We start from the raw sequence: 144,179 nt of genomic DNA on the forward strand, positions 1-144,179 counted from the left end.
AGATGATATGTAACCTTAGAATGACTTGTTATGAGGTTGTAGCTCATTCTAAATGAAGGGTTGATCGAGTTAGTGATCTATAACCTGAGAATGACTTGCTATGAAATTTTGGTCAGCTCTGATTGAGCAGTTGATCAGTTCAACAATCTATTAAAAAAATGGGTCTTAGTGTAGAGAATAACTTTTGATTCCAGGGTTGGACTTTTCTAAGTTTTGGATATGTTGTTGGGAGGAAAGTGTACCCAAAATTAACTTTCAGATTTAAGAACCAATTTCTAATTCAAAAAGTTATGAGTCTCTGTGTACACTCTATAAAAAAATGACAAAGTTTAAGATTGTGTTTTCTTTCTAACCTTAGAATAGCCTGTTATGAGATTCTAGTTTGTTATGAGTTTAGAGTTGATTGATCTGGTGATTTGTAACTCTATAATGACTTGTTATGAGATTTGAGTGAATTCTGAGTGAAGGGTTGAGTTTTTTGGTGATTAGTAACTTTGATGACATGTAACCTCTAAATGGCTTATAATAACATTTTAGTTAATTTCAAGTGAATAGTTGACCGATTTGATGATATGTAACCTCAAAATAGCTTTTTATGAGATTGTTGATTATTTTAAGTGAAGGGTTGACCAATTCAATATTCTATAACCTTAAAATGCCTTACTATGAAGTTTTGGCCTAACTAATAAAGTGATTGATCAAATCAGCAACCTATAATGGAGTCATAAAAAATGGGGCTTGGTGTAGAGACCATACCTTTTGATTCCACCATTCAGAGATTTGAATGAATTATGAGTGAAGGGTTGAGTTGTTCGGTAATATGTAACCTCAAAATGGCTTGTTATGAGATAGTACCTAAGTTTTGATTGAAAGCTTGAATGGTTCAGTGATCAATTCAGAGACTTATGATGAGATTGTAGTCAATCCATAGTCAAAGTTTGATCAATTCAGATACTTCTAACCTCAAAATGGCTTGTAATAACATATCAAATGATTCAGAATGAAGGGTTAACTAATTTGATGATATGTAGCCTAAAGATAGCTTTTTATGAAATTATAGCTCATTCTGAATGAAGGGTTGACCAATTTAATGATCTATAACCTTAGAAAGACTTACTATGAAAATTTGGCTAGCTTTGATTCAACAGTTGATCCTTTCAGCGATCTATAATGGAGTCATAGAATAATGGATCTCAGTGTAGAGACCATACATTTTGATTCCTCCATTGCATTTTTGTAAGTTTTGCATATGTTGTTGGGGAGAAAAACATACACAAAATTGACCATTAGATTATAGAACTAAGTTCTGATTCAAAAGTTATGACTGTCCATGTACAAGTCTATACAAAAATGGCAGAGTTGAAGATCGTGTTTTCTATCTAACCTTAGTATGGCCTATTATTCTAATTGAACACTTAATTGATTCAGTGATTAATAGCTTAAAAATAACTTGTGATGAGACTGTATCTAATTCATAGTCAAAGTTTGACCAATTTGGATATTTCTAACCTTAGAATGGCTTGTAATAACATTTTAGTTGATTCTAAGTGAAGGGTTGTCTAATTCAATGATATGTAACCTCAAAATGGCTTGCTATGAGATTATGGCTCATTCTAAGTGAAGGGTTGACCAATTTAGTGATCTGTAACCCTAGAATGATTTGCTATGAAATTTTGGCTAGCTTTGATTAAGTCATTGATCTATTTAGTGATCTTTAATGGAGTCACAAAAAAATGGGCCTTGGTGTAGAGACCATAAGTTTTGATTCCACCGTTGGATTTTTGTAAGTTTCAGATATGTTGTTGGGGGGAAAAATGTGCCCAAAATTATCATTATGATTTAAGAACCAAGTTTTGATTCAAAAGTTATGAGTCTTCTTGTATAAGTCTATAAAAAATGGTAGAGTTTAAAATCATGTTTTCTTTGTCACCTTAGAATGGCCTGTTATGAGATTCTAGTTGGTTATGAGTGTGGAGTTGACTGACTCAGTGATTTGTAACTTTAGAATGACATTTTATAAAATTTAAGGACCAAGTTCTAATTCAAATTTTTTTTGAGCTCTCAATTAGTGGTTGATTAGTTCAGTGATCTATAATGGAGTCATAGAAAAATGGGTCTCAGTGTAGAGACCATAACTTTTGATTTCACAATTAGAGTTTTTTAAGTTTTAGATATGTTGTTGGGGGGGGGGGTAAAATGTGCCCAAAATAATCATTTAGATTTAAGAACCAAGTTCTGATTCAAAAGTTATGAGTCTTGATGTACAAATCTATACAAAAAAGGTAGAGTTTGAAATTGTGTTTTCTTTCTAACCTTAGAATGACCTGTTATGAGAATCTAATTGGTTATAAGTGTAGAGTTGACTAATTTGGTGATTTGTAACTTAAGATTGAAATTTTTGAGATTTGAGCGAATTGTGACTGAAGGGTTGAGTTGTTCAGTGATCTATAACCTCAAAATGGTTTGTTATGTGATCATACCTTATTATGATTGAATGCTTGACTATTTTAGTGATCTGTAGCTTAGAAATGACTTGTGATGATATTATATAGATTCATAGTCAGAGTTTCACCTATTTGGAAACTCCTAACATTGGAATAGCTTCTAATAACATTTTACTTGATTCTAAACAAAGGGTTGACCGATTCGATTATATGTAACCTAAGAATGGCTTCTTATGAGATTGTAGCTCATTCTAAGTGAAGGGTTAACCGATTTGATGACCTGTAACATTAAAATGAATTGCTATGAAAATTTGGCATTCTTTGATCAGTGCAGAGACCATAATTTTGATTCCACTATTGCATTTTTTGAAGTTTTAGATATGTTGTTAGGGAGGCCAATGTGTTCCTAATTCAAAAGTTATGTGTCTATGTGTACAAGTCTATATCAAAAATGGCAGAGTCTAAGATCATGTTTTCTTTCTAACCTTAAAATAGCCTATTATGAGATTCTAGTTGGTTATGAGTGTAGAGTTGATTGATTCGGTGATTTGTAACTCTAAAATGTCTTTCTATGAGATTTGACTAAATTGTGAGTGAAGGGTTGAGTTGTTCGATAATTTATAACTTGAGAATGATTTGTTATGAGATCATACCTAATTTTGATTGAATGCTTGACTAGTTTAGTGATCTATAGCTTAAAAATGACTCGTGATATGATTATAGCTAATTCATAGTCAAAGTTTGATTGATTTGGATACTTCTAACCTCAAATTGACTTATAATTGGGTGTTAATGGCATCAATCAATAACTATACCCACCAATAGACCATGACCTATACATCACTACCATGGAATAGTATGAGCATGAACACCCAACCTAGTAGATACCAATGACCTATAGCCATAGAATAGTAGGGGCCCACCCCCACCCCTCCTTCCTGAGATTGAATGTCCCTCTCCTTTGAAATAGAAATCAAATCTGCCTCCAAGTTATAGAGTAGGGCACGGGGTGTTGCAACTATAGAAGCTTGGGCCTATTTGATTTTGGGTGAAGGATTGATCGATTTTATAATATGTAACTTCATAATGGTTGTTTATGAAATTGTAGCTCATATTGAGTGAAGGGTTGACCGATTCGGTAATCTATAACCTCAAAATATTTTTCTATGAAATTTTGGTTAGTTGTGATTAAGCAGTTGATTAGTTCAACAATCTATAATGAAGTCACAAAATAATTGGTCTCGGTGTAGAGACCATAACTTTTGATTCCACCATTGGATTTTCCTAATTTTTCAATATTTTGTTTAGGGGTGAAATTAGCCCAAAATTGATAATTAGATTTAAGAACTAATTTTTAATTTTAAAGTTATGATTCTCAATGTACAAGTCTATACAAAAATGACAAAGTATAAGATTGCATTTTTTTTCTAACCTTAGAATGGCCTGTTATGAGATTCTAGTTGGTTATGAGTGTAGAGCTGACTCATTTGGTGAGTTATAACTCTATTATGACTTGTTATGAAATTTGAATGAATTTTGAGTGAAGGGTTGGGTTGTTTGGTGATTTGTAACCCTAAAATGGTTTGTTATGAAATTGTACCTAATTTTGATTGAATGCTTGATTGGTTCAGTTATTTGTAGCTTAAAAATGACTTGTGATGTGATTATAGCCAATTCATAGTCAAAGTTTGATAAATTTGGATACTTTTAACCTTAGAATGACTTGCAATAACATTTTATTTTATTCTACGTGAAGGTTTGATTGATTCGATGATATGTAACCTTAAAATGTTTTTTTATGAGATTGTATCTCATTCTGAGTGAAGGGTTGACTGATTTGGTGATTTATAACTTCAGAATGACTTTCTATAAACTTATGGTCAATTGTGATTGAGTAGTTGTTTAGTTCAATGATCTATAATGAAGTCACTAAAAAATATGTCTTGGTGTAAGGACTATAACTTTTGATTCCACCGTTGCATTTTCCTAAGTTTTGGATATGTTGTTGGGGAAAAATATGCCTAAAATTGATTATCAGATTTAAGAACCAAGTTTTGATTCAAATCTATACAAAAAAAGTAGAGTTTAAGATTGTATTTTCTTTTTAACCTTAGAATGGCTTGTTATGAGATTCTAGTTTGTTATGAGTGTAGAGTTGATTGATTTGGTGACTTATAACTCTAAAATGACTTGTTATGAGATTGTAGTGAATTGTGAGTTAAGGGTTGAGTTGTTCGGTGATTTGTAACCTCATAATAGTTTGTTATGAGATCATACCTAATTCTAATTGAATCCTTGACCAGTTTGGTGATCTATAGCTTAGAAATGACTTGTGATGAGATTGTACCTAATTCATAGAAGTTTGACCAATTTGGATACTTTTAACCTCAGAATGGCTTGTAATAATATTTAGTTGATTCTAAGTGAAGGGTTAACTGATTCGATGATATGTAACTTTAGAATGGCTTGTTATGAGATTGTAGCTCATTCTATGGAAAGGGTTATCCCATTCATTGATCTGTAACCTCAGATTGACTTGTTATGAAAATTTGGCTGGCATTGATTGAGTCATTGATCTATAATAGAATCAAAGAAATAAGAATCTCAGTGTAGAAACCTTAACTTTTGATTACACAATTAAATTTTTCTAGGTTTTAGATATGTTATTGGGGAGGGCAAATGAGCATAAAATCGATGGTAAGATTTAAGAACCAATTTTTGATTCAAAAGCTACAAGTCTCTATGTACAAGTCTATATAACAATCATAATGTTTAAGATTTTTTTTCTTTCTAACCTTAGAATGGGCTATTATGAGATTTTAGTTGGTTATGAGTGTAGAATTGACCAATTGGGTGATTTCTAACTCTAGAATGAGTTGTTATGAGATTTGAGTGAATTGTAATTGAAGGGTTGAGTTATTCAGAGATCTATAACATCAGAAGGATTTGTTATTAGATCATTCCAAATTTTTATTGAACACTTGACCGATTCAGTAATCTCTACCTCAAAATGGCTTGTTATAAGATTGTAGATCATTCCAAGCAAAGGGTTAACCAATTTGGTGATTTGTAACCTCAAAATGACTTGCTATAAAATTTTGGCCATCTCTGATTGATCAGTTGATCAGTTTGGCAATGCATAATGCAGTCACAAAAAAACCAATGTAGGTGTAGAAACCATAACTTTTGATTCCACTGTTGGATTTTTGTATGTTTTAGATATGTTGTTAAGGGGTGAAATGGGGCAAATATTAATAGCCAAATTTAAAAACAAAGTTTTGATTCAAAGGTTATCAGTCTCTGTGTACAACTCTATACAAAAATGGTAGAGTTTAAAATTGTGTTTTCTTACTAACATTAGAATGGCCTATTATGAGATTCTAGTTGGTTATGAATGTAGAGTTGAATAATTTGGTAATTTTTAACTCTAAAGTGACTTGTTATGAGATTTGAGTGAATTGTGAGTGAAGGGATTGAGTTGTAATTCAAAATTTTGGGAACTCTGTTTATACTAAGTCTATACAAAAATTACAAAGTTTAAGATCGTGTTTTCTTTCTAACCTTAGAATGGTTTATGAGATTCTAATTGGTTATGAGTGTAGAGTTGATTGATCTGGTTATTTTTAACTCTAGAATAACTTGTGATGTGATTTGTGTGAATTGTGAGTGAATGGTTGAGTTGTTCTATGATTTGTAACCTTAGAATGGTCTGTTATGGGATCGTACCTAATTCCAATTAAATGCTTAATCGATTCGGTGATCTATAGCTTAAAAATGATTTGTGATGAAGTTATAGCCTATTCATAGTTAAAGTTTAACTAAATAACTTGTAACATTATGATGGTTTGTAATAACATTTTAGTTGAATCCGAGTAAAGGATTGACTAATTTGATGATATTTAAACTCAAAATGATTTGTTATAAGATTGTAGCTCATTATGAGTGAAGTGGTGATTGATTATGTTTTCTTTAACCTAAAAATTGCTTGCTATAAAATTTTAGTCACCTCTAATTGAGTGGTTGATCAGTTTAGTGATCTATAATGGAGTCGCAAAAAATAGGTATGGGTGTAGAAACCATAAGTTTTGATTCCACCATTGGATTTTTCTAAGTTTCAGATATGTTGTTACATGGCAAAATGTGCCCAAAACCAATGGTTAGATTTAAAAACCAAAAATAGATTCAAAAGTTATGAGTGTTTGTGTATAATTCTATACAAAAATGAAAGACTTTAAAATTGTGTTTTATTTCTATCCTTAGAATGGTTTGTTATGAGATTCTAGTTGGTTATGAGAGAAGCATTGACCAGTTCCGTAATTTGTAACTCTAGAATAACTTGTTATGAGATTTTAATGAATTTTGAGTGAAGGGTTGAGTTGTTTAGTACTTTGTAACTTCAACATGGTTTGTTATGAAATCATACCTAATTTTGATTGACCGTTTAACTATTTCGATGATCTATATCTAAAAAATGACTTGTGATAAGATTTTAGCTGATTCATAGTCAAAGTTTGACTGATTTGGATACATCTAACCTTAGAATGGCTTGTAATAATATTTTAATTAATTTTTGGTAAAGGGTTGACCAATTTAATGAAATGTAACGTTAGAATAGCTTTTTATGAGATTGTAGTTCATTCTAAGCAAAGGGTTGACCAATTTGGTGATGTGTAACCTCATAATGACTTGTTATAAAATTTTGATCAGCTCTGAATTAGCAGTTGATCAGTTCAACAATCTATAGTAGAATCACTAAAAAATGGGTCTCGATGTAGAGACCATAACTGTTGATTCTACCATTGGATTTTCCTATGTTTCAAATATGTTGTTGAGGAGAGAAATGCGCCTAAAATTGAAGGTCAAATTTAAGCACCAAGTGTTGATTCAAAAGTTATGAGTCTTTGTGTACAAGTCTATACAACAATCAAAGAGTTTAAGATTTTGTTTTCTTTCTAACCTTATAAAGGCTTGTTATGAGGTTCTAGTTAGTTTTGATAGTAGAGTTCATTGATTCAATGATTTCTAACTCTACAACGACTTGTTATGAGATTTGAGTGAATTATAAGTGAAGAGTTGAGTTGTTTAGAGATCTATAACCTCATAATGATTTTTGATGAGATGGTACCTAATTCTAATTGAATGCATGACTGGTTCGGTGATCTATAGCTAAAAAATGACTTGTGATGAGATTGTTGCCAATTCATAGTCAAATTTTGACCATTTTGCATACTTCTAACCTTAGAATGGTTTGTAATAACATTATAGTTAATTTTGAGTGAACCCTTGAATGATTCGATAATATGTAGCCTTAGAATGGCTTGTTATGAGATTATGACTTTCTATGAAATTTTGGCTAGCTCTAATTGAATGGTTAACCAATTCAAAGATCTATTGTGGAGTCATGGAAAAATGGGTCTTGTTGTAGAGACCATAAATTTTGATTCCATCATTAGATTTTCCTAAGATTCAAATATGTTGTTGGCTGGTGAAATATATCCAATATTGATGGTCAAATTTAAGAACTGAGTTCTGATTCAAAAGTTATTAGTGTCCATGTGTCTATATTAAAATGGTAGTGTTTAAAATTATGTTTTCTTTCTAACCTTAGAATGACCTATTATGAGATTCTAGTTAGTTATGAGTGTAGACTTGGCTGATTTGATGATTTGTAACTCTAGAATGATTTGTTATAAGATTCCAGCAAATTGTGAGTGAAGGGTTGAGTTTTTCAGTGACTTGTAACCTCGTAATGGTTTCTTATGAGTACCTAATTTTGATTGAATGCTTGACCAGTTTGGTGATCTATAGCTTAAAAATAATTAGTAATGAGATTTAGTTGATTCATAGTCAAATTTTGACCAATCTAAATATTTCTAACCTCAGAATGGTTTGTAATAACATTTTAGTTGATTATGAATGAAGGGTTAACTAATTCAATGATATGTAACCTTAGAATGGCTTGTTATGAGATTGTAGCTCATTTTGTATGAAGAGTTGAAAGATTTGATAATGTGTAACTTTGTAATGACTTGCTATAAAATTTTGGTTGTCTCTGATTGAGTGGTTGATCATTTTAGGAATGTATAATGGAGTCAGAAAAAAATGGGTGTCGATGAAGAGACCATAACTTTTGATTCCATTCTTGGATTTACCCTAAGTTTTGGATATGTTGTTGGTAGGAAAAATGTACCCAAAATTGGCTGTCAGATTTAAGAACCAAGCTTTGATTCAAAAGTTACAAATCTCAGTGTACAAGTCTATATAAAATAGTAGAGTTTAGGAATGTGTTTTCTTTCTAACCTTAGAATGGGCTATTATGATATTAGAGTTGGTTATGAGCATAGAGTTGACTTATTCGATGATTTGTAACTCTAGAATGACTTGTTATGATATTTGAGAGAATTGAGAGTAAATGGTTGAGTTGTTTGATTATCTATAACCTCATAATGGTTTGTTATGAGATTATTCCTAATTCTGATTGAACGCTTGACGAGTTTGGTGATCAATAACTTAAAAATGTCTTGTGATGAGATTGTAGCCAATTCATAGTGAAAGTTTGACCAACTTGAATACTTCTAACCTCAAATTGGCTTGTAATAATATTTTATTTGATTTCGAGAGTAGGTTCGATGGATTATATGATATGCAACCTCAAAATTGCTTTTTATGAGATTGTAGCTCATTCTAAGCAACATGTTGCCCAATTTAGTGATTTGTAACCTCAAAATAACTTGTGACAAAATTTTGGCCACTTTGATTAAGTTGTTGATCCGTTCACTGATCTATAATGGACTCACCAAAACATAGGTCTTAGTTTAGAGACCATAATATTTGACTCCACCATTGAATTCTCCTATGTTTTGGATATCTTGTTAGGGGAAAAATGTGCCTAAAATTGAAAGTTAGATTTAAGAACTTAGTTCTAATTCAAAATTTATGAGTCTCTGTGTACAAGTCTATACAAAAATGGTAGAGTTTTAAGATCATGTTTTATTTCTAGCCATAGAATGGCCTATTATGAGATTCTAGTTGGTTATGAGTGTAGAGTTGACTAATTTGTCGATTTGTAAGTTTAAAATGACTTGTTATGATATTTAAGCAAATTGTGAGTGAAGGATTGAGTTGTTTGGTGCTCTATAACCTTAGAATTGTTTGTTATAAGATCTTACCTAATTTCAATTGAATGTTTGACTAGTTCAATGATTTGTAGTTGAAAAAAATTATGATGTATAATTGATTGATAGTAAAAGTTTGACCAATTTGGATGCTCCTAACCTTAGAATTTCTTGTAATAATATTTACTTGATTCTGAGTGAAGGGTTGACCAATTTGATGATATGTAACCTTAGAATGGCTTGCTATGATAGTATAGATCATTCTAAATGAAGGGTTGATCGATTCAGTTATCTCGAACCTTAGAATAACATGCTATGAAATTTTGGAAGGATTTGATTGATTCGACTGTTGGATTTTCCTATGTTTTGAATATGTTGTTGAGGGCAAAAATGTGCCCAAAATTGATGGTCTGATTCAAGAAACAAGGTCTAATTGAAAAGTTATGAGTCTCCGTGTACAAGTTTATACAAAAATAGTAGAGTTTAAGATCATGTTTTCTTTCTAACCTAAGAATGGCCTATTATGAGATTTCTAGTTGGTGATGATTGTAGAGTTGATTGATTAAATGATTTGTAACTCTAGGATGAATTTTTATGCAATTCAAGAAAATTGTGAGTGAAGGGTTGTGTTGCTCAGTGATCTGTAACTTTAGAATGGTTTCTTATGAGATCATAACTAATTTTGATTGAACACTTGACTAGTTTAATGATTAGTAGCTCAAATATGACTTGGGGTGAAATTGTGACCAATTTATGATCAAAGTTTGACCGATATGGATACTACTAACCTTGCAATGGCTTGTAATAAAATTTTAGTTGATTCCAACAGAAGGGTTGATCAAGTCAATGATATGTAACTTTAGAATGGCTTTTTATGAGGATTGTAGCTTATTTTGAGTGATTTGTAACCTAGGAATGACTTACGATGAAATTTTGACTAGTTTTGATTGAGTAATTGATCAGTTCAATGATTTATAATCATGTCACAAAAAAAGGATCTCGGTGTAGAGACCATAGCTTTTGATTCCACTATTGGATTTTGCTAAGATTCAAATGTTGTTGGGGGCAAAGAGTGCTTAAAATCAACAGTCAAATTTAAGAACCAAGTTCTAATTCAAAAGTAATGAGTCTCCATGTACAAGTCAATACAACAATCATAGAGTTTAAGATCATGTTTTCTTTCTAACCTTAGAATGGTCTATTATGAGATTCTAGTTGGTTATGAGTGTAGAGTTGACTGATTCGGTGATTTGTAGCTTAGAAATGACTTGTGATGAGATTGTAGCTAATTTATAGTCAAAGTTTGACCTATTTGAATACTTCTAACCTTAGAATGGCTTCTAATAATATTTTAGTTGATTCTAAGTGAAGGATTAATCGATTCAATGATATGTAACCTCATAATGGCTTGTTACTAGATTGTAGCTCATTCTGAACATAGGGTTAATTGATTTGATGGTCTATAACTTCAGAATGACTTACTGTGAAATTTTGGATGGCTCTGATTGAGCAGTTGATTAGTTCAATGATCTATAATGGAGTGAGATAAAAATGGCTCTTGGTGTAGAGACCATAACTTTTGATTACATCATTAGACTTTCCTAAGTTTCAAGTATGTTGTTGGGGAGAATAATGTCTCTATAATCGATGGTTAGATTTAAGAAATAAATTTTGATTCAAAAGCTATGAATCTCCATGTAGAAGTCTATACAAAAATAGCAGAGTTTAAGATTGTGTTTTCTTTCTAACCTTAGAATGGGTTGTTGTGAGATTCTAGTTGGTTAAGAGTGTAGAACTGACCAATTTGATGATTTATATCTTAAAAATGACTTGTGATATGGTTGTAACAAATTCATAGTCAAAGTTTGATTGATTTGGATACTTCTAACCTTAGAATGAATTCAAATAACATTTTAGTTGATATCAAGCGAAGAGTTGACCAATTTGATGATATGTATAATCTTAGAATGAATTATTTTAAGATTGTAGCTCATTCTAAGTGAAGAGTTGACCAATTCAGTGATTTATAACCTCATAATGACTTGCTATGAAATTTTGACTGTCTTTTAATTGAGCGGTTGATTAGTTAAACAATCTATAATGGAGTCATAAAAAATTGGGTGTAGGTGTAGAAACGATAACTTCTCATTCTATTGTTTGATTTTTGTATGCTTCAGATATGTTGTTAGGGGGGGGAAATGTGCTCAAAATTGGTGATCAGATTTAAGAATCAAGTTTTGATTCAAAAGTTATGAGTCTCCTTGTACAAGTTTATACAAAAATGGAAAAGTTTAAAATCGTGTTTGCTTTCTAACCTTAGAAAGACCTGTTATGAGATTGTAGTTGTTTATGAGTGTAGAGTTGACCAATTTGGTGATTTGTAACTCAAGAATAACTTGTTATGTGATTTTAGCAAATTGTGAGTGAAGGGTTGAGTTGTTCAGTAATCTTTAACCTCATAATGGTTTGTTATGAGATCATACCTAATTCTGCTTGAACATTTGCCTAGTTTGATGATCTGTAGCTTAAAAATGACTTGTGATGAGATTTTAACCAATTCATAGTAAAAGTTTTCTAATTTGGATACTTCTAACCTCAAAATGGCTTGTAGTAACATTTTACTTTATTTTGAGTGAAGGGTTGACCAATTCAAAGATGTGTAACCTCAAAATGGTTTGTTATGAGATTGTAGCTCATTTTGAGCAAAGGGTTGCCCAATTTGGTGATCTGTAACCTCAAAATGACTTGCTATGAAATTTTGGACATCTTTGATTGATCGGTGGATTAGTTCAGTGAACTATAATGGAGTCACAAAAAATGAGTCTCGATGTAGAGACCATAACATTTGATTCCAACAATTTGATTTTCTTAAGTTTTGAGTATGTTACTAGGGGGCAAAATGCGCCCAAAATTGATGGTCTTATTTAAGAAACAAGTTATGATTCAAAAAGTTATGAATCTCCATGTACAAGTCCATACAAAAATCGTAGAGTTTAAGATCATGTTTTCTTTCTAATTTTAGAAGGGTCTATTATTACATTCTTGTTGGTTATGAGTGTAGAGTTGACTGGTTTGGTGATTTGTAACTCTAGAATGATGTGTTATAAGATTTAACTGATTTGATGATATGTAACATCAAAATGGCTTGTTATGAGATTATAACTCATTTTGAGTGAAGGGATGACCGATTTGATGATATGTAACCTCAAATGACTTGATATTAAATTTTTGCAAGCTCTAATTAAGTGGTTGATCAGTCTAATAATCTATAATAGAGTCATAGAAAAATGTGTCTTGGCGTAGAGACCATAACTTTTGATTCAACCATTGAATTTTTCTAAGTTTTAGATATGTTGCTAGGGGAAAAATGTGCCCAAAATCAACTGTCAAATTTAAGATCCAAGTTTTGATTCAAAAGTTATTTATCTTCAAATATAAGTCTATACAAAAATGACAGAGTTAAAGATAGTGTTTTCTTTGTAACCTTCAAATGGCTTGTTATGAAATTCTAGTTGGTTAAGAGTGTAGTGTTGATTGATTTAGTAATTTGTAAATTTAGATTGACTTATTATAAGATTTCAGTGAATTGTGAGTTAAGGGTTGATTTTTTTGGTGATCTATAATCTTAAAATGGTTTGATATGAGATCGTACCTAATTTTGATTGAATGCTTGACCAGTTCAATGATCTGTAGCTTAAAAATTAGTTTGTGATAAGATAGTAGCCATTTCATTGTCAAAATTTGAACGATTTGATTACTTCTAACATTAGGATGGATAGTAATAACATTTTAGTTGATTTCGGGTGAAGATTTGACCGACTTGATGATATGTAACCTTAGAATGGATTGTATAAGATTGTACCTAATTTTGAGGGAAGTGGTAATTGATTCTCTAATTTTTTACCTCAAAATGGGTTGCTACAAAATTCTGGTCAGCTCTAATTGAGCAGTTGATTAGTTCAGCACTTTATAGCGGAGTCACAAAAAAATTGGTATTACTGTAGATACCATAAATTTTGATTCCACTATTGGATATTTCTAAGTTTTAGATATCTTGTTGGTTGGCAAAATGTGCCCAAAATTGATGGTCAGATTTAAGAACCAAATTCTAATTAAAAATTTATGAGTATGTACAATTCTATACAAAAATGGTAGAGTTTAAGATCATATTTTCTTTCTAACCTTAGAATGGCATGTTCTGAGATTCTAGTTGGTTATAAGTGTAGAGTTGATCGATATGGTTATTTGTAACTCTAGAATGACTTGTTATGAGATTTTAGTTAATTGTGAGTGAAGGGTTCAATTGTTTGATGATTTGTAACCTCAGAATGGTATGTTATGCGATCGTACCTAATTCTATTTGAACATTTTCTTGGCTCAATGATTTGTAGCTTTAAAATGACATATGATGAGATTTTGGTCGATTCATAGACAATGTTTAACTAATTTGGATACTTCTAACCTCATAATGGCTTGTAATAACATTTCACTTGATTTTGAGTAAAGGGTTGATCAATTTGAAGATATGTAACCTTAGAATAGCTTAGTATGAGATTGTAGCTCATTTTAAGCAAATGGTTGACCAATTTAGTGTTCTATAACCTCAAAATGATGTGCTATAAAATTTTTCCCATCTCTAATTGACTAGTTGATCAGTTCAACAATCTATAATGGAGTGACAGAAAAATGGGTCTTGAGTAGAGACCATAACATTATTGACAATAGATTGTTAAAGAGGGAGATTACAATGTTTCAATCATTTTTTTGTCACTTATATCAAACCTGCTATTTTCTAGGAAGACAACTGCATATATGATTTAAGTACTATCACTTAATTGATTGATGAAGAGGATTTGATCAAAAGATACAACAATAGCACCTAAAAGAAAGGTTGAGTTATGTTTATGTAAAGAAGTACAATAATTAGTTAAGGCAACGATAACATGATATATTGATAAGCTACTTAAGGTTACAAAGCCTAGTTGCACTAAGAAAGTTTAGAAGAATAAGTTATACAAAGTTTGTCAGCTAAGCTTAACCTTGTGGATAGTGGGTGCCAAGCAAAGTTAGTGCAAGCTGAGTAGAAAATTAGTTGGAGTAGAGTAAAAGTTCATTTTAATGTATGCCAAGCAAAATAGTGGATGTTGAGTAAAGTTTAGTTGATGCCAAGCACAAGTAAACTTTAGTTTGTGCCAAGTAATTTCATAGAGGATGTTGAGCAACATAGTATGTGTCGAGCATCAGAAGCTAAGTAATGTTGAGTGGCTACATTATTTTAAAGATCATGAATTTGATGGATCTAAGCCGATAAATTTATTTTCTTGGATTGTGTGAATCAGGTGGAAGATAAGATTGATGAGCTAGTGGCATAGAATTTAAGGTAAACCATTTTTAGGAGAATTCAAAAAGGATTCAAGGCTCACTCCTAATAGGATGATTGAAATCCTTTAACGAGGTCACATTTAAAAGTGTGTATTTTAACTTTTAACAAGGTTGGCCTTTCATAGGGCATAACTTCATAAGAGTGGGAAAAAATAGCATGTTATTGGTGATTTTTTTCAAATTGGGTTTCCACGTAAGTCATTGTCTCAAATGTGTTGATGAATCTATTATGTTTCATGTCTACATTTCTACAAGTTGATTTGATAGTAACCTACAAGTTTTAAGTGATTGTATAATCTTATGGATACATACATAATGAATATTATTTTATGGGTTCACTAAGCTATGAAAAGTTTTATTTATACATTTGGACCTTGGATAATTGATTTACCCTCACCCCCTCTTAGTTATTCTTAAGTATTCCAATAATTGGTATCAGAGTCATTTGCTTAAGAGGACTAGTTTAAAGATACTAAAAGATAAATGTTGAAAAGAGAAGTACCTAAGCTAATAGAGATAACTTTCCTATATGAAAAAGTTTGATAAAGCTACATCTTGGAGGACTTAGAGATCATGCACAATCTACAATTACCACTAAGCATGTTAATCATGTTGGAGCCCCAACTATTGAGGATATGAAAAAGAAGAAAGAACACAACCAGGCAATGCTGGAGATTGCCTTTGCCCTAAGTTATGTCAAATTTGATGATATCAAAGGACTTGAAAGTGCAAAGAAAATTTGGGATACCTTAGTCACCATCTATGGAGGACACACCAATATTCTAAGGGCCAAAGTTGAAAGTCTGATGATATAAGAATGGAAGAAGTTGAAACTATGGCTCAATATGTTGCAAGGATAAAAGAGGTTATTAATACAATAAGAGGAGCTAATGGTAAATTATATGATGATATTGTACTAAGAAAAGTTTTAAGGACATTGTTGTCTATATAAGCTATTATAGTTTCTGCAATTCAAGAACTGAGATGTATACTAGGGAATGATCTATCATTTGAAGGTCTGGTAGGTAGACTCACTACTTTTGAGCTATCTAATTTTGATAATTATAAATCTAAGAATATTGAATCTACTTTTAGAGCTAAAGTGTCATTGAAGGAACCTAATGAGAAGAAAAAGAATAAAAAGATAAAGTATGTGTCTAGTGACATTGATACAGATGAGGAGGATGTTGAACTACTTGAATCACTACTAGCAAGAAGATTCCACAAAGGTAAATTACCTATCATTTGTTTCAATTGCAATGAGGTTGGTCATATTGCTACTAGATGTCCAAAAAAGAAGAACTATAGAGGTGGTGACAGATACAAAAGTAGAAGAGATGAACACAAGAAGGACTACAAAGACAAAGGCAAGAAGTTTTGCTATATTGTTGAAGAGGAAACAAAAGATGAATTTGATGAACATGATGATGAAGTGGTGTATGTTGCAATGAAGGATGAATCTAATGAAGATGAGACAACTACACTTGTGACTTGTGTGAACAAGAATGGTAGATGGATCATTGATAGTGGGTGTTCACATCATGTGACTAGAGACAAAAGTAAGTTCATTACATTGAATTTTTATGATAGAAATAGTGTAAGATTTGGTAATGATGCACCACATTTGATAAAATAAAAAGGCTCTATCAAACTCACAAATAAGATTTTGTGTGACAATGTTTACTATGTTGAAGGAAAAAACTATAATTTGTTGAGTGTGTCACAACTAAATAATTTGGGATGTAAGGTTGAGTTTGAAAAAAAGATTGCTAAGATATATGACACTAATGGGAAACTGATTGGAAAGGGTGATCAAACTAGGAATAATATATTCTATCTTGATATATAGGATGCTACTTGTCTAGTTGTAAATTTTGATGATGTATGGCTATGGCACAAGAGGTTATGTCATGTTAATTTTGATAACCTGATTATTATCATGAACATGAGAAAGGTTAGAGGTTTGCCTAAGTTGAAGAAGTTTGATAATAAACAATGTCAATTAGGCAAAATGACAAAGTCAAGTTTTAAGAGTAAAACTCATACCGTTAAAAGAATATTAGAGATTATTCATACTAACTTTTGTGGACCAATTGATGTGTAAAGCTACAAAGGAGATAAGTATATTATGCTACTTATTAATAACTATTCTAGAATGATTACAGTTATGTTTCTGAAATAGAATTTGATGCTTTCCAAATGTTTAAGTGTACTTAACAAGAGTTGAGAAGGAAATAGGTAAAAATCTAAAGTGTTTGAGATCTGATAGAGGAGGAGAATTCACATCAAATATGTTTGAGAATTTTTGTAATGATAGAGGAATCAAGAAATATACATCTGCCCCTAGAACCCCTCCACAAAATAGAATAGCTAAAAGGAGGAATAGGTCTATAATGGATTATGCTAGAACACTCATGATGGAGAAGAATGTTGTTTTGAAATACTAGAAAGAAGCTATAAGTACAACTGTCTATACCTTGAATTGTGTACAAGTCAAGAGAGGTACTCATTCAACATCTTTTGAACTATGGTACGGGTACTCACCTAATGTGAAATATATTAAGGTATTTGAAAGCAAGTGTTGCATTCTTCAAGACTTTAGGAATGGTAAAATTGATGCAAAAAGTGAAGAAGGTATATATTCCTAGGATATTCCACAAGAAGTGAAGTTTATAAGTGTTTGAATAGACAGAAGTATATGAGGCTAAACCTATGAAAGAACTAGAAGAATACAAATCATTTGTATGCTTTTATGAAGGTATGCCTATTGACAATGATTTTGCAAATCAAGCTACAAGTCAACAAGTTTCAGTGACATCGAGTCACATGCTATGAATGTTGAATTGCATTCAGGAACGCGCTACATTTAGATGATGAGTTACAAAATGAAGTTGATGCACATTTAAAATCTAAGATTATTATACATGAGAGAGATGCCAAGTTACTTGACAAAGATGTACACAGTGATTCTGAAGCTGAAAGACAAATTGAAGAAACTAGAGTTGAACCAAGATTGTCCAAATATGTCAAAAGACATCATCCTATTGCATAAATTATTAGAGATAAATATGCTATACCAATGACAAGAAATAGACCAAAAAATGACACATGTTTACTGCAAATAAAAGAACCCAAATCAATGAGAGATGCATTAGAAGATGTAGACTGGAGTAAAGCCATGGAAGAAGAGATTGAACAAATAGAGAAAAAAAAAACATGGACTCTAGTTCCTAGACCAGAAGACAAAACTATGATTGGCACCAAGTGGGTATTTATAAACAAGCTAGATGAAAATGGTTAAGTCACAAGGAATAAAAGGCAAGATTAGTTTGTAAAGGATATGCACAAATAGAAGGAATTGACTATGGAAAGACATCTACTTTTGTTGCTAGGTTAGAAGGAATAAGAACTTTACTTGCTTATTCTACATACAAAGGTTTCAAACTTTATAAAATAGATGTTAAATCTATATTTCTAAATGGCATATTAGAGGAAGAAGTTGACATAGGACAGAAAGAAGGTTTTGTTGATGGTAACAATAAGAACATGGTATGTAGACTACACAAGGCTCTATATGGTTTGAAACAAGCACCAAGAGCATGGTATGATAGACTTCATAATTATCTTGTGATGATTGGATTTGAAAAGACTGATGATAACAACAATCTATACATGAAAATAGAAAAAGGCAAAGGTATTTTGTTATCTAAACTTTTTGTTGATGATATCATGTTTGGAGGTCAAGATGCTTTATGTAAGGATTTTGCTAATCAAATGATGCAAGAATTTGAAATGTTTATGTTTGGAGATATTAAATTCTTTGTGAGTCTGGAAGTATATCAAATGAAATATGGTATATACATCAATTAATCAAATGAGTCTGTATGTCAAAAAAATATTGAAAACTTTTGGATTGGAGGATTCCAAGCTAGTAAGTACACCTATGGTGATAGGACACAAGGTATCAAAGAATGATGATTCAATTGAGGCGAATCAAACATTATACAATTCTATGATTGGAAAATTACAATATGTAGTACATAGAAGACTTGACATTTCATTATCTATAGGCATAGTTGCAAGATTCTCTGCTAATCTTAGAAAAAATCATTTGATGGCTATAAAGAGAAAAATGAGAAATCTAAAAAGAACAAAGGAGTTTGGTCTATACTAAAAGAAAAATTATAAATTTGAATTAAGAGTCTATACTAATGCTAATTGAGCTGGAAACATTGATGACAGAAAGAGCACCAGTGGAGGACCATTTTTCTTAGGCAAGAGGATAGTTACATGGACTAGCAAGAAATAAAACTACACCTCACAATCTACTGCTAAAGTTAGATATGTTGTTATTGTGATGTGAATATCAGGATTTAACTGTGTGATTTTTATGTTGTTGTTGCTATAAATTGTACAAACATTGTGTGGATCAAACATCTACTCAAAGGTATGATTACTTGAGAGATTTTGTTCAAGATAAAGAGACAAAGATGGAATATCTTAACAAAAAAGAGAAAATATCCAATATCTTCACAAAAGCATTACCTAAGGATGCTCATGATTATCTAAGAGGTAAACTAAGGGTGATAGCCCTATCAAAGGCTATCTAAGTAAAGTGCCCTCCATCAAATAAGTTGTTATTCATATGTTACACATTCATGCAGTGGATCTTACCTTAGGAGTTGCCTAAAGTAATCGAAGAACTGACATTTCAAATTAGTCACAAGTAAGGTGACAGAGGGAGAAATTGAGAAAGTTTATATCTACATGTTAAGATGACAAGTATTTATCATTGTTGTCAAAGAGGGAGAGATCTACTAATCAAAGGGAGAAATATAAAATGGATCTTAGAAAGAGAAAATTGTTGAAAGAGATAGTTATTGATCAGGAGAACAAAGAAAGGAAATTCCAAACATCTATCTACCTAGTAATAGGGAGAAATAAGAAGAAATTCAAAGGGAGTTATAAGAAAGAGTTTTGTAACCTATTCAGAAGATGGAAGTTACTGATAGAGGACGGGAGAGATTTCAATACAAAGAATTTTTTTTTTTTTTGGTATTTTGTTGGTCTTACTATTTTAACCTACTTAGTTTGGTTAAAATAGGTGTTTGACATCTAGTTGATTAGTTTGGTTTGCCATCAATGCCAAAGAGGGAGATTATATATTACAAAAATTATTTTTCCACTGATGTCAAACTTGCTATTTCTTAGTAAGACAACTACTTATATGATTTAAGTACTATCACTTAGTTGATTGATGAAGAGGATTTGATCAAAAAATGTAAAAATAACACCTAGAGAAAAGGTTAAGTTATACCTACTCAGTTTGGTTAAACAAGGTGTTTGCTATCTAGTTGATCGGTTTGGTTTGCCATCAATGTCAAAGAGGGAGATTATATGTTTCAATCATTATTTTGTCACTAATGTCATTTTCTAGTAAGACAACTACTTATATGATTTAAGTACAGTTGATTAATGAAGAGGATTTGATCAAAAAAATGTTACAATAGCACCTAGAGGAAATGTTGAGTTATGTTTATGTAAAGAAGTACAAGAATCAATTAATTTAGTGATAACATGATGTATTGATAATCTACTTAAGGTGGTTATAAAGGCTGGTTGTACTAAATTTTTTTAAAAGAACAAGTTACACAAAGTTTGTCTACTAAGCTTGACCAAGTGGATAGTCAAACAAAGTCAGTGTAAGCCAAACATAAAATCAGTTGGAGCTAAGTAAAAGTTCATTCTAGTGTATGTCAAGTAGAACAGTGGAAGCTGAGTAAAGTTTAGTTGATGCCAAGCACCAATAAACTTTTAGTTCATGCTGAGTAATTTCACAGAGGATGTCGAGCAATGTAGTATGTACCAAGCATCAAAAGTTAGATAATGTTGAGTGGCTGCATTATTTGAAAGATTATGAATTTGATGGATCTAAGCTAACAAATTTGTTTTCTTGGATTGTGTGAATTAGGTGGAAGATAACATTGGTGAGCTGGTGACACAAAATTCAAGGTAAACAATTTTTAGGCAAATTCAAAAAGGATTCAAGGAGAAGTTTCTAAAAGAGATATGAATATGGGGTAGATTCATTGTATCCAAGCTAATCTATCCTAATCCTAAATTGGACAATGGAGAATGAGCGACAAAAGATCTTAATTTTCTATTTATAGGAATGACTAGTCAAGGGTTTTGCTTCATTGAAGACAAGGTTGTTATGTGCAAGAACCTAAGGAAGACAAGGAGTCAAGGGTTTTGCTTCATTGAGTGACTTAAGAGAAGAGACTACATTGGCATGTTAAACAAGAAGGTTTAAGGGTATGAATGCTCGTAGGGTGAACAAGCTATTAGAGTTGCAATGAATAAAGGTCAAATAGAATAGAGGACTTAAATAGAGATTTGTAATTTTCAAATGAAGTTGTAAGTTGTTATCAGATCAAGCCATACTATTACTCTCTAACAATTGTATCAGTCTAGGGTAAATCCTTTGGATTAAGGTTGACATAATAGTCATTTATAAATCCTTTAATTGGGTGACATTCCAAGTGAACGGTCTTAAGTCATCTAACAAGGCTCACTCCTAAGAGGGTGATTGAAATCCTTTAATAGGGTCACATTTAATAGTGTGTATTGTAACCTTTAACAAGGTTAGAATTTCATAGAGCATCACTTCATAAGAGTGAAAAAGAGTAGCATGTACTCGATGGTTTTTCTCAAATTAGGTTTCCATGTAAATCATTGTGTCAAATGTGTTGATGGCTTTGTTATGTTTCATTTTTATATTTTTGTAAGTTGATTTGACAGTAACCTACAAGTTTTAAGTGATTGCATAATCTTATGGATGCATGCATGATGAATAATGCTTTATGGATTCACGAAGTTGTGAAAAGTTTTATTATACATCTGGACCTTGGATAATTGATTCACCCCCATCTTAGTTATTCTAATGTATCCCAACAAAAATTTGATTCCACCATTAGATTTTCCTAAGTTTTGGATATGTTACTTGGGGGTGAAATGTGCCCAAAATTGACAATCTTATTTAAGAACCAAGTTATAATTCAAAAGTTATGAGTTTTCATGTACAAGTCTATACAAAAATCACAGAGTTTAAGATCATATTTTCTTTCTAAAACTTCAAAAGGGAATGTTATGATATGTAACCTTAGAATGGCTTGTTATGAGATTGTAGCTCATTTTGAGTGAAGGGATGATCGATTCGGTGATCTGTAACCTGAAATGACTTGCTATGACAGTGTTAAAGATAGTGTTTTCTTTCTAATCTTAGAATGGCTTGTTATGAGATTGTAGTTGGTTATGAGTGTGAAGTTCATCAATTTAGTGATTTATAACTATAGATTAACTTGTCATGAGATTTGAGCGAACTGTGAGTGAAGGGTTGAGTTGTTCAATGATCTCTAATTTTAGAATAGTTTTAAAGGAGATTGTACCTAAATCTGATTGAATGCTTGACCAGTTTAATAATCTTGACCAATTTGGATACTTCTAAACTTTTAATGGCTCTTTCTAACATTTTATTTGATTCTGAATGAAGAGTTGACCAATTTGATGATATATAACCTCAGAATGGCTTGTTATGAGATTGTAATTCAATATGAGCAAATGGTTGATCAATTTGGTGATTTGTAACCTTAGAATGACTTGTAATAAAATTTTTGCCATGTCTAATTGACCGGTTGATCAGTTCAGTGATCTATAATGGAGTCACAGAAAAATAGGTCTCGTCGTAGAGAACATAACTTTTGATTCTACCATTGGATTTTCTAAATTTTAGAATAGCCTATTATTAAATTCTAGTTGGTTATGGGTTTAGAGTTGACTCATTTGATAATTTGTAACTCTAGAATGACTTGTTATGTCATGATTTGAGCAAAATTATAAGTGAGATTTGTTTGGAGATCTGCAACATCAAAATGATTTGTTATGAGATTGTACCTAATTTTTATTGAACGTTTGATTGGTTCAATGATTTGTAGCTAAGAAATGACTCGTGATATGATTGTATCTAATTGATTTTCAAAATTTGACTAATTTAGATTCTTTTAACCTTAGAATGGCTTGTAATAAAATTTTATTTTATTCTAAGTGAAGGGTTAACTAATTTGATGATATGTAACATTAGAATGGTGTTTTATGAGATTTCAGTTCATTTTGAGTGAAGACTTGTCTAATTTGGTGATTTGTAACCTCAAAATGACTTGCTATGAAATTTTGGCCATCTCTGATTGAGCGGTTGATCAGCTAAGAAATCTATAATTGAGTCACTAAAAAGTAGGTATCTATGTAGAGACCATAACATTTGATTCCACTGTTAGATTTTTCTAAGTTTTGGATATGTTGTTGGGGGGAAAAATTTGTTCAAAATGATGGTTAGATTTCAGAACTAATTTTTGATTCAAAATTTACGAGTCTCTATACAAGTCTATACAAAAATGGTAGAGTTTAAGATCTTGTTTTATTTCTAACCATAGAATGGCTTATTATGAGATTCTAGTTGGTTATGAGTGTAGAATTTACTAATTTAGTGATTTGTAATTGTAGAATGTCTTGCTATGAGATTTGAGTGAATTGTAAGTGAAATGTTGAGTTGTTCGATAATCTGTAAACTCATAATAGTTTGTTATGAGATTATACCTAATTTTGATTGAACGGTTGACCAGTTTGGTGATCCATAGTTAAAAAATCACTCATGATGTGATTGTAGCTGATTCATAGTCAAATTTTGATTGATTTGGATACTTCTAGCCTAAGGATGGTTTGTACTAAAATTTTATTTGATTTTGAGTGAAGGGTTGGCCAATTTAGGTATCTATAACCTCAGAATGACTTGCTATGAAATTCTAGCTAGCAGTGATTGAGTTGTTGATCAGTTCAACAATCTATAATAAAGTCACAAAAAAATGAGTCTCAGTGTAGAGAACATAAAATTTGATTCCATAGTTGGATTTTCCTAAGTTTGAGGGACAAAATGTGCCCAAAATTGATCATCATATTTAAGAACCAAGTTCTGATTCAAAACTTACAAGTCTCCATGTACAATTCTATATAAAGATAGTAGAGTTTAAGATATGCTTTCCTTCTAACCTTAGAATAGCTTGTTATGAGATTCTAGTTGGTTATGAGTGTAGAGCTAACTGATTTGGTGATTTGTAACTCTAGAATGACTTGTTATGAGATTTTAGTGAATTCTAAGAAGGGTTAAATTGTTCAGTCAACTATAACCTTAGAATGGTTTGTTATGAGATTGTACCTAATTCTAATTGAAATCTTGTTGGTTTGGTGATCTATAGCTTAAAAATAACTTGTGATGAAATTCTAGCCAATTCATAGTCAGAGTTTGATGGATTATATTAATTCTAATATCAGGATGGAGTGTAATAATATTTTAGTTGATTCTAAGAGAAGGGTTGTTCGACTTGATGATATGTAACCTCAGAATGGCTTGTTAGAAGATTATATCACATTCTCAATGAACTAATAATTGATTATGTGATCTTTAATCTAAGAATGACTTGCTATAAAAATTTGGTCAACTCTAATTGAGCAATTGATCACCTCAACGATTTACAATGGAGTCACAAAAAATGCATATCAGTGTAGAGACCATAAGTTTTGATTCCACCATTTGATTTTTCTAAGTTGTAGATGTGTTGTTGGGAGGTAAAATGCACCCAAAATGAATGTTCAGATTTAAGAACCAAATTTTGATTCAAAAGTTATGACTCTTTGCAAAGTACAAGTGTATACAAATTTGGTAGAGTTTAAGATTTTATTTTCTTTCTAACCTTAGAATGGCCTGTTATGAGTTTAGAGTTGATTGATTTGGTGATTTGTAACTCTAGAATGACTTGTTATGAGATTTTAGCAAATTGTGAGTGAAGGGTTGAGTTGTTTAGTGATCATAACCTCAAAATAGTTTGTTATGAGATCATACCTTATTCTAATTGAACATCTTACCAGTTCAATGATCTATAGCTTACAAATGACTTTTGATGAGATTTTAGCCAATTCATAGTCAAAGTTTGATTAATTTGGATACTTCTAACCTCAAAATGGCTTGTAATAACATTTTACTTGATCTTGAGTGAAGAGTTGATCAATTTGATGATATGTAACCTTAGAATCACTTATTATGAGATTGTAGCTCATTTTGAGTGAAGGGTTGACCGATTCAATGATTTGTAACCTTAGAATAACTTGCTATAAAATTTTGGCCAGCTTTGGATGAGTTTTTGATTAGTTCAATAATCTATAATGAGTCATAGAAAAATAGATCTCGTTGTAGAGACCATAAATTTTGATTCCACCATTAGATTTTCCTAAGTACAAGTCTATAATTTAGTTGTTTATGAGTGTAGAGATGATTGATTTGGTGATTTATAACTCTAAAATAACTTGTAATGAAATTTTAGAAAATTTTGAGTGAAGGGTTGAGTTGTTCATGATCTGTAACCTCGAAATGACTTGTTATGAGATTATACCTAGAAGAATTATGATTGAACATTTCACCGATTTGATGATCGGTCAACCCTTCACTCAGAATCAACTAAAATTTTATTAAAAACCATTATGAAGTTAGAAGTATTCAAATTGGTCCAACTTTGACTATGAATTGGCTACAATCTCATCAAAAGTCATTTTTAAGCTATTGATCACCAAGTTGCCCAAGCTTTCAGATCATTAAAGTAATCAACTACTCAATTAGAGTTGGCCTATATTTTATAGAAACTCATTCTATGGTTATAGATTATTGAAATTGGTCAACCCATCACTTTGAATGATCTACAATCTCACAAGAACCCATTCTGAGGTTACATATCATCCAATCAGCCAACCCTTCAAAGACTCAAGATGAACTATATATTATGACAAGTCATTTTAAGGTCAGAAGTATCCAAATTGGTCAAAATTTGACTATGAATTAGCTAAAATCTCATCATAAGTCATGTTTTTGCTAAAGATCATCAAAACAATTAAGTGTTTAATTAGAATTAGGTAGTATCTCATAACAAACCATTATGAGATTACAGATCATTAAACAACTCAAGCCTTCACTCCCAATTCATTCAAATCTCATAAAAAGTCATTCTAGAGTTACAAATCATGAAATTAGTTAACTCTACATACATAACCAACTAGAATCTTATAACAAGCCATTCTAAGGTTAGAAAGAAAACATGATCTTAAACTCAACTCTTTTTTTATAGACTTATACATAGAGGCTCATAACTTTTGAATCAGAACTTGGTTCATAAATATGACTATTAATTTTTGGCACATTTCATCCCCAACAACATATCCAAAAGTTAACAAAATTCAACTGTTGAATCAAAAGTTATGGTCTCTAAATTGAAACCCATTTTTCTATGACTCCATTATATGTCGTTGAATTGATCAATCGCTCAATCATTTCTGAGTAGAATTTCATAGCAAGTCATTATAAGGTTTTAGAAAATTGAATCAGTTAACCCTTCGCTCAAAATGATATACAATCTCATAACAAGCCTTTCTGAGGTTGCATATCATTGAATCCTCAACCCTTCACTCAATAATAAACTAAAATGTTATTACAAGGCATTCTAAGGTTAGAACTATCTAAATCAGTCAATCTTTGACTATGAATCAGCTACAATCTCATCACAAGTCATTTTTAAGTTACATGTCATCGAATTGGTGAAGTGTTCAATCAAAATTAAATACTTTTGAATTAGAACTTGGTACTTAAATTTGACCATTGATTTTGGACACAGTTTGCCCCGCACACTCTACATTGAGACCCATTTTCCTATGATTCCATTATAAATCATTAAACTAATCAACCACTCAATCAGAGCTGGCCAAAATTTTATAACAATTCATTTTGAGGTTATAGATCATTGAAATTGGTCAACCTATCACTCCAAATGAGCTATAATCTCACAACAAGCCATTCTGAGGTTATATATCATCAAATCAGTCAAACCTTCACTCAAGATTTAATAAAATATTATTATAAGCCATTATGAAGTTAGAAGTATCTAAATTGGTCAAACTTTGATTATGAATCAGCTACAATCTCATCACAAGTTTTTTTGCTAAAGATCACTAAACTGGTTAAGTGTTTAATTAGAATTAGGTAGAATCTCATAACACACCATTCTAAGGTTATATAGATCATCGAGCAACTCAACCTTTCACTCAAAATTTTCTCAAATCTCATAACAAGCCATTCTAAAATTACAAATCACTAAATTAGTTAACTATACATTCATAACCAATTAGAGTCTCTTAAAAGACTATTCTATGGATAGAAAGAAAAGACAATCTTAAAGTCTTCCATTTTTGTATAGATGTACATGGAGACTTGTAACTTTTGTATCAAAACTTGGTTCTTAAATCTGACCATCAGTTTTGGGCACATTTTTCCCCCTAAACAACACATCCAAAACTTAGAAAAATCCAATGGTGTAATAAAAACTTATGGTCTCTACAGTGATACTCATATTTATGTGACTCTATTATAGATCATTGAATTGATAAATCACTCAATCAGAGCCATCCAAAATTACATAATGAGTCATTCTAAGGTTACAGATTGTCAAATTGGCCAACCCTTCACTCAAAATGAGCTATGATTTTATAACAAGCCATTTTGAGGTTACATATCATTGAATCAGTCAACCCTTCACTCAAAATCAACTAAAATGATATTACAAGTCATTATAATGTTAAAAGTATCTAAACTAGTCAAACTTTGACTATGAATAGGTTACAATCTCATCACAAGTAAATTTTGAGCTACTAATTAATGAATTGGTCAAGCGTTCAATCAATATTAGGTACGATCTCATAACAAATCATTCTGAGGTTACAAATTACTGACCAATTCAATTTTTTACTAATAATTTTCTCAAACCTCATAACAAGTCATTCTATAAATCACCAAATCAGTCAACTCTACACTCATAACTAACTAGAATATTGTAATAGGCCATTCTAAGATTAGAAAGAAAACTTGTACATGGACACTCATACCTTTTGAATTAAAACTTGGTTCTTAAATTTGATAATCAATTTTGGACTCATTTTGCCCCCCAAAAAGAATCCAAAACTTAGGAAAATCCAACTATGGAATCAAAAGTTATGTGTACACCAATATCCATTTTTCTAAGACTCTATTATAGATCACTAAAATGGTCAACCTCTCAATCAAAGCTAGTCAATATTTCATTGCTAGTCATTTTAATGTTACAAATCACCAAAATGGTCAACCCCTTGCTTAGAATGAGCTATAATCTCATAACAAGTCATTTTGAGGTTACATATCATCGAATCGATCAACCCTTCACTCAAAATCAAGTAAATATTATTCCAAGCCAATCAACTAAGTCAATCAACTAAGTCAATCAACTCTACAATCATAACCAACTAGAATATCAGAACACACAATTCTAAGGTTAGAAAGAAAATACGATCTTAAACTCTAATTTTTGTATAGACTTGTACTTGGAGACTCATAACTATTGAATCACACCTTGGTTCTTAAATTGGATCATCAATTTTGGACACATTTCACCCCCTTAAAACATATCCTAAACCTAGGAAAATCCAACAGTAGAATCAAAATATATTGTCTCTACACCAAAACCTATTTTTCTATGGCTCCATTATAGATCCCTAAACTGATTAATCACTCAATCAAAGCCAACCAAAATTTCATAGCAAGTCATTCTGAGGATTTATATCACCAAATCAATCAACCCTATGCTCAAAATGAGCTACAGTCTCATTACAAACCATTCAAGGTTACATATCATCAAATCGGTCAACCCTTCACTTAGAATCAACAAAATGTTATTACAAGCCATTATTAGGTTACATATAATTGAATTGGTCAACCCTTCACTCAAAATCAACTAAGTAAAAGCTACAATCTCATCACAAGTCATTTTTTAGCTATAAATCACTGAACAGGTCAAAGCATTGAATCAAAATTAGGTATGATTTTGTGACAAACCATTATGAGGTTAGAAATTACCAAATAACTTAACCCTTCACTCATGATTCACTAAAATCTCATAACAAGTCATTCTAAAGCTAGAAATCACCAAATCAGTCAACTCTACACTTATAACCAAGTAGAATATCATAATACGCCATTCTAAACTTAGAAAGAAAATATAATCTTAAACTTAGCCATTTAAAAAAAAAATTTGTACATAGAGACACATAAATTTTCAATTAGAACTTACTTATTGAATCTGACTATCAATTTTGGGCACATTTTTCCCCCAACAACATACCCAAAACTTTGAAAAATCCAATGGTGGAATCAAAAGTTATGGTCTCTACACTAAGACCCATTTTTTTTATGACACTATTATAGATTGAATCGGTCAACCCTTCACTAAGAATCAACTAAAATGTTATTACATGCCATTCTGAGGTTAAAAATATCTAAATTGATCAAACTTTGACTATGAATCTACTACAATCTCATCACAAGTTGTTTCTAAGCTACACATCATTGAATAGGTAAAGCATTTAATCAAAATTAAGTATGATCTCATAACAAACCATTCTAAAGTTATAGATCACTAAATAACTCAACCCTTCACTAACAATTCACTCAAATCTCATAACAAGTGATTATAGAGTTATAAATTTACTAATTGGTCAAATCCACACTTAGAACCAACTAGAATCTCATAACAAGTCATTCTAAGGTTAGAAATAAAACATGATCTTAAACTCTGCCATTTTTGTATGGACTATGAATATCTAGAATCTCATCACAAGCTATTTCTAAGCTATAGATCACTGAATCAATCAAGTGTTCAATCAAAATTAGGTATGATCTCATAACAAACCATATCCAAAACTTAAGAAAATCTAATGGTGGAATCAAAAGTTACGGTCTCTACATTGAGACCCAATTTTTTGTGGCTCTACTATAGATTGTTGAACTGATCAATCACTTAATCAAAGCCAACCAAAATTTTATAGCAACTCATTCTGAGGTTATAGATCAGCAAAATAGTCAACCCTTCACTTTGAATGAGCTACAATCTCATAACAAGCGATTCTGAGGTTACTATTGATTTTTGCTGCACCTTATTTTCCAAATTTTGACCAATTCCATGAAAAACTAGGGTGATAACTTTGATCCTTGTTCATTGACTAATTGCCATACAAACCTAATAGGAATACGATAAAAATCCTTAACTTTTCTCTTTTATTCCTAGGTCTGGAATCTCTTTATATTTGCATGCTTATGAAAATTTCAAGTTGTGACAAAGTGAATGACTTTAGTCTCATGATTGTAGGTCAAGTTTGCATTAAGAACACCTTAGAGGGCCCACAATATTCCTAGCTTTCAGATTAAATAAGATCAATGCTTAGCATTTCCATGCTTTCTAAAGTTGCACAATGTTTAGCTAATGCAAGGAAGTGATAGAATGCAACATGGACTTGTGGAACTAGATGCAGTATGTGGGCCACATATCAAGATGTGTTAGATCAAGTTATAGATTGGCAATGCTTATTTGGCTAGGAGTGTTAATTATGCTAGGGTTCTTTAGTCATACTGCTACCGTCAAATCTCAATTGATCAATGCTTGGCATATCCCCACATTTTAGGAATACGAACTAGTATATGCCACATGTTATGGTGGGCTAGGTTCATGAAGGATTCCTCTTTGCATGGTGGGCCAGGTCAAGAATATCTCATCAAATGAGGGATGATTGATTTAATCGATGCATTCCATCAAGGAGCTTCAAAAGTTTAAGTTACAACCATGCAAAAGTCAACTACTTAGTCAAACCCAATTCATCATAGCATCATGGGTGGAAGTTTCAAGGTTTGTGATCTCATGACATCCCTATTGTCATGACATTATAATAGTCTTATGGCAAATGGCAAGTTGGTGATACGATGCTATGACAAGCTAAGGGTTACAATCTTACAACAAAAGGAGGATCACATGATCAAGAAGGTGATTTTTGGGCTTCTAAAGTTATGATAGACAATGATTGTAAGATCTTAGGCTCAGATGAAGGAGACTTTTGAGGCCACAAGGGGGAAGTGATCATAAGATCGTAAAGGCCAATCTCCAAGCTAATGATGATACAAAGGGTGTTGACTTCAAAGGTGATTGTAAGATTTAAAGACGATCTTTAGATAGAAAATGACATGGGGTCTTCGACCCATGAAATTGTAGAAAAAGGAATAGAGCAAGAGTTGAATTCAATTGACCCAATGTCATAGCTAATTTGGCATCAAAAATACTCTAAGAGGCAACTCCTTTAATGGAAAACTAATTCCTTGATCATCTATAACTACTTTTTGATGATCTCCATTCCTATTTGATGTAAAGGACATTTTATCACCGCCCTAAGTTATCCATTCACTCAACTAGGTAGTTACTGCTACCGTTTCTATCTTCTCAAGACTCACAAAGATTAGATTTTTGCATATGGGCAAGCACCCGATCAGATCTTCCCCAGATTTATAGTGATTGTTCTCTATGACTTTAATGGTAGTAATTATGATTTGCCTTAAGGTTGAAGTTATCTAAGTTATTCTTGAACTATAAAGAAAATTTTGTAAGCCCTCCAAGGGTTAGTCTTTTTTCTTTGATTCTATAGTAGTTGTATCATATGCTCTACTACTATAATTCCCTTTTACCTATGAATGAATATATGATTCTATTTTACCTCATTCTCCTAATAATATAAGTGCAAAATTTTCTTGCCTTTGTTAGTGTATTGCTTCCACTCTTCAATCTACATGATAGCATCTATTTGGCCTTGAATGATATAGAGTGAAGTTCGTTCCTTGTAGCATCTCATTTGGCTCCTAGTTTGCATGTAATTGTTGAATTAGAGAAAAGGTTGAATCAGTGTATTATGAGATTATATTGATGAATAGTGCATTGTTAGGCAGAGATAAGGTTGAACAGACTATTTTGGGGTACCGAACCCTTTAGATAACATAAGATTATTTTATTTTCATGCATCTCCTTCTCCCTTCTCCTCTCAAGAGTAGTTAGGTACACTCTGATAGTAAGGAATCTAGCCTTCTTCGAAGATACTAACTAATTGTTCAAGTCCCACAACTTGGAGATTGTTTCCATATTTCATAAAGTTTCTTTGAGGTAAAAAACATTAGGCAAGGGTGCAAATTTTGTAACAACAATTACATATCATCAAATTGGTCAACACTTTACTCAAAATCAACTAAAATTTATAAGCTATTCTAAGGTTAGGAGTATCCAAATTGGACAAAATTTGACTATGAATCAACTACAGTCTCATCACAAGTGATTTTTAAGCAACAGATCATTGAACTGGTTAAGTGTTCAATCAAAATTAGGTACATTCTCATAACAAACCATTCTGACCCTACAAATCACCAAACAACTCAACCCTTCACTCATAATTCACTTAAATCTTATAAGAAATCATTTTAGAGTTATAAATCACCAAGTCAGTCAACTCTACACTCATAACCAACTAGAAACTCATAAAAAGTCATTCCAAGGTTAGAAAGAAAACGTGATCTTAAACTCTACCATTTTTGTATAGAATTTTACATAGAGGCTATGAAATTTAGAATCAAAATTTGATTCTTAAATTTCACCATTAATTTTGGGTACATTTTGCCACCAACAACATATTTAAAACTTAGGAAAATCCAATGGAGGAATCAAAAGTTATGGTCTCTACACCGATACCCATTTTTCTGTAACTCCATTATAGATCGTTAAACTAATCATCTTCTCAATTAGAGCTTACCAAAATTTCATAGCAAGTCATTCTAAGATTAGAGAACCCTTTCACTTAGAATGAACTACAATCTCATAACATGATGTGGTGAGAATCCAGATGTACTAAAAAATGAGGTGATCCAGAAACCAGCAAACCAACACACAACAAAAAATGAACAAGAGGAGTGAGATTTAGAATATAGAAAGAGAATATTTCTTATCTTCAAATCAATAAGTTTACATCCAACATGCCCAGCTATAAGGCCTTCTGAGTTGTGGCCATTACAAAGAAGAACAGATCTCAGACTCAAATACAAACTTCTATCTCCAAGTTACTCTAAGCTAAGACTCCACATTTTAAAATTCTACATCTCCTTCATTCGCTTCTCATCCCTAAGACTCTACCCAAGACCCCTTTAAATACTTGCCAAAATGGCTTACAAAAGATTCTAGAACAAGAAAGGCCACAAGTCAGCCCAATGCAAATAATAATTAATAAACTTGTACATTAAATGCATACCCAAGCCACAAGTTGACTCACAACTAATATTAAATACCCATCACAAATTAAATGCAAAGGTCAGCTCCAACTAAGAACCAAAACTCAAACAACTTGGCAAACAAAGGCTCAATGAAATACTGGCTCTTGGCATCCAAACAAATGGTCGACAACAACTTGAACTTGGTAATCAAAGGATCACTTCGCATCAACAAGGAACTTGGCAACCAAAGGGTCACTTGACAACTACACAAACTCAACATCCATTGAATAACTCAACATACAAAGGAAGACTCGGCAACAATTGGAACTCAGTAGTAATTAGAACTTGGTAGCCACAAAACTTGGTAGCAATTGGTCAAAAGATTAGAAAGTTAAGGAACCAAAGATGACCCTACATCAGCCTACCAAGGTAAATAGAAAAGACCTCAGATGCCCTGCATCATCAGTCTTCCCAGGTAAATAGAAATATGTGTCCCACATTTTGCTTCCAAAAGAAAATTCTACACTTAGCTTCATTTTCACAAAAGGTTTCCATTCCATCACAGATAAGAGGTCAAATCTAAAAATCAACCACTTATGCTTCATCCATTCAAGAATCAGAATCTCATCCAACCAATTAACATACAAAATCAACTGAAAATAACAATGCTCCATCTGCAACTTAACATCAGCATCATCCATAACAACATCCTCATACATGAAAATCAGATCAGTAGTAATATATAAACCCAAATCCACCATAGAAAAAGCATATAAATCCATAATATAAGAATCCTCCACCAAATCAGAAACATTCAACAATAACCCTATGTCATCCATGCTCGTAACAATATATATATATATATATATATATATATATATATATATATATATATATATATATATACATATATATATATATATACATATATATATATATATATATATACATATATATATATATATATACATATATATATATATATATACATATATATATACATATATATATATATATGTATATATATGTATATATATATATACATATATATGTATGTATATATATGTATATATATATACATATACATGTATATGTATGTACATATACATGTATATATATGTATATATACATACATATACATGTATATGTATATATATATACATATACATGTATATGTATGTACATATACATGTATATATATGTATATGTACATACATATACATGTATATGTATATATATAAACATATACATGTATATGTGTATATATATACATATACATGTATATGTGTGTATATATATATATATTCATTCTTCCAGCAACATGTAAATCAATAGCATCATCAAAATCCACATTAGTAATAACCTCCATATCCTTCAACATCTTAGCAGCAACATATAAGTTTAGATTCATAGCAATAACACCTCTGAACATTACCAGCAAGTAAATTTATCTTCTTACCACAAGCAACATCCAGATCAACATCATTCATAACATTAGGAACATATAACTCAAGATCAATAACATCAGCAACAGATAAGTCTTCCATCACATCCATTTCAACATTAATATCATCTTGAACAATAACGTCCAAATCCTTACCAACATAAGTGAAACTCTCCTCTTCAATGACCTCATTGCATTCAACAAGATGCTCTACAATTTCTATGTTAGATCTATCCATCTGCTCATGAAAATCAAAAGATACTTTATCAACTCCAGCAAAATCATCATGCACTTCCAAAATTTGTCTTCTTCTCTTCATAATCTTTTTAATCGACCAACAAACCTTCTTTCTAATCCTTAGATGCAAACTCAAATTGGGCTTTTCCAGATCATCAATTCTTTCATGTAAATCATCCCAAAAAGAATCATATTCATCACTCTCAACCTCATGAAGATGTCTTCCATGATTTTGCACTAACTCAATAGCTTCTACTCTAGCTACAAGTTTCTTCACCATGTCTAATAATTTTGGATCAACATTTCTCCTTCCTCAAACCATCTTTACACATACAAACAACAATTGAATAGAGAGTCCTCTACAAGTGCAGGCCAAATCCAGGGATATGCCACCCTACACTAAGTCACCAACTAGATAGGACTTCCAAAATCACAACCCTTCTTTGATAAACTTCACCCAACCAAGGTTTTGGTACAAACTACCTCACACTTCGGCGATCTACTTGCACACTCAAATACAACTGGGCCTTGATACCATCTGATGCAATGAGAATCTGGATGTACCCAAAATGAGGTGATCTAGAAACTAGTGAACCAACACACAATAGAAAATGAACAAGAGGAGTGAGAGTCATATCCAAAAAGAGAATATTTCTTATCTTCAAATCAATAAGTTTACATCCAACATGCTCGGCTGTAAGGCCTTCCGGGTTGTGACCATTACAAAGAAGAATGCATCTTTCAAAGAAGAATAGATCTCAAACTCAAATACAAACTTCTATCTCCAAGCTACTCCAGGCTAAGACTCCACATTTTGAAATTCTACATCTCCTTCATCCACTTCTCATCGCTAAGACTCTACCCAAGACCTCTTTAAATACTTGCCAACATGGTTCACAGAAGATTCTAGAACAAGAAAGGCCACAAGTTGACCCAATGCAAATACTAACTAATAAACATGTACATTAAATGCATACCCAAGCCACAAGTTAGCTCACGACTAATATTAAATACCCATCACAAATTAAATGCAAAGGTCAGCTCCAACTAAGAACCAAAACCCAAACAACTTGGCAAACAAAGGCTCAGCAAAATACTGGCACTCAACATCCAAATGAATGCTCAACATCAACTTGAACTCGGTAATCAAAGGATCCCTCAGCATCAACAAGGAACTCAATAACCAAAGGATCACTCAACAACTACACAAACTCAGCATCCACTGAATAACTTGGCATACAAAGGAAGACTCATCAACAATTGGAACTCAATAGTAACTGGAACATGGTAGCCACAAAACTCGGTAGCAACTGGCAGAAAGATTAGAAAGTTAAGGAACCAAGGATGCCACTGCATCAGCCTACCGAGGTAAATAGAAAAGACCTCGGATGTCATTGCATCATAACAAGCCATTTTGAGGTTACCATATCATTGAATCAATCAACCCTTCACTTAGAATCAACTAAAATGTTATTATGAGCCATTATGAGGTTAGAAGTATCCAAATCGGTCAAACTTTGACTCTGAATCAACTACAATCTCATCACAAGTCATTTTTCAACTACACATCACTAAACTAGTCAAGCATTCACATGGAATTAGGTACAATCTTGTAATAATCTAGACTATTAGCCCCCTTTTCAACATTTTGGCTAAATTAATTTAATCACTTACCTAAGCCAAATTGCTAATAATCAATTTATTTGATTATAACCTATAGTTTGACTATGCTATCCTAAGTTCATTATTTGATTAAAAGAACATGTCCCCTTTTAATTAAATAAAAGACCCCATTCTTTTAACCCACTTAAAGTGCACACATAAAGTCCTTTTTCTATTTTGCAATTAAAAGAAAAGGCTTTGTGACTTTTGTCTTATATGACAAGTCAACTTATATTCTATTGGTTGACTTGTGTGTGCACATGGATCACTCCTCTTTTTGAATTCCATCGTTGATCATCCACCATCTTCATCTTGATCTTTACCATCTATACATCTTTAAAAAGGAGAGAGCTTTCCACCTTAATCCATCCTCATTTGAATATTGTTATGCTGCAAGTTTTCTAACAAGTTTCTTTGGAGCTTTGTGGAGAACTTCTATTTCTTGTCTACATTCTCTCATACCATAGCATCTTAGCTTAGCTTTCATTTTTACATGTAGCTTAATCTCACATAGCTTAATAATGGTATTGTAACACTCTCATACATGTTTTAGCATAGCTCCACTTTGCATCCCATTCTAGCTTAATTTTCATTTGCATTGCATTCTTGAGGAACTCCTTGGGACATTTGCATTCTTGCATCTTGTCTTTGGAACCTCCCATTGCATGGTTTACTAGAAAGAAGAGTATCTCTAAGGCTCATATGAGAGCCCTTGGACTTGAAATACACTCTCTTTCACTCCATGGATAGGGAGCTCTAAGCCGGCATCCAAGCATTCCGAATTCATGGAATCGTTTGGATAGAAGGGTTTAGAGTGAGACACTTTCGAGTGTACATTTTTGGCACCCACCGCGGGGCTTGAATCAAGTTCCTAGCTCCATTTGCTTTTATTTTTTATTTTTAATAGTTTACATCAGCATATTGGATCTAATCAAATGCTTTTGTAAAATTATCACTTTGGTTTTAAGGCCAACCATAAGTAGATTGGTTTGAAGGCCAAAAAACTTAGTTGGTTTAAAGATTTGATCATACCTTTTAAACCGCTTGGAGTTTGCTTCTGAAATTTTTTTTACAAGTTGGGTATGTGCTCAAAATGTCTCAGTCCGATTTTTAGTGCATTTTGACATGATTTTCGAGAGTTATGATTTTTTCTTTGTTTTTCATAAAAAGTCTTTTCTGATCGCAAATCAGCTAATTTTTCAAAAAAATTTACATTTTCAGAAAGGGTTTTCAATTCTAATTGAGTTTCTTTCTTTGTCTTTTGAATTTTGAAGTCGTATTAAGGATCAAAAACTCAATTTGATAAATCTGGCCTATTTTGACAAAATTGATCTCTAGGGAGAAAATTAAGAGATTTTTTTAAATTTCTTAGATTTTTGGAAATCTCTCTAATTTTTAGTAGGGGTCTCTTCTTTTCATTTTTGTTTTTGGATCCGAAATCATAACAAACAAGTCCAATCTTGATGACTAGGTCAAAATCAATGAGTAAAAATGAGAGCATTTGTGATTAGTTTGCACTTTCTTTGCATACACTTGATTGGAAGATAACTTGGATATTTGAGACAACTAACCATTTTTTATTGCAATATTTTAATTTTATTTCACACTAAGTTGTGGTGCTAACAAGTTGTGATTGTAGGTTGCCATCCTTGTGAAAAAATTGAAACATTGCATAAAAAGAACGCATGTCAAAGCTTCAAATGCACAAGGGTTACTAATGATTGTTTGCAGGGCTTCCCAATGCATAAAAACCCAATTTTTCTTATTCTTTACTTTTACATGTGAGGCATATACTAGTTGTTTATTTTTAGGCACATTAAAACTTACAATTGGGATCTTTTGGTGATAGGAGAGTATGCTCTTCACCTTTGTGGTGAATCAGAAATCTTGACTTACCATTTGGTTTCAAGAGTAAGAGGCAACTGAATCTTCTTGGCGTGTTTGCAAGAAAATGATTGGAATAGGAAAGTATGCTCTTCACCCTTGTGGTGAACCAAAAATCTTGACTTCCAAAAGTTGATCCACTTTGTGTAGTTAGAATCCTTTAGAGGGCCTGCTCTCGGACAACCTGAGAGGAATGACCTAAGTGGGGACAAGCTGATTACCTGGCTCTTCCAATCCACTATAAACTCAAGGCTACCAAGGACACAAAACTTTGGTAGACGTAGTGTTTTTCTTCGCCTAGTGTGATCGCTTATGGGATTTCAACCATAGGGAGATCACTAGGCAAGAATGCTTAAGGTACTCTTGTGATCGCAAGATCGGTTACTCATCACAAGGTGAGGTGTCCCGTAATTGGGAGTAAGAGGAACACTATGAATGGAAGCCCGATCTAAAAACCCTAAGTTAGTAACTACCCTTTTTAACCGCTCAACTTCTTGGTGCAAGGATCGATCCTAGTGGACTACCCGAATCACCTCAAGATTTTACACTCACCATATGTGTTCCCTTGGTTGTGCTTATGACATTTTCATGACAAAGCTAATATCTCTTGTGGTAAACCACTTGGTGTGAGGCAAAGGAGCATCAAGCGTGGGCCAAGTTATTGAGTAATGAACCATGTCCTTTAGGTAGATATTGCTTGATGTGTTCTCGAATGTGGTATACCTGTGAAAATCTTTTGAACATACACATGACGATAATTTTAGAAAATTATTTTGAGACCTCAGATATGCTTGTATCATGCAAGGTTGCTTTGTCCCTTGCTTGATTGTTTGAAGACCACTCCATGTGTCACTATCTTGCTTGGAAAGAAATTGCTTTTGAACATCAAATTTGCTATCCTATTAATTATTGTCAAACTTTGTCAACCAAGTCAAAATGTCAAGTGCAAATATTTTCTTGTGTTACTTACTAATGTGGGGTTTCATCATTTGGCTATGATTTGTTATGTCTCTAGTGCTTAAACATGCTTAAAGTGGCTCTTTGGTCTTAGTGCTCTTGGTCTTCCTATCTTCATGGTCTATGTTTTCTTGCTAGTTATCTTTTTGCTGAAATGGTTTCCTTGATTTCTTGACTACACTCTTGGGTTGGAGAGTTGTTCACTTGTCACCCTACTTGCTCTATCTATTTGGCTATTTGGGCATCTTTCCTAGCTATTGACTTGAGTCATTCATGTCATAAGTTTCTTGGCAATATTGTTTGACAAGTCACTTTAATCTCTCTCTACTATCTTGGCAAGTGAACATTCTACCTCCTATAGTTTCAACATCAAGTTATCTTCTAGGCTCTTTTATGCTTGGCTTTGCATCTAAAACTATGGGATCTAAACCTTGTGCTACCAAACTTCAACCTAATCTAGATGATCATGATATCCTCCATGTCACTAAAGAGTTTCAAGATCTATATGTGCAATACAAAGAACTAGAAGAGACAAATGATCTTTCTTACCTTCATCTCTCTAAGCGCATGATAGAAATGAAGTCTAAACTTGAGAAAAGGTTAGAAGAGAAGATTACATCATTAAATGAATCTTCCTTAAGGTCTTTACATGCATGTGAGTCACCTTCTTTGAGGTCATCCTCTTCTTCTAGGTCTACATGCTCTACTTCAAGACATCAAATGTCTTCATCTTCTAGATCTAAAGACCTCTTTAGAGAACAAGCAAGTGATACCTTCTTTGAGCCTATGCCAAAATTTCATGATGGACCTATCTTTGACCAAGATAATGATGAAGAAATGAATGCATTCTATTCACTTGAGAAACAACAAGAAGATCCTAGACATACTTTTGATAGAAATTTTACTCCCTTGGAAGATTCTTATGATGATACTTTGCAAAAACTTCTTAGCAATAAGATCATCATGTTACCAAAGTCTAGCTCATATGGAAACCCATTCTTAGATATCTATTGTACTTATCATCAACATAATGAGCATAGTACTTCAGATTGCATTGAGCTAAAACATAAAATCCAAGATCTTATGGATAATGGAATTATTGGAACCTCTAGTGACTCATGTGCTAAGGATACTTCTCTTGAGCAAGATTACATTGATGAACCTATGTCTAGTAGTGGCTCCATTACATCTTCCACTTATTCCAACACTCATGCATCTCCTAACATTTCAAAGCTTTCCAACATGCCTCCATCAAATAAAGAACCTAATGCTTTCCACATTGACTATGTGTATCCTCAAGGGCTACCTCTAAAAGAAACTCAAGCTAACCTTCACTTGGCTGCAAACCTTTTCCAGGCTACTAATCCTAAACATCCTCAACCTTCATGCACTGCTATGCCTAATCTAAGCACTACTCCATTCACTCTTCATTCTCCCTTGTCCTTAGAAGTGGCTCCATGTCAAGAGGGCTCTCAAAATGAAAAAGCTATAAATATTAAGAAAGATCAAGATCAAGCACCCTTTCATCTCTTTCAATATTTTTCCCTTCCATATCCTATATCTTTTCCACCTCCTAAGTATGATGAAGATACCACTTCCATTATCTCCCTTGAGCTTACCGAAAATTATGAGAAAAGTTCTCTTCATATGTTATCCAAAGCTACTTGTCAAGATCAAAGAATCCCCTCATGTTCTACTTCTCCACATCCACTTCAAAATTGTGCTCAAGCTTCAAGTGCTTCTATTAAAAATTTTGTTCCTATCAAAGGTACTTATGAGTCTATTGATGGCTTTGACCATGTTGCTCATTCTAAAGATGTTGATATCCCTTCCCACTATCCCTTTGCATCTTCTAAATCTATCCTTGGTCCTTATCCATCTAAGCTAAAGCATTCAAACCTTCCATCCATATTGGGGCCTTATGTTCCTCCATCTCCTACATTCACTCATAGCTCATTCCCTAGCTCTCCTATATTACCTCAAGATCAACAAAGACACTCATCCTTGATGACTTTTCACCCATCTATACATCTAAACCAGTCATATCATCCTTATTCATCCACAAATCCCAAGTCCTTTGGAAGTGAGAATAAACATAAGAATCCATTGAAAAAGAAAGATCACTATGTCCCATCTAATCGACATGTGAATTCTAAGAAGGAGAATGCACAAAAGAGACTACAAAGGTCCACTACTCAAAGAGCTAAACCAAAGAAAATTTGGGTTCCTAAATCCATCATTATACAAAGGCACTCTCAAGCACCTAAAGAACGAGGAAAATCTAAAGCTATGTGGATTCCCAAGTCTCTTTTAAAAGACTTGAATATTGAAAATATTTCAAAGTTGACATTCAAGCTTCCAAAGGCTTCCATTCCATCTTCTTCCAAAAATCTTCCTAAAATTATTCCAAAGCCTTCCAGTCCACTTTTTTTCAAATCTCTTCTACCACCTCATACATCTAAACCTCAAGCTACTTCATCTATGATTCCTCCATCATTCCAATACCCTTCAAGGTGTGTGTCAATGTTGATCTTGTACAATATTTCAACTACCCTCATGAAATCCTCTAAAGCTTACACTTACTTTCTATACATGAACTCTTATCCTCAATATATTCTTCCTACTACCATTTCTCTTTCATCACCCTATCAACATCTTTGAGCATAACTTTCTATGGTCTTGGCTTATCATGACTTATCTTTCCTATAGGAGCACTATTTACATTCAAAAAGCTTGAGCTCTTTCTAAAAATTCAAAAAAAAAAATTGAAAAAAAGAAAAAGAAAATGTGCCTTGGTGAAAACTACTTCTTGTGGCACCTTAGATAGGTACCATGATGAAAACCTAGCAAATAGGCATCATGCGTAATTCTTCCATCATCCATCTATCTCTTCTTCTCTCTTTGATCTTGAAAATGTTGAGCTATCTTTGCATTTTGGCTATCTTATCCATGAGATTCTCTATTTGTGCTTTCTCATTCCCTCATAGCCTCCATCTTGCGCTTTATTTTTATTGCTCTATCCCATCGCTATCCTATCTAGTTGACCCCTTGGTCTTGATCATAATAAATGAAACATGGTTCTCATAGGTCTCTTGACATGGCTACTCTTTTGGACTACACACTTTCATGCTATCTTTCTCATTGGCTCCCACTGCTTATCCTACATGCTATCTTACTCACTGGCTTCCATCACTTATCTTATATGCTATCACACTTGTTGGCTTCATTGCTTATCCTACATGCTATCTTTCTCATTACTTCCATTGCTTATCCAAAATATGCTTCATATGACTATTTCACCTCTTTCCCTAGCTTGGGTACTCTTAAGGAGTCAATTCTTGAGGATCACTTTCACTTGCTTCACATTCCTTTCTTATGCATCTTTGCTTATCTATCGGCTTGTTTCTCCATCATGTCCTATACCTTGCTAGACATTGGGAGAAAATGATGTGATCTTGCTTGAGAACTAGTGATCTCTAAATTATTCTAAAAAATCCAAAAAATCATATATGATCCTGAAAAAAATCCTAAAAATTAGAAAATGTCCTTAAAAAATGATCATCTTAGTGAAAACCTAGGAATAGGTGCTTTGATGTATCACCAAAAAAAGAAAAAATAAAAAAATACAAAAAAATTGAAAAAAGTCCTGAAAAAATCTGTCAAGTGGTGAAAATCTGGAAATAGGCACTACTTGAAACCCTTGCAACTATGTCTATCAATCTCAATCATCCATTTCACTACACATTTCCTAGCTTGGAATTGTTTCTTGTCCTCGTCTCGAGGGCATAGCTTCTTAGCCTATTGAGGTATTCTTGTGCATTAGGGTTTCTTGGACAACTCAAAAAATAGTGTTTCTCAACACTTCCCCCACCTTGACATCAAGTGTTTTTCAACACTTTATAGATAGTTTACCTACGGTCTCCGATGTCGCGATATTTCTCACTATCAAAATCAAGTCTAGAAGAAATGTCCAAGTGACTTACACACATGCACTTTAACACTTAAACGACTGAGCTATGTTGACATTTATCTACTTTGTGTGCTGTCTATGATGATTTCTTTGCCATGTGTTCCCTCCCTAATAGTCTTTCGAGGATGTCATTGACTAGAAGACTGGGGGCATGGGGCATGTCTTCTTGATTTCTGCTTGTGGGTATACTTTGTTTGTCTATAGTGTTGTAAGCATTTATGCTGGTCCTATTCAATATGTTGACTTACAAATGTATCATCCTTGACTATTTTGCAAGACTGCACTCAGGGTTTATCCTGGTGCTTATGCCTTGATACAGGTGTAATCTTGCTAAATTAAACTTAGGGAATCTAATCGTGTAGTTATCTTGACTTACATGTCTCTGATGCTTAGATTGGATTTCCACATACCTATCTAATATCGATCATATTCATATCCTCATAGTTATACTAGTGATGGTTGTATGATCTCATGATGTCCCTAATAAATGCTCAATGATGAAATTAAGAGTCTAAATGTTATGCACTTCTTGCTAGTAAACCACTTTGCATATTAGCTTGCATTTTAGGTTCATTTTTTAGCTTAGTCTTGCATTCTTGCATATGGGGAGAGCTCTCTCTTCATCTTTTCATAGACATATCGACTAACTCCTTTTATATATTTCTTTACTTTCTTCTTATTCATGTCTTTTCACCTTCTTAATCTTTCACTTCATCTCTTTTCTATCTTATCATCACATTATATAAAGTTTTGACCTCTTAAATAATTTCAATGTCCTAGATTCATTTTCAGGATCGAAATCCAAATTCGAGTTCATCTTGATGGTCAAAATTGTCTTTTAAAATTCTACTTTCTTTTGAGTAGTTAGCTGACCTTTTGAGGTCTAATCTCTAAATCATCACTAGGGCATCTTCATTTTTTCATGTCTTCATCATTTCCATACTTCATATCTACTTCAATTCACTGTTTCACATCTAAATCATCTTTCTACTAGATTTGACCTAATTTTATGCTATATCCTTCAAGGTCAACTCTAGTCAAACTAGGGCATTTTATCAATTTCTTATAGTCATTCTTGGGTTCTAATCATCTATCTATCATCTTGGACATTGCTATATTCTAATTTTTTCATGTCTAGCCAGTTTTTGCATCCCCTTACCTCATTTCAATTTCGATCCCGAGGGGCAGAAATACTCTATCACTGCTTAGGAGCATTTGTTTGATCTTCTCACTTGCTCTCACTCTATCTGCTTTTCTAAGTGTTAGTATTCTTCTTGAATTCTGACATCATCTCTTCCTAGTGTTCAGTACTACTGCTATCAGGTTGTGCATTCAGGACTTGCTATCTATTTTTGCATTTCACTCTTCGGAATTAGACATCTATATCTACCACTGCCTACTTAGCTTTGATTTTCTTTGACATAATGTGTTCCCAGATCGATCACGCATTAGTCAAAGAGGGGCAAATGTAATCACCTAAAAATGGTCATCTAGACTATTAGCCCCCTTTTCAACATTTTGACTAAATTAATTTAATCACTTACCTAAGCCAAATTGCTAATAATCAATTTATTTGATTATAACCTATAGTTTGACTATGCTATCCTAAGTTCATTATTTGATTAAAAGAACATGTCCCCTTTTAATTAAATAAAAGACCCCATTCTTCTAACCCACTTAAAGTGCACACATAAAGTCCTTTTTCTATTTTGCAATTAAAAGAAAAGGCTTTGTGACTTTTGTCTTATATGACAAGTCAACTTATATTCTATTGGTTGACTTGTGTGTGCACATGGATCACTCCTCTTTTTGAATTTCACCGTTGATCATCCACCATCTTCATCTCGATCTCTACCATCCATACATCTTTAAAAGGGAGAGAGCTTTCCCTCTCAATCCATCCTCATTTGAATATTGTTATGCTGCAGGTTTTCTAACAGGTTTCTTTGGAGCTTTGTGGAGAACTTCTATTTCTTGTCTACATTCTCTCATACCATAGCATCTTAGCTTAGCTTTCATTTTTACATGTAGCTTAATCTCACATAGCTTAATAATGGTATTGTAACACTCTCATACATGTTTTAGCATAGCTCCACTTTGCATCTCATTCTAGCTTAATTTTCATTTGCATTGCATTCTTGAGGAACTCCTTGGGACATTTGCATTCTTGCATCTTGTCTTTGGATCCTCCCATTGCATGGTTTACTAGCAAGAAGAGTATCTCTAAGGCTCATCTGAGAGCCCTTGAACTTGAAATACACTCTCTTGCACTCCATGGATAGGGAGCTCTAAGCCGACATCCAAGCATTCCGAACTCATGGAATCGTTTGGATAGAAGGGTTTAGAGTGGGACACTTTCGAGTGTACAAATAGTAACTGGAGCTTGGTAGCCACAAAACTTGGTAGCAACTGGCAGAAAGATTAGAAAGTTAAGGAACCAAGGATGCCCCTGCATTAGCCTACCGAGGTAAATAGAAAAGACCTCGGATGCCATTGCATCATAACAAGCCATTTTGAGGTTACCATATCATTGAATCAATCAACCCTTCACTTAGAATCAACTAAAATGTTATTATGAGCCATTATGAGGTTAGAAGTATCCAAATCGGTCAAACTTTGACTATGAATCAACTACAATCTCATCACAAGTCATTTTTCAGCTACACATCACTAAACTAGTCAAGCATTCACATGGAATTAGGTACAATCTTGTAATAAACTATTCTCAAATTATAGATCAATGAACAACTCAACCCTTTAGTCACAAATCAGTCAAATCTCTTAACAAGTCATTCTAGAGTTACAAATCACCAAATCAGTCAACTTTACACTCATAATCAACTAGAATCTCATAACAAACTATTCTAAGGTTAGAAAGAACAAACAATCTTAAACTCTACCATTTTTGTATAGACTTGTACATAAAAACTCATAAGTTTTGAATTAGAACTTTTTTCTTAAATATTTTGGGCACATTTTGTCCCCCAACAAGATATCCAAAATTTAGGATAAGTCATTTTGAGGTTACATATGATCGAACCAGTCAACACTTCACTCAAAATTAACTAAAATGTTATTACAAGCCATTTTGAGGTTAGAATTATCCAAATCAATCAAACTTTGACTATAAATTAGCTACAGCCTCATCTCAAGCCACTTGTAGGCTATAGATCACCAAATTGGTCAAGCCTTCAATGAGAATTAGTTACAATCTCATAACAAACCCTTTTGAGGTTATAGATAATCAAACAACTCAACTGTTCGCTCACAATTCTCTCAAATCTTATAACAAGTCATTTTAGAGTTATAAATCACCCAATAAGTAACTAAAATCTCATAATAGGCCATTCTAAGGTTAGAAAGAAACTAAAATTATAACATTTGCCATTTTTGTAAACTTGTACAGAGAGACTTATAACTTTTGAATCACAACATTGTTCTTAAATCTAACTATCGACTTTGGGCCCATTTCACCCTGAACAACATATTCAAAACTTAAGAAAAATACAAAAGTGGAATCAAAAGTTATGGTCTCTACACTAAGACCTATTTTTCTATGACTCCATTATAGATCATTGAATTGATCAATAGCTCAATCAGAGTTAGCTAGAATTATATAGCAAGTCATTCTAAGGTTACAGAGCACTAAATTGGGCAATCCTAATGAGCTACAATTTCATAACATGTCATTGTAAAGTTAGATTTTATTGAATCGATCAACCCTTCAGTTGGGATCAATTAAAATGTTATCACAAGCCATTCTGAGGTTAGAATTATCCAAATTGATCAAACTTTGAGTATGAATTGGCTACAATCTCATCACAAGTGAAGCCCAATTAGAATTAGTTATGATCTCATAACAAAACCTTTTGAGATTATTGATAACCGAACAACTCAACTGTTTACTCACAATTTGTTAAAATCTCATAACAAGTCATTCTAGAGCTACAAATCATCCAATTAGTCAACTATGCACTCATAACTAACTAAAATCTCATAACAGGCCATTCCAAGGTTAGCAAAAAAATATGATCTTAAACTCTATCATTTTTTTATAGACTTGTACAGAGAGACTCATAATTTTTCAATCAAAATATTGTTCTTAAATCTAACCATCAATTTTAGGCACATTTTGCCCCATGACACCATATTTGAAACTTAGGAAAAATCCAAAAATGGAATCAAAAGTTATGGTCCTCACACCAAAACCTATTTTTCTATGACTCCATTATATATCATTGAATTGATCAATCACTCAATCAGAGTTAGCTAGAATATTGTAGCAAGTCATTTTGAGGTTATAGATGAACGAATCGGTTAGCCCTTCACTCAGAATGAGCTACAATTTTATAACAAGTCATTCTAAGGTTACAAATCACCAAATCAGTCAAATGTACACTCATGACCAACTAGAATCTCATAAAAAACCATTTTAAGGTTGGAACGAAAACATGATCTTGAACTCTACCATTTTTGTATACACTTGTACATGTAGACTCATAAATTTTGAATCAAATCTTGTTTCTTAAATCTGACCATCAATTTTGGGTACATTTGGCCTCCAAATTACATATTTGAAATTTAAGAAAATCCAATGGTGGAATCAAAAGTTATGGTCTAGTTATAGTTTGCTAGACCCATTTTTTTGTTTCTATTATAGTTTGCTTAACTGATCAACTACTCAATCAGAGCTGTCCCAAATTTCATAGCAAGTAATTATGAGGTTATAGAGCACTGAATTGTCAATCATTAACTCAAAATGATTATCAAATCAGTCAACCCTTCACTCGAAATCAACTAAAATGTAACAAGTCATTCTGAGGTTAGAAGTATCCAAATTGATCAAATTTTGACTGCAAATCAGCTACAATCTCATCACAAGTTATTGTTAAGATATAGATCATTGAGCTGCTCAAGTGTTTAATACGAATTAGGTACAATCTCATAATAGACCACCCTAATGTTACACAACACCAAACAACTCAACCCTTAATTCTAGAGTTATTCTAACAAGTCAAATCTCATAACAAATCATTCTAGAGTTGCAAATCACTTAATTAGTCAACTCTACACTCATGACCAACTAGAATCTCATAATAGGCCATTACGGTTAGGAAGAAAATAGACTTGTACACAGAGACTCATAACTTTTGATTCAGAATTTTTTTCTTAAATCTGACTGTCAATATTGGGCACATTTTTCCACCAACAACATATTATAAACTTAGGAAAATTTAACGCTAGAATCAAAAGTTATGGTCTCTACGCTGAAACTCATTTTTCTGTGACTTTATTATGGATCACTAAATTGATCAACCGCTCAATCAGAGTTGGCTAAAATTTCATAACAAGTAATTCTGAGGTGACAAAGTATCAAATTGGTCAACCCTTCACTAAGAATGAGCTATAATTTCATAATAAGCTATTCTAAAGTTACATATCATTGATTTGGTCAACCGTTCACAAGGAATCAACTAAAATGTAACAAGCTATTATGAGGTTATAGGTATCCAAATCAATCAAACTTTAACTATGAATCAATTACAATTTCATCACAAGTCATTTTTAAGCTACAAATTACTGAATCTGTCAAGCATTCAATTAGAGTTAGGCACGATCTCATAAAAAATAATTGTAAGATTACAAATCATTGAATCAATGAACTCTACACTCATGACCAACTAGAATCTCATAATAGGCTCATTGTGAGGTTAGAAAGAAAATACTATCTTAAACTCTACAAGTTTTGTATACAATTGTACATGGAGACTCATAAATTTTGAATCCAAAGTTGTTTTGTTAAATCTAACCATCAATTTTTGGCACATTTTTCCCTCCCAACTACTTATTTCAAACTTAAGAAAATCCAATGGTGGAATCCAAAGTTATGGTCTCTAAACTAAGACCCATTTTTTTGTGAAAAAATGCTTTCAAATCTCAAATCAAGCCATTTTAGAGTTACAAATCATCGAATTAGTCAACTCTACACTCATAACCAACTAGAATCTAATATCAGGTAATTCTAAGCTTGGAAAGAAAACACAATCTTAAACTCTATCATTTTTGTATACACTTGTACATGAAGACTCATAAATTTTGAATTAGAACTTGGTTCTTAAATCAAACCATCCATTTTGGGCACATTTTCCCCCCCGAATAACATATCTGAAACTTCAAAAAATCTAAAGGTGGAATTAAAAGTTATAGTCTCTACACTGAGATCCATTTTCTTGTGACTCCATAGATCGTCGAATTGATCAACCACTCAATTAGAGCCACCCAAAATTTTATAGAAAATCATTTTGAGGTTATATATCATCGGACTGGTCAACTCTTCACTTAGAATGAGTTACAACCAAATTGGTCAAATTTTGACTATGAATTGGCTATAATCTCATCACAAGCCATTTTTAAGGTACAAATCACCCAACTAATCAAGCATTCAAACCATTGTGAGATTAAAGATCACACAACAACTCAACCCTTCACTCATAATTCACACAAATATGATAACAAATTATTCTAGACTTACAAATCACCAAATTAGTCGACACTATGCTCATAACCAAATAGAATCTCATAACAGACCATTCTAAGGTTAGAGACAAAAAACAATCTTAAACTCTATCATTTTGGTATAGAAACATTATGAATGGAGACTAATAACTTTTGTATTAGAACTTGTTTCTTAAATCTGGCCTTCAATTTTTGGGCACGTTTTGTCCCCTAACAACATATCCAAAACATAAGAAAATTCAATAGCTGAATCAAAAGTTATGGTCTCTATATTGAGACAAAATTTTTTGTGACTCCATTATAGATCAGTAAAATGATCAACCACTCAATTAGAGCTAGCCAAAATTTCTTAGCAAGGTATTATGAGGTAGATCACTAACTTGGTCAACACTTTGCTCAGAATGAGATAGAATCTCCTAACAAGCCATTATGAGATTACATATCATCGAATCAATCAACCTTTCACTCATAATCAACTAAAATCTTATTACAAGCCATTCTGAGATTAGAAGTATCCAAATCGGTCAAACTTTGACTATGAATGTGCTACAGTCTCATCGCAAGTTATTTCTAAGCTAAAGATCATTGAATCAATCAAGTGTTCAATAAAAATTAGATACAATCTCATAACAAACCATTCTAAGGTTACAGATCAACAAATAGCTCAACCTTTCAATCACAATTTTCTCAAATCTCATAACAAGCCATTATAAAGTTACAAATTTTTGAATTGGTCAATTCTATGCTCAGAACCAACTAGAATCTCATAATAAAACATTCTAAGGTTAAAAAGAAAACATAATCTTAAACTCTATCATTTTTATATAGACTTGTACATGGAGACTCATAACTTGGTTCTTAAATATGACTGTCAATTTTGGACACATTTTAGATCGCTAAAGTAATCAATTGCTCAATCAAACCAGGTAAAAATTTCATAGCAGGTTATTTTTAGGTTAGAAATCAATGAATCGGTCAACCCTTCACTTAGAAAGAGCTATAATCTCATAACAAGTCATTCTAAGGTTACATATCATCAAATCAGTCACACCTTCATTTGGAATCAACTAAAATGTTATTGCTAGACATTATGAGTTTAGAAGTATCCAAATTAGTCAAATTTTGACTATGAATTGGCAACAATCATATGACAACTTAGTTGAAAGCTACAAATCACTGAAACAATCAAGTGTTCAATCAAAATTAGGTATAATCTCATAACAAAATATTTTGAGGTCTCAACAAAAAACTCAACCCTTCACTCACAATTCGCTCAAATCTTATAACAAGTCATTTTTGAGTTACAACTCACCAAATTAATCAAATTTACACTCATAACCAACTAGAATCTCATAACATATCATTTTAAGGTTAGAAAAAAAATATCATCTTAAACTCTACCATTTTTGTATAAAGTTGTATATAGAAACTCATAACTTATGAATCAGAACATGGTTCTTAAATCCAACAGTGGAATCAAAAGTTATGGTCTCTACACCAATATTCATTTTGTAGATACTCCATTACAGATCACTAAATCAGTCAATTTGAGGTTAAAGATCACTAAATTGGTCAACCTTTTGCTCAAAATGAGCTACAATCTCATAACACGTCATTTTGAGGTTACATATAATCAAATTGGTAAACTCATCACTTAGAATACACTAAAATTTTATTACAAGACATTATGAGGCTAGAAGTATCCAAATCAGTCAAAATTTGACTCTGAATCAGCTACTCACCAATAGTCATTTTTTAAGCAACAGATCACCGAACCAATCAAGCATTCAATCAAAATTAGGTAGGATCTCATAACAAACTATTATGTTGTTACAAATCACCAAACAACTCAACCCTTCACTCATAATTCATTGAAATCTCATAACAAGTCATTCTAAAATTACAAATCACTAAATTAGTGAGCTCTACACTCATAACCAACTAGAATATCATAATAGGCCATTTTAAGGTAAGAAAGAAAACAAGATTTTAAACTCTTCCATTTTTTTATAGATGTGTACATGACAACTCATAACTTTTGAATCACAACTTGTTTCTTAAATCTAACCTTCAATTTTGGACATATTTTGCCTACCAACAACATATCCAAAACTTAGAAAAATCCAACAGTGGAATTAAAAGTTATGGTATCTAAACCAAAACTCATTATTTTGTGACTCCATTATAGATTGTTGAATTGATCAACCGCTTCATCAAAGAGGAAAAAACTTCATATAAGTCATTTTGAGGTTACAAATCACTGAATCGATCAACCCTTCACTCAAAATGATCTACAATCTCATAAAAACCCATTTTGAGTTCAAGCGTCAAGCGTTCAAGAAGTATTAGGTACAATCTCATAACAAACTATTACGAGGTTACAGATCACCAAACAACTCAACCCTTCACTCACAATTCATTCAGATCTCATAATAAGTCATTCTGGAGTTAGAAATCACCAAATTAGTCAACTCTACACACACAACTAACTAGAATCTCATACTAGGCCATTCTAAGGTTAGAAAGAAAATACTATCCTAAAATTTGACATTTTTTATAGACTTATACATTGAGACTCATAACTTGGTTCTTAAATCTGACTATTAGTTTTGGGCACATTTCACCCCCAACAACATATCCAAAACTTGGAAAAATCTAGTAGTAGAATCAAAATTTATGGTCTCTACACCAAAACCCATTTTTCAATGAGTCCATTATAGATCGTTGAACTGATCAATTACTCAATCAAAGGCAACCAAAATTCCATACCAAGTCATTCTAAGGTTTTAGAACACTAAATTGGTCAACCCTTCACTCACAATGAGCTACAATCTCATAACAATCCATTTTAAGGTTACATATCATCTAATTGCCAACCCTTCACTTAGAATCAATTAAAGTATTATTACAAGCCATTCTAAGGTTAGAAGTATCCAAATCAGTCACACTTTGACAATAAATTGATACAAATATCATGTCAAATATTTTTTAAGGTACAAATCATTGAATTGGTCAAGCATTCAACTGGAATTAGGTATGATCTCATTAGAAACCATTTTAAGGTTACAAATCATCAAACAACTCAATCCTTCACTCACAATCAATCAAATTTCATAGCAAGTCATTATAGAGTTATAAATAATCAAACCAGTCAAATCTACAATCATAACCAAGTAGAATCTCATAACACATCATTCCAAAGTTAGAAAGAAAAAACGATCTTAAAATCTATCATTTTTTTATAGACTTTTACACAGAGACTCACAACTTTTGAATCAAAACTTGGTTCTTAAATTTGACTGTTGACTTTGTGCACATTTCATCTTCTATATTGGGAGCCTTTTTTATGACTACATTAAAGATAGCTGAATTGATCAAATACTCATTAAAAAGCCAGCCAAAATTTCATAGAAAGTCATTCTAAGGTTACATATCACCGAATCAGTCAACCCTTCACTCATAATCAACTAAAATGTTATTACAAGCCATTTTGAGTTTACAAGTATCTAAATTGGTCAAAATTTGACTATGAATTGGCTACAATCTCATCATAAGCCATATTTGAGCTACTGATCAATAAACTAGTCAAGCATTCAATCAAAATTTGGTATGATCTCATAAAAAACTATTCTAAGATTAAAACTCACTGAATTAGTCAAATCTACATTCATAACCAACTAGAATATCATAACAGGACATTCTAGCATTAGAAAGAAAACTTATACATGGAGACTCATAACTTGGTTCTTAAATCTGATAATCAATTTTGTGCACATTTTTCCCCCAACAACTTATACTAAACTTAGGAAAATCCATTTGTGGAGTCAAAAGTTATGGTGTCTACACCGAGACCCTTTATTTTGAGACTCCATTATAGATCACAACAATGGTCAACTGCTCAATTAAAGTAAGCCAAAATTTTATCACTAGTCATTTTGAGGTTATAGATAGCTACACTATCATAACAAGCTATTTTGATGTTACATATCATCGAATCGATCAACCCTTCACTCGAAATCAAGTAAATATTATTACAAACTATTCTGAAGTTAGACGTATCCAAATAAATCAAACTTTAACTATGAATTGGCTACAATCTCATCACAAGTTATTTTTGAGGTACATTTCATCGAACCAATCAAGTGTTCAATCCAAATTAGGTATGATCTCATAACAAACTATTCTAAGTTTATAGATCACTGAACAACTCATTCTTTTACTCACAATTTGCTCAAATCTTATAACACGTCATTCTAGAGTTACAAATCACTGAATCTGTGAACTCTACAATCATAACCATTTAGAATCTCATAGCAGGAAATTCTAAGGTTAGAAAGTAAACATGATCTTAAACTTTGCCATTTTTGTATAGATTTATACATGGAGACTCATAACTTTTGAATAAGATGTTGGTTCTTAAATTCGACAATCATTTTTTTGGCACATTTCAGCCCCCCCAAAAATATATCCAAAACTTTGAAAAATCCAATGGTAGAATCAAAATTTAATTTCTCTACACTGAAATCCATTTATTTGTGACTCCATTATAGATCACTGAACTAATCAATCACTCTGTCAAAGTCGACCAAAAATTTATTGCGAGTCATTCTAAATTTTTAGATCATCATATTGGTCAACCCTTCACTTAGAATGAGGTACAATCTCATAACAAGCCATTCTGAGGTTAGAAGTATTGAAATAGGTCAAACTTTGACTATGAATAAGCTACAATCCAAGGCATTCTAAGGTAAAAGGTATCTAAATCAGTTAAATTTTGACTATGAATATGCTAATATCTCATCACAAATCAATTTTAAACTACAGAAAATGGAACCTTCAACCCTTCACTCACAATTTGTTCAAATCTCATTACAAGTCATTATAGAGTTACAAATTGTTTAATGGTTGACTCTATATTCATAACCAACTAGAATCTCATAACAAGCCATTCTAAGGTTAGAAAGAAAATACGATCTTAAATTCTATCATTTTTATAGACTTCTACATGAAGACTCATAACTAATGAATAAGAACCTAGATCTTAAATTTGGTAGTTAATTTTGGGCACATTTTGCCCCCCAACAACATATCCAAAACTTAGGAAAATCCAATGGTGGAATCAAAAGAGATGGTCTTTACACCGAGACCCATTTTTTTATGACTCCATTATAGATCACTGAACTAATCAACTACTCAATCAAAGCTAGCTAAATTTCATAGCAAGTTATTCTAAAGTTTTATTTAGATCATTGAATTGGTCAACCCTTCATTCAAAATGAGCTACAATATCATAACATGTCATTCTAAGATTTATATATCATTAAATCGGTCAACCCTTCACTTAGAATCAACTCAAATGTTATTATAAGCCATTCTGAGATTAGGAGTATCCAAATTGGACAAACTTTGACTATAAATTGGCTACAATCTCATGTTGAGTTACAAGTCACTGAACCAATCAAGCATATAATCAGAATTATATACGATCTTATAAAAAACTATTTTGAGGTTACAAATTATCGAACAACTAAACACTTCACTCACAATTCTCTCAAATCTCATAATAAGTCATTACAGAGTTATAACTTGTCCAATTGATCAACACTATACTCATAAAAAACTAGAATCTCATAACAGGCCATTCTAAGTTTAGAAAGAAAACATGATCTTGAACTATGTCATTTTTGTATAGATATGTACATGGAGACTTGTAACTTTTGAACTAGAACTTGGTTCTTAAATCTGACCTTTAGCTTGTGGCACATTTCTCCCCCCAACAACATATCCAAAAATTAGGAAAATTCAATCATGGAATCAAATGTTATGGTCTCTATAGCAAGACATATTTTTTTGTGACTACATTATAGATCATTGAACTAATCAATTGCCCAATCAAAGTAGGCCAAATTTTCATAACAAGTCATTTGTATGTTCCAAATCATTGAATAGGTCAACCATTTGCTTAGAATGAGCTACAATTTCATAACAAGTCATTCTAAGGTTACATATCATCAAATCGGTTAATCCTTTGCTCGAAATCAAAACAATTTGTTATAGCTCAAAAGCATATCTAAAACATAGAAAAATCCAATGGTGGAATCAAAAGTTATGGTCTCTACACTAAGATCTATTTTTATATGATTCCATTATATATCACTAAACTTATCAACCACTCAATCAAAGCCTACCAAAATTTTATAGCAAGTCATTCTGAGGGTTTAGATTAAAGAATTGGTCAACACTTATTTAGAATGAGCTACAATCTCATAACAAGCCATTTTGAGGTTAGATATCATTGAATCAGTCAACCCTTCACTCAAAATTAACTAAAATGTTATTAAAAGCCATTTTAGGGTTAGGAGTATCTAAATTAGTCAAACTTTTACTATGAATTGGCTACCATCTCATCATAATTTATTTTTGAGCTACAGATCACCAAACCAGTCAAGCATTCAATCAAAATTAGGTAAGATCTTATAACAAAATATTATGGTGTTACAGATCACCGAATAACTCAATCATTCACTCACAATTTAATCAAATCTCATAAGAAGTCATTCTAAACTTACAAATCATCAAATTAGTCAGCTAAAATCTCATAACAAGCCATTCTAAGGTTGATCACCAAACAACTAAACCCTTCATTCACAATTTGTTCAAATTTTATAACAAGTCATAATAGAGTTATAAATCACTGAATCACCAACTCTACACTCATAACCAACAAGAATCTCGTAACAGGCCATTCTAAGGTTAGAAATAAAACATGATCTTAAACTTTGTCATTTTTGTATAAACTTCTACATGGAGACTCATATCTTTTGAATTAGAATTAAGTTGTTAAATCTGACTGTCAATTTTGGGTACATTTCACCCCCCAACAATATATTTGAAACTTAGGACTCCATTATAAATTGTTGAACTGCTGAATCAAAGCCAACCAAAATTTCATAGCAAGTCATTATGAGGTTACAAATCACTGAATCAGTCAACCCTTCGCTCAAAATGTGCTACAATCTTAAGACAAGCCATTCTTATGTTATATATCATCAAACCGATCAACCCTTCACTTAGAATCAACTAAAATATTATTATAAGACATTATAAAGTTAGAAGTATCCAAATTGGTCAAACTTTGATTATAAGTCAGAAATCACTGAATCAATCAACTAAGACATCATAATATGTTATTCCAAGATTAGAAAGAAAACACAATCTTAAACTCTGCCTTTTTTTTATAGACTTGTATATATATATTCATAACTTTTGAATAAGAACTTGGTTCTTATATCTAACCATCAATTTTCAGAACACTTTTCCCCACAACAATATATCCAAAATTTAGAAAAATCTCCAAGTGGAATCAAAAGTTATGGTCTCCAAAATGAAATCCAATTTTTTGTAACTCCATTGGATTGTTGAACTAATCAATCAAAATTGGCCAAAATTTTATAGCAAGTTATTCTAAGGTTAATGATCATTAAATTAGGAAACCCTTCACTCAGAATGAGCTACAATCTCATAACAAACTAGTCAAAACTTAAATATCATCAAATTGATTAACCCTTAACTCACAATCAATTTAAATGTGATTACAAGTCATTCTAAAGTTAGAACTATCCAAATTGGTCAAAATTTGACTATGAATTGGCCACAATCTCATCCCAAGTCATTTTTGAGCTACAGATCATAGAAATGGTCAAGCATCCAATTGGAATCAGGTACAATGTCATGAGTCATGTTGAGGTTAAAGATCACCGTACAACTTCAACCCTTCACTCACAATTTGACCAAATTTCATAATAGGCAAACACGATCTTAAACTCTACCATTTTTATATAGACTTCTATAGAAAAACTCATAACTTTTGAATTATAAATTTGTTCTTAAATTTGAACATCAATTTTGGGCATATTTCAACCCCCAAAAATATATGCAAAACTTAGGAAAATCCAATGGTGGAATCAAAAGTTATGGTATCTAAACTAAGATCCATTGATCACTTAACTGATCAACTGCTTAATCAAAGTGGACCAAAATTTTATAGCCAGTTATATGAGGTTACATATTATCAAATCAGTCGACCCTTCAATTGGAATAAACTAAAATGTTATTACATGTCATTCTGAGGTTAGAAGTATCTAAATCATTGAAATTTTGATGATGAATTGGCTAGAATCTCATCACAAGTCATTTTTAAGCTACATATCACCACACTGGTCAAGCATTCATCTAGAATTAGTTATAATCTCATAACAAACTGTTATGAGGTAATAGATCACCAAACAACTCAACCCTTACTCACAATTTCATAAATCTCATAAAAATTTATGCAAGAGTTACAAATCATCAAATCAATTAACTCTACACTCATAACCAACTAGAATCTCATACAGGCTATTCTAAGGTTAGGAGGGAAACATGATCTTAAACTCTTTCATTTATGTATAGAATTATACAAATAGACTCATAATTTTTGATTCAAAACTTGGTTCTCAAATTTGACCATCATTTTTGGGCACATTTCACCCCCTAACAACATATCTAAAACTTACGAAAATATAACAATGGAATAAAAAGTTATGGTCTCTACACTAAGACCTATTTTTCTATGATTCAATTATAGATTGCTGAATTGATCAATAATTCAATCAGAGTCGACCAAAATTTTATAGCAAGTCATTATGAGGTTTCACGTCACAAAATTTGTTAGCCCTTCACTTAGAATGAGTTATAACCTCATAACAAGACATTCTGATATTACATATTATTGAATCCATTAACCTTTCATTCAGAATCAGCTAAAATGTTATTACAAGTAATTTTGAGGTTAGAAGTATCTAAGGATACAGATCACCAAAATGATCAAGCATTCAATTAGAATTAGGTATGATCTCTTAACAAACCATTCTGAGGTTACAAAGCACCAAACAACTCATCCCTTCTAAGGTCTAAAATCACCAAATTAGTAAACTCTACACTCATAACCAACTAGAATCGTATAACAAGTCATTCTAAGGTTATAAATAAAACAAGATCTTAAACTCTGCCATATTTATCTAGACTTGTACATGGAGACTTATAACTTTGTTCTTAAATCAAACTATCTATTTTGGGCACATTTTACCCCCCAACAACATATCCAAAACTTAAGAAAATCTAATGGTGGAATAAAAAGTTATAATCTCTATATTGAGATCAATTTTTCTGTGATTCCATTCTAGATCATTGAACTTATCAAAGCCAACCAAATTTTTATACTAAGTCATTTTAAGTTTATAGATCACTGAATTGGTTAGTTTTTTTTAGAATGAGCTACAATCTTATAACAAGTTATTCAGAGGTTATAGGTGATCCCACAATAATGGGTTCCACTTTTTGATCAATTTTGACATTGAAATCAATATTTTTGCAACAAATGTCATGTTCAAGTGACTATATCTCCAAAACTATAAATAATTTCAAGATGACATAAAATAGTAATTTTTAGTACTCTATTCCTACTTTGTAACCATATTTTTTAATCTAAAAAAAAAAATTATGTCTATTTTTTCATCACCTCCAAAAATTAGTAAGTAATAAAATTCAATATTTTAAAAGAGTGACAATTTGTTTGATACACAACTTTTTTTCGAGAAATGATAATGAAGTAATTCTTTTAGTGTTCGATTTGTAACAGCAATATCTAGAGGATGCATTTGGTGTGAGTCATTTTTGTTGAATTTGGTATAGTTTATGAAGTTTTGAAGTGACACCAATCATAATTCAAAGATACATTCCTTTTGACATAGATAATTTTAAGTCAATTTATCATAAACCTAATTTTTTTTTGAATTAAAAGCTATCTCAATAAGCTATTTTCTACATATTTTTCAAAAAAAAAATTGACCTAATTTACTAATTTTCTCGAGGTGTCGAAGTCAGTTGATGTTCAATCGGTAATGAATCTATAATGAGTTAAGCTCATATTTGAAAGTCTTAATGAATAAAATATGTATTACAATTATAGTCATTGGAAAACTTGATCCAAGCAGCACATTTTGACATTTTTTATTTTATAGTAGGAGATCATTCTTCTGCAAATGAAAAAAGGGTTAAAATGTTCTTAATTGTGGGCGTTCGCTGTGAACATGTTTCGTATGTTTGGGTGAACACATGTTCACAGCAAACATGGTGGTTAAAATTTCTCGACTGCCAGAAACTTAACTAGCCATGTTCGCTCAAACATGTGTTTTTTATCATGTTCACCCGAACATTCAAAAAACCAAAAAAGCTCACGTCAGCTTCAGACCAACAGTTTAAAAATACTGACAGTGACAGACAAATCCGTACAATGATTCTTTTATATGATAATTGTGCAAAATTTATCTTAAGGCAAGGGATAATTTTTTTTATTTTTTATTTTTTTTATAATGGGAAACAAGAAAGGAAGGCAAAACAAATATGCAAGGAAGAGATTTGATAAAGCAGAACAAAGAAATATTTAGAAGATTGTGGCATGCTATCATCAAATTAAACAAGGTGAAGAAAATGTTGAAGAAGACTCAACAAAAGTAGAAGCAGTGCATATGGGAGAGAGGTCAGGAAAACTCCCTATGGAATCTTAGACGATGAATGTTGAAGAAGGCTCAAGATCACTGCCTACAGAGGTTCAAATAATAGAAGTCAGAGAAGGGTCAAAATCTTTTCCTGCAGAATCTCAAACAATGGATGTTGGAGAAGGCTCAAGATCGATCCCTGTAGAAATTCTAGTACTAGAAGTCAGAGAAGGGCAAGGATCAGGTGCAAGAACTGGTATGGATGAACTCTTTTATATATTGCCCAATCTATAAAGAATGGTATTTCTCATAAGAGAAAGATTATTTACTTAAAATGGATGTGGATAAATTGAGAAAACTTGCAGCTAGTGTTCAACCTTGTCTAAGAAAAGGTCAATGAATAAGAAGATAAGAGAAATTATGACTCAATTTGACAACACTGAAACACTTGAACAAGCTCAGTTGCTTTCACTTTTGCTTACACAAAAGAAATTGCAAGAGACATTAAAATTGTTAGGTGTAGACACAACATCAAAGAAGAGAAGATTTTCTAGCATGCAAATTGATCTGATTGAAAATGTTAAACAAGGTTTGAGAAACATAGGAAAACACTCTGAAACTAAAGATAAGTTTGCGACAAGAAAAGTGATGTTGATGTCTGTTGTAAATAAAAATATGACCCAAAATAGACAAATATCTTCAATTTCGTCTGAAATGGGTTCTAGTAGGAAAACAATGAGAGAATATGTTAAGAGAAGATTAATTGTGGATGACAATACTATGGAGGGCAATTGGGAAATCATGTGTAGAGCACCTCATTCTGATAGGATTGAAGAGTTATTAAAAAATTTAGTCATATCATTTTGAATTTATAACACTCATCCTTAATCAAATAGTAGAGATGTTATTAGGCATAGGATTGCACCTGGTCAATATGAACATCATACAAAACATTGGTTGGATACAACACATCATGAGTTATATGTGTCATTTTGTAGTGAACATCCTAATGTAAAAGTTGGGCAAACATTGTTTGAAAAATTGAAGCCACACTTTGTGAGGTCAAACAAAGTGTTTGAAATGTGTTGATGTCATCATCATATTGAGTCTAATCTCCACTATCAGGTATTTCAAAATTTTGTAGAAGGACACCATATGGTTTTCATGTTGCTCCTCCTAGTAGCAGAAGTGAGTTTATATCATCCATTTTGTCTAACAACATAGATGATCTAGCTGGTCAAATAAATTGCATCAAAGGATTATGTGAAACATGTGGTGAATTGGCTCTATTTCTTTTGAAAATTGAAAATATTGATGTAACAAAAAAATTGAATTGCAAAAGTTACTAGTATGTCAAGAATGAAACAAAGTTGGGGAAAGAAACAAAAAGGTTGGAATATGTTGAAGAGGAGTTGCAAGTTCTAAAATTTATGGACAAATTTAAAAAATTGATTCAACCTTATATTCGTCACGCATTTTTTGCAAAGTGGCAAGCACAATAGTTTCAAAATTTGAGAGATAATTTCTCACTTGGAACAATTGTATCAGTTGTTGATTTTGCAGAGAACTATCCTTTGTTCATCAGAAAGAAATTCAATCAGATTATTACTTTAATAAGCAGGTCACTATTATGGTACATGTTTTTTATAGACATGCACAATTAGATTTGGATGGTGTTCAGAGTACAGTTCAAGCATGAGTAATTATAAAGGAATATCATTTTTATATAAGTGATGATAAAGAACATGACATTCACTATGTAGAACATTGCTTCAATATGTTCTTTTCTTATTTGAAAGAAAGAAACATAAATGTTGATAAACATTATGTTTGGTCTGATGGATGTGTCGCACAATTTAAATCATCTAGACCATTTTATGCATTGTGTAGATATCATTGCAATGAGAATATAAAACACATATGGAATTTCTTCGAGAGTGGCCATGGAAAAGGTGAACATGATGGTGTTGGAGCTTGCATCAAACATGCTTTGCAAAAGTGTCAAATGAATTATCAGGGACTTTGTGTAAATGATGCACATGATGTTGTTGAATGGTGTAAGACTCATTTTGCATTAGATGAGGTTGGGACATCATCAACAACAAGTCGACAGGTACCATATAAAGTCTTCTGGCAGATAATAGGTATGGATGTGTACATCTGTTTAACTTTTATGCAATTAAGTTATAAAAATTTTATTGTTAAGTTTTATTTTTCAATTTGTTGAAGTTTAAATTTAATTTGTCTATATTTTCAATTTAATGAACTTTTAGGTGTTAATAGAAAAAATATGCATGGTTGCAAGAGGATAGAAAAGACACATTCTTTACATTCAGTCATGAGTACAGATAATTGCAATTGGACATTGAAGACAAGAGAATAATCATGTTTTTGTGACAGTTGCATTGATGAAGACTATGAAGAATGCATCAATCAAACATGTGGATATACAAGTGCATGGATTTTGGTACCGCTTGATGTTACCGATACATTTGATAAAGATGATGAAAATATTGATGATATTCCATTGATTTTTGATGATTATAATCATATCTCTAGATTGGTAAAAGTGGGTGAGTATCATAAAAATTAATCTCAACTTGTTATTTAATTATCAATTTCAACTGTCTTAGATATATTGTACACATACATACATGTATACTTGTTATGTAGGAGATGTCTTTGCAGTGATTGTTGAGCCTGGAAATCATGAAGGTGTCAGTTATTATTTATTGCGATGTACTTCAGAGAGGAAAAAGTTATATGACCCTAAAGAAAGTGATGGAATGTTATTCCCCATAGGTAAATTATACATATACATGTATGCACATACATATTTGAATAAATATATATATCTAGGTAACTTTATATCTATCAAATTTTAAAATACTTAAATTTGTGGTGCAGGTTCTATTGTGATAGAGGGAACATATTTGAAGCAAGACAAAATAGTCCAACATGGAATACACTTCGTTGATTATCTACCTGACAACAAGGTTTTACAATACAACCACTTGGTCGTTGCTACTGGGCTTTGTCTACATCCAATCAAACTTAAGCATGTACATCGCAAGTGGAGACTAGACAGTGAAGATCATGAAAAGATATTACATGTTATAAGTGTACATTATGGTTGATTAGACCTTTGATATTTATTTTATAATAATCTAAATATCAACTTTGATGAAATGTGTTTTTAATTGTACGATCATAGTCTTAGTTATCATTAGTTTATTAAAAACTATATCAATTAAAAAAATTAATTGTACTATGGATGAATTTAATAATTTAACAACTTGATATGAATATGCTTTAAGTTAGTTCAAACTTACACAATCTCATTATCTATAGATATGTATCAAAAATAATTTAATATGTTACAATTCTTAAATATCAACTTCTTTTCAAACTATTGAATTTCATCTTGAATTAAATATGTTTTTAATTGTACGATCATAAGTTCTTAATTATCATTAGTTTATTAATAATAGTTAGGTTTAGGGTTTGGATAATTATTTTAGTTAAGGTTTATAATTAGAGTTAGGATTATGGTTAGGGCTATGATTTAGGATTGAGACCACGATTAGGGTTAGGATCATGGTCGAAGGTTAGGAGTACAAATTATAGTCTATCAATTAGGGTTAGTATTAGGCTAATTTAGCATTTAAAGGATTTAGGGTAATAATTATGATTAGGGTTAAGGTATGGGTTTACATTTCTATTAGTATTATTTATAGGGTTAGGATATATATATCCAAGTCAACATTGCTATTAGTATTATTTTTAGGGTTATGACTTGTATTGGGGTTTAAATTTATGGATAGGAAATTTATGATTAGGGCTTATAATGTAGGATAAGAGTTGGGGCTTATCATTTAGTATAAGGGTTTACCATTTATGATTAGTGTTGGACTTATGCTTTTTAACTTGTAACTTAAAATTAGTTAAATAGCTCTTTTAGAATTAGAATTTAGCATTTAAATCTAACATTTTAGGATCTTAGTGTACAAAGATTAGGGTTTAGTATTTAGGGTCATGGTTTAACATTTATGGTTTATGATTATGATTAGGGTTAGATCTAGGTTATGGGTTTACATCATTGTTAGTTCAGTATGGTTAGAGGGTTAGGATTTGTATTAGGGATAAGATTTTGGATTATGGTTTTAACACACAGTTTTAATATTTATAATTAACATTAGGATCAAGTATTATGATTAAATACTATTTAATGTTGGGGTTTATCATTTAGGTCTACGGGTCAAATTGAGATTTAGGAGTTATGGTTGAGCATCTAAGATTAGGGGTTATAATTTATTATTAGGGTTTTGTAGTTAGGATTATGACCAGGTTCAGTATTTAGGACTATTGTTTAGCATTAAGGTTTAAGAGTTAAAATTTAAGTTATATATAAGATCTTATGTATAATTTAGGATCTCCCCTTAAGATGTATGCCATTAAATATAGTTAAAATTACACAGTTTAGATTAAGGTGCATAAAGATGAATAACATACACATAAACATGAATAAGGCATTAAGATGAATAACATATATAGATACATGAATAAAAAATATATACGTAAACATAAAAGATTAAGATGTATTAAAAAATCAATAACATATATACATTAACATTAACAAATTTATATGAATATTGAAAATATTTTTTAAATTTTATTTTTTAAAAATATTTTTAAATATTTTTCTAATGTTTTCTAATTTTCAAGACTAATGTTTTTAAAAATATTTACTAATATTTTTCTAATATTTTGTAATGTTTAAATCCTAATTTATTTTCTCATACTTTTCTAATACAAAATTCTAAATTATTATTTTTAAAATATATTTTCAAATGTTTTTCTAATATTTAAATGTAATGTTTTTTCTAATATTTTTCTAAATTTGTTTTCCAATTATACATACTATTATAAAATTTCTAATGTTTTTCTAAATTTTTTTTCTAAATTTTATATTATTATAAATTTTCTAATGTTTTTTCTAAATTTGTTTTCTAAATTTTATATTAAATTATAAATTTTGTAATGTTTTTCTAATTTTTTTAAAAAATTTGTTTTGCAAATTTTATATTAAATTATAAATTTTGTCATGTTTTTCTAAATTTTTTCTAATGTTTTTCTAAATTTTTTTTCTAAAATTTATATTATTATTAAATTTCTAATATTTTTTCTAAATTTGTTTTCTAAATTTTATATTATTATAAATTCTCTAATGTTTTTCTAATATTTTTTATATAATATTTATTTGTTTTCTAAATTAATATAATTAATTTTAATATAAATAAATAATAAAAATATTAAATTAACATTTAAATATGCTTTCAAAACATTAAAAACGTAAAAAAAAATTCAAATATGCTTTAAAAACGTTAAAAAATGCTTTGAAAACATTAAAATATACTTTGAAAACATTAAAAAATGCTTTAAAAATGTTACAAACATTAAAATAATAATATTTTGACATATCTGAAGATGAGAATCGGAATGAAAGGGATAGGATGACGCTGATAGAGCTAATAGAAAACACACGTTCGCTCCAACCCTTAGAATGAATAGTTACACCGTAAAAAATGAGCCAAATGGGTTAAAACACCGTTTTTAACTGCCAGAAATTGGCACAGGGGGTGTTTGGGCGAACATATTAATTACATATGTTTGAACATGTTGTATAATATGTTGACATGTTCACACGAACATATGTAATTAGTATATTCGCCCGAACATGTTAATTTTGTTCGTGCTAACATATGATGCATTGAATTTTGACTTTTACCAAGTTTCTTCAATTTTGTTTGTCCCACTAAAGTGTAACCCATTATTATGGGTTCACCCTTACATATCATCAAATTGGTCAACCTTTCACTTAGAATCAATAAAATGTTATTGCAAGCCATTTTGAGGTTAAAAGTATCCAAATTTGTCAAACTTTAACTATGAATTGGATACAAACTCATCAAAAGTCATTTTTAAGGTACAGATCACCGAACCAGTCTAGAGTTTAATTATAATTAGGTATGATGTCATAAAAAACCATTCTAAGTTTATAGATCATCAAACAACTCAACTCTTCACTCACAATTCACTCAAATCTCATAACAAGTCATTTTAGAGATACAAATCACTTAATAAGCTAACTCTACACTCATAACTAACTACACTCTCATAAGTTGCCCATTCTAAGGTTAGAAGAAAAACACGATCTTAAACTCTATCATTTTTGTATAGATTTGTATAAGAAGACTCATATCTTTTGAATCAAACTTTTGTTCTTAAATCTTACAACTAATTTTAGGCTCATTTTGCCAGAAACTTAGAAAAATCCAACAGTAAAATCAAAAGTTATGGTTTCTATACCGAGACCCATTTTTTTGTGACTCTATTATAGAGTGCTAAACTAATCAATTGCTCAATCACAACCAACTAGAATTTCATAGCAAGTCATTATGAAGATAGACCACTGAATTAATCAAAACTTTCCTCTAAATAAGCTACAATCTCATAACTAGGCATTCATAGGTTAGATATTATCAAATCAATCAACCCTTGACTAAGAGTCAACTAAAATGTTATTACAAGCCATTCTAAAGTTAGAGGTATCCAAATTGGTCAAATTTTGACTATGAGTTACAATTGAACTGGTCAAATTGGTCAAATTGGTCAAGTCTATTTTAAGCTACAAATCACTGAACTAGTCAATCATTCGAAAAGATTAGGTACAATCTCATAACAAAATATTCTAAGGTTACAGATCACCAAACAAGTCAACACTTGACTCAAAATTCTTTTAAATCTCATAACAAGCCATTCTAGAGTTACAAATCATAAATCAATCAACTCTTTACTCATAACTCAATCAAAGTCATTTTCAAGTTACATATCATCAAATCAGTCAACCTTTCACTCAAAATCAACAAAATTTTTATTACAAACCATTTTGAGGTTAGAAGTATCCAAATTGATGAAAATTTGAATATGAATCAGCTATAATCTGATCACAAGTTTTTCTAAAGCTACAAATCATTGAACAAGTCAATTGTTCAATCAAATTAGGTATGATCTCATAACAAACCATTCTAAGAGAAACTTAATCCTTCACTCAAAATTCACCCAAATCTAATAACAAATCATTTTAGAGTTACAAATCACTAAATTAGTGAACTCTTTACTCATAACCACTTAATTAGAGCAATTTTGAGGTTACATATCATCGAATTGGTCAACCCTTCACTTGAGATCAACTAGAATGTTATTACAAGCTATTTTGAGGTTAGAAGTATCCAAATTTGTCAAAATTTGACAATGAATCAAATACAATCTCATCAAAAGTCATTTTTTAGTGACAGATCACCAAACTGGTCAAGCAATGAATCAGAATTTAATACAATCTCCTGACAAACCATTCTAAGGTTCAAATCATCAAACAACTCAACCCTTTAATTGCATAACAACATATCCAAAACTTATGAAAATCCAAAGGTGAAATAAAAAGTTATGGTCTCATGCTTTATGCTCCTAGTATTTCTGACAATACTGTTGATAACAAATTCTCAAGAATATAGTAGGGCACTATACTTGGTGTTCAATGTAGTTAGTTTAGTAACATGGTAGCCCAAGATGATCAGGCTGGCCCTAGTCTCAACTCTACACTGTGACCCATTTTTCTATGACTCCATTGAAGATCGCTGAATTGATCAACCACTCAATTAGAGGGGGCCAAAATTTCATAGCAAGCAATTTTGAGGTTACAGATTGCTGAATCGGTTAATGCTTTGCTCAAAATTAGTGACAATCTCATAACAAGCCATTCTAAGGTTATATATCATCGAATCGGTCAACCCTTCACTTGAAATCAACTAAAATGTTAGTACACATCATTCTGAGGTTAGAAGTATCCAAATTGATCAAACTTTGACTATGAATTGGCTATAGATCATTTTTAACCTATAGATCATTGAACCAATCAAGAGATCAATTGGTATTAGTTATGATCTCATAAAAAACTATTCTAGAGGTAGATCACTAAACAACTCAACCCTTCACTCACAATTTGCCCTATTCTCATAACAAGTTAATCTAAAGTTACAAGTCATAATCAACTAAAATGTTATTACAAGCCATTCTAAGGTTAGAAGTATCCAAAATTGGTCAAACTTTGACTATGACTTGGCTAAAATCTCATCATAAGTCATTTTTAAGCTATAGATAATTGAACTATAATCAGAATTAGTTCAAATCTCACAACAAACCATTCTAATATTACAGATTACTAAACAACTTAACTCTTCAGTCACAATTTGCTCAAATCTCATAACAAGTCATTCTAAGGTTAAAAAGAAAAAATGATCTTAAACTCTGCCATTTTTGTATAGACTTGTAAATGGAGACTCATCACTTGTTTCTTAAATTTGACTATCAATTTTGGGCGAATTCCACACCCCCCCGCCAACAACATACCTGAAACTTAAAAAAATCTAACAATGGAATGAAAAGTTATGGTCTCTACACTGAAACCCATTCTTATGTTACTCCATTATAGATCATTGAACTGATCAACCACTCAATCAGAGCTAGCCAAAATTTTATTGCAAGTCATCTTGAGGTTATAGATCATCGAATTGGTCAACCCTTTGGTTAGAATGAGCTACAATTTCACAACAAGTCATTCTAAGGTTACATATCATTGAATCAGTCAACCTTTCACTCGGAATCAACTATAAATATTATTACAAGCCATTATGATAGAAGTATCCAAATCGGTCAAACTTTGACTGACTTAGCTACAATCTCATCACAGGTCATTTCTAAGCTACTTATAATCAAACTAGTCAAGTGTTTAATCATAATTAGGTACAAGCTCATAACAAACCATTATGAGGTTATAGATCACCAAACAACTCAAACCTTCACTCACAATTCACTCAAATCTTATAGAAAAACATTCTAGAGTTACAAATCACCAAATTAGTCAACTCTACACTCATAACCAACTAGAATCTCCTAATAGGTTATTCTAAGGTTAAAGAAAACATGATCTTGAACTCTACCATTTTTGTATAGACTTGTACATGGAGACTAATAAATTTTGAATCAGAACTTGGTTCTTAAATCTGATAGTCAATTTTGGATAAATTTTGTCTCCTCACAACATATCTAAAACTTAAGAAACTCCAACGGTGGAATCAAAAGTTATGGTGTCTACACCATGACCCATTTTTGTGTGGCTCTATTAGATCATTGAATAGATCAATAGCTCAATCATAACAAACCAAAATTTGATAGCAAGTCATTCTGAGGTTATAGATCACTGAATTAGTCAACCCTTTGCTTAGAATGAGCTACAATCTCATAACAAGCCATTCTAAGGTTACATATCATCGAATCAGTCAACCCTTCATTTAGAATCAAATAAAATGTTATTAAAAGCTATTTGAAGTATCCAAATTTGTCAAAATTTGACTATGAATTGGATACAATTTCATCACAAGTTATTTTTAAGCTACAGATCACCAAACAAGTCATGCATTCAATCAAAATTAGGTATGATCTCATAACAAACTATTTTGAAGTTATAGATCACCAAACAACTCAACCATTTACAATTTAGTCAAATCTCATAACAAGTCATTCTAGAGTTATAAATCACTAAATTAGTGAAGACTTTCATAACCAACTAGAAATGCATATTAGGCCATTCTAAGGTTTTGGGAAAAACATGATCTTATTCTTTCATTTTTGTATAGACTTGTATACAAAGAATCATAACTTTTGAATCAAATCTTAGTTCTTAAATCTGATTGTCAATTTTGGGAAATTTTTTCCCCCCAACAACATATGTGAAACTTATGAAAACCAAATGGTGGATCCAAAATTTATGGTCTCTACATCGAGACCCATTTTTTTGTGACTTCATTATAAATTGTTGAACTAATCAACCGCTCTATCACTACGGGCCAAAATTTCATAGTAAGTCGTTATGAGGTTATAGATTACTCAATTGATCAACCCTTCACTCAAAATGAGCTACAATATCATAAAATGTCATTCTTAGGTTACATATCATTGAATCAATCAACCCTTCACTTAGAATCAACCAAAAATTTATTACAAGCCATTTTGAAGTTAAAAATATTAAAGTCAGTCAAACTTTGACTAAGAATCGACTACAATCACATCTCATGTCATTTTTAAGCTACAGATAATCGAACTAGTCATGTGTTCAATCAAAATTAGGTACGATCTAATAACAAACCATTCTAAGGTTACAGATTACATAACAACTCAACCCTCACTCACAATTTACAAAAATCTCATAGCAATACATTATAGAGTTCTGAATCAAAATTTGGTTCTTTAAATCTAACTATTGATTTTGAGCACATTTTTCCCCCCAACAACATATCCAAAAATTAGGAAAATCCAATGGTTGGAGAAAAAGTTATGGTCAAACCTTCACTCAGAATCAACTAAAATGTTATTACATGTCATTCTGAATTAGAAGTATCCAAATTGATCAAACTTCGACTATGAATCAGCTACAATCTCATCCAAACTCATTTTTAACCTATAAATCACTGAATTAGTCAAGAGATACAATCAGAATTAGTTTCAATCTCATAACAAACCATTCTAGAAGTTACAAATCACCAAATAACTCAACCCTTCCACTCATAATTTGCCCAAATCTCATAACGAGTTAATCTAGAGTTACAAGTTAGAATCAACTAAAATGTTATTACAATCCATTCTAAGGTTAGAAGTATCCAAATCAATCAAACTTTGACTATGAATCAACTAAAATCTCATCACAAATAATTTTTAGGCCACAAATCATCGAATCAATTAAGTGTTCAATCATAATTAGGTATGATCTCATAAAAAACTATTATGAGGTTATCGATCACTAAATAACTCAACCCTTCACTCATAATTTGCTCAAATCTCATAACAAGTCATTCTAAAGTTACAAATCACCAAATCAGTCAACTCTATAGTCATAACCATGTAGAATCTCATAGTAGGCTATTCTAAGGTTAGAAAGGAAACGCAATCTTGAACTCTACCATTTTTGTATAGAATTGTACATGGAGACTGATACTTTTGAATTAGAACTTGGTTCTTAAATTTGATAGTTGATTTTGGACAAGTTTCACCCCCAACAACATATTCAGAAATTAAGAAAATTCAATAGTGGAATCAAAAGTTATGGTCTCTACAATAATACTCATTTTTCTGTGGCTATATTATAGATCATTGAATTGATCAACCGCTCAATTAAAGCTGACCAAAAATTTCATAGCAAGTCATTTTGAGGTTAAAGATCAAAGAATCAATCACCACTTTTTTTAGAATGAGCTACAATCTTATAACAAATCTGTCAACCCTTCACTGGAAATGAATTAAAATTTTATAGCCATTTTGAGGTTAGAACTATTCAAATTGGTCAAACTTTGACTATGAATCTACTATAATATCATCACTAGTAAATTTTAAGCTTTCTAGAAATCCCTAAACTGGTCAAGCATTCAATCATAATTAGGAACAATCTCATAACAGACCCTTCTAACGTTATAGATCTTTGAACAACTCATCGTTCACTCACAATTTACTCAAATCTCATAACAACTCATTCTAGAGTTACAAATCACTAAATCAGTCAATTCTACATTCATAACCAACTAGAATCGCATAACAACTCATTCTAAGGTTAGAAAGAAAACACAATCTTAAAATTTTCCATTATTGTATAAACTTGTACATGGTGACTCATAAATTTTGAATAAGAACTTGGTTCATAAATCTAATCATCCATTTTAAGCACATTTTACCTCCCAACAACGTATCTTAATCGTAAGAAAATCTAATGGTATAATCAAAAGTTATGGTCTCTACACCGAGACCCATTTTTCTATGACTCCATTATAGATTGTTGAACTGATCAACTGCTCAATCAGAGCCAGCTAAAATTTTATAGCAAGTTATTCTGGGGTTACATATCACCAAATCAATTAATCATTCACTCACAATTCACTCAAACCCCATAACAAGTCATTATAGAGTTGCAAATCATCTAATCAGTCAACGTACACTCCTAACCAACAAGAATCTCATAACAGACCATTCTAATGTTAGAAAGAAAAAATGATCTTAAACTACCATTCTGGTGTAAACTTATACATGAAGACATATAACTTTAGAATTAGAATTTGGTTCTTAAATTTGGCTATCTATTTAGCACACATTTTGCCCCTAGCGACATATCTAAAACTTAAGAAAATTAAATGGTGGAATCAAAAGTTATGGTCTCTAAACTAAGCATCATTTTTCTATGACTCCATTATAGATCATTAAACTAATCAACTGCTCAATTAGATCTAGCAAAAAATTTAGAGCTCATTCTAAGGTTACAGATCATCGAAACGGTCAACCCTTCACACTGAATGAGCTATGATCTCATAACAAGTCATTCTAAGGTCACCATATCATCAAATTGATCAATCCTCCACTCAAAATCAACTAAAATATTATTATGAGCCATTCTAAGGGTAGAAGTATCCAAATCACTCAAACTTTGATGATGAATCGGCTAAATCTCATCACAACTCATTTTTTTGTTATAGATCACTAAACTGGTCAAGCATCAAAATTAGGTACAATCTCATAACAAATCATTCTAACATTATAGATGACTAAAAAACTTAACCTTGTACTCACAAATCACTCAAATCTCTTAACATGTCATTCTAGAGTTACAAATGACTGAACTGGTCAAGTCTACAAATTATCTAACCATCAATATTGGGTACATTTCGCCCCCAACAACATATCCAAAATTTAAGAAAATCCAACATTGAAATAAAAGGTTATGGTTTCTACACTAAGACCAAAAAATTGTTGTGACTCCCTTACAGATCATTGAAATGATCAACAACTCAATCCAAAATGACCAAAATTTCATTGCAGTTCATTATGAGGTTACAGGTCACCAAATCAGTCAACCCTTTGTTTAGAATGAGCAAGAATCTCATAACAAGCCATTTTGAGATTACATATCATTGAATTGGTCCACCCTTCACTCATAATAAACTAAAATGTTATTACAAGCCATTCTAAGGTATAAGTATCTAAATTGGTCAAACTTTGACCATGAATCAACTAATATCTTATCACAAGTCATTTTTCAGCCATAGATAACTAAACTAGTCAAGTGTTCAATCAAAATCAAGGACAATCTTATAACAAACCATTCTAAGATTAGAGATTATTGAACAACTCAACCCTTCACTCAAAATTTGTCCAAATTGCATAACAAGTCATTGTAGAGTTAGAAATTGTCAAATCGGTTAATTTTACATTCATAAACAACTAGAATATCATAACAGGCCATTTTTAAGTTAAAAAGAAAACATGATTTTAAACTATGTCATTTTTATATAGACTTTCACGTGGAGACTCATAACTTTTGACTAAGAACTTGGCTCTTAAATTTGATTGTCATCAATTTTGGGCACATTTTGTCCCCCAACAACATATCCAAAACTTAACAAAATTACACTGTGGAATCAAAAGTTATGGTCTCTAAACCGAGACCCATTTTTCTGTGACTTCTTTATAGATCATTGAACTAATCAACCACTCAATCATAATAAGCCAAAATTTCATAGCAAGTTACTTTTAGGTTAGAGATCACTAAATCGGTAGACCCCTTTTTCTTAGAATGAGCTGCAATCTGAGGTTACATGTCATCAATCGGTCAAACCTTCACCCAGAATCAATTAAAATATGATTACATGACATTTTGAGTTTAGAATTATCCAAACTAGTCAAACTTTGACCCTATGAATCAATAATAATCTCATCATAAGTCATTTTTAAACTACAGATCACCGAACCAATCAAGTGTTCAACCAAAATTAGGTACGATCTCATAACAAACCATTATGAGGTTACTGATCAATGAACAACTCAACTCTTCACTAGCATTTTGCTTAAATCTCATAACAAACTATTTTAGAGTTACAAATCATTGAATCAATCAACTCTACACTCAACCAATTATAATATCATAGCAGGCCATTCTAGGGTTAGAAAGAAACCATAATCTTAAACTCTCTCATTTTTGTATAGACCTATACACAAAAAATCATAACTTTTGAATCAAAACATGGTTCTTAAATCTCATAGTCAATATTGGGCACATTTTGCACCCCAACAAGATATCTAAAACTTAGAACAATCAAATGGTAGAATCAAAAGTTATGGTCTCTACACTAAAACTCATTTGTTTGTGACTCTATTATAGATCAACTGCACAATAAGTAATGGCCAAAATTTCATAGCAAGTCATTCTAAGGTTCCAGATCACTGAATCGGTAAACCCTTCACTCAAAATGAGCTACAATCTCATAACAAGCCATTATGAGGTTACATATTATTGAATCAGTTGACCCTTCACTTAGAATCAACTATAATGTTATTACAAACCATTATGAGGTTAGGAGTATGCAAATAGATTAAACTTTAACTATGAATCAACGATAGAATATAGAGATTATAAATCACTCAAACAACTCAATTTTTCAATCACAATTCACTCAAATCTCATAACAAGTCATTTTTAACTTACCAATCACTGAATTAGTCTAATCTACACTCATCACCAATTAAAATCTCGTAGCATGCCATTCTAAGGTTAGAAAGAAAAAATAATCTTAAACTCTATCATTTTTGTATAGACTTGTACATGAAGACTCATACTTTTGAATCAGAACTTGGATCTTAAATCTAACCATTGATTTTGGAAAAGTTTTTCCCCTCAACAACATATTTGAAACTTAAGAAAATATAATGGTAGAATCAAAAATTATGCTACATCGAGACCCATTTTTCTGTGACTCCATTATAAATCATTGAAGTGATCAACAACTCAATTAAAGGTAACCAAAATTTCATAGCAATCCATTTTGAGGTTAAAGATCAAAGAATTGATCACCACTTCTCTTAGAATGAGCTAATCTTATAACAAGCCATTCTAATACATCAAGTCAGTCAACTCTTCACTTAGAATCTACTAAAATGTTATTACAAGCCATCTTGATGTGATAATTAATCAAATTGGTCAAACTCTAATTATGAATCAGCTACAATCTCATCACAAGTCATTTTAAAGCTACAAATCACTGAATCAGTCAAGCGTTAAATCAGAATTAGGTACAATTTGAATTAGGTGAAGTGTTCATTCCAAGGTTACTGATCACCAAAAAACTTATAAACCTTCACTCATAATTCACTCAAATCACATCACAAGTTATTCTAGAGTTACAATTCATTGAATCAGTCAACCCTACACTCATAGCCAACTATAACAAGCCATTCTAAGATTAGAAAGAAAAAATGATCTTAAACTCTACAATTTTTGTATAGATTGTGTACATGGAGACTCATAATTTTTGAATCAAAATTTGGTTCTTAAATCTGACTGTCCATTTTGGGAACATTTCACTTCCCAAAAACATATCAAAAACTTAGGAAAATCCAACAGTGGAGTCAAAAGTTATGGTCTATACAACTACATTATAGATCATTAAACTGATCAACCATTCAATTAGAGTGGCCAAAATTTCATAGATCATTAAACTAATCAACTCTTCACTCGAAATCAACTAAAATTTAACAAGTCATTCTGAGGTTAGAAGTATCCAAATTGGTCAAACTTTGACTATGAATTGGTTACAATCTCATCATAAGTCATTTTTAAGCTATAGACCACCAAACCGGTCAAGCTGTTCAATCAAAATTAGGTACAATCTCATAACAAACTATTCTAAGGTTACAAATCACCGAACAACTCAACCTTTTGGTCACAATTTGCTTAAATCTCATAACAACTCATTCTAGAGTTACAAATCACTGAATCACTCAACTCTACACTCATGACCAACTAGAATCTCACACCAAGCCATTGTAAAGTTATAAAGAAAATACAATCTTAAACTATGCCACTTTTGTATAGACTTGTTATACATAAAGACTCATAACTTTTGATTTAGAACTTTTTTCTTAAATCAGACCATCAAATTTGGGCACATTTCACCCCACCAACATATTTGAAACTTAGTAAAATCCAACTATGGAATCAAAAGTTAATGTCTCTACACCAAAACCCATTTTCTTGTGACTTCATTATATATCAGTAAACTGATCAACCACTCAATTAGAGCTAGACAAAATTTCATAGCAAGTAATTATGAGGTTACAGTGAATCGATCAACTCTTCACTCAGAATGAGCTATGATTTCATAACAAGTCATTCTAAACTTACATATCCTAAAATTGGTCAACCCTCACTTAGAATCAACTAAAATGTAACAAGCCATTCTTAGGTTATAAGTATCCAAATTATCAAACTTTGACTATGAATTAGCTACAATATCATCACAAGTTATTTTTATGCTAGATCTTGATCACCCAATAGATTAGAATTAGGTAGGATCTCATAAAAAACCATTCTAAGGTTACAAATCATTGAACCAATCAACTTGACACTCATGATGAACTAACATCTTATAAGATGCCATTGTAAGGTTAGAAAGAAAACACAATCTTAAACTCTACCATTTTTGTATAGACTTGTAAAAATTTTGAATCAAAACTTGTTTCTTAAATTTGACCATCAATTTTGGGCACAAAACAAGTCATTTTAGAGTTTCAAATTATCGAATCAGCCAACTCTACCCTCATAACCAACTAGAATCTAATATAAGGCTATTTTTAAGGTTAGAAAAAAAACATGATCTTAAACTCTTCCATTTTTGTATAGACTTGTACATGGAGACCTATGACTTTTTAATCAAAACTTGGTTCTTAAATCTAATAGCTGATTTTGGGCACATTTCACTTCCCAACAACATATCTTAAACTTAGGGAAATCCAACGGTCCAATCAAAAGTTATGGACTCTACACCAAAATCCATTTTTCTTTGACTCCATTATAGATTGTTGAACTGATCAGTTGCTCAATCAAAGCCAACTAAAATTTTAAAGAAAATCATTCTAAAGTTATTGATCGCCAAATCAGTCAACTCTTCTCTTAGAATGAGCTACAATCTTATAATAAGCCATTCAAAGGTTACATCATTGAATTGGTTAACGCTTCACTCAGAATCAACTAAAATGTTATTACAAGCCATTCTAAGGTTTGAAGTATCCAAATCAATCAAACTTTGACTATGAATTGACTACACTTTTATCACAAGTTATTTTTTAAGCTATAGATCATTGAACTGGTCAAGCATTCAATTAGAATTAGGTAAAATATCAAAAAAAATAATTGAGGTTACAGATCACCGAACAACTCAGCCCTTCACTAATAATGCTTGACTGATGATGAGATTGTAGTTGGTTTATAGTCAAAGTTTAAGTGTTTTGGATATATATGCTTAAAATGGCTTGTCACATTTTAGTTGATTCCATGTGAAAGGTTGACTGATTTGACAACATGTAACTTTAGAATGTCTCTTCTTATGAAATTATAGCTTATTCTGAGTGAAGGATTGACCAATTCGGTGCTTTGTAACCTCAAAATTACTTGCTATGTAATTTTGGCTAGCTCTAATTGAGATATTGATTAGTTTTAGATATTATGTTGGGGGCGAAATGTGCTTAAAATTGATAGTCAGATTTAAGAAAAAAATTCTAAATCAAAAGTTATGAGTCTTCATACACAAGTCTATACAAAAATGGTAGCTTAAGATCGTGTTTTATTTATAACCTTACAATGGCATGTTATGAGATTTTAGTTGGTTATGATTGTAGAGTTAACTAATTCAGTGATTTGTAACTCTAGAATAAATTGTAATGAGATTTCAACAAATTGTGAGTAAAGCTTTAAGTTGTTTGGTGATCTATAACCTCAGAATGGTTTGTTATGAGATGGTACCTAATTTTGATTTGATTGAACACTTGGCTGTTTCAATGATCTATAACTTAAAAAATACTTGTGATGAGATTGTAGGCATTCATAGTCAGAGTTTGATCGATTTAGGTAGTCAAAGTTTGAGTTGTTCGGTGATCTATAACCTGAGAATGCTTTGTTATGAGATTGTACCTTATTTTGATTGAATGCTTTGATTGGTTCAATGATTTGTAGCTCAAAAATGACTAGTGATGAGATTGTAGCCAATTCATAACATTTTAGTCAATTTTGAGTGAAGGGTTGATCAAATCAATCATATGTAACCTCAAAATGGCATTTAATTAGATTGTAGCTCATTCTATGCAAAGGGTTGACCAATATAATGATATGTAATCTCTTAATGAATTGCTATGAAATTTTGGTAGGCTCTAATTGAATGATTGATCAATTCAACTATCTATTATGGAGTCACAAAAAAATGGGTCTCGATGCAGAGACCATAACTTTTGATTTCACAGTTAGATTTTTTTAAGTTCTAGATATGTTGTCGAGAGGTGAAATATGCTCAAAATCAATGGTCAAATTTAAGAACCAAGTTATCAGATCCATGTACAATACAAAAATGGTAGAGTTTAAGATCATGTTTTCTTTCTAATCTTATAATGGCTTATTATGAGATTCTATTTGGTTATGTGTATAGAGTTGACTGATTTGGTGATTTGTAACTCTAGAATGACTTGTCATGAGATCATACCTAATTTTGATTAAACACTTGACTAGTTCATTGATTTGTATCTAAAAATGACTTGTGATGAGATTGTAGCCGATTCATAGTCAAAGTTTTATCAATTTTTATACTTCTAACCTCAAAATGGCTTGCAATAATATTTTAGTTGATTAAGTGAAGGGTTGACCGATTCAATGATATCTAACTTGAGATAACTTGTTATGAGATTGTAGATGCTAAGCAAAGGGTTGAACGATTTAGTTATCTATAATCTTAGAATTGACTTGGTCTAAAATTTTGGCTCGTTCTGATTGAGCAGTTTTTGAATTTAATGATCTAAAATGGAGTCACAGAAAAATGGGTCTCAATGTAGAGACCATAACTTTTGATTCTACTATTGAATTTTTCTAAGTTTTTGATATGTTATTGGGGGGAGAAATGTGCACAAAATCAATGGTAGATATAAAAACCAAGTGCTAATTCAAAAGTTATGAGCCTCTATATACAAATTCTATACAAAAATGGAAAAGTTTAAGATTGTGTTTTCTTTCTAACCTTAGAACAACCTGTTATGAGATTCTAGTTTGTTAGAATTGTAAAGTTGATTGATTGAGTGATTTGTAACACTATAATGACTTGTTATGAGATTTGAGTGAATTGCAAGTGAAGGGTTGAATACATAATTCCAATTGAATGGTTTAGTGATCTGTAGCCACAAAATGATTTGTGATGAGATTGCAATTGATTCAAAGTCCAAGTTTGATGGATTTGGATACATCTAACCTTAGAATAGCTTGGAATAACATTTTAGTTGATGAATATGAGTGAAGCATTGACTGATTTGATGATATAGAACCTCATAATGGCTTGCAATGAGATTGTAGCTCATTTTGAGAGAAGGGTTAACCAATTCAGTGATTTGTAACCTTAGAATGAGTTGTTATGAAATTTTGGTCAGCTCTTACTAAGTGGTTGATCAGTTCGCAAAAAAAAAGTCTCGGTATAGAGGCCATAAATTTTGATTCCACCATAGGATTTTCTTAAGTTTTAGATATTTTGTTTGGGGGTGAAATGTGCCAAAATTCAACGGTTAAATTTAAGAACCATGTTCTTATTCAAAGGTTATGAGTCTCCATATACTAGTCTATAAAAAATGGTAAAGTTTAAGATTGTGTTTTCTTTCTAACCTTAGAATGGCTATGAATGTAGAGTTGACTAATTTGATGATTTGTAACTCTATAATGACTTGTTATAAAATTTGAACAAATTGTCAATAAAAGATTGCATTATTTGGTATTTTGTAACCTCATAATGGTTTGTTATAAAATCATAACTAATTTTGATTAAACACTTGACCATTTCTATGATCCTGTAGCTTAGAAATGACTTGTGATGAGATTGTAGACGATTCATAGTCAAAGTTTGACTTTGACTATGAATACTTTTAACCTTAGAATGACTTGTAATAACATTTCTACCGATTCTAAGTGAAGGGTTGACATCATCAATGATATGTAACCTCATAAGGGCTTGTTATGAGATTGTAGCTCATTCTAAGTTGAGGGTTGACCGATTCAATAATCTGTAACATCATAATGACTTCCTATGAAATTTGGCTGGCTCTAATTGAGCATTTGATCAGCTCATTGATCCATAATGCAATCACAAAAAATGGGTCTTGGTGTAGAGACCAGACAATTTTTATTCTACCATTGAATATGTTATGGGCAGCAAAATGTCCAAAAATTCATGGTCAAATTTATAAATCAAGTTCTAATTAAAAAGCTACGAGTCTCTCTGTGTACAAGTCTATACTAAAATGATCTAGAGCTTAAGATCATGTTTTCTTTCTAACCTTATAATATTCTTTTATGAGATTCTTGTTGGTTATAATTGTAGAGTTGATTGATTTGGTGATTTGTAACCCTATAATGACTTTTTATTAGATTTGAGTGAATTGTTAGTAAAGGGTTGAGTTGTTCGGTGATCTGTAACCTCAAAAAGGTTTTTTGTGAGATCATACCTAATTCTAATTGAATGCTTGACTGGTTCAGTGATCTATAACTTAAAAATTAATTGTAACCTCAAAATGGCTTGCAATAACATTTTAGTTTATTCCTGAGTGAAGGGTTGACTGATGCAATGATATGTAATCTCATAATGGTTTTTTATGAGATTGTAGCTCATTTTGAGTGAAGGATTTTCTAATTCAATGATTTGTAACTTTAGAATGAGCTATAAAATTTTGGCCAACTCTGATTAAACAGGTGATCAGTTCAACAATCTTTAAGCACAAAGTTCTAGAATTCAAATGTTAATAGTCTCTATGTACAAGTCTATACAAAAGTGAAAAAGTTTATGTTTTCTATCTAAGTTTAGAATGAGTGCAGAGTTGACCAATTTAGTGATTTGTAACTCTAGAATGACTTGTTAAGAGATATGAGTGATTTGTGAGTGAAGGGTTGAGTTGTTCAATGATATGTAAACTAAAAATGGTTTCTTATGAGATCAAACCTAATTCTTATTGAATGCTTGACTAGTTAGTGATATGTAGCTCAAAAATGACTTGGTATGAGATTGTAGCTGATTCATAGTCAAAATTTGACCAGTTTGGATTGTTCTAACCTCAAAATGGCTTGTAAATTGATTTTGTGTGAAGGGTTAACCGATTTGATGATATGTAACCTTTGAATGGTTTGTTATGAGATTGTAGCTCATTTTAAGTGAAGAGTTAACTGATTCAGTGATCAATAACCTTAGAATGACTTGCTATAAAATTTTGGCTAGCTCTGATAGAGCAATTGATCAGTTCAGTGATCTAATGGAGTTACAAAAAAATGGGTCTTGGTATAGAGACCATAACTTTTGATTCCACTATTTGATTTTCCTAAATTTTGTTAACAAAAAAATGTGCCCATATTCGATGGTTAGATTTAAGAAACAAGTTTTGATTGAAAATTTATGAGTCTCTATGTACAAGTCTATACAAAAATGGTAGAATTTAAGATCATGTTTTCTTTCTAACCTTACAATGACTTGCAATGAGATTCTAGTTAGTCATGAGTGTAGAGTTAACTTATTTGGCGATTTGAAACACTTGACCAGTTTGGCGATCTCTAGCTTAAAAATGAGTTGTGATGAGATTGTAGTTGATTCATAGTCAAAGTTTGACTTATTTGGATACTTATATAATCAAATAGGCTTATTATATTTGAGTTGATTTCGAGTGAACAGTTGATCGATTTGGTGATATGTAACTTAAAATGGCTTGTTATAAAATTGTAGCTCATTCTGAGAGAATGACTCACCGATTTAGTGCTATGTAACCTTAAAATTACTTGCTATTAAATTCTAGCCGGCTTTGACTGAGTAGTTGATTAGTTTAGTAATTTATAGACCATAACTTTTGATTCCACCATTGGATTTTCTTAAGTTTCAGATATGTTGTTGGGTATGAAATGTGCCCAAAATTGAGATTCTAGTTGGTCATGAGTGTAGAGTTGACTGGTTCAATGATTTGTAATTCTAAAATGACTTGTTATGAGATTTGAGCAAATTGTGAGTGAACAATTGTATTGTTCGGTGACCGGTAACCTCAAAAGGGTTTGTTATGAGATTGTACCTAATTCTAATTGAATACTTGACTAGTTTGGTGACCTATAGATTAAAAATAACTTGTGATGAGATTGTAGTTGATTCATAGTTAAAGTTTGATCGATTTGGATACTTCTAACCTCATAATGGTTTGTAATAATATTTTAAATTTTGAGTGAAGGGTTGACTGATCCAATGATATATAACTCTAAAATGGTTTGTTATGATATTGTATCTCATACTGAGTGAAGGGTTGACTAATTCAATAATTTTTAACCTTAGATTGACTAGCTATGAAATTTTGGGTGGCTTTGATTGAGCAGTTGATAAGTTTAGTGATGTATAATGGAGTCATTGAACAATTAGTTTTTTTGTAAAGACCAAATCTTTTGATTCCACTATTAGATTTTTTAAAGTTTTAGATATGTTTTTGTGGTGCATAATGTGCCCAAAATTAGTGGTCAAATTTAATAACCAAGTTCTGATTCCAAAGATTTGAGTCTGTGTGTACAAGTCTATAAAAAAATGAAAGAGTTTAAGATCACGTTTTGTTTCTAGCCTTAGGATGGCCTGTTATGAGATTCTAGTTAGTAATGAGTGTAGAGTTGGTTGATTTAGTGATTTCTAGTTCTAGAATAACTTGTTGTGAGATTTGAGTGAATTATGTGAACAATTTTGTTATTCGGTGATTGGAAACCTCAATAGGATTTGTTACGAGATTGTACCTAATTTTGATTGAAAACTTAACCTGTTTGGTGATCTATAAAATCACTTGAGATGAGATTATAGTTGATTCATAGTCAAAGTTTCATAAATTTGGATACTTCTAATCTCAAAATGGTTTGTAATAAAATTTTATTTGATTTCAAGTGAAGGGTTGACCCATTTGACGATATGCAACCATAGAATGGCCTGTTATGAAATTCTACCTCATTCTTAGCAAAGGGTTGACTAATTTAGTAATCTATAACCTCAATTGACTTGCTATAAAAAAATTGTTGGCTCTAATTGAGTGGTTGATAAGTTCAGTGATCAAAATGGAATCATTGAACAACAAGTTTTGGCATAAAGACCATAACTTTTGATTCCACTATTGGATTTTCCTAAGCTTTAGGTATGTTGTTGCAAGGCAAAATGTGCCTAGAATTGATGGTTAGATTTAAAATAAACATGTGCAAGTCTATACAAAAATGGAAGAGTTGAAGATCATGTTCTCTTTCTAACTTTAGAATGGGCTATTATGAGATTCTATTTGGTCGTGAGTGTAGAGTTGATCTTAGAATGGTTTATTATGAGATGGTCCCTAATTCTAATTGAACTTTTGACCAGTTTGGTGATATATAGTTTTAAAATGATATGTAATAAGATTGTAGCCAATTCATAGCAATAGTTTTACCAATTTGGATACTTCTAACTTCAAAATGGCTTATAATAACATTTTAGTTGATTTTGAGTGAAAGGTTGATCAATTTGATAATATGTAACCTTAGAATAGCTTGTTATGAGATTGTAGCTTATTCTAAGTGAAATAGTTGACCGATTCAGTGATTTGTATCCACAAAATGACTTGCTATGAAATTTTAGTAGACTTTGATTGAACAGTTGATCAGTTAAATGACTTATAATGACATCACAGAAAAATGTTTCTTAGTGTAGAGACTATAACTTTTGATTTTAATATTCAATTTTTCTAACGTTTGGATATGTTATCGGAGATTCAAATGTGCCCACAATAGATGGTTAGATTTAAGAAACAAGTTTTGATTCAAACGTTATAACAAGTCTATACAAAAGTGGTGGAGTTAAAGATAGTGTTTTCTTTCTAACCTTAGAATGGCTTGTTATGAGATTTTAGTTGTTTATGAGTTTAAAGTTGACTCATTTGATGATTTGTAACTCTAGAATGAAATGTTATGAGATTTGACAGAACTATGAGTGAATGGTTGAGTTATTATGGTTTGTTATGAGATTGTACCTAATTTTGATTGAATGCTTGAATGGTTTGGTGATTTGTAGCTTAAAAATGACTTGTGATGAGATTGTAGCCAATTCATAGTCAAAGTTTGACCAATTTGGATACTTTTAACCTTGTAATGGCTTGTAATAACATTTTAATTGATTCTGAGCAAAGGGTTGACCAATTCGATCATATTTGACCTTAGAAAGGATTGTTATGAGATTGTAGCTTATTCTATGCATAGGGTTGACAAGTCGATGATTTTGTACCCTTAGAATGACATGCAATGAAATTTTGATAGGCTTTGATTGAGTGGTTTATCAATTCAACTATCTCTTATGGAGTCACAGAAAAATGGGCTTCAACGTAGAGACCATAGCTTTTGATTTCACCATTGGATTTTCTTATGTTTTAAATATGCTGTTAGCGGGCAAAGTGTGCCCAAACTTGACTTTTAGATTTAAGATTCTTTCTATCCTTAGAATGGTCTTTTATGAGATTCTAGTTGGTTATGAGTGAAGATTTGATTGATTCAATGATTTATAATTCTAGAATGACTTTCTATGAGATTTGAGTGAATTGGAAGTAAAGGGTTGAGTTGTTTGATGATATGTAACCTCAAAATAGTTTGTTATAAGATCGCACCTAATTTTCATTCAAAAATTGATTTTTTTGGTGACCTATAGCTCAAAAATAATTTGTGACGAGATTGTAGCTTGTAATAAATTTTTAATTGATTACATGTGAATAGTTGACCTATTCAATGATATGTAAACTAAGAATGGTCCGTTATGAGATTGTAGCACATTTTGAGTGAAGGGTTAACCGATTCAGTGATCTATAACCTCAAAATGGCTTGTAATAACATTTTAGTTTATTCCAAGTGAAGGGTTGATCAAATCGATGATATCTAACTTCATAATGCTTTGTAATGAGATTGTAGCTCATTCTGAGAGAAGGGTCGACTAATTTAGTGATCTAAATATATAGAATGACTTGCTACAAATTTTTGGTTAGCTTTAATTAAGAAATTGATCAGTTCAACAATCAATAATGGAGTCACAAAAAAATGAGCTTCGATCTAGATACCACGTAACTTTTGATTCTATAGCTGAAATTTCATAAGTTTTGGATATGTTTTTAGGGGGTCAAAAATGTCCAAAATTGATGATTAGATTTAAGAACCAAGGTCTAATTCAAATGTTATGAGTCTCTGTGTACAAGTTTATAAAAGATGCCAGAGTTTAAGATCATGTTTTCTTTCTAACCTTAGAATGACTTTTTATAAGATTCTAGTTGGTTATGATTGTAGAGTTGACTTATCCAGTGATTTGTAACTCTAGAATGACTTGTTGTGAGTTTTGAGTGAATTGTTAGTGAATGGAGTTGTTCAGTGATCTGTAACCTTAGACTTGTTTGTTATGAGATCATACCTAATTTGACTTTGACTAGTTTGGTGATCTGTAGCTCAAAAATGAGTTATAATGAGATTGTAGCTAATTTATAGCAAAGTTTGACTGATTTGGATATTGAAATGATTCTAAATGAAGGGTTGACTGATTCAATGTTATGTAACCCCAAATGGCTTGTTATGAGATTATAGCTCATTTTGAGGAAAGGGTTAACAATTTTGATTATCTGTAACCTTAAAATGACTAGCAATGAATTTTTTTCCTAGTAATTGAGTTGTTGACCATTTTAGCAATCTATAATGGAGTCACAAAAAAATGGGTCTTAGTGTAAACACCACAACTTTTGAGTCCACTATTTGATTTTGCTAAGTTTTGGATATATTTTTGGGGGACAAAATGTGCCCAAAATTGATATTCAAATTTATAATCAAGTTTAGATTCAAAAGTTATGAGTCTCTATGTACAAGTTTAGATTCTAGTTGGTTATGAGTGTAGAGTTGACTAATTTGGTGATTTGTAACTCTAAAATGACTTGTTATGAGATTTGAGAAAATTGTGAGTGAAGAATTGAGTTGTTTGGTGATGTTTAACCTTAGAATGGTTTGTTATGTGATCGTACCTAATTTTGATTGAACGCTTGATCGGTTGATTGATCTGTAGATCAAAACTAACTTGTGATGAGATTGTAGCTATTTCATAGTCAAATTTTGACTGATTCAAATACTTCTAACCTCAGAATGGCTTGTAATAACATTTTAGTTGATTATAAGTGAAGGGTTAATCAATTCAATGATATGTAAACTTAGAATGGCTTTTTATGAGATTGTGACTCATTCTAAGTGAAGGGTTGACCCAATTCGGTGATCCATATCATCAGAATGACTTGCTATGTAATTTTGGCCAGCTCCGATAAAGTGATATATCAATTCAGCAATCTATAATGGACTCACAATTTAATGGGTCTACGTGTAGAGACCATAAGTTTTGATTTCCTATTGGATTTTTCTAAGTTTTAGATATGTAGTTAGGGGTGAAATGTGCCCAAAATTGATGGTTAGGTTTAAGAATCAAATTCTAATTCATAAGTTACGAGTTTCCATGTACATCTATACAAAAATGGAATTCTTTAAGATTGTACTTTTTTTCTAATCTTAGAATAGTCTTTTATGAGATTCTAGTTAGTTATGAGTGTAGATTTGTATTATTTGAAAATTGGTAATTCTAGAATGACTTGTTATGAGATTTAAGGGAATTATGAGTGAAGTGTTCAATTGTTTGGTGATCTATAACTTTATAATGGTTTGTTATTAGATCCTACTAAATTTTGATTGAATACTTGACTGATTCAATGATCTATAGCTCAAAAATGACTTGTGATGAGATTTTAGTTGATTCATAGTCAAAGTCTGACCAATCTGGATACTTCTAACCTCAAAATGGCTTGTAATAGCATTTTTGTTGATCTTGAGTGAAGGGTTGACCAATTCGATTATATGTAACCTTAGAATGGCTTGTTATGAGATAGTAGCTCATTTTGAGTGATGGGTTGAGCATTTTTAGTGATGTGTAACCTTACAATGACTTCATAAAAAAAATTATTTGGCTCTGATTGAGTGGTTGATCAGTTCAATGATCTATAATGGAGTGATAGAAAAATAGGTCTCCTTGTAGAAGGTTGGGGGCAAAATGTGCCCATAATCAAAGGTTAGATTTAACAACCAAGTTTTTATTCAGAAGTTATAAGTCTCTATGTCCACATCTATACAAAAACAAGAAAGTTTAAGATCATGTTTTGTTTCTAACCTTAGAATGGTGTGTTATGAGATTCTATTTGGTTACGATTGTAGAGTTGATTAATTCAGTTATTTGTAACTCTATAATGATTTGTTATGAGATTTAAGTGAATTGTGAGTTAAGGGTTGAGTTCTTTGGTGATCTGTAACCTTAGAATGATTTCTTATGATATCTTACCTAATTCGATTAAATATTTCACCAATTTGATGATTTTTACCTTTAAAAAGACTTGTAATATGATTATAGCTAATTCATAGTCAAAGTTTGATTGATTTGGATACTACTTACTTCAGAATGGCTTGTGATAACAATTTAGTTGATTCTGAGTGAAAGGTTGATGATTTGATTATATGTAACCTCAAAATGGCTTGTTATGAGATTGTAGCTCATTTTGAGTGAAGGGGTGACTGATTCAATGATCTTTATAATGATGCGTTATGAAATTTTGGTCAACTTTGATTGAGTGATTAATTAGTTCAACGATCTATAATGGACTCACAAAAAAAAATGAGTTTCAGTGTAGACACCATATAATAGGTTCGTTGATCTATAGCTAAAAAATGACTTGTAATGAGATTGTAACTGATTTCTAGTGAAATTTTAACCAATTTGGAAACTTCTAACCTCAAAATGGCTTGTAATAATATTTTAGCTAATCCCAACTAAAGGGTTGATCAATTCAATAATATGTAACCTCAAAATGGCTTGTTATGAGATTGTAGCTCATTTTGAGCAAAAGGTTGATCAATTCAGTGAACTGCAACTCATAATGACTTGCTATGAAATTTTCACTAGCTATGATTGAGCGGTTCATCAATTAAGTGATCTACAAATGAGTCATAGAAAAATGGATCTTGGTGTAGGTCATCACTTTTGATTCCACTATTGGATTTTCCCAAGTTTTAGATATGTTGTTGCGTAGCGAAATGTGCCCACAATTGACAGTCAGATTTAAGAACCAAGGTTTGTTTTAAAAATTATGAGTCTCTGTGTATGTCTACACAAAAATGGCAAAATTTAAGATCATATTTTTTTTTCTAATTTTAAACTAGCATGTTATGAGATTCTAGTTGGTTATGAGTGTAGAGTTGACTAATTTGGTGATTTGTAAATCTAAAATAACTTGTTATGAAGTTTGAGCATATTGTGAGTGATGGGTTGAGATGTTCGATGATCCGTAACCTCAAAATTGTTTTTTCTGAGATTGTACCTAATTCTAATTGAAGGTTTGAAAATTTCGGTGATCTATAGCTCAAAAATGACTTGTGATGAGCTTCTAACCAATTCCTAATCAAATTTTGACCAATTTGGACACTAACCTCAGAATGGCTTGTAATAACATTTTACTTGATCCCGAGTGAAGGGTTGAACAATTTGATGCTATATAACCTCATAATGACTTATTATGAGATTGTAGCTCATTTTAAGTGAAGGGTTGACCAATTTGGTTATTTGTAACCTTAGAATGACTTGCTATGAAATTTTTCATAGCTCTAGTCCCAGAGAAATGGGTCTCAGTATAGAGACCATAACTTTTAATTCCACCAAGATTTTCCAAAGCTTTGGATAAAAGTCTTTACAAAATTGGCAAACTTTAATATAGTGTTTTCTTTCTAACCTCAAAATTGCCTGTTATGAGATTTTAGTTGGTTAGGAGCATAGAGTTGACTGATTCGATGATTTGTAACTCTAGAATGACTAGTTATGAGATGTTAGCATATTGTGAGTAATGGGTTGATTTTCTCGATGATCTATAACCTTAGAATGGTTTGTTATGAGATCATACCTAATAATGATTAAATGCTTGACTAGTGATTTGTAGCTCAAAAATGACTTATGCTGCAATTATACCTGATTCATAGTCAAAGTTTGAATGATTTTGATAATTCTAACCTTAGTAATGTCTTGTAATAATATTTTACTTGATTTTGAGTGAAGGGTTGATTGATTCGATGATATGCAACTTCCATATGGCTTGTTATGTGATTGTATGTCATTTTGAACTAAGGGTTGACCAATTTTGTCATCTGTAACCTAAGAATGACTTTCTATAAAATCTTGGCTAGCTCTAATTAAGCGATTGATTAGTTTAGTGATCTATAATGTAGTCATAGAAAAATGGGTCTCGGTATATAGACCATAAATTTTGATAACATAGTTGAACTTTCCTAATTTTTGGATATGTTGTTTGAAAGATGAAATGTTTCCAAAATTGATGGTTAGATTTAAGAACCAAGTTCTAATTCAAAAGTTAAGAGTCTCTGCGAATAAGTCTATACAAAAATGATAGAGTTTAAGATAATATTTCCTTTCTAACCTTAGAATGGTCTATTATGATATTCTAGTTAGTTATGAGTGTAGATTTTGGCTAGATCTGATTGAACAATTGATTAGTTTAGTGATCTATTTGAGTCAAAAAAATGGGTCTCACTATAGAAACCATTACTTTTGATTCCATTGTTAGATTTTCCTACATTTTAGATTTTTTTTGGGGGCCAAAATGTGCCTAAAATTGATGGTTAGATTTAAAAACCAAATTTTGATTCAAAAGTTATGAGTCTCCCTATAAGGGTCTATACAAATAATATAGAATTTACGATCGTGTTCTCTTTCTAACTTTGGAATGGCTTGTTATGAGATTCTAGTTGGTTATGAGTGTAGAGTTGATTGATTTGGTGATTTGTAACTCTGGAATGTTTTGTTATGAAATATGAGTGAATTGTGAATGAAAGGTTTAGTTATTCAATGATATCTAACCTCAAAATAATTTTTTATTAGATTGTACCTAATTTTAATTGAACGTTTCATCATTTTGGTGATCTCTAGTTTAAAAATGACTTGTGATGAGATTGTAGCTAATTAATAGTCAAAGTTTGATACTTCTAACCTCAGAATGGCTTGTAATAACATTTTAAATGATTCTAAGTGAAGGTTTGACCAATTTAATGACATGTAACCTAAGAATGACTTGTTATGAGATTGTAGCTCATTCTAAATGAGAGGCTAACCAATTCAGTGATCTATAACCTCAGAATGACTTGCTATAAATTTTTGGTTGGCTCTGATTGAGTGGTTGATCAATTCAGTGATCTATAATGGAGTCATAGAAAAATAGGTTTTTCTATGTAGAGACCATAACATTTCATTCCACTGTTGGATTTTCTTAAGTTTTGGATATGTTATTGAGGGGAAAAATGTAACAAAAATTGATGGTTAGATTTAAGAATCATGTTTTGATTCAAAAGTTATGAGTCTCCATGTCTATACAAAAATGACAAAGTTTAAGATTGTGTTTTCTTTCTAATGTTAGAATGCTCTGTTATGAGATTCTAGTAGGTAATTAGCATACAGTTGATTGATTCAATGATTTGTAACTCTAGAATAAGTTGTTATGAGATTTGAGCAAATTTTGAGTGAAGGGTTGAGTTGCTTGTTGATATGTAACCTTAGAATGGTTTACTATGAGATCGTACCTAATTCCAATTAAGAGCTTGACTAGTTTGGTGATCTTTACCTTACAAATAATTTGTGATGAGATTGTAGCAAATTCATAGTGAAAGATTGATTGATTTTGAAATTCTAACCTTAAAATAGCTTGTAATAACATTTTAGTTTATTCTGAGTGAAGGGTGAACCGATTTGATGATATGTAACCTCATAATGGCTTGTTATGAGATTGTAGCACATTGTGAGTGAAGCGTTGATCGATTCATAATTAAGTACAATCTCATAACAAGTTATTATGAAGTTACATATCATTGAACAACTTAACCCTTCATTTACAATTTTCTCACATATCATAATAAGTCATTGTAGAGTTACAAATCATCAAATTAGTTAACTCTACACTCATAACCAACTAGAATCTAATAATAGGCCATTCTAAGGTTAGAAAGAAAACAAAAATTTAAACTCTACCATTTTTTCTACAACTACACCAATTTTTTGTGGCTCCATTATAGATCATTGAGCTGATCAACTGCTCAATCAAAGATGGCCAAAATTTCATAGCAAGTCATTCTAAGGTTATATCAATGAATTGGTCAACCCTTCGCTCAGAATCAGCTATAGTCTCATGACAAGCCAATTTTAGGTTACATATCATCAAATTGATCAACCCTTCACTCAAAATTGACTAAAATGTTATTTATAGCTATTATGAGGTTAGAAGTATACAAATTGGTTAAACTTTGACTATGAATTGGCTACAATCTCATTAGAAGTTATTTTTAAGCTACAAATCACTGAATGGGTCCAACATTCAATTAGAATTAAGAATGATCTAATAACAAACCCTTATGATGTTATAGATCTTTGAACAACTCAACCCTACACTCACAATTCACTCAAATGTCATAACACCTCATTCTAGAGTTACAAATTACTAAATCAATCAATTCTACACTCATAACCAAAGAGAATCTCATAATAGCCCATTCTAAGGTTAGAAAGAAAACACAATCTTAAACTTTGCCATTTTTGTATATACTTGTACACTGAGACTCGTAACTTTCGAATTATAACTTGGTTTTTAAATCTAACCGTGGATTTTAAGAACATTTTGCCCCCTAACAACATATCTAAGACTTAGGAAAATCTAATAGTGTAATCAAAAGTTAAGGTCTCTACACACCCATTATTTTCTAATTCCATTATAGATAGTTGAACTGATTAACCACTCAATTAGATCTAGGCAAAATTTCATATCGAGTCATTCGTAGGTTATAGATTACCGAATTAGATAACTCTTTGCAAATAATGAGCTACAATCTCATAACAAGCCATTTTGAGATTAGAAGTATCCAAATTCATTAAACTTTGACTATGAATCGACTACAATCTCATCATCACCGAACCAAATAAGTGTTCAATAAAAATTATGTATGATCTCATAACAAACTATTATGAGGTCACAGATCACTGAACAAGTCAATCATTTACTCACAATTTGCTGAAATATTACATGTTATCCTAGAATTACAAATCACCAACTCAATCAACTCTACACTCATAACCAACAAGAATCTCATAACAAGCCATCATTCTAAGGTTAGAAAGAAAACATAGTCTTATAGTCTATCATTTTTGTATAGAATTGTACATGAAGACTCATAAATTTTGAATCAAAACTTGGTTCTTAAATCTAACTATCAATTTTAGGCACATTTTGCGCCCCAACAACATATCTAAAACTTTAAAAAATCCAACAGTGGAATCAAAAGTTATGGTCCCTACACTGAGACCCATTTTTTTGTTACTTCATTATAGGTCATTGAATTGAACACTTAATCACAGTCAGGTAGAATTTTATAGCAAGTCATTCTAAAGTTAAAAATCACTAAATCAATCAAACCTTCACTTAGAATGACCTACAAAGCCATTCTGAGTTTACATATCATCAAATCAATCAAACCCTCACTTAGAATAAAATAAAATGTTTTTACAAGCTATTCTAAAGTTAAGAGTATCCAAATCAGTCAAACTTTGACTATGAATTGGCTACATATCACAAGTCATTTTTAAGCTACATATCGCCAAACTAGTTAAGCATTGAATCAAAATTAGGTACGATCTCATAACAAATCATTCTAAAGTACAAGATCACCAAACAACTCAACCCTTCACTTACAATTTGTTCAAATCTCATAAAAAGTTATAATAGAGTTATAAATTAATGAATTAGTTAACTCTACACTCATAACCAACTTGAATCTCATAACAAGCCATTCTAAAGTTTGAAAAGAAATGTGAATATATACTCTTACATTTATGTATCAACATGTACACAGAGAATCATAACTTGCTTCTTAAATCTAATTGCCAATTTTGGGCACATTTTGCTCCCTAACAACATAATAGAAACATAGAAATTTCCAATGGTGGAATCAAAACCTATGGTTTCTACACTAATACCCATTTTTTTGTGACTCCATTATAGATCATTGAACTAATCAACTACTCAATTACAAATAACCAAAATTTTATAGTGACCATTCAGTTAAAGATCACCACTTCGGTCATAATGAGCTACAAATTCATAACAAACTATTTTGAGGTTACATATCATCAAATCAGTCAACCATTCACTTGAAATCAACTAAAATTTTATTTGAAGCCATTCTAAGGTTAGAAGTATACAAATCAGTCAAACTTTAACTATGAATCGACAACAATCTCATCACAAAATTGAACCAATCTAGCATTCAATTAAAATTAGAAATGATCTAATAACAAACTATTCTAACATTATATATATTCAAACAACTCAACCCTTCATGTACAATTCACTCAAATCTCATAACAACTCATTCTAAAGTTACAAGTCACTAAATCGGTCAATTCTACACTCATAACTAACTAGTACCTCATTCTAAAGTTAGAAAGAAAATACAATCTTAAACTTTGCTATTTTTATATAGACTTGTACAAGGAGACTCGTAACTTTTGAATTAGAACTTGATTCTTAAATCTGACCATTGATTTTAGGCACATTTTACCCCCAACAATATTTGAAACTCAGAAAAATGTAATGGTGTAATCAAAAGTTAAGGTCTTTACACCAAGACTTATTTTTCTCTGATTCCATTATAGATTGTTGAACTAATTAACTGTTCAATCAGAGCCAACCAAAATTTCATAGCAAGTCATTCTAAGGTTAAAGATTGCTGAATTGATTAACCCTTCACTTAGAATGAGCTACAATCTCATAACAAGCCATTCTGAGATTACATATCATCGAATTGTTCAACCCTTCACTTAGAATCAACTATAATGAGGTTATTACAAGCCATTATGAGGTTATAAATGTTCAAATCAGTTTCTAACTATGAATTAGCTACAATCACATCACAAGTCATTTCAAATCTATGGATCATCAAATTAGTCAAGCGTTCAATCATGATTAGGTATGATCTCATAACAAACCATTTTGAGGTTACAAATCATAGAACAACTTAACCCTTTACTCACAATTTTTTGAAATGTCATAACGAGTCACTCTAGAGTTACAAATAATCGAATTAGTTAACTCTACACTCATAACCAACTAGAATCTCATAACAAGCCATTCTAAGGTTAGAAATAAAAGACGATCTTAAACTTTGCAATTTTTTTATAGACTTGTACATGGAGACTCAAACTTTTGAATAAGAATTTGGTTCTTAAATCTAACCATTGATTTTAGGTACATTTTCCCCCACAACAACAATATCTGAAACTTAGAAAAATTGCTTTCTAAACCTACACCCATTTTTTATGACTCCATTATAGATCTCTAAATTGATCAACTGCTCAATCAAAGTTGGCCCAAATTTCATAGAAATTCATTCTAAAGTTACAAATTGCCGAATCGGTCAACCCTTTGCTCATAATGAGCTACAATCTCATAACAAGCCATTCTGAGGTTACATATCATCGAATCGATCAACCCTTCACATGGAATCAATTAGACTATTTTTATAAGCCACTTTGAGGTTAGGAGTATCCAAATTGGTCAAACTTTGATACTAAATTGGCTACAATCTCATCACAAGTCATTTTTAAGCTACAAATCACCAAACTACTCAACTATTCATTCAGAATTAGGTACAATCTCATAACAAATCATTCTGAGGTTACAAATCATTGAATAACTTAACCCTTCACTCACAATTCACCAAAATATCATAAGAAGTCATTCTAGAGTTACAAATCATCAAATTAGTTATCTCTACACTCATAACTAACTACAATCTCATAAGAGGCCATTCTAAGGTTCGAAAGAAAACATGAGCTTAAACTCTCCCATTTTTGTATTGACTTGTACACAAAGATTCAAACATTTGAATCAAAACTTGGTTCTTAAAATTGAACATCGATTTTAGGCACATTTTTCACCCCAACAACATACTTGAAACTTAGGAAAATCCAACAATGGAATCAAAAGTTATGCTTTCTACACCTACACCCATTTTTCTATGCATTTATTAAATATCATTGAACTAATTAACCGTTCAATAAGAGCTGGCCAAAACTTCATACCAAGTCATTTTAAGTTTATAGATCACTAAAGCAGTCAACCCTTCATTCAGAATGAGCTACAATCTCATAACAAACCATTATGAGATTATAAATCATTGACTATATATCGGTTACAATCTCATCACAAGTAATTTTTTAGATATAGATCACCGAACTAGTCAAGCATTCAATCAAAATTAATCTCATAAAAAAACCATTATGAGGTTACACATTTTCAAACAACTCAGCACATCACTCACAATTTGCTCAAATCTCATAGAAAAACATTTGAGTTACAAATCACCAAATTAGTCAACTCTACACTCATAACCCTTCACTTGCAATCAAATAATTTTTTTTATTACAAGACATTATGAGGTTAGAAGTATCCAAATCAGTCAAGCTTTGACCATGAATCAGCTACAATAACATCATTAGTCATTTATAAGCTACAAATAACTGAACCAATCAAGCATTTAATCAAAATTAGGTATGATCGCATAACAAACCATTTTGAGATTATAAATTATCAAACAATTCAACTCTTCACTAACAATTTTCTTAAATCTCATAACAAGTCATTCTAGATTTACAAATCATTGAATCAATCAACTCTACACTCATAACTAACTAGAATCTAATAACAAGTCATTCCATGGTTAGAAAGAAAACATGATTTTAAGCTTTGCCATTTTTTTATAGACTTGTACATGAAGACACATAACTTTTGAATCAGAATTTGTTTCTTAAATTTGACCATCAATTTTTGGCACATTTTGCCCCCCAACAACATATCTAAAATGTAGGAAAATCCAACAACAGAATCCAAAGTTATCATCTCTTCATGAGACCCATTTTTGTGTGACTCTATTATAGATCACTGAATTGATTAACCATTCAATCAAAATTGGCCAACATTTTATAGTAAGTCATTCTAAGGTACACATCATCAAATCTTTCAACACTTCACTCAAAATCAACTATAATGTTATTAAAAGAAATTATGAGGTTAGAAGTATCCAAATCATTAAAACTTTGATTATGAATTGGCTATAATCATATCACAAGTCATTTTTCAACTATACATCACCGAACAAGTCAAAGCATTCAATCAAAATTAGGTACAATCTCATAAAAAACCATTGTTAGGTTATATAACTCTAAACAACTCAACCCTTCACTCACAATTCGCCCAAATCTCATAAAAACTCATTCTAGAGTTACAAATCACCAGTAATTTTTAAGCTACAGGTCATCGAACCAATCAAGCATTCAATCAAAATTAGGAATGATCTAATAACAAACCCTTTTGACTTTATGAATCTCTGTATAACTCCTTCTCTCACAATTCACTCAAATCTTATAAAAAGTCATTCTAGAGTTACAAATCACCAAATTAGTCAACTTCTACACTCATCACCAACTAGAATCTCATAACAACCCATTCTAAGGTTAGAAAGAAAGCACAATCTTAAACTTTTTCATCTTTGTATAGACTTGTACATGGAGACTCATAACATTTGAATCAAAAGTTGGTTCTTAAATCTAATAGCCAATTTTAGGCACATTTTGTCCCCCAACAACATATCCAAAACTTAGCAAAATCTAATAATGGAATCAAAAGTCATGGTCTCTACATCAAGACTCTTTTTTTGTGACTCCATTATAGATTGTTGAACTGATTAACCACTCAATTGGAGTTAGCCAAAATTTCATAGCAAGTCATTTTGAAGTTACATCAACAAATTAGTCAACCCTTCACATAGAATGATAACAATCCATTATGAGGTTGTATATCATCGAATTGGTTAAGCTTTAACTCAAAATCAATTAAAATGTTATATACAAGCCATTTTAATGTTAGAAGTATCCAAATTGGTCAAACTTTGACTATGAACTAGCTACAATCTCATCACAAATCATTTTTCAACTATAGATTACTGAACAAGTCAAGCATTCAATTAGAATTAGGTACAATCTTATAAAAAAACCTTTCTAAGGTTACATATCTCATAACAACTCATTCTAGAGTTACAAATCACTAAATTGGTCAATTGTACACTCATAACTAACTAGAATCTCATAACAACTCATTCTAAGCATAGAAAGAAAACACAATCTTAAACTTTGCCATTTTCGTGTAGATTTGTACATAGAGACTCGTGACTTTTGAGTCAGTACTTGGCTCATTACAAGTCATTTTAAGGTTACATATCATTGAATTGGTTAGCCCTTCACTCAAAATCAACTAAAATATAATTCAAGCCATTATGAGGTTAGAAGTATCCAAATTAGTCAAACTTTGACTATGAATCGACAACGATCTCATCACAAGTCATTTTTAAGCTACAAGCCACAAAACTGATTAGGTGTTCAATCAAAATTAGGAATGATAATTAATAAAAACCCTTTTGATGTTATGAATCTATAAATAACTCAACCCTTCACTCAGAATTCACTCGAATCTCATAACAACTAATTCTAGAGTTACAAATCACCTAATCGGTCAATTCTACACTCATCACAATCTAGAATCTCATAACAACACATTCTAAGGTTAGAAAGAAATCACAATCTTAAACTCTAAATTTTTTGTATAGACTTGTATATGGAGAATAGTAACTTTTGAATTAGAACTTGGTTCTTAAATTTGACAGCCAGTTTTAGGCACATTTTCCCACCAACAACATATCCAAAACATAGGAAAATTGAATGATGGAATCCAAATTTATGGTCTTTATGTAGAGACCTATTTTTTGTGACTCCATTATAAATTGTTGAACTAATCAACCATTTAATTAGAGCTAGCCAAAATTTCATAGCAGGTCACTCTGAAGTTATATATCACTGTATTACTCAACCATTTACATAGAATGACCTACAATTTCAAAACAAGCTATTCTAATGTTAAATATCATCAAATTGGTTAACCCTTCACTCATAATCAACTAAAATGTTGTTACAAGCCATTATAACGTTAGAAGTGTCAAAATTGGTGGATCTCATAACAAACCATTATGAGGTTACAGATCACCAAACAACTCAATCCTTCACTCACAATTCATTGAAATCTCATAAAAAGACATTTTAGAGTTATAAATCACTGAATCAATCAAGTCTACACTCATAACTAATTAGAATCTCATAGTATGTCATTCTAAGGTTAGAAAGAAAATACAATTTTAAAATCTAACATTTTTGTATAAAATTGTACATGGAGGCTCATAACTTTTGAATCAAAACTTGGTTTCTTAAATCTGACCATCAATTTTGCACACATTTTTCCAGCCAACAACATATCTAAAACTTAGGAAAATCCAATGGTGGAATAAAAAGTTATGGTCTCTACACCAAGACCCATTTTTCTATGACTACATTATAGATTGTTGAACTGATTAACTATTCAGTTAGATCTAGTCAACCTAAATTTCATAGTAAGTCATTCTAAGGTTATAGATCACCACATCAGTCAACTCTTCACTCATAATAAGCTATAATCTCGTAACTAGCCATTATGAGGTTACATATTATCAAGTCGTTGAACCCTTCACACAGAAAAACCTAAAATGTTATTACAAGCCATTCTGAGGTTAGAAGTATGCAAATTGGTCAAACTTTGACTATAAATTGGAAAAAATATTTTCACAACTCATTTTTTAACTATAGATCTCTGAATCAGTCAAACTTTCAATCAGAATTAGGTACAATCTCATAAATAATCATTCTAAGGTTATAGAAATCCAAACAAATCAAACCCTTCACTTACAATTCATTCAAATCTCATAACAAGTCATTCTAGAGTTTTAAATCACTAAATCGATTAACTCTACCATTAAAACTAACTAGAACCTCATAACAGGCCATTCTAAGGTTAGAAAGAAAACACAATGTTAAACTATGCCTTTATTGTATAGTGCACATAGAGACTCAGAACTTTTGAATCAACACTTGATGCTTAAATCTAACCATCAATTTTAGGTACATTTCTCTCCTCAAAAAGTTATGGTCTCTGTACTAAAACCCATTTTTTAGTGACTCTATTATAGATCATTGAACTGATCAACTGCTCCTTCATATCTGACCAAAATTTTATAGCAAGTCATTATGAGGTTACAGATCACTAAATTGGTCAACCCTTCACTTAGAATGAGCTACAATATCATAACAACTCATTTTGACGTTACATATCATCAAATTAGTCAAAACTTCACTTGGAATCAAGTAAAATGTTATTACAAGCCATTTTCAGGTTAGACGTATCCAAATCATTGAAAATTTGACTATGAATTAGCTAAAATCTCATCACAAGTCATTTTTAAGCTACAAATCATCAAACCAATGAAACGTTCAATCAAAATTAGGTACAGTTTCATCACAAACCGTTTGAGGTTTTAGAGCACCCAACAACTCAACCCTTCACTCACAATTTGCTAAAATCTCATAACAAGTTATTCTAGAGTTACAAATCACCAAATCGATCAACTCAACACTCATAACCAATTAGAATCTCATAACAAACCATTCTAAAGATAGAAAGAAAACATGATCTTAAACTCTACACTTGTACACGAAGACTCATAACATTTGAATTAAAATTTTGTTTTTAAATTTCACTATCAATTTTGGGCACATTTTGCAACCCAACAACATATCCAAAACATAGGAAAATCCAATGGTTGATTCAAAACTAATGGTTTATACACTGATACCCATTTTTTGTGACTCCATAATAGATTGTTGAACTAATCAACCGCTCAATTAAATCTGGCCAAATTTTTATATCGAGCCATTCTAAGGTTAAAGCTCACATAATCGATCAACACTTCACTCAGAATGAGCTACAATCTTATAAAAATTCATACTGAGGTTACATATCATTGAATCAATTAACCCTTTATTGAGAATCAACTAAAATGTTATTACAAGCCATCTTGATGTTAGAAAGAAACATACCTGTTAAACTTTGACTATGAATAGGCTACAACTTCATCACAAGTCATTTTTAAGCTACAAAACATCGAACCACTCCAGCATTCAATTGGAATTAAGTACAATCTGATAAGAAACTATTCTAAGGTTACAGATCACCGAACAACTCAACCCTTCACTCACAATTTGCTCAAATCACATCACAAGCCATTCTAGAGTTGCAAATAATCAAATCAATCAACTCTACACTCATAACCAACTAGAATCTTATAAACCATTCTAAGGTTATAAAGAAAACAAGATCTTAAACTCTACAATTTTTGTATAGATTAGACCCATTAATTTGTAATTACATTATAGATTTTTGAACTGATCTATCTTTAAATCAAAGTAGGCCAAAATTTCATAGCAAGTCATTTTGAGATTTACAGATTACTGAATCGATCAACCCTACACTCATTACCAACTAGAATCTCATAACAGGCCATTCTAAGGTTAGAAAAAAAAATGTGATTTTAAACTCTATCATTTTGTATAGACTTGTGCATGGAGACTCATAACCTTTGAATCAAAACTTGGTTCTTAAATTTGACCATCAATTTTTGTTCCATTTTGCCCCTTAACAACATCTCTGAAACATAAGAAAATTGAAAAGTGGAATGTTATTGTTTCTACACCTACATCCATTTTTTTGTGACACCATTATAGATTGATGAACTAATCAACTAATCAACTAGGGATGACCAAAATTTCATAGCAAGTCATTATGAGGTAACAGATCACCAAATTGGTCAACCCTTCACCTAGAATGATCTATAGTCTCATAACAAGCCATTTTGAGGATACATATCATCAAATTGGTTAACTCTTTACTCAAAATCAAATAAAATATTACTTGAAGTCATTCTGAGGTTAGAAGTATACAAATCCATCAAACTTCGACTATGAATCAGCTACAATCTCATCACAGGTCATTTTTAAGCTAGGATCACCGAACTAGTAAAGTGTTCAATCAAAATTAAGAATGATGTAATAACAAACCCCTCTAATGATACAGATCTATAAAAAACTCAACCCTTTATTAATAAATTTACTCAAATCTCATTACAACTCATTCTAATGCTACAAATCACCAAATTAATCAATTCTGCACTCATAGCCAACTAGAATCTCATAACAACCCATTATAAGGTTAGAAAGAAAAGCACAATCTTAAACTCTACGATTTTTATATAGAATTGTACATGGAGACTTGTATTTTTTGAATAAAAAATTGGTGCTTAAATCTTACTATCTATTTTAGGCACATTTTTTCCCACAACAACATATCTAAAACTTAGGAAAATTTAATGATGTAATCAAAAGTGTAGGTCTCCACACCAAGACTCATTTTTCTCTAATTCCATTGTAGACCATTGAATTGATCAACTCAAATCTCATAGCAGGACATTCTATTGTTACAAACCACTGAATCAGTCAACTCTACACTCATAAGCAACTAGAATCTTATAATAGACCATTCTATGGTTAGAAAGAAAACATGATCTTAAATTCTAACGATTTTGTATAAACTTGTACATAGAGACTCATAACTTTTGAATTAGAAGATGGTTCTTAAATCTAACAGTCAACTTTCCGCACATTTTGCCCCCCAACAACATATCCAAAACTTAGAAAAATTTAACTATGGATTCAAAAGTTATAGTCTCTACAATGAGACCCATTTTTTGTGAGTCCATTATAGATCGCTGAACTAATCAACTAAATTAGAGTAGACCAAAATTTTATAGCAAGTCATTTTTGGGTTCCAAACCATCAAATTAGTCAATCCTTTGCTTAGAATAAGCTACAATCTCATAACAAGTCATTCTAAGTTTACATATCATCAAGTCAGTCAACCCTTTACTCATAATTAACTAAGATGTTATTACAACCTATCCTGACTTTAGAATTAATCTAATCGATCAAATTTTGATTATGAATCAAATACAATCTCATTACAAGTATTTTTAAGCTATAGATCACTGAACTAGTCAAGCATTCAATCATAATTAGGTACAATCTCATAAGAAACCATTCTAATGTTACAAATCACTGAACAATTCAACCCTTTGCTCATAATTTGTTGAAATCTCATAACAAGTCATTCTAGAGTTACAAATCACCAAATCAGTCAACTCTAGACTCATAACCAACTAGAATCTTATAACAGGCCATTCTAAGGTTAGAAAGAAAAAAATATCTTAAACTTTGCCATTTCTGTATAGACTTGTACATGTTAGTCATAACTTTTGAATTACAAATTGGTTCTTAAATCTGATTGTCAATTTTGGGCACATTTCACCCCACAACAACATATTTGAAACTTACAAAAATTTAATAGTGGAATCAAATGTTCTCAAGACCCATTTTTCTGTGACTTCATTATAGATCATTGAACTAATCAACCGCTCACTCACAACAAGCCAACATTTCATAGAAAGTCATTCTTTAGTTATAAATCATCGAATTGGACAACCCTTCACTCATAATCAAATAAAAATTTATTACAAACCATTCTCAGATTAAAAGTATTCAAATCAGTCAAGCTTTGACTATGAATCAGCTACAACCAAATCATGAGTCATTTTTTAGCTATAGATCACTGAACTGGTCAAGTGTTCAATCAAAATTAGGTACAATCACAAATCAAACCACTTTGAGTTTACTAATCACTGAATAACTCAACTCTTCACTCACAATTCACTCAAATCTCATAACATGTCATTCTAGAGTTACAAATCAATGAATCTTTCAACTCTACACTCATAACCAACTAGAATCTCATAATAGGCCATTCTAAGGTTAGAAAAAACACACTATCTTAAACTCTACCATTTTGTGGACATATACTTTTAAACTCATAACTTTTGAATCAAAATTTGGTTCTTAAATTTGACCATTGACTTTAGGCACATTTTTCCACCCAACAACATATCTAAAACTTAGGATAATCCAATTCATTGACTCTATTATAGATCTCTAAACTGATCAACCACTCAATTAGAGCTAACCAAAATTTCATAGCAAGCCCTTATGAGGTTACGGATTAGAGAATCGATCACACTTCACTCAGAATGAGCTACAATCTTATAACAAACTATTCTGAGGTTACATATCATCAAGTTGGTCAACCCTTCACCTAGAATCAACAAAAATGTTATTACAAGCCATCCTAATGTTAGAATTAATCTAATTGGTCAAACTTTGACTATGAATTGCCTACAATATCATCACAAGTAATTTTTAAGCTACAGATCACCAAACTGGTCAAGCACACAATCAGAATTAGGTACACTCTCATAACTTGGTTCTTAAATCTGATCATCAATTATGGCCACATTTTGCCCCCCAACAACATATCTAAAACTTAGAGAAATTCAATAGTGGAATCAAATGTTATATTCTCTACACCGAGACCCATTTTTCTATGACTTCATTAGAGATCATTGAAATGATCAACCATTCAATCATAGCCGGCCAAAATTTTGTAGGAAATCATTATGATACCGACCACCAAATTAGCCAACCCTTCTCTTGGAATCAAATAAAATTTCATTACAAACCATTCTCAGTTTAGAAGTATCCAAATCAGTTAAACTTTGACCATGAATTGGCTACAATCAAATCATCACAAGTCATCTTTTAGGTACTAATCACTGAACCGATCAAGCATTCAATCAAAATTAGGTATGATCTCATAACAAACCATTATAAGGTTAGATTACCAAACATCTCAACCCTTCAATCAAAATTCACTCAAATCTCACAGCATGGCATTCTAGAGTTACAAATCACTATATCAGTCAACTCTACAGTCATAACCAACTAGAATCTCATAATAGGCCATTCTAAGGATAGAATGAAAATAAAATCTTAAATTTTACCATTTTTATATAGACTTGTACATAGAGACTCATAATATTTGAATCATAAATTGGTTCTTAAATCTAACTATCAATTTTGGGCACATTTTTCCCTCAAACAACATTTTCCGTCAACCATTCACTCTAAATGAGCTATAATTTCATAATGAGCCATTTTTAGGCTACATATTATCAAATCAATCAAACCTTCATTTTGAATACACTTATATGTTATTACAAGCCATTTTGAGGTTAGACATATCCAAATTGATCATGCTTTCACTATGATTTGGCTACATTCTCATCAGAAGTCATTTTAAAAAAACATATCACTGAATCGGTCAAGCATTCGGTCAAAATTAGATACTATCTCATAACAAGCCATTTGAAGGTTACATATCACCAAAGATCTCAACCCTTTATTAACAATTCCCTCAAATCTCATAACAAGTCATTTTAGAGTTACAAATCATTGAATCAGTTAGCCCTACACTCATAAACAACTAGAATAAGTTACAATCTCATTAAAAGCCATTCTAAAGTTACATTTCATCACAAGTCATTTTTGAGCTAATAGACCACCAAACTAGCCAAGACTTCAATCAGAATTAGGTACGATCTCATAACAAACTATTTTCATAAATCTACATTCATAACCAACTATAATCTCATTACAAGTCATTCTAAGGTTAGAAAGAAAAAATGATCTTAAACTCTATCTTTTTTTTATAGACTCGTACATGGAGACTCATAAGTTTTGAATCAAAATTTGATTCTTAAATCTGACTGTTGATTTTGGGCACATTTTACACCCCAACAACATATTCAAAACTTAAGATAATCAAATATTGAAATTAGAAGTTATGGTCTCTACATTGAACTGGTCAAACATTTAATCAGAATTAGATACAATCTCATAAGAAACTATTTTGAAGTTAGTTATCACCAAAGAACTTAACCCTTCACTTATAATTAACTCAAATCCTATAACAAGTCATTCTAGAGTAACAAATCATCGACAAAGTTAACTCTACACTCATAGCCAACTAAAATATCATGACAGGCCATTCTACGATTAGAAAGAAAAGAACAATCTTAAACTCTACCATTTTATATAGACATGTACACTGAGACTCATAACTTTAGAATAAGAACTTGGTTCTTAAATCTTATCATCAATTTTGGGCACATTTTTCCCCCTTAAAACATATCAAAAACATAGGAAAATCCAACTGTTGAAACAAAAGTTATGGTCTCTAGACCGAGACCCTATTATAGATCGCTGAATTGATCAACCACTTCATCAAAGACACCAAAAATATATAGTAAGTCATTCTGAGGTTATAGATCATTGAATCGATCAACTCTTTTCTTAGAATGATTTATAATCTCATAAAAAGCCATTCTAAGGTTGTTTATCATTGAATTGATCAACCTTTCACTTAGAATCAGCTAAAATGTTATTACAAGCCATTATGATCTTAGAAGTAACCAAATCAATCAAAGTTTGATAATGAATCAGTAAATTTTAAGCTACAATTCACCAAACTAGTCAAGTGTTCAATTCGAATTAGGTATGATCTCATAAAAACTATTTTGAGGTTACAGATCATCGAACAACTCAACCTCACTCACAATTTGACTAAATCTCATAACATTTCATTATAGAGTTACAATTCACCAAATGACTGAACTCTATAATAATAACCAACTAGAATCTCATAACAGGCCATTCAAAGGTTAGACAAAAAATACAACTTAAATTCTACCATTTTATTATAGACCTGTACATGGAGACTCATAACTTTTGAATCAGGACTTGCTTCTTAAATATGACTGTCAATTTTGGGCACATTTTGCCCCCCAACAATATATCTAAAACTTAGAAAAATCCAACTGAGAAATAAAAAATTATGGTCTAGATTGAGACCCATTTTTTTGTCACTCCATATAGATCACTAAATAGATCAACTGGTTAGTCAGAGGTGGCCAAAATTTCATAGAAGGTCATTATAAGGTTATAGATCACTGAACCAGTCAACGCTTTCTATTAGAATGAACTATGATCTCATAACAAGTCATTTTAATGTTACATATCATTGAATCAATCAATGCTTCCCTCAAAATAAACTAAAATATTTTTAAAAGCCATTATGAGTTTATAAGTATCCAAATTAGTCAAAGTTTGACTATGAATCAATGCCAATCTCATCATAAGTCATTTTTGAGCTATAGATCATTAAATTAGTCAAATTTTCAATCAAAATTAAGTATGATCTCATAATAGACTATTCTCAGGTCAAGTCTACACTCATAATCAACTAGAATATCATAACAAGCCATTGTAAGGTTAGCTAGAAAACACAACATTAAACTTTATCATTTTTGTACAAACTTGTACATGAAGACATATAATTTTTGAATTAGAACTTGGTCATTATATCTGACCATTGATTTTGGGCACATTTTACCCCCCAAAAACACATCTAAAACGTGAGAAAATCCAACAGTAGTATCAAAAGTTATGGTCTCCATACAAATACCTACTATTTTGTGACTCCATTAAAGATAGTTGTATTGATCAACCACTTAATCAAAGTTGGCCAAAATTTTGTAGCAAGTCACTCTGAGGTTATATATCAATAAATCGATCAATGCTTTGCTCGGGAATTAACTAAAATATTATTACAAGCCATTTTGAAGTTAGAATTATTAAAATTAGTCAAACTCTGATTATGAATCAATTGCAATCTCATCGCAACTCAACCTTCACTCACAATTCATTCAAATCTTATAACAAGACATTCTAGAATAAAAAATTACCAAATAAGTCAACTCTACACTCATAACCAACTAGAATCTCACTAAACACCATTCTAAGGTTAGAAATAAAATACGATCTTAAACTTTGTCATTTTTGTATAGACTTGTACACATAGACTCGTTAATTTTGAATCAAAACTTTGATTGTAAAATTGACCATTGATTGTAATGGTACAGTCTATATAATAAGACCCATTTTTTTGTGAGTCCATTTAGATCGCTGAACTATGGCTGCTCAATTAGATCCAAATAGAATTTCAAAGCAAGTCATTCTAAGGTTACATATTACCAAATCGATCAACCCTTTGCTAAGAATGAGCGACAATCTCATAACAAACCATTCTGAAGTTACATATCATTAAAACGGTCAACTCTTTACTCAGAATTGACTAAAATTTTATTACAAGTCATTCTAATGTTAAAAGTATTCATAGTCAAGCTTTGAACATGAATCAGCTACAATCTCATCACAAGTCATTTCTAAGCTATATGATCATGAATCCAGTCAAGCGTTCAATAGGAATTAGTTACGATCTCATAAAAAACCATTATGAGGTTACAAATCACTAAACAACTTAACCCTTCACTCACAATTTACTCAAATCTCATAACAAGTCATTCTAGAGTTACAGATCACTGAATTAGTCAACTCTACACTCATAACAAACTAAAATCTCATAACGAGCCATTCTAAGGTTAGAAATAAAAAATATTTTTAAACTATGCCATTTTTGCATAGAGTTGTACAAGGAGACTCATAAATTTTGAATAACAACTTGGTTCTTAAACCTAATTGTCAATTTTAGACACATTGTGCACCACAATAATATATCCAAAACTTTAAAAAATCTAACTATGGAATCAAAAGTTATGGTCTCTACACCAAGACCCATTTTTCTATGACTCCATTATAAATCATTGAATTGGTCAACTGCTCAATAAGAGCTGATAAAAATTTCAATGCAAGTCATTCTAAGGTTTTAGATAATCAAATTGATCATCCCTTCCATCAAAATAAATAGTTATTATTACAAGCCATTTGGAAGTTAGAAGTATCCAAATTGGTTAGAGTTTGACTACGACTTGGCTATAATCTCATCACAAGTCATTTTTGAGCTATAGTTCACCAAATTGGTCAAGCGTTCAATTAAAATTAGGTATGATCTCATAACAAACTATTTTGAGGTTATAGATCACCGAACAACTCAACCAAAATACTCATGATTCAATCAAATCTCATAAAATTTCATTCTAGAGTTACAAATCACCAAGTGAGTCAACTCTACATGAATAACCAACTAGAATCTCATAATAGGCCATTCTAAGGTTAAAAAGGAAACACAATCTTAAACTTTGCCATTTTTGTATAGACTTGTAAATATAGACTCAAAACTTTTGAATCAAAACTTGGTTCTTAAATTTGACCATCAATTTTGGGCACATTTTACCCCTCAATAACAAATCTGAAACTTAGGAAAATTAAATGGTAGAATCAAAAGTTATGGCTTCTATACTGAGACTCATTTTTTGTGACACCATTATGGATCGTTGCACTGATCAACCGCTCAATCAGAGATGACCAAATTTTTTGGATATAATTGATTAATTGTGTGTTGTGTTTGATATCATACAAATGAATCAATTGACAATCAATGCATGTCAAGCTCACTTGGTCAGTGAAGACAAATTCTCCTAGTCTACTGAGCATTCTTGAGTTTACTCTGTGTAGAAGGCAATATCTACCAAGTTCACTCGAGTGTCAAAGGAAGTTGTGTAGAAAAGAGTGTTAACTGAGCTCACTTGACTAACAACGAGAAAGTTGAATAGAGTCAATGTTAATTGAGTTCACTCAGTTACCAAAGGAATTTTGTAAGTTCATAGTATCTACCGAGTTAGGTCAGCTACCAAAGGATTTTTTTATTTTTGGCATGTAAAGCATAATTATTTCACCTATTGATTCTAGCCAACTGGGGTAATGAATATTGGTTATTCTAATTTGTATTTGAGTCCACTTGACAATTTGGAAGGTAGGTATAAGTAAAAGGTCAAGATGTGATTTCAATGTGTGTGATGTGTGCAAGTTGAAAGAGTTGAAAGAGATAAAGAAGAGAGGAAAGTGAACTTAAAGGATAAGCGGGTATTCTTGTGGAGCAGAAAAGTGTTATTCGATTAGGAAGGATCAAGTATAAACTAGAATAGAGATTTGTAAACAACAATTCAATTGCATCACAATTAGGTCATTTCATTGTTACTTTCTAACCATTGTAGTAGTGATCTAAAATCTCTTAATAGAGTTGCTTTAACAACCATTTGTAAATCCTCTAACAAGGTGGCAATTCCATTGAATTGTCTCAAGACCTTTTGCAAGGCCACTCCTAACATGGTGATTAAATCATTTAACAAGGTCAAACCTAACAATGTGTTTTGTAACCTTTAACAGGGTTGGCTCCTAACAGGGCTCACTTTAGAAGAGTGAAAAACAATAACTAGCTACATCAGTGATTTTTTTCAAATTGGGTTTCCACGTTAAATTCTGGTGTCTCATGTGTTCATGTTATTTCTTTCATGCTTGCAAGTAATTACTAATAACATCTTAAGAGTAATTCACACTTTGCATTTACCGAGTTATAGTAATTTTTTGTATATTTACTGAGTATCAAAAGTAATCAGTTTTACCTGTCTAAATATTACGATTGACATCTAAGGGATCTAGAATTTATTTTAGTAATTGATTCACACCCCCCCCCCCCCCCCCCCCCCCCCCTTCTTAGTTACTCCTCTTATATTTCTAACAAAAATTTCATAGCAAGTCATTTTGAAATTACAAATCACTGAGTCAATCAAACCTTCACTTAGAATGAGCTACAATCTCATACCAAACCATTCTTAGGTTATATATTATTGAATTAGTACCCTTCACTTGAACTCAACTAAAATGTTATTGCAAGCCATTCTAATGTTAGAAGTATCCAAATTGGTCAAACTATGAATATGAAATGGCTATAATCTAATCACAAGTTATTTCTAAGCTACAAATGATTGAATTGGTCAAGCATTCGAAGGAAATTAGGTACAATCTCATAACAAACCATTATGAGGTTACATATCATGGAACAATTCAACCCTTCACTCACAATTCACTAAAATTTCATAATAAGTCAATGTAGAGTTACATATCATTGAATCAATCAACTCTATACTCATAACTAACTAGAATCTCATAATAGGCCATTTTAACATTAGAAAGAAAACGCAATCTTAAATTTTATCATTTTTGTATAGAATTGTATACGGAGACTTAGGAAACTCCAAAAACATATCCAAAACTTAGGATCAAAAGTTATTATTTCTCCACTAAGACCCATTTTTCTATGACTCTATTTATAAATTGTTGAATTGGTCAATCGCTTGATCAAAGCCGAAGAGAATTTCATAGCAAGTCATACAAAGGTTATAGATCACTAAAATAGTCAACCCTTCTCTCTAAATGAGCTACAATCTCATAACAAGCCATTGTGAGGTTAGGAGTATCCAAATTAGTCAAACTTTGACTATGAATCGACTACACTATTCATTTTAAGCTACAGATTACCAAACTAATCAAGCATTCAATCAAAATTAGTTGCAATCTCATAACAAACCATTATGACGATAAAAATCACTAAACAATTTAATTCTCCACTCAAAAAATCATCAAATCACTTAACATATCATTCTAGAGTTATAAATGGCCAAACCAATCAACTCTACAATCAGAGCGAACTAGAATCTCATAACAGTCCATTCTAAGGTTAGAAAAAAAATATGGTCTTAAACTCTGTGATATCTATAATTTTGTAATATGGTCCATTCACAAAGACTCATAACTTTAAAATTAAAACTTGATTTTTTAATTTAACAATCAATTTTGGGCACATTTCACCCCTAGTTATCATCAATCCTTTCAAATCCAATCTTCATAAGATATTTATGAAGTCTGTTATACCATGCTCTTGGTGCTTGTTTCAAAACCATATAGAGCCTTGTGTAGTCTACATACCATGTTCTTATTCTTAACATCAACCAAACCTTCTTGCTATCCTATTGTAAACTTATTTCTCTAATATGCCATTTAGAAATGTAGATTTAACATCCATTTGATAAACTTTGAAACCTTTGTATGCAAAATAAGCAAGTAAAGTTCTTACTCCTTCCAACATAGCAACAAAAGAAAATGTCTCTATAGTCAATTCCTTCTTCTTGTACATATCCTTTGCTAACTAATCTTGCCTTATTCCTTGTGACTTTACCATTTTCATCTAGGTTGTTTATAAATATCCACTCGGTGCCAATCACATTTTTGTCTTTTGGTCTACGAACTAGAGTCCATGTTTTATTTTTCTCTATTTGTTCAATCTCTGCTTTGACGGCTTTACTCCACTCTACATCTTCTAATATGTCTCTCATTGATTTGGGTTCTTTCATGCTCAGTAAACATGTGTCATTTTTCAATCTATTTCTTATTATTAGTTTAGCATCTTTATCTCCAGTAATTTGTGTAGTTTTGACATATTTGGACAATCTTGATTTAGCTCTAGTTTCTTCAATTTGTCTTTCAGCTTCAGAATCACTATGTACATCTCTATTAGGTAACTTAGCATCTCTCTCATGTATAGTAATCTTAGAATTTGAATGTGCCTCAACTTCATTCTATAACTCAACATTTGAATGTAGCTTGATTTTTGAATGCAACTCGACATTCATAGTATGTGACTCAACAGTCACTAAAACTTGTTGTACTTATAGCTTGATTTGCAAAATCTTTGTTAGTAGGCATACCTTCACAAAAGTATACAAATGATTTGTATTCTTCTAATTCTTTCATAGGTTTAGCCTCATATACTTTTGTATATTCATCAAAATTCACATTTACACTTTCCACAACTTTTTTAGTATTAGTATTCAAACACTTATAAGCTTCATTTCTTGTGGAATATCCTAGAAATATATACCTTCACTTTTTGCATCAAGTTTACCATTCTTAAATTTTTTAAGAATGTAACACTTGCTTTCAGATACCTTAAAATATTTCACATTAGGTGAGTATCCATACTGATGCAGAGGTATGGGGTTAACACGAACAAACCTAGGTTATGTTGACACCAATCCAACTTGACTAGTAACTCACCCAAACTTCTACACCTTTTAACAAGAATATCACTAAAAGACCATTTCTAATCCATTCAACTCCAAACTTGATTCTTCACCCTCATATGGTGTACCTACACATTTTGGATCCATCAACATGCTAGGGGATTAATCTCATGCATAAAAACCAAGGAATCACTGCCCAACAAACAAATTAGACCCACTTTCATTATTTTGTCCTCATAATGCAACAAAAGGCCTAGTAGCCCTTCTAAAACCAAATTGTGCCTTAAATGCAAAATCTTCCAAAAGACCCTAAGAAAAAATCACAATTCCTAGCACCCTTTATTGAGTTGAATACACTCCCAAGAAGGCAGGTTCTGACTCCACATTTCAACCTTCTAAAACAGCAATTCATGATAGGCCTAATTACCCCAATTAGGTCTATTTTACAAAGGAACTACTAGAAATAAGAAGTTTAGTTCAAAGCCAACACAAGGAATAGTTAGATTGGATCATACATGGAAGGATTCCAAAGTTTCAAGACCTGGCCCAAACCCCAAGGCATGCATTTTAGTAAATTGTAATGTTTAGCAAAGTTGTCACATGGAGATGCCAACTCATTCTTGCTTGTACTGTACGACCGCCGTCTGCTCCTACCCTTAAAAACTCCAAAATCATAAAATACACTTGCATACCTCCCATTTCCCTAAAAATCAATTTTTTCCACTCGTGGAAATGGGAGATATTGCCATTTCAAGTTAAAACCCTAGGTGGTTAGGGTTTGTAACTAGTTTTTACAAAAAACCTTATAACTCCAACCTCTTGGCAATTCAAAGGCTCAGAGTGGGCTCATTTGAAAGATAACTCTTCACACTTCAATAACACCTGATCTTCCAATCCAAAAAGTCCGTACAATCCATACAATAAGTAGAGAAACAACATTTTTGCAAGAAAAATAGTAGTTTTTATTGATTCAAAAGCTTGAACATCATATGTCTTCCAACCACCTATAAGGGCTTACGAAGACCTTCCTCCAACTAGTCCAACTAAAATTTGAAGGTTGTGACCATTGGAGGGAACTTTTACAAACAAAAGTTTATTAATATAATGTTAATGTTGCATTATTAACAAAAGACTCTAACACTTCCTAAGACCTTTAACATGATCCTAGGAGACTAACTGATCCTTGTGAACTCATGGAACAATTGGTTTATATCAACACCAAAGGTTGTTCAAGGATCACACAAATAGGATCAATATGCAAGAAAGAGTCTAATTACCAAAAGTGCTAAAATCAAAAGGTGTGAAGACCTAGAAGAACTTAAGACCTTTTAGTTTTGATGGGGTGCTCCTGCACCATGCTACCCAGGCAGTTTGAAAACTTGAGGCTAATTGATCCAAAGTGTAGCCATGTTTGATGATATCCTACTCAGTCATCCAAGTGGGCATCAATGTAAGGAAGACCTTTCCACTTAACAAGGTACTACAAATAAGTTTTATGCCTAGTCTTTTTGTAGGTTTGTGTCAAGGATCTTCTTCAATTGAAGGGGTTGGCTTGGAGGAAGATTTGCAACCAATCAGCATGTGACTCCTCAACATCCATGGTACCTATCACATCTGCATTTCCTTTAAAAGGAGTTAGATCAAAAATGTTAAAAATAGGAGAAATGGAAAGAGATGGTGGGAGAGTGATTTCATAAGCATTTTCACCAAACTTATGCAAGATTGTGCATGGTCCTATTTTCTTCATTTGAAGCTTGGTGTGTTGGTCCTTAGGAAGCCTCTCCTTTCTAATAGCATATATAGGCAAAAATGTCCTTAAAACTTTTCTTAGTACAATATCATCATCTAATTTACCATTAGCTCCTCTTATTGTATTAATAACTTCTTTTATTCTTGCAACAGATTGAACAATATTTTCACCTTCTTCCATTCTTATATCATCAAACTTACTTGTGAGACTTTCAGCTTTGGCCCTTAGAACATTGGTGTGTCCTCCATAGATGGTGACTAAGGCATCCCATACTTTCTTTTCACTTTCAAGACCTTTGATATCATCAAATTTGGCATAACTTAGGGTAGAGGCAATCTCCAGCATTGCCTAGTTGTGTTCTTTCTTCTTTTTCTTATCCTTAGTAGTTGGGGCTCCAACATGATTAACATGCTTAGTGGTAATGGTAGATTGTGCATGATCTCCAAGTCTTTCAAGGTGTAGCTTCATCAAACTTTTCCATGTAGAAAATTTATCTCTATTAAGCTTAGATACTTCTCTTTTTGACATCTTGATCTTTATGCTTCTAGTATCTTCAAACTAGTCCTCTTAAGTAGATGGCTCTGATACCAATTGTTGGAATACTTAAGAATAACTAAGAGGGGGGCAAGGCGAATTAGTTATCCAAGGTCTACATGTATAAATAAAACTTTTCACAACTTAGTGAACCCATAAAAAATGATTCATCATGTATGCATCCATAAGATTATGCAATCAATTAAAACTTGTATGTTATTATCAAATCAACTTTCAGAAATATAAACATGAAACATTATAGATTCATCAACACATTTGACACAATAACTTTTATGAAACCCTAATTTGAAAAAACCACCAGTAACATGCTATTCTTTCTCACTCTTCTAAAGTGATACCCTATGAAAGGCCAACCCTATTAAAGATTACAATACACACTTTTAAATGTGACCCTATTAAAGGATTTCAATCACCTTGTTAGGAGTGAGCCTTGAATCCTCTTTGAATTTTTCTAAAAATGGTTTACCTTAAATTCTGTGCCACTAACTCATTAATCTTATCTTCCATCTGATTCACACAATCCAAAAAAATAAATTTGTCAACTCAGATCCATCAAATTCATGATCTTTAAAATAATGTAGCAACTTGACATTATCTGGCTTCTAATGATCGACACATACTATGTTGCTCGACATCCTCTATGAAATTACTTGACACAAACTAAAGTTTACTTGTGCTTGACATCAACTAAACCTTACTCGGCATCCACTGTTCTGCTTGGCATAAACTAGAATGAACTTTTACTCTACTCCAACTAATTTTCTACTCAACTTGCACTAACTTTTCTTGGCACAGTAATCCACTAGGTCAAGCTTAGTAGACAAACTTTGTATAACTTATTCTTCTAAACTTTCTTAGTGCAACTAAGCTTTGTAACCTTACGTAGATTATCAATACATGATGTTATCACTGCCTTAACTCATTCTTGTACTTCTTTACATAGACATAACTCAACCTTTTTTCTAGGTGCTATTGTTACATCTTTTGATCAAATCCTCTTCATCAATCAACTAAGTGATAGTACTTAAATCATATAAGAAGTTGTCTTACTAGTAAATAGCAAGTTTGATATCAGTGACAAAACAATAATTGAAACATATAATCTCCCTCTTTAACAATCTCTTTTCAATCTATTTTGAATAATGTTATGGTCTCTACTCAAGACACATTTTTTTGTCACTCCATTATAGATCACTAAACTGATCAATCAATCAATTAGAGATGGCCAAAATTTCATAGCAAGTCATTTTGAACTTACAAATCACTAAATCGATCAATCATTTTCTTAGCATAATATAAGCAGTTGTCTTACTAGCAAATAGCAAGTTTGATATCAGTGACAAAACACTGATTGAAACATATAATCTCCCTCTTTAACAATCTCTTTTCAATCTATTATCAATAATATTATGGTCTCTATTCAAGACACATTTTTCTGTCACTCCATTATAGATCACTAAATTGATTGACCAATCAATTAGAGATGGTCAAAATTTCATAACAAGTCATTTTGAAGTTACAAATCACTAAATCGATCAACCGTTTGCTTAGAATGAGCTACAATCTCATACCAAGCAATTCTAAGGTTATATATCTTCAAGTTGGTCAACCCTTCACTCAAAATCAAGTAAAATGTTATTACAAGCCATTATGAGGCTAGAAGTATCCAAATCAATTAAACATTGACTATGAATTGACCAAAATCTCATCACATATCATTGAACCAAGAAAATATTCAAACAAAATTAGGTACGATCTCATAACAAACCATTCTAAGGTTACATATCACTGAACAACTAAACCCTTCACTCACAATTCACTAAAATCTCATAACAAGTCATTCTAGAGTTACAAATAACAAAAATTGGTCAACTCTACACTCATAACCAACTAGAATCTCATAATAGGCCATTCTAAGGTTAGAAAGAAAATATGATCTTAAATTCTACCATTTTTGTATAGTGTACACGATGACTAATAACTTTTGAATTAGAATTTGGTTCTTAAATTTGACCATCAATTTTGGGCACATTTTGCCATGCTGTCATTTTTGTATAGACTTGTATCCAAAGATAAATAACTTTTGAATCAAAACTTGGTTCTTAAATTTGATAGTTGATTTTGTGCACATTTTCCCCCCAACAACATATCTAAAATATAGAAAAATCCAATGGTGGAATCAAACATTATGGTCTCTACATCAAGACCCATGTTTTGTGACTCTATTATAGATCACTTAACTGATCCACTAGTCAATCAAAGGTGACCAAAATTTCATAGCAAGTTATTTTACGGTTATAGATCACCAAATCAGTCAACCCTTCTCTCAGAATGAGCTACAATCTTATAACACAAGCCATTTTGAGGTTACATATCTTTGAGTCGGTCAACCCTTTACTAAAAATCAAGTAACATGTTAGTACAAGCCATTTTGAGGTTAGAAGTATCTAAATCAATCAAAATTTTATTTTGAATTGGTTAAAATCTCATCACAAGTCATTTTTAATATATAGATCATCAAATTAGGAAAATGTTTAATTAGAATTAGGTAAGATCTCATAACAAACCATTATGAGGTTACAGATCACTGAATAACTCAACCCTTCACTCATAATTTGCTAAAATCTCATAACAAGTCATTCTTGAGTTACAAATCACCAAATTGATCAACTCTACACTCATAACCAACTAAAATCTCATAATAGGTCATTCTAAGGTTAGAAAGAAAACACAATTTTAAACTTTGCCATTTTTGTATGAACTTGTACAAGGAGACTCATAACTTTTGAATCAGAACTTAATTCTTAAATCTGATCACCAATTTTGAGAAAATTTTTCCCCATAACAACATATTCGAACCATAGGAAAATTGATCGATAGAATGAGAAGTTATGGTTTCTACACCTACACTCATTTTTTTATGACTCCATTATAGATTGTTTAAGTAGTCAACCACTCAATTAAAAGACAACCAAAATTTCATAGCAAGTCATTCGAAGGTTATAAATCATTTAATCGGTCAACCTAGGCTCAAATGAGCTATAGTCTCAAATAATTCATTCTAAGGTTATACATATCATTGACTTGGTCAACCCTTCACTCGATATCAACTAAAATGTTATTTGAAGCCATTTCGAGGTTAGAATTATCCAAATTAGTCAAACTTTGACTATGAATTTTCTATAACCATATCAAAAGTCATTTTTAAGATACAAATCAAAAAACTGGTCAATTCTACGCTCATAACCAACTAGAATCTCACAATAACCCATTCTAAGGTTAGAAAGAAAACACAATCTTAAACTTCACTATTTTTGTATAGACTTGTACACAGAGATTCATAGCTTTTGAATGAAAATTTATTTCTTAAATCTAATCTTTGATTTTAGAGACATTATTCCCTCCAACAACATATTTGAAACTTAAGAAAGTCTAATGATGTAATCAAAAGTTATGATCTCTACACCAAGACCTATTTTTCTCTCACTCCATTATAGATCATTGAACTAATCACCACTCAATCAGCGCCAACCAAAATTTTATAATAAGTCATTTTGAGGTTATAGACCACCAAATCGGTTAACCCTTCATTCAAAATGAGCTATAATCTAGTAACAAGCCATTTTGAGATTATAATTCATCGAATCGGTTAACCCTTCACTTAGAATCAACTAAAATATTATTAGAAGCCATTTTGAGGTTAGAAGTTTTCAAACTGATCAAACTTTGACAATGAATTAGCTACAATCTCATCACAAATCAATTCTAAGCTACAAATCACCAAATCAATGAACTCTACACTCATAACCAACTAGAATCTCATAATAGACCATTCTAAGGTTAGAAAGAAAACATGATCTTAAACTCTACCATTTTTGTATAGACTAGTATATGGAGACTCGTTACTTTTGAATTAGAACTTGGTTCTTAAATTTGACCATTGATTTTAAGCACACTTTGCACCCAATAACATTTGAAACTTAGGAAAATCCAACAGTGGAATCAAAAGTTATGGTCTCTACATGAAGACCCTTTTTTGTGACACGATTATGGATCATCGAATCAGTCAACCTTTCACTCAAAATAAGCTACAATCCTCATAAGAAGCCATTTTGAGGTTACATATCATTGACTTGATCAAACCTTCCATTGGAATCAACAAAAATATTATTGCAAGCCATTCCAAGGTTAGTAGTATCCATACCAGTCAAACTTTGACCATAAATTGGCCACAATTTCACCCCAAGTCAGATGTGAGCTACAAATCACTGAACTAGTCAAGTGTTCAATTGGAATTAGGTATGATCTCATAAGAAACTATTTTGAGGTTACAAATCATCGAGAAACACAACCCTTCACTCATAATTTGCTTGAATTGCATAACAATTCATCATAGAGTTACAAATCACTTAATCAATCAACTCTACAATCATCACCAACTAGAATCTTATAACAAGCCATTCTACGGTTAGAAAGAAAACATGATCTTAAACTCTACTATTTTTGTATAGACCTATACATAGAGACTCATAAATTTTCAATTAGATGTTGGTTCTTGAATCAGACCATCGATTTTGGACACATTTTGGCCCTCAACAACATATTTAAAACATAGGAAAATCCAATAGCGGAATCAATTAGATCCTTCCAAAATTTCATATCAAGTTATTCTGAGGTTCAAGATAACCAAATTGGTCAACCCTTCATTTAGAATGATCTATGATCTCATAACAAGACATTCTGAGGTTGCATATCATCGAATTGGTCAACCCTTCACTCAGAATCAAGTAAATATTATTACAAGCCATTCTAAGGTTAGGAGTATCCAAATCAGTCAAACTTTAACTATCAATCGGTTATACATCATAATTTATTTTTGAGCTATAGATCACTGAACTGATCAAGCACTCAATTGGAATTAGTTTAGATCTTATAACAAACCATTCTAAGGTTATAAAGCACCGAACAACTCAATCCTTTACTCACAATTTGCTCAAATATCATAACAAGTCATTCCAAACTTACAAATCATCGAATCAGTTAACTCTATGCTCATAACCAATTACAATCTAATAATAGGCCATTCTAAGGCTAGAAATAAAACATGATCTTAAACTCTACCATTTTTGTATAGACTTGTACATAGAGACTCATTAATTTTGAATTAGAACTAAGTTCTTAAATCTAACTTTCAATTTTAGGCACACTTCCCCCCCGCCAACCACATATCCAAAACATAGGAAAATTCAATGGTGCCAAAAATTTCAACTCAATCAGAGGTGACCAAAATTTTATCACAAGTTATTTTGAGGTTACAGATCATTGAATCGGGAAACCCTTTACTTAGAATGAGCCATAATATCATCTAATCTGTCGAACTTACTCTCAGAATTAACTAAAATAGTATTACAAGCCAATTTTAGGTTATAAGTATTCAAGTTGGTCAAACTTTCACTATCAATTGGCTACAATCTCATCACAAGACATTTTTAAGTTATTAATCACCAAACTGGTCAAGTGTTCAATCAAAATTAGGAATGGTCTCATAACAGGTCTATAAAAAAATGGCAGAGTTTAAGCTATATTTTTCGTCTAACCTTTGAATGGCCTGTTATGAGATTCTATTTGGTTATTAGTGTAGAGCTCAATCATTTGGTGATTTGTAAATCTAGAATGAAATGTTATGAGATTTGGCCAAATTGTGAGTGAGGTTGAGTTGTTCGATGATATGTAACCTTAGAATGATTTTTTATAAAATCATACCTAATTTGGATTGAACACTTGACTGGTTTGGTGAACTGTAGCTTAACATTTACTGAGTCATTGTCAAACTTTGACCAATTTGAATAATTCTAACATTAGAATGGCTTGTAATAATATTTTAGTTGATTTTGAGTGAATGATTGACTGATTTGATGATATGTAACCTTAGAATGACTTTTTATGAGATTATAGATCATTCTAAGAAAAAGGTTGATCAGTTTAGTGATCTATAACCTCAGAATGACTTAATATAGATTTTTGGTGTCTTTGATGAAGTGGCTGATCAATTCATCCATCTATAATAGAGTCATAGAATATAGGGTCTCAGTGTTTAAACCATAACTTTTGATTCCATAGTTGCATTTTCCTAAGTTTCTGATATGTTTTAAGGGGGAAAAATGTACCCAAAATTGACGATCAGATTTAAGAACCAAATTTTTATTCAAAAGTTACGAGTCTTAGTGTACATGTCTATACAAGAATGATAAAGTTTAACATCATTCTTTTCTTTCTAATTGTAGAATGGCTTGTTATGAGATTTTAGTTGGTTATGAGTGTAGAGTTAACTTATTTGATGATTTGTTACTCTAGAATGATTTGTTATAAGATTTGAGTTAATTGTGAGTGAACAGCTAAGTTTTTTGGTGATTAGTAACTTCAAAATAGTTTGTTATGAGATTCTATCTAGTTTTGATTGAATGTTTGACCAGTTTGATGTAGAGACCGTAACTTTGGATTTCATTGTTGGATTATCTTAAGTTTTGAATATGTTGTTGGAGTTTAAAATGTGCCCAAAATCAATGGTCAGATTTAAGAACCAAATTTTGATTAAAAACTTATGAGTCTCCATGTACAAGTCTATACAAGAAAGATAGAGTTTAAGATCATGTTTTCTTTCCAACCTTAGAACAACTTGTTATGAGATTCTAGTTGGTAATATGTGTAGAGTTATGAATATGGTTTGTTATGAGATCATACCTAATTCTAATTGAACTCTTGACCAATTTGGTGATCTGTAGCTCAAAAATGACTTGTGATGATATGTAACCTTAGAACAACTTTTAATGAGATTATAGCTTATTCTAGTTGTTTATGAGTGAGTGTAGACTTGACTAATTTGGTGATTTATAACTCTAAAATGACTTGTTATGACATTTGAGGGAATTTTTATAAAGGGTTGAGATATTTGGTGATATGTAACCTTAAAATGGCTTGTTATGAGATAGTATCTAGTTTTGACTGAATGCTTGATTGATTTAGTGATATGTATCTTTAAAATGACTTGTGATGAGATTGTAGCCAATTCATAGTCAAAGTTTGACCGATTTGGATATTTTTAGACTCAAAATGGTTTGTAATAACATATCAGTTTACTCAGAATGAAAGGTTGATTGATTCGATAATTTGTAGCCTCAAAATGGCTTGTTATGAAATTATAGTTCATTTAGAGTGAACGGTTGACCAAAAATGTCTTTTGAGGGTGAAATGTGCCCAAAATTAATGGTCAGATTTAAGAAATAATTTATGATTCAATTGTAATGAGTCTCTTTGTACAAGTCTATAGAAAAATGCTAGAATTTAAAATTCGTATTTTCTTTCTAACATCATAATGGCCTATGAGTGTAGAGTTGACTGATACAGTGATTTATAACTCTAGAATGTCTTGCTATGAGATTTGAGTGAATTGTGAGTGAAGGGTTGAGATGTTTAGTAATTTGTAACTTTAGAATGGTTTTTTATGAGATCATACCTAATTTTGATTAACACTTGATTGGTTCGATGATCTGTACCTAAAAAATGACTCATAATGTGATTGCAACCAATTCATGCTCAAATTTTGAATGATTTAGATAGTTATAACCTAAGAATGGTTTGAAATGAACTTTTATTTGGTGATCTACTTGATAAGGACTTGCTTTGAAATTCTAGCCAGTTGTAATTAAGCAGTTGATTACTTCAATGATCTATAATGAAATCATAAAAAAATAAGTCTTGGTGTAGAGAATATAACATTTGATTCCACTGTTAGATTTTCCTAAGTTTCAAATATGTTGTTGGGGAGTGAAATGTGGCCATAATTGATTATCAAATTTAAGAACCAAGTTATAAGAGCATACCTAATTTTGATTGTAGGCTTGATCGATTTGGTGATCTGTAGCTTAAAAATTACTTGTGATGTGATGATATGTAATCTCAGAATGGTTTGTTATGAGATTGTAACTTATTTTGAGTGAAGTGATGATCGATTCTTTGATCCTTAACTTCATAATAGCTTGCTATAAATTTTTGGTTAGTTCTAATTGAGTGGTTGATCAGTTCAATGATCTATAATGGAGTCAATGAATTGGATTATCCTAAGTTTCAGATATGTTGTTGGGTGGAAAATGTGTCTAAAATCGACTGTCAAATTTAAGAACTAAATTATGATTCAAAAGTTATGAGTTTTAATATACAAGTCTACAAAATGGTAGGGTTTAAGATTGTGTTTTTTTTCTAAATTTAGAATGACTTGTTATGAGATTCTAGTTGGTTATGAGTGTAGAGTTGGAAGATTTATTGATTTGTAACTCTAGAATGACATGTTATGAGATTTGAGTGAATTGTGATTGAAGAGTTGAGTTATTCGGTGATCTGTAAACTCAAAAGTGATTTTTTCTGTGATTGTACCTAATTTTGACCGAATGCTTGACTAGTTTGGTGATCTGTAGCTAAAAAATACTCATGATGTGATTGTAGCTGATTCATAGTCAAAGCTTGACTGATTTGGATACTTCTAACCTAAGAATGGTTTGAAATAAAATTTTGTATGAGTATCAATAAAGGGTTAGCCAATTCAGTTATCTATAACCTCAGGATGACTTGGTATGAAATGCTAGCTAGCTATGACTGAGCGGTTGATTAGTTCAATGATCTATAATGAGGTCACAGAAAAATAGTTTTGGTATAGAGATCATAACATTTGATTCCACCATTGAATTTTCCTAAGTTTCAGATATGTTGTTGGGGGCAAAATGTGACCAAAATAGACAATAAGATTTAAGAATCAAGTTGTAATTCAAAAGTTATGACTGACTTGTACAAGTCTATATAGAAATGATAGAGTTTAAGATATTTTGTCTTTCTAACCTTAGAATGTCCTTTTATGAGATTCTAGTTCGTTATGAGTGTAGAGTTGACTGATTTGGTGATTTGTAACTCTAGAATGACTTGTTATGAGATTTTAACAAATTTTGACCAAATTTTTTGTAAACTTTTGATTACCTCATTAGATTTTCCTAAGTATTAGATATGTTGTTGGGGGAAAAATGTGCCTAAAATAGACAATAAGATTTAAGAACCAATTTTTGATTCAAAAAATACATGTCTCCATGTACAAGTCTGTACAAAATTTGCAGAGTTTAAGCTTGTGTTTTTCTTTCTAACTCTAGAATGAGTTGTAATGAGATTTGAGTGAATTTATGAATAAAGGATTGAGTTTTTCAGAGATATTTAACATGAGAGGGGTTTTTTATTACATCATTCCTAATTCTAATTGAACACTTTACTGGTTTGGTGATCCTAACTTAAAAATCACTTGTGATGAGATTGTAGCCGATTCATAGTCAAAGTTTGATGGATTTGTATGCTTCTAACTTGAGAATGGCTTCAAGTAATATTTTATTTGATTTTGATTGAAGGGTTAACCAATTCGATGATATGTAACCTCAAAATGGCATGCTATGATGACTGTAGGTCATTTTGCATGAAAAGTTGACCAATTTGGTGATATGTAACCTCATAGTGATTTGCTATGAAATTTTGGTCATCTCTGATTGATCAGTTGATTAGTTCAGTGATCTATAATGGTGTCCCAAAAGAATGGGTGTAGGTGTAAAAACTATAACTTTTGATTCCACTGTTGGATTGTTCTATGTTTCAGATATGTTGTTAAGGGGTGAAATTGGCCAAAAATTGATGGTCAAATTTTAGAACCAAGTTCTGATTCAAAGGTTATGAGTTTCCATGTACAAATCTATACAAAAATGATAGAGTTTAAAATCACATTTTCTTTCTAACCTTAAAATGGCTTGTTATGAGATTCTAGTTGGTTATGAGTGTAGGGTTGATTGATTCGGTGATCTAATCTCAAAATAACTTGCTATGAAATTTTGGCCTACTTTGATTTAAAGATAGATCATTTCAACAAAATATGTTGTAGTAATAGATTAATGGGTCTAAGTCTATACAAAAAATGTAGAGTTTAAGATGTTCTTTTCTTTATAAACTTAGAATAGTTTATTAGATTCTAGCTGGTTCTAAGTGTAGAGTTGATTGATTTGATTATTTGTAACTCTAGAATGACTTGTGATGTGATTTGAGAAAATTATGAGTGAAGGGTTGAGTTGTTCGGTGATCTATAATCTCAAAATGGCTTATTATGAGATTGTACCTAATTCCAATTGAACGCTTGATCGATTTGGTGTTTTGTAGCTTAAAAATGACTTGTGATGAAGTTGTAGCCTATTCATAGTCAAAGTTTAATAGACATGATTCTTTCTAACATCAAGATGGCTTGTAATGACATTTGAATTGATTCTTAGTGAAGGGTTAACTAATTCAATGATATGTAACCTCAGAATGACTTGTTATAAGATTGTAACTCATTCTGAGTGAAGTGGCGATCAATTAGGGAATCTTTAACCTCAGAATGGCTTGCTATAAAAATTTGGTCAGCTTTAATTGAGTGGTTGATCAATTCAACAATTATAATGGAGCCACAAAAAATGGGTATCGGTGTATAAACCATAAGTTTTGAATCCACCATTAGATTTTCCTAAGTTTCAAATATGTTGTTGGGTTGTAAAATGTGCCCAAAATTGATAGTCAAATTTTAAAATAAAATTCTAATTGAAATGTTATAAGTCTTCATCTACAAGTGTAGAGTTTAAGATAATGTTTTCTTTCTATCCTTAGAACGGTTATGAGATTCTAATTGGCTATGAGTGTAGAGTTGATCAATTTGGTGATTTATAACTCTAGATTTGTTATGAGATTTTAGCAAACTGTGGGTGAAGGTTGAGTTGTTCGGTGCTCTAAAACCTCAAAATGGTTTGAGATGAAATCATACGTAATTTAAATTAAATGTTTCATTGGTTTGATGATCTGTAGCTTAAAAATGACTTGTGATGAGATTTTACCCAATTCATAGTCAAAGTTTCACTAATTTGGATATGTCTAGCCTCATAATGTCTTGTAATAACATTTTACTTGATTCCAAGTGAAGGTTTGACCAATTTGATGATATGTAACCTCAGAATGGGTTGTTATGATATTTTAGCTCATTCTAAGTGAAGGGTTGATCAATTTGGTGATCAGTAACCTCATAATGACTTGCTATAAAAATTTGGACAACTCTGAAGAATCAGTTGATCAATTCAATAATCACTGAAAAATGGGTCTTGGTGTAGAGACCATAACTTTTGAGGAGAGAAATGTGCCTAAAATGATAGTTAGATTTAAGCACCAATTGTTGATTCAAAAGTTATGAGTTTCTATGTACACTATACAACAATGACATAGTTTAACATTGTGTTTTCTTTCTAACCTTAGAATGGCCTACTATGAGGTTCTAGTTAGTTATTATTAATGGTAGAGTTAATCAATTCAATAATTTGTAACTCTAGAATGATATGTTATAAGATTTGAATGAATTGTAAGTGAAGGGTTGAGTTGTTTGGATATCTATAACATTAGAATTGTTAATTATGAGATTTTACCTAATTCGGATTAAATGCTTGACTGGTTCAGTGATCTATAGCTAAAAAATGAGTTGTCAAAATATTTTTCCAAATTCATAGTCAAAGTTTGACTGATTTGCATACTTCTAACCTCATAATGGCTTGTAATAACATTATAGGTTATTCTATGTGAAGGGTTCAACAATTCGATAATATGTAATTTAATAATGGCTAGTTATGAGATTATAGCTTATTATGAGCAAAGAGTTGTCTAATGTGATGATCTGTAACCTCAAAATGAATTACTATGAAAATTAGGCCAACTCTTTTGAATGGTTAATCAATTTAGTAATCTATAGTGCAGTCACAAAAAAATGGGTCTTGGTGTAGAGACCATGACTTTTTATTCCACCATTGGATTTTCCTAAGTTTTAGATATGTGTCCAAAATCGATAGTCAGATTTAAGAAACCAAGTACTGATTCAAAAGTTATGAGCCTCCATGTACAAGTTTATACAAAAATGTTAAATTTTAAAATTGTGTTTTCTTTCTAACCTTAGAATGACCAATTATGAGATTCTAATTAGTTATGAGTGTAGACTTGACTAATTTGATGATTTATAACTCTAGAATATCTTTTTATGAGATTTCAATGAATTGTGAGTAAAGAATTGAGTTGTTTGGTGATCTGTAACCTCATATAATTTGTTATGAGATCGTAACAATTTTGACACTTGTAACCTCAGAATTTCTTGTAATAACATTAGAATGGCTTGTTATGAGATTGTAGCTCATTCTATGTGAATGGTTGACTGATTTGGTGATGTGTAACTTTAGAGCGACTTGCAATGAAATTTTGGTTGACTCTAATTGAATGGTTGTCAGTTTAGGAATCTATAATGGAGTCACAAAAAAATGGGTTCATAGAAACCATAAATTTTGATTCGATCATTCAATTTTCCTAAGTTTTGGATATGTTGTTGGGGGAAAAAATGTGCCTAAAATTGGCTATCAGATTTAAGAACCAAGTTTTAATTCAAAAATTATGAGTCTTCACGTACAAGTCTATACAAAATTGGTAGAATTTAAGATCGTGATTTTTTTCTAAACTTAGAATGTGTTGTTATGAGATTCTAGATGGTGATGAGTGTAGAATTGACCAATTAGGTGATTTGTAACTCTAGAATTAGTTGGTATAAGATTTGAGTGAATTGTGAGTCAAGGTTTGAGTTATTTGAAGATTCATCACATCAAAAAGATTTTTAATTAGATCATTCCTAATTCTGATTGAACACCTGACTAGTTTTGTGACCTATAGCTTAAAAAATGACTAGTGATGAGATTGTAGCTGATTCATGGTCAAAGTTTGACTAATTTGGATACTTCTAACTTAATAATAGCTTGAAGTACATTTTTAGTTTATTTTGAGTGCAAGGTTGACCAACTCAATGATATGTAATCTCAAAATGACTTGTTATGAAGCAAGTACTAATTCACAAGTCTTCGTGTACAAATCTACACAAAAATGGTAAAGTTTAAGATTGTGTTTTCTTTCTATTCTTAGAATGGGCTGTTATGAGATTCTAGTTGTTTATGAGTGTAGAATTGACCGATTTGATGATGTGTAACTCTAGAATGAGTTGGTATGTGATCTATAACCTAAGAAAAGTTTTTTTAAATAAGATTTTACTTGATTCTGATTGACGCTTGACTTGTTCAATAATCTATAGTTGAAAAATGACTTGTGATGAGATTGTAGCTAGTTCATAGTTAAAGTTTGACCAATTTAGATACTTCTAACATTAGAATGTCTTGTAAATAACACTTTAGTTGATTTTGAGTTAAGGCTTAACTGATTTGATGATATACAAACTCAGAATGGATTGTTATGAGATTGTAGTTCATTCTATGTGAAGGGTTAACCGATTGAGTCATTGATGTGTAACTTCATAATGACTTGCTATAAAATTTTGGCTGACTCTAATAGAGTGATTCATCAATTTAGTGATCTATAATGAAGTCATAAAAAAAAGGGTCTTGGTGTAGAGACCATATCTTTTGATTCCATTATTAGATTTTCCTAAGTTTTGGATACATTGTTGAGGGGCAAAATGTGCCTAAAATTGGCTGTCAGATTGAAGAACCAACTTTTGATTCAAATGTTACAAGTCTCCATTTACAAGTCTATACAAAGATGGTAGAGTTTAAGATTGTGTTTTCTTTCTAACCTTAGAATGGGTTGTTATGAGATTCTAGTTGGCGATGAGTGTAGAATTGACTGATTTGGTGATTTATAACTCTAGAATGAGTTGTTATAAGATTTGAGTGAATTGTGAATGAAAGGTTGAGTTATTCATAGATTTGTAATGTCAGAAGAATTTTTTATTAGATCATTCCTAATTCTAATTGAACACTTGACTGGTTTGGTAACTTGTAGCTTAAAAATGACTCGTGATTTGGAACTCTAGATTGAGTTCTTATGAGATTTGAGTGAATTTTGAGTGAAGGGTTGAGTTGTTTAGAATCTAAAACCTTAGAATGGTTTTTAATAAGATCTTACCTAATTTTGGTTGAATACTTTGACTTTTTTGGTGATGTATAGTTAAAAAAATGACTTGTGATGTGATTATATCTAATTCATAGTCAAAGTTTTAATGATTTGGATACTTCTAACCTTAGAATTGCTTTTAATTAACATTATAGTTAATTTTGAGTGAAGGGTTGAATGATTTGATGATATGTAACCTTAGAATGACTTGCTATAAAATTTTGGCCAATTTCGATTGAATGGTTAATCAATTCAGTGATCTATAGAGTCACACAAAAATAGGTCTCGTATAGAGATGATAACTTTGGATTCCACTATTGGATTTTTGTTGTTGGGGGCAAAATGTGCCGAAAATTGATGCTTAGATTTAAGAAATAAGTTTTGATTCAAAAGTTATGTGTCTCCATGTACAAATCTATACAAAAATGGGAAAGTTTAAAATCATATTTTCTTTCAACCTTAGAATGGCCTATTATGAGATTCTAGTTGGTTATGAGTGTAGAGTTGACTAATTCAGTGATTTGTAAATCTAGAATGACTTGTTATGAGATTTGAGCAAATTGTTAGTGAAGGGTTGAGATGTTCAACAGTCTATAACCTCAAAATTGTTTGTTATGAAATTGTACCTAATTTTGATTAAATGCTTGACTCGTTCAGTGATTTGTAGCTTATAAATGACTCATGATATGATTGTAACCAATTCATAACCAAAGTTTGACTAATTTGGATACTTCTAACCTTATTCATATGGGTTATGAATGTAGATTTGACTGATTCAATGATTTGTAACTCTAAAATGCCTTGCTATGAGATTTGAGCAAATTGTGAGTAAAGTGTTGAGTTGTTTGAAAATCTGTAACCTCATAATAGTTTGTTATGAGATTAATTTTGATTGAACACTTGACTAGTTTGGTGATCTATAGCTGAAAAATTACTTGTGATGAGGTTGTACCCAATTCATAGTCAATGATCTGTAATCTCATAATGACTTGTTATGAGATTGTAGTTCGTTCTGAGAAGGGTTGATTGATTCAGTGATCTATAACTTTAAAATGACTTGCTATGAAGTTTTGGCTAGCTCTTATTAAACGATTAATTAGTTTAGAGATCTATAATGGATTCACAAAAAAATGAGTGGGTTAGGTGTAGAAAGCATAAATTTTGATTCCATCTTTGGATTTTCCTAAGTTTTAGATATGTTGTTGGGGGGAAAATGTGCCTAAAATCAACGGTAAGATTTAAGAACCAAGTTTTGATTCAAAAGTTTGAGTCTCCATGTACAAGTATACACAAAAATGAGAGAGTTTAAGTTTTTGTGTTTTCTTTCTAACCTTAGAATGGCCTATTATGAAATTATAGTTGGTTATGAGTGTAGAGTTGACTGATTCAATGATTTGTAACTCTAGAATGACTTCTTATGAGATTTTAGTGAATAGTGAGTGAAGGATTGAGTTATTCAATGATCTATAACCTCAGAATGGTTTGTTATGAGATTGTACCTAATTCTGAATGAATGGTTGAGTAGATCAGTGATCTATAACTTACAAATGACTTGTGATGAGATTGTTGCTGATTCAATGATATGTAACCTCAAAATGACTTGTTATGAGATTGTAGTGCATTATGAGCGAAGGGTTGACCATTTGGTAATCTCTAATTTCATAATGACTTCCTATGAAATTTGGGCCAGCTTTGATTGAGTAGTTGATTTAGCAATCTATAATGGGGTCACAAAAAATGGGTTTAGGTTTAGAAAATATTACTGTTGATTCCATCGTTGGACTTTTCTAAGTTTTAGATATTGTTGTTGGGGGCAAAATGTGCCTAAAATCAATGGTTAGATTTAAGAACCAAATTCTAATTCAAAAGTTCAAGTCTCCATGTAGAAGTCTATATAAAAAGATAGAGTTTAAAATCATGTTTTGTTTCTAACCTTAGAATGGTTTGTTATGAGATTCTAGTTGGTTATGAGTGTAGAGTTGATTGAAATGATTTGTAACTTTAGAATGACTCATTGTGACATTTCAGCAAATTGTGAGTGAAGGGTTGAGTTATTCTATGATCTTGTAACTTTGGAATGGTTTGTTATGAAATCATACCTTATTACGGTTGAATGCTTGATTGGTTCTATGATTTGTAGCTTAGAAATGACTTGTGCTAAGATTGTAGCTGATTCATAGTCAAAGACTAATTTGGACACTGATAACCTCATAATGGCTTGTAATAACATTATAGTTGATTCTTAGTGAAGGGTTGAATGATTCGATGATAAATAATCTCAGAATTGCTTGTTATGATATTGTAGCTCATTTTAAGTAAAGGGTTGATCTATTCAGTGATCTGTATGTAACCTTAGAATGACATACTATGAAATTTTGGTTGACTCTAATTGAATGGTTAATTAGTTCAATGATTTATAATGGAATCAAAGAAAAATGGGTCTTGGTGTAGAGACCTTAACTTTTGATTACATCATTAGATATTCTTAAGTTTTAGATACATTGTTGGGGTTAAAATGTGCATAATATCGACTGTCAGATTTAAGAACCAAGTTCTAATTTAAAAGTTATGAGTCTCTATGTACAATTCTATATAAAAATGGCAAAGTTTAAAATTGTATTTTCTTTCTAACTTTAGAATGGGTTTTTATGAGGTAGTGTTAGTTATGAGTGTAGAATTGACCAATTCAGTGATTTGTAACTTTAGAATGAGTTGTTATGAGTTTTGAGTGAATTGTGCATGAAGGGTTGAGGTTTTCAAAGATATAAATTAGAAGGATTTGTTATCAGATCATTTCTAATTTTAATTGAATGCTAGACTGATTCATAGTTAAAGTTTGATGATTTTGTATACTTCTAACATTAGAATGCCTTCAAGTAACATTTAGTTGATTTTGAGTGAATGGTTGATTGATGCAATGATATGTAACCTCAAAATGGCTTGTTATGAGACTGTATCTCATTCTAAGAAAAGGCTTGACTAATTTGGTGATCTATAACCTCATAATGACTTTGCAATGAAATTTTGGCCATCTTTTATTGAGCGGTTGATGAACTCAATGATCTATAATGGAGTCACAAAAAAATGGATGTGGCTATAGAAACTATAAGTTTTGATTCCATTGTTGGATTTTCCTATGTTTCAAATATGTTGTTAAGGGGCAAAATGTGCGAAAAATTGACGGTCAAATTTAAGAACCAAGTTTTGATTCAAAGTTATAAGTCTTCATGTATAAGTCTATACAAAATTGGTAGAGATTGAAATTGTGTTTTCTTTCAAACCTTAGAATGGCCTTTTATGAGATTCTAGTTGGTTATGAGTATAGAGTTGACTAAGTTAGTGAATTGTAATTTTACGATGACTTATTATGAGATTTGAGTGAATTGTAAGTGAAGGGTTTGTTAGCTTCCCAATTAGATCAATAACATAGTTCTAGAAACACAACTCATGGATTCGACATCCAAAATGAGTAGTAATCTTTCTTATGAAGAAGAATAATTTAAATTGTCAACCTGAGGACGTATACTTGAAATAAGTCTACAAAGTATATGTACCATGAAAATCTCTGAGCTATTCTATTATTACAAAACATAAACTATAATAACAATGCTAAAAATAAATCTACCATAAAGTCTCTAGATAGTTTATGTTTTGATGATATGTAACCTCAAAATGACTTGTTATGAGACTGTAGCTCATTCTAAGCAAAGGGTTGATAGTTTCGATGATCTAGAATCTAAAAATGACTTGCTCTAAAATTTTGGCTTGCTTTGATTGAGCAATTGATTGGTTCAATGATCTATAATGGAATCATAAAAAAATGGGTCTCATTGTAGAAACTATAACATTTGATTTCACGATTGGATTTTCTTATATTTTGGATATGTTATTGAAAAAAAAATATGCCACAAGTTGACGGTCAGATTTAAGAACCAAATTTTGATTCAAAAGTTACGAGTCTTTTTGTACAACTCTATACAAAAATGATAGAGTTTAAGATTGTGTTTTCTTTCTAACCTTACAATGGCCTATTATGAGATTCTAGTTTGTTATGAGTTTATAGTTGAGCAATTCAACAATTTATAACTCTATAATGAATTGTTATGAGATTTGAGAGAATTGTGAGTGAAGGGTTGAGTTGTTTATTGATTTGTAACCTCATAATTGCTTGTTATAAGATCGTACCTAATTCTGATTGAATGCTTGACCAATTTGGTGACTTGTAGCTCAAAAATGACTTGTGATGAGATTGTAGCTTATTCATAGTCAAAGTTTGTCCACTTTGGATACTCCTAACCTCAAAATGGCTTATAATAACATTTTAGTTGATACTAAAAGAAGGGTTGACCGATTCGATGATATATATAAATCTTAAAATGACTTGTTATGGGATTGTAGCTCACTCTGAATGAAGGGTTGATTAATTTGGTTATTTGAAAACCTTAAAGTGTCTTGCTATGAAATTCTAGCCAGTTCAGATTGAGTGGTTGATTATTTTAGTGATCTATAATGGAAACACAAAAAAATGGGTCTCAGTGTAGAGACCATAACTTTTGATTCCACTATTGGATTTTCCTAAGTTTTGGATATGTTGATAGGGGGAAAAATGTGCCCAAAATTGACAATCAAATTTAAGATCTAGGTTCTAACTCAAAAGTTATAAGTCTCAGTGTACAAGTCCATATAAAAATGGGAGAGTTTAAGATCGTGTTTTCTTTCTAACCTTAGAATGGCCCATTATGAGATTTTAGTCAGTTATGAGTATAGAGTTAATTGATTCAGCAATTTGTAACTCTATAATGACTTGTTATGAGATTTTAGTGAATTTTTAGTGAAGGGTTGAGTTGTTTAGTGATCTATAACAAACCATTATGAGGTTACATATCATGGAACAATTCAACAATTCACTCACAATTCACTAAAATTTGTAGTCAAATTTTGACTAATTTAGATATATTTTACCTTAAAATGGCTTGTAATAACATTTTAGTTAATTCTGAGTTAAGGCTAGATCGATTGGATCATATACAACCTTAGAATGGCTTGTGTTGATATTTTAGCTCATTCTGAGTGAAGGTTTGACCAATTTAGTGATTTGTAACCTCAGAATGAATTGATATGAAATTTTGGCCATTTTTGATTATCAATTCAACTATCTATAATTAAGTCACAAAAAAATTAGTCTCAATTTAGAGACCATAACTTTTTATTCCAATGTTAGATTTTCCTAAGTTTTAGATATTAACAACAATCTATACATGAAAATAGAAAAAGACAAAGGTATTTTGTTATTTGAAATTTTTGTTGATGATATCATATTTGGAGGTCAAGATGCTTTATGTAAGGATTTTGCAAATCAAATGAAGCAAGAAAATGAAATGTCTATGTTTGGAGAGATCAAGTTCTTTATGGATTTGCAAGTATATCAAATGAAATATAGTATATACATCAGTCAGTCAAAGTATGTCAACAAAATATTGAAAACTTTTGGATTAGAGGATTCCAAACTAGTAAGTACATCTATGGTGATAGGACATAAGTTATCAAAGAATGATATTTCAGCTTAGGTGAATCAAACATTATACAAGTCTATGATTGGCAAATTACAATATGTAGTATATAGCAGATCTAACATTGCATTGTCTATAGGGATAGTTTCAAGATTCTCTATTAATCCAAGGAAGAATCATTTAATGGTTGTAAAGAGAAAAATGAGATATCTGAAAGGAACAGAGGAGTTTGGTCTATACTACAAGAAAAATGAGAAATTTGAATTAAGAGCCTATACCAATGCTAATTGGGCTGGAAACATTAATGACAAAAAGAGCATCGGTGGAGGAGTATTTTTCTTAGGCAAGAGGCTGGTTACATGGACTAACAAGAAATAAAATTGCACCTCAAAATCTACTGAAGAAGCTAAATATGTTGTTGTTGTTGTAAATTGTACAAGTATTGTATGGATCAAATAACCAAAAGTATGAAGGAAGAGATCACAGAACCTTTAACACTTTATTGTGATAATACAAGTGCTATCAATATATCAAAGAATCATGTGATGCACACAAAAACTAAGCACATTGCAAACAAGTATCATTACTTGAGAGATTTAATTCAAGATAAAGAGACAAAGATGGAATATGTCAACAAAAAAGAGAAAATATCCAATATCTTCACAAAAGCATTACCTAAGGATGCTCACAAGTATTTAAGAGATAAACTAGGGGTGATATCCCCCTATCAAAGGCTATCTAAGTAACAAGAGGAGTGCCCTCCATCAAATAAGTTGTTGTTCATATTTTACACATTCATGTAGTGGATCTTACCTTAGGAGCTGCCTAAAGTAATCAAAGAACTAACATTTCAAATCAGTCACAAATAAGGTGAGAAAGGGAGAAACTGAAGAAGTTTATATCTACATGTTAAGATGACAAGTCTTTATCATTGTTGTCAAAGATGAAGAGATCTACTAATCAAAGGGAGAAATATAAAATAGATCTTAGAAAGAGATAATAGTTGAAAGAGATAGTTATTGATTAGGAGAATAGAGAAATGAAATTTCAAACATCTATCTACCTAGTAATAGGGAAAAACAAGAAGAAATTCAAAGGGAGTTATAAGAAAGAGTTTTCTAACCTATTCAGAAGATGGAAGTTGTTGATAGAGGGAAAGATTTCAATACAAGGAATTTTTTTTTTCGTATTTTGTTGGTCTTACTATTTTAACCTACTCAGTTTGACATCTGGTTGATTAGTTTAGTTTGCCATCAATGCCAGAGAGGGAGATTATATGTTTCAATCATTGTTTTGTTACTGATGTCAAACCTACTATTTGCTAGTAAGACAAATGCTTATATGATTTACGTATTATCGCTTAGTTGATTGATGAAGAGGATTTGATCAAAAAATGTAATAATAGAACTTAGAGAAAAGGTTGAGTTATGTTTACATAAGGAAGTACAAGAATCAATTAAGACAGTGGATAATCTACTTAAGGTGGTTATAGAGGCTGGTTGTACTAAGAAATTTTAGAAGAAAAAATTACACAAAGTTTCTCTACTAAGCTTGACTAAGTGGATAGTAGGTGTCAAGAAAAGTTAGTGCAAGCCAAGCATAAAATAAGTTGGAGTCAAGTAAAAGTTCATTCTAGTGTATGCTTAGTAGAACAGTGAATGCCGAGTAAATTTTAGTTGATGTCGAGCACCAATAAACTTTAGTTCATGCTAAGTAATTTCATAGAGGATGTTAGGCAATGTAGTATGTACTGAGCATCAAAAATCAAATAATGTCGAGTGGCTACATTATTTGAAAGACTGGATCTAAGCCAACAAGTTTATTTTCTTGGATTATGTAAATCAGGTGGAAGATAAGATTGTTGAGTTTCATTACAAGCCATTCTAAGTTTAGACAAATCCAAATTAGTGAAACTTTGACTATGAATCAACTAAAATCTTATCAAAAGTCATTTTTAAGCTACAAATCATCAAACTAATGAAATGTTCAATCAAAATTAGGTACAATTTCATCACAATCCTTTTTGAAGTTTTAGAGCACCGAACAACTCAGCCCTTCACTCACAATTTGTTCAAATCTCATATCAAGTTATTCTAGAGTTACAAATCACCAAATTGGTCAACTCAACACTCATAACCAATTAGAATCTCATAACAAACCATTCTAAGGATAGAAAGAAAACACAATCTTAAACTCATAACATTAGAATTAGAATTTTCTTTTTAAATTTGACTATCAATTTTGGGCACATTTTGCAACCCAACAATATATCCAAAACTTCAAAAAATCCAATCGTTGATTCAAAACTTATGGTTTATACACCGATACCCATTTCTTGTGACTCCATTATAGATTGTTGAACTGATCAACTACTCAATTAAAACTAACCAAATCTTTATAGTAAGTCATTCTGAGGTTAAAGATCATATAATTGATCTCATAATTGATCACCACTTCACTCAAAATGAGCTACAAACTTATAAAAAATCATACTGAGGTTACATATCATTGAATCAGTTAACCCTTCACTGAGAATCAACTAAAATGTTATTACAAGCCATCTTGATGTTAGAAAGAATCAAATCTATTAAACTTTAACTATGAATAGGCTACAACTTCATCACAAGTCATTTTTAAGCTATAGAACATCAAACTGGTTAAGCATTCAATTGGAATTAGGCAAAATCTCATAATAAAGCATTCCGAGGTTACAGATCACCAAACAACTCAACCTTCCACTCACAATTTTCTCAGATCACATCACAGGTCATTCTAGACTTACAAATAATCGAATCAATCAACTCTACACTCATAACCAACTAGAATCTCATAAACCATTCTAAGGTTATAAAGAAAACAAGATCTTAAACTCTACAATTTCTATATAGACTTAGACCCATTAATTTGTGACTACATTATAGATTGTTGAATTAATCTAACTTTAAATCAAAGTAGGCCAAAATTTTATAACAATTCATTTTGAGGTTACAGATTATTAAGTCGATCAACCTTACACTCATAACTAACTAGAATCTCATAACAAGCCATTCTAAGGTTAGAAAGAAAATGTGATTTTAAACTATATCATTTTGTATAGACTTATACATGGGGACTCATAACCCTTGAATCAGAACTTGGTTCTTAAATTTGACCATCAATTTTTGGCCCATTTTGCCCCTTAACAACATATCTAAAACATAGGAAAATCCAATGGTGGAATCAAAAGTTATGGTTTCTACACCTACATCCATTTTTTTGTGACACCATTATAGATCGCTTAACTAATCAACTAATCAATTATAGATGACCAAAATTTCATAGCAAGTCACTATGAGGTCACAGATCACCAAATTGGTCAACCCTTTGCCCAGAATGACCTACAGTCTCATAACAAGCCATTTTAAGGATACATATCATCTAATTGGTTAACCCTTGACTCAAAATCAAGTAAAATATTACTTGAAGCCATTCTGAGGTTAGAAGTATACAAATCCATCAAACTTTGACTATGAATCAGCTACAATCTCATCACAAGTCATTTTTAAGCTAGGATCATCGAACCAGTAAAGTGTTCAATTAGAATTAGGAATGATGTAATAACAAACCTAGTTGACATTATAGATCTCTATTCATAAATTCACTCAAAACTCATTACAACTCATTCTAGAGTTACACAATCTTAAAATTTGCCATTTTTATATAGACTTGTACATGGAAACTCATTTTTTTGAATCAAAAATTGGTTCTTAAATATTACTATCTATTTTAGGCACATTTTATCCCCAATAACATACCTAAACTTAGGAAAATCTAACGATGTAATCAAAAGTTTAGGTCTCCACAACAAGACTTATTTTTCTCTAATTCCATTGTAGATTGTTAAATTGATCAACTGCTCAATCAGAGCTAGTAAATTTTTTTTTTAATAGAAAGTCATTATGAGGTTACAAATCATCAAGTCAAGTAACCCTTCACTCAGAATGAGCTACAATCTAATAAAAAGCCATTTTGAAGTTAAATATCATCGAATTGGTCAAACCTTCACTCAAAATAAAATAAAATGTTATTACAAGTCATTTTGATGTTAAAAGTATCCAAATTTGTCAAACTTTGACTATGAATCAACCATACTTACAACTCATTTTTAACCTATAGATCATCAAACTAGTCAAGAGTTTAATCAAAATTAGGTACGGTCTCATAAAAAATTATTGTAAGGTTACAGATCACATAACAATTCAACCCTTCACTTGGAATTCATTCAAATTTTATCACAAGTCTTAATAGAGTTACAAATCATTGAATCAGTCAACTCTACACTCATAACCAACTAGAATCTTATAATAGGCCATTCTAAAGTTAAAAAAGAAACATGGAGAATCATAACTTTGAAATTAGAACTTGGTTCTAAAATCTGATCGTAGATTTTGGGCACATTTCACCCTCCCAAAATAGATCACTGAAACAACTAGCCCTTCCCTCTGAATGAACTATAATTTCATAACAAGCCATTTTGAAGATATGAGTATCTAAATCAGTCAAACTTTAACTATGAGTTGGCTACAACCTCATCACAAGTGATTTTTAAGCTACAGATCACTGAATAGGTCAAGTGCTCAATCAAAATTAGGTATGATCTCATTACATACTATTTTGACATTACAGGTCACGAACAAGTCAACCCTACACTCACAAATTGCTCAAATCTCTTAATAAGTCATTCTAGAGTTACAAATGATTGAACTGGTCAACTTTACACTCAGAGCCAACTAGAATCTCATAACAACCCTTTCTAAGGTTAGAAAGAAATCATGATCTTAAACTCTTATCATTTTTTTATAGACTTATACATGAAGACTCATAACTTTAAAATAAGAACATGGTATTTTAATCTAACTATCAATTTTGGGCACATTTTACCCCCCAACAACATATCCAAAACTTAAGAAAATCTAACATTGAAATAAAAAGTTATGGTATCTACACCGAGACCAATTTTTTTGTGACTCCATTATAAATCATTGAATCGGTCATCCAAAATGGCTAAAATTTGATATTAGTTCATTCAAAGATAACATATTACTGAATTGATCAACCCTTCACTAAGAATGAGTTAAAATCTCATAACAAGCCATATGGAGGTTACATATCATCAAATCGATCTAGCCTTCACTTGAAATCAACTAAAATGTTATTGCAAGCCATTCCATTGAAAAAATTAAATTAAATCGGTCAAACTTTGGCTATGAATTGGCTAATATCTCATCACAAGTCATTTTTAAGCTACAGATCATCGAACCAATCAAGTGTTCAATCAAAATTAGGGACAATCTTATTACAAACCATTTCGAGGTTACAAATCACTTAACAACTTAACCCTTCACTCACAATTCACTCAAATCTTATAACAAGCCATTATAGAGTTAAAAATTATTGAATCGATAAACTCTATACTCATAACAACTAGAATCTCATAATAGGCCATTCTAAGGTTAGAAAAAAAAATGATCTTATACTCTACCATTTTTGTATAGACTTGTTATATGGAGAATCATAACTTTAAAATCAAAACTCGGTTCTTAAATCTAGTCATCAATTTTGGACACACTTCATTTCCCAATAGATCACTGAAATAGTTAGCCCTTCCCTCTGAATGAACTATAATCTCATAACAAGTCATTCTTAAGATATGAGTATCCAGATCAATCAAACTTTAACTATGAGTCGAGTACTATCTCATCACAAGTGATTTTTAAGCTACAAATCACCCAACAAGTCAAGTGTTCAATCAAGCTTAGGTACGATCTAATAAAAAACCATTTTGATATTATAAATCACTGAACATGTCAACCCTACACTCATAAATCGCTCAAATCTCTTAACAATTCTAGAGTTACAAATGATCAAGTTGGTCAACTCTACACTCAGAGCCAACTAGACTCTCATAACAACCCACTCTAAAGGTTAGAAAGAAAATAATATCTTAAACTCTATCATTTTTGTATAGGCTTATACATGAAGACTCATAACTTTAAAATCAGAACTTGAATTTTTAATCTAACTATCAATTTTGGGCACATTTTGCCCCCAAAAACATATCCAAAACTTAGGAAAATCCAATGTTGAAATAACAAGTTATGGTCTCTACAGCAAGACCAATTTTTTTGACTCCATTATAAATGGTTGAATTGATCAATCGCTCAATTTGAAATGACTATAATTTGATATCAATTCATTCAAACATTACATATTACCAAATTGGACAACCCTTCACTAAGAATAAGCTAAAATCTCAAAGCAAGCCATTTCGAGGTTACATATCATCAAATCGATCCAGCCTTTACTTGAAATCAACTAAAATATACTTGCAAGCCATTCCAATGTAAAAAAAAATTAAATTGGTCAAACTTTGGCTATGAATAGGCTTATATCTCAACACAAATCATTTTTAAGCTACAGATAACCAAACCAATCAAGTGTTCAATCAAAATTAGGGACAATCTCATTACAAACCATTCTGAGGTTACAAATCATTGAACAACTCAACCCTTCACTCACAGTTAACTCAAATCCCATAACAAGTCATTATAGAGTTAAAAATTGCTAAATCAATAAACTCTACACTCATAACCAACTAGAATCTCATAATAGGCCATTCTAAGTATAGAAAGAAAACAAGATCTTAAATTATGTCATTTTTGTACATGGAGACTCGTAACTTTTGAATCCAAACTTGTTTCTTAAAATTGACTGTCAATTTTGGGCACATTTTTCCCAGCTATTAACAACATATCCAAAACTTAAGAAAATTGAAAGGTGGAATAAAAAGTTATGGTCTTCTACACTGAGACCCATTTTTCTATGACTCTATTATAGATCACTAAACTAATCAACCGCTCAATCAAAGGTGGTCAAAATTTTATAGAAATTCATTATTAGGTTCCAAATTATTGAATCGGTCAACCTTTCATTCAGAATGAGCTACAATCTCATAACAAATCATTCTAAAGTTATATATTATTGAATAGGTTAACCCTTCACTCAAAATCAACTAAAATGTTATTATAAGCCATTTTGAGGTTAGGAGTATCCAAATTGGACATACTTTGACTATCAATTGGCTACAATCTCATCACAATTGATTTTTTTAGCTATAGATTACTATACCTGTCAAGCATTTAATTAAAATTAGGTACGGTCTTATAATAAACTATTTTGAGATTATAGATCACCAAACAACTCAACCCTTCACTCACAATTCTCTCAAATCTTATAACAAACCATTTTAAGGTTACAAATTATAAAACAACTCAACCCTTCAGTCAAATCTTATAGCAAGACATTCTATTGTTACAAACCACTGAATTAGTCAACTCTACACTCATAACCAACTATAATCTCATAATAGGCCATTCTAAGATTAGAAAGAAAACATGATCTTAAATTCTGTCAATTTTGTATAGACTTGTACATAGAGACTCATAACTTTTGAATCAGAGCATGGTTCTTAAATCTGACAGAAAACTTTGCGTACATTTTTCCCTCCAACAACATATCCAAAACTTACAAAAATTTAACTATGGATTCAAAAGTTATGGTCTCTACAACAAGACCCATTGTTTGTGAGACCATTATAGATTGTTGAACTAATCAATCGAATTAGAGTAGACCAAAATTTTATAGCAAGTCATTTTTAGGTTCCAAACCATCAAATCAATCAACCCTTCCTTTGCTTAAAATGAACTACAATCTCATAACAAGTCATTCTGAGGTTATATCTCATCAAGTTAGTCAATACTCCACTCAGAATCAACTAAGATGTTAGTACAACCCATCTTGACTTTAAAATTAATCTAATCGATCAAACTTTGGCTATGAATCAGGTACAATCTCATTACAAGTATTTTTAAGCTATAGATCACCGAACTAGTCATGCGTTTAATCAAAATTGGGTACGATTTAATAAGAAATTGTTCTAATGTTATAAATCATTGAACAATTCAACCCTTTGCTCATAATTTTCTGAAATCTCATAACAAGTCATTCTAGAGTTACAACTCACCAAATTAGTCAACTCTACATTCATAACCAACTAGAATCTCATATTAGGCCATTCTAAAGTTAGAAAGAAAAAAATATCTTAAACTTTGTCATTTCTGTATAGACTTGTACATGTCAATCGTGACTTTTGAATTACAATTTGGTTCTTAAATCTGATCATCGATTTTGGGCACATTTCACCCCCCAACAACATATCTAAAACTTAAGAAAATTGAACAATGGAATCAAATGTTATGTTCTCTATACCGAGACCCAATTTTCTATGACTTCATTATAGACCACTGAACTAATCAAACACTTAGTCATAACAAGCCAACATTTCATAGAAAATCATTCTGAGGTTATAGATCACCGAATCAGCCAACCCTTCACTCATAATCAATTTTTTTTTATTACAAACCATTCTCAGGTTAAAAGTATCCAAATCATTCAAGCTTTGACTATGAATTAGCTACAGTCAAATCATGAGTCCTTTTTTAGCTACAAATCACCAAACCAGTCACGTGTTCAATCAAAATTAGGTATGATCATAGATCAAACCACTTTGAGTTTACAGCCCACCGAATAACTCAAGTCTTCACTGAATAAATCAATGAATCATTTAACTCTACACTCATAACCAACTAGAATCTCATAACATGCCATTCTAAGGTTTAAAAAAAACACAATCTTAAACTCTACGATTTTTTGGACTTGTAAATTAAAACTCATAACTTTTGAATCAAAATTTGGTTCTTAAATTTGACCATTGATTTTAGGCACATTTTTCCACCCAACAACATAGCTGAAACTTTGGATAATTTAATTCTTGACTCCATTATAAATCACTGAACTGATCAACCACTCAATTAGAGCTAATTAAAATTTCATAGCAAGTCATTATGAGATTACATATTAGATAATCTATCACCACTTCACTTAGAATGAGCTACAATCTTATAACAAGCCATTCTGAGGTTACATATCATCAAGTTGGTCAACCCTTCACTAAAAATCAATTAAAATGTTATTATAAGGTATCCTAATGTTAAAAGTAATCTAATTGGTCAAACTTTGACTATGAATCAACTACAATCTCATCACCAGTAATTTTTAAGTTATAGATCTTTGAACTGGTCAAGCATACAATCAGAATTAGGTACAATTTCATAACTTGGTTCTTAAATCTAATCATCAATTATGGCCACATTTCACCCCCCAACAACATATTTGAAACTTAGGAAAATCCAATGGTGGATTCAATTCTCATATTCTCTACACAGAGACCCATTTTTTGTGACTTCATTATAGATCACTAAAGTGATCAACTGTTCAATCATAGTTAGCCAAAATTTCATAGCAAGTCATTATGAGCTAGATCACCAAATTAGCCAACCCTTCTCTTGGAATCAAATAAAATTTCATTACAAACAATTCTCAGGTTAGAAGTATTCAAATCAGTCAAATTTTGACCATGAATTGGCTACAACAACATCATAAGTCATTTTTTAGGTTTAGATCACCGAACCGATCAAGCATTCAATCAAAATTAGGTATGATCTCATAAAAAACAATTATAAGGTTACAGATTATTGAACATCTGAACCCTTCACTCAATTCACTCCAATCTCATAGCAAGACATTCTAGAGTTAATAATCACTATATCACTCATAACCAACTAGAATCTCATAATAGGCCATT

Source organism: Cupressus sempervirens, chromosome 3 (genome assembly GCF_028749045.1).
Source record: "Cupressus sempervirens isolate cs-2001-9-10 chromosome 3, ASM2874904v1, whole genome shotgun sequence".
Lineage (NCBI taxonomy): Eukaryota > Viridiplantae > Streptophyta > Pinopsida > Cupressales > Cupressaceae > Cupressus > Cupressus sempervirens.